The 144,179-nt window shown below is 37.8% G+C and overlaps 1 protein-coding gene and 1 long non-coding RNA gene across 3 annotated transcripts; one reads left to right on the top strand and one right to left on the bottom strand.

Moving 5' to 3' along the window:
• Positions 1-78,346: 78,346 nt before the first annotated feature.
• TMEM64 (transmembrane protein 64) lies at positions 78,347-100,145 on the bottom strand. Its single transcript, XM_036932699.2, has 3 exons — positions 99,179-100,145; positions 86,697-86,852; positions 78,347-81,259 (listed from the first exon to the last, which is right to left on the bottom strand). The coding sequence occupies exons 1-3, from the start codon at positions 99,971-99,973 to the stop codon at positions 81,068-81,070; spliced, it is 1,143 nt and encodes a 380-aa protein (XP_036788594.2). The 5' UTR covers positions 99,974-100,145; the 3' UTR covers positions 78,347-81,067.
• LOC118935994 (uncharacterized) lies at positions 100,087-141,512 on the top strand. 2 transcript variants are annotated; one of them, XR_008996253.1, is made up of 8 exons: positions 100,087-100,212; positions 110,389-110,554; positions 111,152-111,249; positions 113,492-113,703; positions 118,101-118,301; positions 119,925-119,966; positions 123,204-123,275; positions 141,267-141,512. It is a non-coding gene; the product is annotated as an uncharacterized LOC118935994 (long non-coding RNA). The 2 variants fall into 2 exon arrangements; XR_008996252.1 differs by lacking the exon at positions 111,152-111,249.
• The last annotated feature ends 2,667 nt before the right edge of the window (positions 141,513-144,179 follow it).

The raw sequence follows: 144,179 nt of genomic DNA, 5'->3' as shown, positions 1-144,179 counted from the left end.
TCATATTTAGGTTTACAGTAAGGAGCAAACTAATGTGAAATCGGAGTTGTGAATTCATGCAAGTGTGTGTGCGTGTGTGTGTTTAAGTACATATGTATACATGTATTAAACCTCACCTTAGGATTAGTGTCTTACTTCTAGACAAAAATAAGGGCATCAGGGTTTGGAGGAAGGTATGTAGGTTTTCGGATTCTATGTGGTCCATGGTAAGCTTCCCAAGTGTTTTTTCCCTACCCTCCCATTGATACATAGGCAGCATTCCAAAATTGCCCATTTGCATCTCCTCCCTTTCCTCCTTCTGTTTTCATAATTGTCTCTCACTGGCCATACATATGCATAGTCTATGAGGACTGTGACTCCACTGATTTGGACCTGCTATTGCCCCGTGGGATTCAAAGGCAGCAAGAGTGACTGCTGGAGTTGCATATCCATTCTGCCGCACCCTCCTGTCTCCGCTGCATCATACACACTCTATACCACTGAGTGCTAACCCAGAATTCTTGTTTCCATTTGTTGACTCTGGCATCAACTCCCCCTGCCCTGGGGATGATGAATAACTGAACACTGAACATGAGCTTGATTTGGTATGCCTTGTAAGAGGCTTTTTATGCTGATTTGGTTTAGTATGCTCTGAAACATCAGAAACCCGGCTCCAATGTCAGGAGTAATTACTATACCCCATATGTAAAACATACTTCAGAAATGAACACAGATGACTTCCACATCCAGTTCGGAGTCATTTATATTTCTGATAAATGTCAAGAATTATAATAGAGAATTTTATGACCCTCTTTTTAGGAAAAAAGCCTTTTCTAGCTATTTTGAAAATAAGTGTTTTCACTTTACAAGGATGTATAATTATGTCCAATAGGATATAATAGGAGTATTGTGTCCAATACTGTCTGCTGCTTGTTATCTGAGCATTCATACATAGCTCTTTTCTGTAGATAACCAATCAGGGTAGGGTCTTCAATAACAGGAATAGACGTGCTCATGCTTTCTCACCACCATTTAAGGGAATGTACCTGTTACGAGATGAATTGTGTCTACCCTTCCAAAAATTTATATGTTGAAGTTCTCTCCTCCAGCACCTCAGAATGTGATCGTATTTAGATACAGGACCTTCACAGAGGTAATTAAATTAAAATTAGGTGGGGATTTTTTTAGAGTAGGCTGTAGTCCAGTATGACTGGTGTCCTTATAAGAAGAGGAATTTAGACACATAGGGCAGACATGTAAATCACAAAGAGAAGAAAGCTATATACAAGCAAAAGAGAGAAGCCTGGTACAGAGCCTTCTCTCACAGCCTTCAGTAGGAGCCAGCCCTATAGACACCTTGATCTCATACTTGTAGCCCTTAGACATGTGAAAAAGTAAATTTCTGTTCAAGCCACCCAGTCTGCAGTGCCTTGGTACAACAGCCCCAGCAAATTAATATAACACCCTTCCATCAACCCAAAGTGGGAAGACCTAGGCTGACCTGACTCCACTGTTACTGTTCACAACTTGATTGGACCAGGCAAGTACACCTATTGTCCAGTAGCCAACAGTAGTCTCTGAGACCTCTGAACCGAAAGGCCAGGCTGGAAAAGTAGGAAGCTTTCTTTAATGGCACAGCCTTAGAGTGGTTTCTGCTTCTGAAGGCCCTTTCCTGAGCTTCGCTGTTCATCTCTTCCTTGGATTCCATGTAGTCTGTGTCCTTAATATAAGCTGTCTTGAAAAGTCCCAAATGATTCTTACCTCAGATGATAGAGTTAAGTCAAAGAAGGCCCAGAAACAGCCTGAGAGAAAGATGAAAAAAGGGAAGAGAAGAACAAAGCAAGACAGTGAAAATAAGTGTGTCACTGACTTGATTCTGAAGCCAGACTGCCTGTTCCTTCCTTCACGGAGTCTGTGAGGTAGTCCCTGGGCAGGGTTACAGGATCCAGTGGTGAGTAAGGCACAGTCCCTGCAGTCAAGAAACCTAAGATCTGGCAATACTTGGCTCATTGGTTATTTTGAATTTGTTATCCCTCTATCTCCTTTGTCTGATGTAAATATGTTGACTGTAATATTTTCAGATTACTTATCTCTCATTATATCAAGGTGAATTTTTAAATATGACTCATTGTTACATTTATATCTATAAATAGTTTCTGTTCTCTTCCTAATATCTATTAAAAATTGTGAGGGGAGCAGTGTTCATGTACTTATGACGGAAAAGGACAGAAAAAGGAAGTTTTCTTCTCATATTTAGGAATGGCTCTAGAAAAAAAATCCAGAATCCAGGACAACATTATTTTAATATTCTTCTCCTTTTATACCTCTTCTTCATCTCCTGCTGTCCCAGTTGCCAGGCTCTCAGCCTTTCTGAGACATTCTTGCAGGCCTGAATCTTTCCATGAAGTATTATGTTTCCAAGTGACTTATTACTCCATCTTCTCCACTTCTACAGTCAGAATCTCATTAAATTCAGTGGAAGTGATCTTACCTGGTGTCAGTAAAAACACAATTGGATTGAACAAAAATGTATGGATTTTTTTATTAAAAACGTGTTACCCTTCCTATAGATACTTCTACTCTTTCAAAGAAGATACTATTAATCAAAGTTATTGCCCAACTAATAGAATTACAGGCAATGTAGGAAAATTTAAGTTTAAATTTCCAGATATATGTGTACAATAGACCACCACAAAAACAGGGAAATTCCTTCTGGAATTCTCTCCTTCCATATCCTTCTATAACTACCTCTTCATTCAGAGTCTGTCTCCTTCCATTTTTGAATCAGAGACTCTCTAAAAGATTGTGGGATATTTTTTCTTTGAAGTGTACATCCTTAAAAGGGTGAAGTTCTAAGAGAAAGTTGCAGCAGGGATATCTGTCCATTATTTTATTTATCCTTTCATTCATTTATTCAAGAGGCATGCATTAGGAGCCTACCTTGCCATATTCCCATGCTGGTTACTTGGGATGCAGGGGTCAATAAAGCAGAGCCTTTGCCATGCTCACTCTCAGGGACATGTAGGCTCATGAAGCCACGTGATTCGGGCCAAGGCTTATCACTGCTAGACTCTAAAGTACAGTGAGGGGAGGGCCGATCATAGCAGGTGAGATGATGACAGAAGCGGTGATCATAGCTAACACATGCATGGTGCTTGCTGTGTGCTGGCAACATATAAGTGTTTTACATATAATACACATATAATTAATTGCTTAGTTCTTTGAAATGTCTAGGAGTTAGGTATTGTTGTCATTACCATCATCCTTCTTTTACAAAGGAGGAAACAGACACGGAGAAATTAAAGCCACAGAGCTGCCTATAGATGAAGCTGGGATTTAGACACAGGCACCTGGTCGCAAATCTGCATGCTTCACCACGACACTGTTCATGGCATGAGATCATTTTGTGTCAGTTGGATTTTAAAATCAGAAACTTATAAATAAATAAGAACACAGATAAAAGTAAAATGTAGTAAAGTCAAAAATATAATAAAATCGAATTCAGACTCAATATGTAATGCTGAAACTAATCCTTGTGGGATCCTCTAGGACTCCAAATTGGACATGGTACATGTGATATCTTACCAAATTATTAGAGTGATATTTACAGTAAAACTCGAGACTAAATATCATCCCATGGTGAACGGTTGGAAAAGCAGATTAATGTACAAAAAGGTGAAAGAACTATTTTTTCCATGGGTCCAGTCCTATCACTGACCTGCTGTATGTCTTAGGCTTGGGTCACATCAACTCTCCCGATTTCAAATTCCTCATGTTTTGGGTGACTCTAATTAATTCACACTCCTCACAATGAAGGGGGACAGTAGTAATATGAGCTGGAACAACAGTTGCAGGCAAACCAAATGTATGGGTACTCTACTTATACTTCAAAATGGGGCTGCACCAGTTGATCCTTAAATCCACTTCCAGTTACTGTGGGTGTGTTTGTATTCACTTGGCTGACTGACTGTTTCTCCAGATATATTGGGGTCATTCAGTAAGAGGCAGAAGGAAAACCCAGAGGTCTGACTTTTAACCCTGTGACTAGACCTTGGCACATTTTTATTACAGTAAATGAAGTGAGTAATAATAATTATAAGTAAATTGACCTCTCCTAATTAAGTTGGAAGCATTGTGCAAGGAAAAACAAACACAAATTAACTCCAACTGGGCTTATTGCCCAAACAATCAGTGCTATGCAAAGTACAAGACAAAACCTGTGCCCTAGAAAGATGGCTGATAAGAAACAAATAATTAATTTAGCCCAAATCAGGAACTAATTTTCAGTCCTCTGGAACTCAGGAGCTAACCTGGATACCTCCAACAAGTATTGTACTGAGGACGGTGTGTTCTGAGCTAAAGAAGCCTGGTTTTGTACAAAGAGCATAAGCAAGATCCTTTAGATTCTTTGTTTATTCATTCAACAAAATGGCAAGAGCTTTATTATGTGCCAAATATAATACTATGAGTTGATGACAAAAATGCATGTTGCTGAGCCTCACCCTCTAGAATTCTGTTTTAGTAGATCTGATGTAGGGAACTATCAAATGTAGTGCTAACAGTTCTTTATTTCAAGAAACTCTTCAGTTCCAGGTAAACAGGAGCAATTGGTTACCCTAGGTAGAGCATGAGAAATTGCATTTCTAACAAATTCCCAGGTAACATTGACACCTCTGGTCCAGGGACCATTTTCTGAGAACCATGGCTGTAAACCAGTGGTTTACATCCTTGGCTGCCCAGTGGAATACGAGGAGTTTACAAATACACTGATTCTGATCTACTTGATCTCAGGCACAGCCTGAACATTAACCTTGTTAAAAGCTCCTCAGGTGATTCTAGGCTGCATGTAAAGTTAAGAGTCACTGCTCTACGTGCATGAAATTAATCCCTGAGCACTTTAATTCTGGCCTATTAATATCCCTTAGTTGATTGCATCTTCTCCTTGCCATCTTCACTGCTATTGCTGCAATTCTAGACATCTTCATTTTCTGCTTCATCTCCCTGCTTCCAAGTTTCCCATACCATCTCTAGTTTATCTCTTATATGCTTCTAGAGTAATCTTACTAAAATATAAACTTAATTATATCATTCCCTTGCTGAGGATCCAGTGGACTCTCTTGTATTAGTCAGTGTAATTCATGTTATCTACTATAAAAAACAATCAACAAAATCTAGTAACTTATCTCAACAAAGATTATTCTTTGTTCATGTCATAGTGGCTGCTCTCCTGGACATTTCAAGTGATGACAAAAAGAAACTGTCATCATGTAGCTCCACCACCTTCTACAACTTCCTTAGACTTATCTATTAGATCACCTGCATTTATTCAAACTGACAGGAACTGAGAGAATGTGGAGCATGATGCAGGATATTTTAGAGACTGGACCCTGGAGTGGTGAACATATTCCATTGGCCAAAATAAGTCTTACGGCCCCAGCTAGATAGCAGGAGTTTGGAAAAATGTCTTCTTATGTGCCTAGAAAGAAAATTAAATGGCACAGTGAACAGAATTGACTCTATCTCTTATCAGAATAACACAAATACAAATGCATTGTGTGTAATCTCTTAGATTTTATCCTCATTTGAGGATGAAATAAAGTCCATTAGATGGTGTGTAAAGTCTAAAATCTTGTGCTTTGCCTACAGTGACCTTAAGACTTCTGTCTCATTTCCCAGACTCAGCTCTTGCTCCTTCTTACAGACATTCCCTCCTTTCCACTGTTCCTCCAATGTCCCATGCTGTCATGTCATTTTGGTGGCCTATGAAATCTTTCCTCTGTTCTTCACTTAATTCTTTCTTGCTAGTTTCATAGAGTTCAGCCCAAGAAAAGCCTTTCATAAAGCCTTACCTGTTCTTTCATCACCTCTGCTCCCCAACTTGTAGTAGTTTCTTCTGCTCTGCTCCAATAGCCCCTGAAATCCTGTACATGTGGACATCATCTCACTGTATCTCTTTGACATGGTCCAGGGCATCTGAATTGTGAGCATCTTGCAAGTGACCAAAGTGCTTTCATCTCAATATTTCCAGCACTAACTTGATACCTGGCACATAGCAGACCTTGAATAAATGCTTGTTAGAGTAAATGAATGACATTTATTTAAAAGTAAGTAATAATTTAATAATAAATAACAAAAGACAGTTTAAAGACAATAAGCAACCCTAACCTTATACCTCTGAGTAGTCAGAATGGTTCCCATTGTGATTTGATATGTGAGCAAAGAATTCCCTACTTCAGAAATGTCTGGGTATTGAATCACTGAAGCTCCCTTTCCTTTAACAAATAGGGCACTATATTAAAAATGTATTCATCATTAAGCATATCCCTTTTTGAACTGGTTTCTCAGTTTGTATATTCAATTGCTATGCAGGCTTGGTCAGAATGGGACCCAGGAGAAGTGACTTTTAGTAAAGGCTGAGATTTAAAAATTGTAATGTGTATCTAGATCACAGACTAGATCATGAGTGTAGACCTACACTCTGCATATTCTGGGGTCCTTGAATAGCCAGGGATGGGGTGAGGACATTTGACTGAAGTCCTCAGGATATACAAATAAATACATAAGAAGATAAATTCCAATTTTCATTGTTTTTGCCCTTGGAAAACCTTTCGGATCATACACTTGTCAACGCGGAAACCCGATGGTCTTAATTAGGGCTCAAGTTGTGCAACTAACTAATCAACTACCTAGTAGCAGCACAGGACAAAGTTATCCTCTTACAAGTGGGAATCACCTTTATTGTCTTTGACATTAATCTGTTACCTGTTTTTTATCTGTTGAATTAATTATCTGTCCCTTATTTGACTTATAAGCATATAAGATGGTCAGGGGCTGATATCAGAAAGAGAATTCCAAAATCCTTTCCCATTTTCCTTTACAGTCTCATGGGATGTGACAGGCATAGAAAGATGGAAATGAAATTTTGACTACATAAAATATGTATTTCTGGAATATTTCCACTTGCCTCCAGATCTATTTTCTACTATCTCTACCATGGTCTATGCCTTGGGAGCTGAGCTTTAAATGAGCTAACAAGCTCCTTTGTCCTCTTCTGATTGGGTTTTTTTCAGAGACTGCATTAGGAATGAATCAGAGGGCAGGATGGAGGGAGTTCAGTACATTTATCCACCTGTCTCCCTCCCTACGAGTTACCATAGGTAAGCTACCTCTCTTTACACAAGGCCACAGGTCTCATACGTTGACCTCCAGAGCTGTAGTTACTCTTGCAGAGTTTCATTATTGTTCCTTCTTCTAGGACTGATGTTGGTTCCCAACAGTTACTAGCCTTGTAGCCTTTTACCACCCTCCCATGGGTTTCCCTAATCCTGGTAAACAGTCCCTTAACCTTTGGAAATGCCCCTTTACCAAAGTTTCCAGTTGGAGAGTTTAATTCCTTTCCTCCAGGACTCTAATACAGTAATTATTATTATTACTATGTAATCATTATGACTAACTGACAGCAGGTGAATATTTAGCAGCTGTAAGGCTACAAATAGACTTATATACTTAATCCCTTTTCATAAATTACAAATACTTGCAAAATCACTTATGACCAATACAAAAAGTATCATGTCTTTATACTCTTTTGAAGATCTCTACAGGTGAGCAATGCCAGTCCACAACAATTCAGTCCCTTCTTATGAACAGTGTTGTAAGTAAGAGGAAGAGAGTTTAAATTGGAGCTCTCCAGAGTTAGGGACTAGGGGGAATACCACACTGAATTGAAATCTCCAGTCCCATAATCAGTGCCCAACGTCCTCCTAATGTAACCTCTGGAATACTGTTGGTTGAGTACCTAAAATTTTGAGGTCTGGAACTTGAACACTTGGATAGCTATCCTAATGGGTCTTGACAGAACCATCAGCACATCTCTGTGATTTACTGAGTAGATTTACTAATAGCCCTACTTACACACATAATACACTGGGTGTATGCAGTTTTATTTATTTATTTATTTATTTATTTTTATTTTACTTATATGTGATATCTAAAAAAGAATACAAATGAACAAAGAAAAACTCATAAAGAGACTCATAAATATAGAGAACAAACGTGGTTGTTGGAGCGGAGGTGGGATGGGGAAATAGGCAAAATGAATGTATGAGTTTTTAAAAATCTGTTTGTTCATTAAGACATTAATATATATTGTTTCAATGCTCATGTTGCAAAATAAATGAACTGTGGGTGAAATGGCTGATCCCCAACTTACTAGCTGTCTTTAAAAAGGTAATCTCTTAAACCCTCAATTTTCTGAAATAAAAGAGAATCAGGTTGTGAGATACATAGGTTGTTGTGATATACAAATGTATTAATATATCTAAGTGTTTAGCACAGTGACTGATAGAAAACACTAAATGAATGTTAGCTCTTATTGTTACCTATTCTAGTATGCATTTCTTTTTTTCCTTTCTAATAAATTGCTATGTAACAATGCTCCCACACTGGACATTCTCTTCTGTGACAGTCAGCTTCCAGGCTGCAATGTCTGTTCCCACATAATCGCTGTATTTATTTCTACTAATGACATTTCATCTCGGAAAGTCCAGGAAGTTTAGAATAGAAACGGACTTCGGACCTGATGTACTCCAACCTTCTCATAATAATGATGAGAAAATGAGGATCTAGAAGAGTGAAGTTACCTTCAGCTCACTAATGTTCAGTGGCTGTCCATGGGCTAGAAGCAATGCTTCTCTCTCTCCTGAAGTTGGTCTGTCCACCACTTTGTCAAGATGCCTACTGAAGCAGTCTAAGGGCATAACTTCTGCTGAGTCTCTAATCTCTCTTTGGATCTTGGCCAGTTTCTTCCATGGCCTGAGGAAGGCTCCAGTCCCATTCTTATCACCACCGCTAACTCATCTGGACCACATCACATTCTAAGACAGTTGAGAGCTCTACTTCCAACTCTCCAAGGTGTGAGCTCAGGTCAGAGCTCCTAGCTTGGGCTTAAACTCCCTGTATAACATTCGAAAAATAAATAATTTTCTCCTCCCTTCAGGGCTGAGAAAACAGATGCATGGAAGGTGAAGATGCTAGGCAAGATCACTAGACACCAAAAGTTACATAGTGTATGATTCCCCGTGTATGAAATATTCAGAATAAGCAGATCCACAGAGACAGACAGCAGATTAGTGATTGCCAAGGGATTGAGGATGGGCAAATAGGGAATGCATAACGGGTATGGGGTTTCTTTTGGGGATGAGGAAATGTGCAGAACTAACGAAGGTGATGGTTACAAAATAAATGAATGTACTAAATGTCATTGAATTTCACACTTTAAATTAATTTTATGATGCTCAGTGAAATAAGTCAGGCAGAGAAAGACAAATACCAAATGATTTCCCTCATTTGTGGAGTATAACAACAAAGCAAAACTGACAGAACAAAATAGCAGCAGACTCACAGACTCCAAGAAGGGACTAGTGGTTACCAAAGGAGAGGGGTGGGGGAGGGAGGGAGAAGGGGATTGTGGGGTATCATGACTGGTGCACATGGTGAGTGAGGGATCACGGGGAAGACAGTGTAGCTCAGGGAAAACAAATTGGGAATCTGTGGCATCTTACTGCACTGATGGACAGTGACTGCAATGGGGTATGGCGGGGGGAAGCTCAATAATAAGGGTGAATGTAATAACCACATTGTTTTTCTTGTGAAACCTTCATAAGAGTGTATGTCAAGAATACCTTAAAAATAAATAAATAAATAATAAAAAGAAACCGAAAAAAAGAAAAAGTAATTTTATGTTAGGTGAATTTTATTATAATTTCTTTAAAAATCACATATATTTTAACAATATCCTAATACCAGGAGGAGGAAAAGAAGTAAAAGTGTAATGATACAAACTATTTTGAAGTTAAGTTGTTATCAATTTAAAGTAGGTGTTACAAGTTAAACATTTTTTTTGCAAGTCTCCTGGTAACCACATGGAAAAATCCAGTAGTAATTACACAGAGGAATGCAATAAAGAAGTCAAAGCATACTGATAACAAAAAACACCAAAACCCACAAAGAAAGCAAGATAAGAAACAAGGGTAAGAGATCTACAAAACAACCAGAAAACAACAACAAAATGGCAATAGTAAGTCCTTACATATCATTTATTATTTTAAATGTAAACAGATTAAATTCTCCAATTAAAAGACAAAATGGCTGAATGGATTAAAAAGAGAATTCAGGAATATGCTACCTACAAGAGACCCACGTTAGTCTTAAAGATGCACATACACTGAGACTTAAGGGAAGGAAATGACTTTTTAAGCAAATGGTGATCAAAAAGATCAGGGTAGCTATATTTATGTCAGACAAAATAGACTTTAAACTAGAAATGGTAAAAAGATGCAAAGAAGTTCATTATATAATGACAAGAGATCAAATACATCAAGAAGGTATGACACTTGTAAATATATATGCACTGAACATTGGAGTACTTAAATTTAAAAGCAAAAACTAACAGAGCTAAAAGGAGAAATAAAAAATAATTCAGTAATAGCTGAGGGGTTTAATACCCCACTCTCACCAATGGGTAGATCATCCGGACAGAGAATCAGTGAGGAAACTGTAGACTTGAACAACACTATCAGCCAAATGGACCTAACAGGCATATACAGAACATTCTATCCAATAACTCAAAATATACATTCTTCTCAAGCACACATGGAATACTATCTGGGATAGACTATATATTAGGTCAAAAAACAAGTCTTAGCAAATTCAAGAAGATTGAATTACCAAGTATCTTCTTTGACCACAATGGCATGACACTAGAAATCAATAACAAGAAGAAAAACTGGAAAATTCATGAACACACAGAATTAAATAACACTCTCTTGAATAAACAATGCATCAAAGAAGAAATTAAAGAGGAAATAAAAATTTTATTTAGAAACTTATATTAAAAAGACAAATGAAAAGGGAAATAAAACATACCAGAATTTGTGGGATGCAGCAAAATTAGTTCTAGGAGGAAATTTCATAGCAAGATATGCCTACATTAAGAAGCAAGAAAGATCCCAAATAAACAACCTAAGTCTACTTCTGAAGGAGTTAGAATAAGAACAAATTGAACCCAAAGTTAGCAGAAGGAAAGAAAGAATAAAGCATAAATAAATGAAATAGTGAATTAAGAAACAATGGAAAAGATTAAGCAAGCCAGGAACTGGTTCTTTGAAAAAGTAAATAAAATTGACAAACCCTTAGCTAGACTAACCAAGGATAAAAGAGAAATGACTCAAATCAACAAAAGTGGCAGGAGTGTCAGCCTCCCAGAGCGTTCCAACTCTCTCTGGTGTCCAGCCCCATTAATCACCGAAGTCCTCTGCAGTGTGGACTCATATTCCTAGAGCAGATCTCCAAAGCCAGGTGTGCAGAGCTCCTGAGTGCTTATCCTTTACCCGCTCTGTTCCTCTTCCTCCAGCTTGTGGGCTGAGATGGAGGAAGGGCTGGGGTTCCGATTGATCATGGCTCTGCCACTTTACCCTTCTCTGTGCGGTCTTCTCTTCTTCCCCAGGTGTGGGGGGTCTATTCTGCAGTCTTCATGTCATTTTCAGGGTTAGTTGTATTTGCTGTAGTTGCTTCCTTGGTGTATGTGTGGGAGGGAGTTTCCACCTTGCCTTCTGACTCCACCATCTTTTTTCTTTCACATTGTACATTTTAAGTACATACAATTATATGTATCAATTATTCCTCAGTAAAGTTGGGGTGAGTAAGGATTAAAATCATATTCTACAGCCATTTCTACTGTTTTATGTTTTGATCAGCTGACTTGTAGCCAGAAGACTCAAGTGACAATGAAACTAAGCAACTTTGTAGGCTTCCTCATTTTATTTTTCTATTTTGTATATTCAGGAAAATAGAGAAACCCACTGAACCAATTGTTTCTTGAAAGTGATTTACAAATACAAGTTACACTAGATTTAAATGAATTGTGTGTACTCTGAATATATAGGCCATTGATGAAACACTGGTCAGAGGAAATCAAGGTTCAACCATATTTTCATGGCCATGCATTCTGCTCACTATACTTAAAATTTTCAAGCCTGTGCCTAGATAATATTACTACTAGTAATAATAACCACTTGTTGAGCAGATGTTATTTTTCAGTGACTGTGCTAACATTTCATTTAACCTTCACTACAACCCTAGTGCCATATAAACACACACACAGTAAAGTATTACTCAGCCATAAAATGAAAACAAGGAAATCCTATGATTTGCAACAACATAGGTAGACCCTAAAAGCATTATGCTGAGTGAAATAAATCAGAGAAAGACAAATACTGTGTGATCTCACTTATATGTGGAATCTAAAAAATAAATAAAATCATAGAAAAAAGATCAGACTTGTGATTATCAGAAGAAGGCAGGGAGGAGAGGGGGAATTGGAGGAAGGTAGTCAAAAGGTACAAACTTCCAATTATAAGATAAATAAATACTAGGAATATAATGTACAACATGAAGACTGTAGCTAACACTACTATATGATATATAGGAAAATTGTTAAGAGGGAAAATATTAAGAGTTCTCATCACAAGGAGAAAAATTTTTTTCTTCTTTTTGTATCTATATGAGAAAATGAATATTAGCTGAACCTATTGTGGTAATTGTTTCACAATATATGCAAATCAAACCATCATGCTGTACTTTTATTTTTGATGCTATTGTAAATGGGGTCAATTTCTTTATATCTTTTTCAGAAAGTTCTATAGATTCAATGCAATCCCTATCAAGATTACTTTCCAATGGTGTTTTTTTACTGATACAGTACTTTTCACTAGGAAACTTCTCTTGTATTATTACATTTATAATTAGTAAGTATTTCATGAGAAACTACTTTTAAACTTTCTGAATATCCCATTCTTTTGTCAGTTTTGCTAACTTGTGACTTTGTTTTCATTCTTAGTCATCTTGAAAAATTTTAATAATTTCCTTGTGCTTTCTTCTTGATCTATGGATTATTTTTAAATGTATTACTTAATTTCTAAATATTTTGGGACTCTTGTCAGATTTTTTGTTATCTCTATTTTTACTTTGTTGTGGTCACAGAACAAACTGTTATTATTTCAATCTTATATAGGCAGGATACAACCATCAAATCTGGAAGATAATAGTTATTACTATCATTGAGTACTCAGGATTCCCTATTGTCTTAGTAATGTCTTTACAAAATGAGGATCCAGCTGAGAAGCAGTCTAGAAAAGTTCCTCTATGGTTCCTTGACTTTCATGACCTTGACATCACATTGTTGTTTTAATTTGCATTTCCCTAATGACTAGTGATGGTGAGCATTTTTTCATGTACTTCTTGGTCTTTTGTCTGTCTTCTTTGGAGTAATGTCTATGCAGGTCTTTTGCCCATATTTAAATTGGGTTGTTTATTTTAATGCTATTGAGTGTTATGAGTTCTTTATTTATTTTGAATATTAATCCCTTACCAATATGTGGTTTACAAGTATTTGTCCCATTCCATAGGTTGTTCCTCATGGTTACATTTGGGAGATGTGTCTTTAGCAGAAATATCACAGAAGTAAAATGTGTCTTCTCATTACTTCCTGTCAGATGGTACATGATATAAATTTTTTCTCTTTCTCATGATTTGCACTTTGATCACTTGATTGGGTTCCTGTCTGCTAAGGTTTTCACTAAGAAGTAGGAAAAAACACTCCTAAAATTTATATAGAACCACAAAAGATCTGGAATAGCTGGAACAGCCAAAGAAATCCCGAGAAAGAAGAGCAAAGCAGAAGGCATTGCACTTCCTCATTTCAAGTCATACTATAAAGCTGTCGTCATCAAAAAAGGATGGTACTGGCATAAAAACAGACGGACCAGTGAAATAAGATTGACAGCCCAGATATAAACCTGAGTATATACAGTTAACTAATATTTGACGAGGATGCTGAGAATACTCAATGGAGAAGACAGTCTCTTCAATAAATGGTGCTGGGGTAATTGGATATTCACATATTCACTTCTTGAAGTGGGTCTTAGTAAAGATTTTTTACATGTGACACCTAATGTACAAGCAACACTTTTCACTTTGTTGGTGGTTACTTTGGCTGTGCATAAGTTTTCAGTTTGATGTAGTCCCACACTTTTATTTTTGATTTTATCATGACTTTGACATTTCAAAATTTATGGGCCATTTGTTGCAGAATGTCCCATGATTTGAATTTGATAATGGTAAAAAAAATATGATTAGAGGACAGATTAAAGGCGGCCAATCCACTTTGTGGGATCAGGCGAGGCTGCCTGAAATAAGTAAGCCCTGAGGTAAATCCTTCCCTTGCCCCTATCAATTCTTTAATTCTGCAATAATTTTAGCCTTATTACTTCGAACATTGCCTGTATCCCATTCTCTTTATACTCATTAGAAATCCTACTAATGCTTATGTTGAAGCTCTCAATTATTTTCTCAGTGTCTTACAGCTTTCGTATTTTCCATTTATTTTTTCCCACTCATTTCATTCTGAGTGTTTTCCTCAGATCTAGTTTCTAATTCACAAATGCTTCTCTTAGTTAGGTTTAACCTACTGCTTAATCTATTAATTATTTTAAATCTCAATCATCATATTTTCTAATTTAGAGTTACTATTTTATTCTTAATAAATCTAATACTCCTTTTCCCCAGTGTCCTGAATTTATCCTATAGATTCCTTTCATTCTTTTATCTATTTGGTTATTTTAAATATTTACTTGAAAAATCTCTTTCATATAATTCTACTCTCTGTAGATGATGGCTGTGAACTGCCATGGTTGTTTTATATTCTAAACTTGTATTGGTGGTGAGATTTCTTGTGTGTTTTATAATATTTGAGCTCATTTCTGGTGAAAGTTGTGGGAATGTTTCCTATGCTCTGGATTGTGAGGATGGGGGAGGTTCCTGCCTAGTGCAGTTTGGCATTTGCCTCTACCAAAGCTTTATGAGTCTCATTGGTTCTATGCCAGTCTTAACATTAGCATCTCATCCAGGTTTCTACTATGTGGACATAGTGTGTATTTGCCTCCTACCCATAGTTTTGATATTCATATTTCTTGTGGGTGCTTACTAATTAAAGCCCAGTACAGTGATCTGGCATCCAGCTGCACCCAAATACTGCTGCTGATGGACAGAGTTAACTTCCTAATTCATGAATTGGACAATTCTTCATGGCTTCACTGTTCAGGGAGTCCAGCACCAACTTCCTACCACCTCACAGGAGTGGAAAAAATAGCCCACAGCACATACCACTAAGGACCAAATGTCTTCAGTTTTCTATTCATCATAATGGTTTTTAATTTTCTCTTTGTATCAGACACCTAATTAGTTCTTGTTCTTTCTTCTCAACTTATCTAAGATATGATATTTTAATGCATGTTTTATCCAATATTTCTTTATGTTTAAACCTGGAAAGGGCAGAGGACGGAGGTAGGTAGTGATACCCACATCTGCTCAGTTCACCATGTTGCCTCCATAATTATCAAGCAGGTTGAGAAAAATTGTAGTTATAGTGCTAACTCCATATATGATGATTTAACCCCTTATCTGAATTTGGTTTATCTTAATCACAAAATTCTTTGAATTCATGTATTTTTACTTGTCCATACTCTACATTCTCCCAATCCTTGGTTTTATCTCAAGAGATGGTGACTAGATACAAGAAAACTTGGGGCTCTGGACCTTGCTTGAAATGTGAGCTGAGTGTGAAGGGGCACACTTAGGAATCCAGTGACTGGTAATCTGCACCACATCCACTGTGCAGATCTGGAAAGAGAATGGTATGACAGTGAGGGTTGTATGAGTTGCAAAGGGATTCTTGGCAATTATCTCTTAACACTTCTCTCATCGCCTCTACTAGTTTCCTCCCATTGATTCATTTAGTAGTCATTTACCAAGCATCTTATATGCACATCTAGTATATGCACAGTATGTGGGACTATATATTATTTACCTATATCCTGTACTATGAGGTGAGGATATAATAATCTATAGCACAGGGATGTTAGAAGTTGTAGGAAACAGATGACCCATCTATGAGGTGATAACACAGCAGAAGCCCTGGAGCCACACGTGCCTAAGTACAACTTCTGATTTTAGATTATGTGTCAGGATCTTAAGAAAAGCAGGCCCCTGCAGGTGTAATTCCACATTACCCAAAATATAGTTTACTTCCAATTCAGGATATACTCTAACAGTGATAAGCTACTAGCTTTGTTTAATTTGATCCTTACTCATACTTCATTAGATAAGAATTATTTTTCATGTTGTAGGAATCTTTCATTCATTCATTCAACAAACACTAGTTATATTCCTATTCCTTCTGTGTGCCAGGCAGTCTTCTAGGCATGAGGGTTTGGAGTTGAATTAAACAGGTGAGATTAAAAAAATTAGACTAGGACGATATGACCATCAGGCTCTAAAGTCTGAATTTAGATCCAGATCTATCTAACTGAAATGTAAGCCACTACCCAGGCCTTCCTCCCAAATGTTGCAAACAAACCATTGTAATTGTGGTATTGTGATCTTTTTTTGCTTTTTTTTTAACACTTGTGATTTCTATCTGTCTTCCTTCTAGTCATCTCCTCTCCTAGGGCTGCTTTTTCTTCATGAAGAGTTTTTAATGAGGTACTGGCTCAAATTTTCAACATAAAATTTTAAATGATGTAATAAAATAAGTCCAATCAAATTTCAAGGATGAAATCACATATTAAAAAGTAAATTTGAGATAAAATAATAATTCTGAATATTTATACCTTGGTATTGTTTTGATGCCACTTTTCCCCTAAAGACTTTTCTAAGTTCTCTTCTTTCTTTTCTTCTTTTTACTTCTCCTCACAATGTCCAGTTTTGCACTTTATTCCAGCTCTAAAATACAAGTACCTCAATGTTCAACCTCTTTATTCTTTTCTAGTTGTTCACATGTATTTTTTGATTTGCTTTCCAAGTTATATCTTCACATTTCTTCCATTGCTAGTCTCTTCTTATCCTTCAAATATCATTTCTTTATATAGTTCTTTAGTTTTTAAAATTCTTTCTTCACAGACAACTTGCCTTTTTTATAAAATGTTTTGAAGATTTTCTGTGGTAAGGGAACCAAGATAAAAGGGAAGGCTTTAAAACTCATGTTCCAGTAGTTTACAAAAGCTTCCTGCTGTACCGAAAAGGAAAATAAAACACATTAAAGGGATTTTGTTTCTGCTTCCAGCTTATGTTGACACATAGTTCTAAGAAGAAAACAGAATATTTTTGCTCATCAGTGTTCAGCTGTAAGAACCTAAGCCCCTAGCTGGCAGTACACACAGCTGGAAGGGCTGGTTTTATGTGGCAAGGTGGTAACAGAGGCTATGCCAGCACCCGCTCAGTCCAAATGTCCCTTTTCTATCACTTGACATTTGGGTCGGGCACTAATGCCTGGTTTACCTTTCAAGAGGGAGAGATAACGCCTTCAGTTGTTTTCAGTTCGTGAATACACTTACCAGATGGCTCTTGTTGGGGGTAGTTCAGTAAGGGGGTGCTGACAAGAAAGGGAAGAGATTGGACAAGACACGTGGGAGCAGAGTAGTGGATGCAAGGGGAATCTGTACACTTAGGGAACCTGAAGGCCCCGTGAAGGCCCTGTACTTGGAGAGTGCAGAAGGAAGAAGTGAAAGGGAAAAACTGAGAGTGGTAGAGTAATAGAGACTTCCAAACTAGGGAGCGAGGACTGGGGGAAAACTCCATATTGGGATCTTCAGAACACTGAGTTTGCCAGACAAGAGGATCAGCCCATGACCTGCTTAGTGCTGAAGTTTCTGACCTGTGTTGCCCCATTAGTTGGCTGAGGCAAACACATGGCAGTTACCACCCAAGAGGAGGATTCCTGTGTGCTGAAAGAAGAAAGCCTTCATCGCCTCAGCTTCATACCCAAAACTCCCTCCCAATCCCAGGGTATTTTACAGGGTGTCAGAGCTCCTTGGCCTACCAACTCAGAGGAAGGCAAGCACATTGTAGTGACTTTCCTGAGACTTTATGATTTAATGTTCAATGAGCAGCAAGGCCTCTGAGGGAAAAATGGGTTGTCCATGTACACTTTTAAAAACAAACTTTGCAAACTGGATTTCAAACTCATTCATGACAGCAGAGCCCCAGTGAGCTGTTCCTAGCCAAGGCTGGCGAATCACCAGCACTCCCTGTCCCTCCCTCCGGGCAGACACAGCCAGGGACCCATGCTCTTTTCTGACCTCATGGTGAACATAACATCTTTACTTCTCTGTTGTGCTCCAGGAAGCCATGAAAAATTAACTAGAATTGGGCCCTCGATGAAGCCTGTGTGAACCTGACAATTCCATCCCTGTCATGTACAAGGAGGGCTCAGTTTGGTTAATTATGCAGTTGTCCGAGTTTGTCTTTCTTTTCCTGGTTACTAGCAATTTTACCTCCCTCCCCACATTTACACACACCTAGATGTTCAGGGCTTTCCTTTGCACTCGAGGTCACACTCCTCAGCCAAGTAAGAGGGAATTTACGTGTTTCTATTGATTAAGTGAAAAACTATAGGGAACCAGAATTACCTTTTAGAACAATCAGTTGGTGATACTGTGACATTTTTTCCTTCCTCCCAGATGCCCCTTTGATTTGCCTGGGGTGAACTAGCTGCACTGCTTTGGGTCCTAGCAAGAAACATAGATGTGTTTCTCCTGAAGGTAAACACCTTTCACTTACAGTGCGTCTTGACTCTGTTTATCTCTGTCTCTTTGGGATCCTGTTGGGAGGGGCAGTGTCAGTTTAGGCCTGGGGTGAGTCCCATGATTACTGAGAGTTCTCACTTAGAGTTTCCATCTGAAGTATTTTCGCCTATATTATTTGGCTGGCAAGTGGATTCCCTTGTTGAGATTCCAAATCAAGCTAATTTGGAGATGAACTTGGGCTTAAACATTTCAAAAAAGTCAGAAATTCTCCAGGATCTGATCCTACTATCTTCTGTGTTTCTTTAAAGACTTGGAAAGCACACCTGCTTTGATTTATTCTGATTGAAGCCTCTCCTGATTCCCAAATGAGAATTCTGAGGGTTTTACACAAGTTAGGAAGCTACATGGGAGACTTAGCAAAACTAGCAGAGGGACCCTTTTCTTTGCACAATACTCGTAAGGTTACTTGACAGTAAAAGTTTGCTCTCCTCCCTTCAAAATACCATGTACTTTCTGACTCAACCTATGAGTTACATTCTTCACTCCCAACACACACACACTGATAAGTGTTCTCTTTCCCTATTCTCTGTTAACAGAGTTCTTTCATCCATGCAGATCAACGTCCCCACATGAACCAGAAACGCTCTCTCCTCTGATCCCCACTGTTTGTGCTCATTCTCTTACATTGTTACTCTTTATTTGGTATAAAGCAAATGACTCCCCAGTTGCCCATCTGAAATCCTGGTGCAGATTGCCAGCTTCTTGCCAATACAATACCTCTACTCTCATGACTGGCAACCACCCTACCCCACAGAGCTTTAGGAGGAAAAGTGGTGCCTTTGTGGAGATAAAGGAAAGGCTAAAGTTCATGAAGTAAGCATCTTTCTTTTGATCTTGAAAATTCTGACTCCAGTGGAGATTAAAGTCTTCCTACCAAGGTTGCTGCAGAATCACTTGTACATGAAGCTTTACCAGAGGATTTGAATTTGACCTCCAGTGTGAAATTTATTCAGCAATGCTTAGCGAGCATATAAATGTGCCAAACATTCTAATAGATGGTAGGAATTTAGCAGTGTACAAATCAATAAGCCATCAGATGGTAATACATGGTTTAGAGAAAAACTAAACCTGGGAAGGAGATAGGAACTGTTGGGGTGGGGTGGGGTGATTTTAACTACATTGTTCAGGAAAGGAGAGGAATGTTTGGACAAGAATTTAAAGGAGGTAAGGGAATAAGGATATCTTGGGGGAAAATAATTTCAGGCAGAAAGCCTAGGTAGTGCAAAGGCCCTGAGACAGGAGTGAGTGTTATGGATGAGGAGTGGCAAAAAGGCCTATATGGCTGGAATAAATTATCTGAGGGAAAGAGCAGTAGGGGATAAAGAGAGAGAGAAATAAAGGGGACCAAGTTCTATAGTCATTTGTAAGGATTTTGGCTCTTTATTGGAAATGGAAAGCCAGTGGAAGTTTTTTTAGCAGAGAATTCACATGAGCTGGTTTAGGTTTTTAAGTAGCACTCCATCTGGTGTGTTGAGAATAGAGTAAAAGGACCAAAGGAAGAATCCAGACAACCAACCAAGAGGTTATTCCAGTAATTTAAATGAAAGTTGGTGGTGACTTCCACCAGGATTGTAGCAATGAAAGTGCCAACAGAACTTACTGATAGGTTGAACGTGGAATGTAAAAAAAGATGCCCATGGTCAGGCATTGACAGCAGTAAGGTGCCCAGAGGGTCCTCTAAGGGAAGTAGAATAGATGAAGGGAAAGCAGAAGCACATCTCTTCTTTTGTTTCTCTTTCCTCTTTTCTCATATCCCTCATGCCTCCTCCCAGGAGATGTGCCCCTGAACAGGCTGATCACCTTGGGGAATTATGAGCAAAGTAGTGAGCACTGATAAACTGATTTTCATTTCTCAAAAAATACTTGTTTTTCCAATAAAAATCCTAGCAACACCCCTTAATCTTCTAATGGAGAGATGTGCTTGGGAGAGATTTTTAAATGGAGTTGGTTAAGTAGGGAATGGAATATGGGGACTGCCTAGTTCTGTAGGTTTTGGAAGTGAAGTGTTGTATCGGTAAAATGAAGTAGAATTATATGTTATATAAATCTCATGCAGTACTAACTGGTCGCAAACCCATTTAGTCAACAATTATCTGGGGGATATTTATTAAACTCCATGTACTGTGCTAGGCAATGAGGATGTAATGGTGAATAAAGCTGATGCTGTCTTGGCCTCATGGAGCTTATAGTTAAATAAGGAGCCAGACGGGACCACCCGGATCAACATATTGTTACACAGTATGCAAAGTGACTGAAAAGACAAGTGCAGGGTGTCTGAGGGCCTATATGCAACAGGTAGATAGATTCACTTGTTCATCACTATTACAGAGTAGTTCTGTATACTAGGCCAGCCACAGAAAATACTCAAAACTAAAGAGAAATAATCAGGAAATAAAAAGGCTTTTTATGTTTTCAAAGCATTGTAAATCATACATAATGTCAGTCATGTGATGGAGGAAGAGAATGAAATTTACTCCACAGTTCAAAAATTGAAGACAGTTATTATAAGGAAAAGCATTGCATTTTTAAAGAGTAATGTCTTAAAAATGCTACATAAATATTTCCAGAAGTTGGTTTTCCCCTTTAGACACTAATGTTTGTTTTAAATTAAACAGATGAGTGAAATATACATGATCTTTGGTTATATGAAAAACCTAGCCAGAAAACTTCATATTTGCTATATATGACAATTTTCAACACTCAACACATACAATATGTATATGACATTATCAAATCATATATGTACTTACCACAATTAGATAAATATAATGTATACTAAGTGTAAAAATACTAAATCTATTAACTAGTTTTTGCAAGATTTCTTTCATCCACATGAATTTAATAGGCCATTTATTTATTTATTTACTTACTTATTTATCTCTGCTTGACAGCTTTGGGAACTATTTGAAGAAAGAATTATAAAAGTGATAATTCATTTTAATTTCCTTGACTTAAAAGCCTACAAATGGTTAAATTAGATTTATGTTAGCTATGTGTATGTGTGGCTTTCAGAGAGAAAACAAGTGGTTTAAATAGTTAAAACCTGGCATTTATTTATTTATTTATTGACTACTAAAGCGGAAATAAATTCAAAATAAAACTTCAAAGTTCACTTTAGGAAAATTCAGTGGCAAAAAGTACATCTTACACTGTTACCATGTTTACATTTAGGTTTTCACACCCTGTTTCTTTCCAACTTCTTTTCTAAACTTCCTTTTCTCGAGCATTTAATCCTATTTAGTGATTACTTGCTTAATTACTGCTAAGTATAAAAACTAAGAAAAACACAAAATTCTAACCCAAAGTAAAAAACACAGTCACAAATACCAAGCCACACTTAATGCTACTTTTACCCAAGATTTTCTAATCTCCTACTTAAATTAAAGTTTATCTAAGCTTTTCCATCCTGAGCATTGGAAAGGCCAGTTGAAACGCTTATTTCTGAAATCCAAATGGTGATTACCAATCAGTTCAGTCGCATAGAATCAGCTGTATTTTTTCTGTACACTTCTTGGAAATGGAAGTACAAATTCTCACTTTCTTCCTTAGGGAAGCCCTAAAATTTAGATTCAATAAACAGGTTTATTGTTTCTTCTAACTTGTCTGAGAAATGGAGCTATATTCTTCAATAATTAACTGATACACAAATGATTTTCAATAAGCCAGTATTTAAGATTTTAGGATAAGAGTCTGTTTGGTCTCCAGAAATGCATAGTTTTACAAAAATTATTATTATTATTATTATTTGTGTTGACTTTTAAGAATGCACTCCTACAAATGAAATATTTATTCAAACTTACCTTTATTTACTTAGCACACACATACAAAATGAAGTAAAATTATATATGTAGAGAGAGAGAAAGAAACAGAGAGGGAGCACACTAGCCTTTTAAACACTTCCCTATCCTCCCTTCCCAAAACAGATTTGAGAACTTCCTATAAAGCAAGGCTTAGTTAAATACTGAGTCAAAAGTGTTAGCATCCTGCCATCCTGTGGTTTTATGTAGTACTCCACTGTGATCTTGGCATATCTGTAGTATTCCAAAATATCAAATAGTTAGGATCAAGAATAAAGTGACTTCAAAAAGAATTCAGAATACATAGGGAATCCTCCTAAACAATCTACAAACTCATTTCATCCTAAAATAAAAACTTCCCATTAAGTTAGGCTTTCTGAAAACTCAATGTTGTCATTCCATGTATATATACTGTGTTTTAATTTAAATGTTTTGACAGATACTTCTGCAGTCAATAGTTTCCAAGGGTAACATCTCAATAAGCTAAATATTTTCTACTTTAATAAACAGAAATGTCTTGTTATACCAAATAGAAAAAAATACTGATTTTAATATTCTGAGCATAGCACTGACCTTTAACTAAAAAAGTGAGTTTGGTACTTTAACTGAAAACGTTAAGTTAAGAATCTGGGAGATTCCAGGAGTAGCTCTTGGGCTTAATGGGGATGAGAGCCTCTCAACACTCCAATATCCCTCCTCTACCTCTGCCTAACTGAGTCTAGGCACAGGAAACAGGTTTATATTTTTGTAATACAACTTTCATGCTAGGATCCCACATTTCATTAGACCTAATAAGATAAAATGTCTGTAAAAAAAATGAAGGGACAGAATAATTATTCTAAATTTTATTTCATAGTGTTTTCTCTCTCCACACCTTCCCAAATATAGTAACAAGCTGTCTTCAGAGCCAAGCAATTAGAATGACCCACTGCAGTTACCACCAGTAAGCAGTACAAAAACAAGAGAACCATCTGCAATAGTCTTTGTCCTCTTACCTGCACACAGAAGTAACTGCTCAGTGAAAACTCCTGGCACTTTATTCCAATGACCCTCAAACAATAGATGTTTAGAAGTATCTCAAGGGCTTACTGCAGTTTGCTTTCACCCAGTTTTAAGCAAGCTAATGCATGCCAATATGTACATTTATAAGAACTTAATTGGTAACTTAATGGTTACTTAAAATTTATATCAAGTTTATATCAGTTACTTCAAATCTGAATAAAAATTGTTTTCATGATTTCATCATGCACTCATTTACTCATATCCTGGTTTTCATGGCCATCTCACTGCATGAGTCTCTCTTTCCCTCTCCTCTAGCTTTGCTTCCTGCTGTTGGTGGGAGCTCTTCTCAGATGCACCTTAGGGCAACGTCCACTTCCACTCCATTCCAACCTGACTGACTTCTTCTACAACATACTGAATAAAAATGAAAGATCCCAATGTGAGGCATGGGTAAATGAGCCACAGGTTGGCAGAGATCAGCTCAGATCTTCCATCTGGTTTCCCTCTGTATTTGCTCTTTGGTAGGAATGGAATGGGCTGGTTGTGTCTATCTGAATGTTTGAATTAAATTGTCAAACTGGTTTATTGAGGGCAAGGGCTTTGGGAAGTATCATGTCCAGAGATCAGAAGTAACACTAGCACAGCCAGATTTTTAAAATACTCAACACAGAAAAGCTGAAAGCATTGATTTAAGATTTGGAAAAAGTTCTCAAAAGTCAGAAAAAGCAAGAAAGGTAGGAGGGAGGGAGGGAAGAGAGAGAAGAAAAATTAACTTCACTGTAGAAATGGCAATAGGTGATTGAGTCCTTATCTCATGCTCTATAATTAGTATCTAATCCTCCTAGTTGTGTTCGACATTAAAGAGACTCCAACTTCTCATATAACAGTATGGATACTTACTGAGCACATACCATGTATGTTCTGGGCATTTTATGTGTGGCCGTTTAATCTTCACAGTGACCCTGTGAGCTAAGTGCTAATTTTATCCCCATTTTACTGGGATAAGAAAATGAGAAAACTGGGATCCGAAAGAAATTAAATACCTTGCTACAAAGCAGGGGTTTGAGGCCCCAAAAAGCCACCAGAGCCTATAAGCTCAATTCTTACATTAGACCCCTTCTTTCTGCCAATGAAGAAACAAGTAACTCATCCCATGGAGCCACTTGTAAGAGAGGGGCTAGGATTTGAGCCCAGACCTTTCTGCTGCTCCAGCAGCACCCATGCTAGACACACACTACGCAAGGCTATGGCCTCAGTTCCCTTTCTGATGGTACGCCTCTTCTTTTGTTCCTCTGTGACCATTTCTCTATTTTTTCTTAGTCCACCTTTCTTCTGGTCATATCTTGAGCTCGTGTTCTTTTTTCCTGTTTATAGGCACCTTTTCTATATTTATCACAACAATATCCTTACTTTCCTTTTCCTTTAACCTGAAAAGAGTAAGCAAGAACAATGAAATATAGTGACCAAGCGCACAAGGGCCTGAGTTTGACCCTTGTTCTGCTCTACAGTGTGACTTTGAGCAAAGATTTAACCCTAAACCTTGGGTTCCTGGTCTGTAAATTAAAACAATAGGACAAACTTCATGAGGTTAATCTGAAAACTAAAAATCATCACCCCTGTGTATAGCTTTTTTCAGAATCTGGATCACAGCAGAATGCAGTTAAGTGTCAGCAGCTCCTTCTTATCATCATCACCATTATAATTGTTATTCATTTCAAAATCTTTTTTTAGTATAAATGTTGAATGCTTTCCCATTTAAATTTTCCTTTTTCATTTTAGATGGTAAATTGCTCCAGGGAGGAGACCTCTCTTTTTGAATGGCCAAAAGATTAACAAAAGTTAAGTAGTTGCTATTATAACCTGTCTCTAGTCTCCAGGGTAAAGTTAGTGAAGTCTAAATTTAGAGCAAATTGTTACATTAAAGGTCAATTCCAGTGAGGACAACTGGGATATACCACTTTTTGCTTTAAAGTGGGCCATGAGCTGAAGAGGTCTTGATTTAAGAGGCATCCTGTGGCCACAACTCTTTTACTTATTGTTGACACCAGGTTTCAGGACACAAGCAAGGCTACACCTGAAAGAGCTGGGTGATGTGTCCCTTACCTCGGACTTACGATGGCCCATTGCCTTTTGATAATCTGTTGCTTTCCTTAAAACTGTCCACCACTTGGGCCTGTCCAAAAGGAACAGAGAAAGCGGAGGGCCATGCAAATTTACCTCTCAGAAAAGTAGTCGCTACTCAATCAAACTTAAAATGTTGAGTTTGAAAATAAAGTAACAGTAATTGCTTACAAGTTTCCCTCAATTAGTGAAGATAATTCTCATTGTCTCATTGCTTTTTGAAAAATAAAAGCATTATTTTCTTGGCTTAATAAGAAATTTGAATACAAGTTTCAAATATTAAACTCCACATATCTGTGTTAATAGACTTAAAAGCAAATTCTGATTTCTAATTTCCTGGCCATAGAAATTAGCCTGCAAGTAGTGGTTCCTCAGGAGAGACCACTCATGATTTCTAAATTGCCTCTCCTAAACATAGCAAATTTGCCCAGGTATTAAAAGCCTTTTGATTTCCTAGTGTGTTCCCAGCATCTCTCTTTTAGGGCTATTTTCACACTGCCTCTCTCCCCACACCCTTTCTATACATTTGATGACTTAAAAATAGCTTAAGTAGAGTTTTTATAGTTAGCCTAATGCTGGACACAGAGTTCACACACCAAAATGTTTAATACATGTTGGGCATTGAATGGCAAGAACTGCACTAATGGCACTTGTATTGGTCTCATTCCTTAGAATCCATGAAGGAGAAAGTCATGCTGATAAAAGCTCCAAACTCCCTGTTAAGACATACTCAGATTTAACAGACAGATATCCAATGAAAAGAACAGAATAGACCCCAAGGTTTTATCACTGTTCCTGTTGTTGAAATCACACTGCTACCATTCCCCTGACTGTTTGTCAGATGGTAATTTATGAATTCAACACTTTGTTCCTCATGGCATTTCTACATTACTGCTTTTGAATGGCTAAATAATTTTCAGATTTTTACCTACTTGGCATTCAAAATACAATCATGTATCATTCAACATGTCTTAGCCTTACTTATGCTTTTAGTATTTTCCATTACAAACAAATCCACTTGCCTTTAGCACAATGATATGATCTCAAAAATTCTTTTGATCAGGAAACTGATTTTCATAGGGTGAGGTCCTTCTGGTCAACTCAGAGTACACTTTTTAGGTTAGCTGATCCTGTATTAGGTTAACAATTAACATATCTAATCTGAAAATCAGTAACCTTTCTCCAATTAGCCTGCACTGTTTGGATAAAATATATCAAAAGAACCTGGAAATATTGGTTCCCAGACAAAGCACCAAGATTGCTCTTTGTTCTTAGTAAAGAAATCTGCTGAGCTCATGAAAGACAAGGTCTCACCAGCATTCACCTCTTCTTTGCTGGGCTTACATCATGGCAGAAGTGTGTTTTTTGGCAAAATCATTCAACACATAGCATGGTGGTCTTTCTGGGGTTGGGGACAAGTATAAGATTAGCAGATACAGAGCTACTGTGGCTGTTTTTGATCTGTAGCTACTACTATTAATAAATTGAACAACGGAAGGGAATTCTGGTAAGGATGGAACTTTCCTGGCTGCTTTCCATCTGTCTGGCACACAGCTCATGAATGAATTTTCTGACTCATCAAGACTATCTTTGACCTTCCTAATTTGTGAGAATTTCACTGTGACCTTCCAGCTCTGATGTATACCTAATACCCTGAGTCCTCCGCTGACTCCTACACTCACCTGAATCCTGCTTCTCTGGAAGCCCAAGCCTACTGCAAGCTCCCCCAGTTTTGACTTTACAAATTTAGAATTTCCACATATCAGAAAATGAATGAGTTCATAGGTAAACTAGGTAGCAGCTAAAGATGATCCCTAGGTTGTAAGTAACTCTCTTAGTGTCTTTCCAAAAAAGTAGCCCAAGGCTGAAAGTGTAGCTTGTGCTCAAAAAATACATATTAAATAAGCAACAACAATAACAATTTTAAATCTCCAAGAGATTGAAAAGGTTGTTCTTAATGTTAACATGGAGGAAGTCTTTTAAAGTAATATGAGAACATGAGCATGGAGCACAGAGAGCTCTGTGATGTGTAACTGAGGGGAGCAGAAGCTCTCATAGGTCCCCAGACCTTTGGCCTACTATATGGATGTTATTAAGAAGCAGGAAGATGCAATTTGCTAGAGTTTGCTCTTTCCCAGAGAAACAAGAGCCTGGCATGGAGAAAAACTGAGTTACTCAGAACTAATCAAGTGCAGTTTACTCCAGTTTCTTGAGGTCTGCATAATTTGTGATCTGCAGAACAGAAGAAGGAAACCTCAGTCTTGCTGTTTCTGTCTTCTGGGAAAGAGGGATAGAGAGGCAAAGGAACAACTAACCTGAACAGCTGGATAGAGGCAGAAGGCCAGTTAGATGTTTTTTCAGTGGTGCTTACAGAATTTTGTTAAATATAAGTCATGGCTTTGATATCAAATGACCAGTATATGTCCGTGCCTCCCTTTGCTGTCTCCCCATACAGCCCAGGCCTGGCCTCCTGCAGAGCCTGTCTTTGCCTTCATCAAGACCTACCACTCCTTCACTGTTTCTTAGTCTCATAAGCTATCAGAACCTTTCCAGCCGCATTTAGTTACCTTGCTACCAATCAACTGTGCACTTTAGGCAAATTGTTTTCCATGCTAATGTTCAGTTCCCAGATCTCTAAGACACAGATAATATAACATCTTAGAGTGATAGTGAGAATCACTTTATCCTGTGGAGTAAAGGCCACCTATAGTGCCTTGCACAAGCACAGTAGAATCTCTCACCTCATTGGCCGATGACCCTTGCCGGTTCTAGGGGGAAACCCACCCTCTGCTTTCTTTGCTCATGCTCACATTGTCTATATTGTGGGATAGACCAGAAGCCTAGCATCTTCAACTTTTCACAGACATTGTTTTAATGGCAGAAGAAAATGAACATCTGTAGCAGTCCTGGGAGTGCTTGTGTTATAATCAAGAGCCACTTATGACAAACACTTAATTTATTTGAAATTTCTCATTTACCTTAAAGAGTTTACCCTGATTTTCATTCTATCTGTATTAACATAATTTTTTAAATATTCAATTAAGCAGTTGAAAAAATTTTTGAAGTATTCTTAATATACAATCTTATTTTGGTTTCAAATATACAACACAGTGCTTCAACAGTTACCCATATTGTTAAATCCTCACCCTCTAGTGCAGTTACTATCAATGTGGAAAGATATTACAGATCATTGACTATATTCTCCAGGCTATACTACTATCCCCATGAGCAACTTGTATTGTGATTGCAAATTATTGCACCCCTTTATTCCTTTCACCCTCCCCTCCCACCATCCCAACTTCTCCACTTTGGTAACTATTAGTCACTTCTCAGTGTCTATGAGTCTTTTGCTGTTTTATTCCTTTTGTTTTTAAGCAGTTAAGGTTTCATTCTAAATAAAACTAACAGTAGAAAAGGATGTGCTGTATTCCTATAGCTTTATATATCCTAGGCACAGTGCTGATAGACCCCAGGGTATGGACACCTGAATTGGGAAAGCATAACCTAGCTGATGGTTCTATTCTGGACTTGTGATAGGCAGTCTCACCCCAGCCCTTGTTCTATTCAACAATTTTTTTAAGTCATATATAATTGCCTTTCAATCAAATTATTCACAACTATCCCTTAACATTTCTCCTCTTAAAATTTGACAGACTTGTATCTCACTCACTAAAACAATAGATGCCATCTGATATCCCTCAACTTCCATCTCAAAATTTACTAAATTTAAATCAATATTTATTCCCACCTTTCCCCTTTCTCTTCTAAGTCCATGGATATCAACTGAGCCTTTGCCTTCTGCCTCTTCTGACCTTGTGCTTCACTCTCCCTTCTTTCTTGTTTTTCAGTTTCTCCTCACAATTGCACCCTTCCTTCTGGACCACAGCATTTGTCCCCATAACCTAACTAAATTTGCCAAAATACTGCCCACTAGCCAAGCCTCTTGTCTTCCTTATACTTCATAGTATTTCCAGACTATGAGTGAGATTTGAAGTGCGTACAGACAATAAATTAGAAGGAGGACTCACCACACACCCAGGGTATGCAACTTCCACTCTAAAATAAGTAACTTTTTTTTTGTATCATTAATCTACAATTACATGAGGAACATTATGTTTCCTAGAATCCCCCCATCACCAAGTCCCCCCAACATACCCATTACAGTCACTGTCCATCAGCATAGCAAGATGCTGTAGAATCACTACTTGTCTTCTCTGTGTTGCACATCCCTCCCCATGCTCCCCCCACATTATACATGTTAATCGTAATGTTCCCTTTCTTCCCCCTCCCCCTTACCCTCCCTTCCCACCCATTCTCCCCAGTCCCTTTCCCTTTGGTAACTGTTAGTCCATTCTTGGGTTCTGTGAGTCTGCTGCTGTTTTGTTCCTTCAGTTTTTCTTTGTTCTTATACTCCACATATGAGTGAAATCATTTGGTACTTGTCTTTCTCTGCCTGGCTTATTTCACTGAGCCTAATACCCTCTAGCTCCATCCATGTTGTTGCAAATGGTAGGATTTGTCTTCTTTTTATGCCTGAATAATATTCTATTGTGTATATGTACCACATCTTCTTTATCCATTCATCTACTGATGGACACTTAGGTTGCTTCCATTTCTTGGCTATTGTAAATAGTGCTGCAATAAACATAGGGGTGCATCTGTCTTTTTCAAACTGGGCTGCTGCATTCTTAGGGTAAATTCCTGGAAGTGCAATTCCTGGGTCAAATGGTATTTCTATTTTGAGCCTTTTGAGGAACCTCCATACTGCTTTCCATAGTGGTTGAACTAATTTACATTCCCACCAACAGTGTAGGAGGGTTCCCCTTTCTCCACAGCCTTGCCAACATTTGTTGTTGTTTGTCTTTTGGATGGTGGCAACCCTTACTGGTGTGAGGTGATATATTATTGTGGTTTTAATTAGCATTTCTCTGATGATTAGCGATGTGGAGCATCTTTTCGTGCATCTGTTGGCCATCTGAATTTCTTCTTTGGAGAACTGTCTGTTTAGCTCCTCTGCCCATTTTTTAATTGGATTATTTACTTTTTGTTTGTTGAGGTGCATGAGCTCTTTATATATTTTGGATGTCAACCCTCTATCGGATTTATCATTTATGAATATATTCTCCCATACTGTAGAATACCTTTTTGTTCTATTGATAGTGTCCTTTGTTGTACAAAAGCTTTTCAGCTTGATATAGTCCCACTTGTTCATTTTTGCTTTTGTTTCCCTTTCCTGGGGAAATATGTTCATGAAGAAGTCACTCATGTTTATGTCCAAGAGATTTTTGCCTATGTTTTTTCTAAGAGTTTTATGGTTTCATAACTTACATTCAGGTCTTTGATCCATTTTGAATTTAATTCTGTGTATGGGGTTAGACAATGATCCAGTTTCAGTCTCTTACATGTAGCTGTCCAGTTTTGCCAACACCAGATGTTGAAGAGGCTGTCAATTCCCCATTGTATGTCCATGGCTCCTTTATTATATATTAATTGACCATATATGTTTGGGTTAATGTTTGGAGTCTCTATTCTGTTCCACTGGTCTGTGGCTCTGTTCTTGTACCAGTACCAAATAGTCTTGATTACTGTGGCTTTGTAGTAGAGCTTGAAGTTGGGAAGCAAGATCCACCCAACTTTATTCTTCCTTCTCAGGATTGCTTTAGCTATTCGGGGTCTTTGGTGTTTCCATATGAATTTTTGAACTATTTGTTCCAGTTCATTGAAGAATGCTATTGGTAATTTGATAGGGATTGCATCGAATCTGTATATTGCTTTGGGCAGGATGGCCATTTTGACGATATTAATTCTTCCTATCCAGGAGCATGGGATGAGTTTCCATTTGTTAGTGTCCTCTTTAATTTCTCTTAAGAGTGTCTTGTGATTTTCAGGGTATAGGTCTTTCACTTCCTTGGTTAGGTTTATCCCTAGGTATTTTATTCTTTTTGATGCAATTGTGAATGAAATTGTTTTCCTGATTTCTCTTTCTGCTAGTTCATTATTAGTGTATAGGAAAGCCACAGATTTCTGTGTGTTAATTTTTTATCCTGCAACTCTGCTGAATTTAGATATTAGATCTAATAGTTTTGGAGTGGAGTCTCTAGGGTATTTTATATACAATATCATGTCATCTGCAAATAGTGACAGTTTGACTTCTTCTTTACCAATCTGGATTCCTTGTATTTCCTTGTTTTGTCTGATTGTGATGGCTAGGACCTCCAGTACTACGTTGAATAACAGTAGGGATAGTGGGCATCCCTGTCTTGTTCCCAATCTTAGAGGAAATGCTTTCAGCTTCTCTCTGTTAAGTATGATGTTGGCTGTGGGTTTATCATATATGGCCTTTATTATGTTGAGGTACTTGCCCAGTATACCCATTTTGTTGAGAGTTTTTGTCATAAATGGATGTTGAATTTTGTTGAATGCTTTTTCAGCATCTATGGAGATGATCATGTGGTTTTTGTGCTTCTTTTTGTTGATGTGGTGGATGATCTTGATGGATTTTTGAAATTTATGCCATCCTTGCATCCCTGAGAGGAATCCCACTTGGTCATGGTGTATGATCCTCTTGATGTATTTTTGAATTTGGTTTGCTAATACGTTGTTGAATATTTTTGCATCTATGTTCATCCGGGATATTGGTCTGTAATTTTCTTTTTTGGTGGGGTCTTTGCCTGGTTTTGGTACTAGAGTGATGCTGGCTTCATAGAATGAGTTTGGAAGTATTCCTTCCTCTTCTATTTTTTGGAAAACTTTAAGGAGAATGGGTATTATGTCTTCTCTGTATGTCTGATAAAATTCAACGGTAAATCCATCTGGCCCAGGGGTTTTGCTCTTGGGTAGTTTTTTGATTACCGCTTCAATTTCATTGCTGGTAATTGGGTTTGTTTATATTTTCTGTTTCTTCCTTGGTCAGCCTTGGAAGGTTGTATTTTTCTAGGAAGTTGTCCATTTCTTCTAGGTTATCCAGTTTGTTAGCATATAGTTTTTCATCGCATTCTCTAATAATTATTTGTATTTCTGTGGGGTCCTTCATGATTTTTCCTTTCTCCTTTCTGATTCTGTTGATGTGTGTAGATTCTCTTTTTCTCTTAGTAAGTCCATCTAGGGGCTTATCTAGTTTGTTTATTTTCTCAAAGAACCAGCTCTTGGTTTCATTGATTTTTTTCTATTGTTTTATTCTTCTCGTTTTATTAACAAATATTTTATTTATTTATTCTCTGATCTTTATTATATCCCTTGTTTTGCTGACTTTGGGCCTCATTTGTTCTTCTTTTTCCAATCTCAATAAATGTGACTTTAGACTATTCATTTGGGATTGTTCTTCCTTCTTTAAAGAGGCCTGGATTGCTATATACTTTCCTCTTAGAACTGCCTTCGCTGCATCCCACAGAAGTTGGGGCTTTGTGCTGTTGTCGTTATTTGTCTCCATATATTGCTTGATCTCTATTTTAATTTGGTCATTGATCCATTGATTATTTAGTAGCGTGTTGTTAAGCCTCCATGTGTTTGTGAGCCTCTTTGTTTTCTTTGTACAATTTATTTCTAGTTTTATACCTTTGTCGTCTGAGAAGTTGGTTGGTAGAATTTCAATTTTTTTGAATTTACTGGGGCTTTTTTGTGGCCTAGTATGTGGTCTATTCTGGAAAATGTTCCATATGCACTTGAGAAGAATGTGTATCCTGCTGCAATGTCCTTCTTCATCTCTTGTTAGTTTCTTTGTTTTGAAGTCTATTTTGTCTGATACTAGTACTGCAACACCTGCTTTTTTCTCCCTACTGTTTGCATGAAATATATTTATCCATCCCTTGACTTTTAGTCTGTGTATGTCTTTGGGTTTGAGGTGAGTTCCTTGTAAGCAGCATATAGATGGGTCTTGTTTTTTTATCCATTCTATTACTCTGTGTCTTTTGATTGGTGAATTAAGTCCATTTACATTTAGGGTGATTATTGAAAGATACGTACTTATTGCCATTGCAGTGTTTAGATTCGTGGTTACCAAAGGTTTAAGGGTAGCTTCTTTACTATCTAATCGTTTAACTTAACTCTCTTATTAAGCTATTATAAACACAGTCTGATGATTCTTTATTTCTCTCCCTTCTTATTCCTCCTCCTCCATTCTTTATATGTTAGGTGTTTCTTTCTGTACTCTTTTGTGTTTCCTTTGACTGCTTTTGTGGGTAGTTGATTTTGTTTTTTGCCTTTAGTTAGTATTTGGTTGGTCTGCTTTCTTTGGTGTGATTTTATTTTCTCTGGTGATGTCTATTTAGCCTTAGGAGTGCTTCCATCTAGAGCAGTCCCTTTAAAATATCCTGTAGAGTTGGTTTGTGGGAGGCAAATTTCCTCAACTTGTGTTTGTCTGGGAATTGTTTAATCCCTCCTTCATATTTAAATGATAATAGTGCTAGGATACAGTATTCTTGGTTCTAAGCCCTTCTGTTTTATTGCATTAAATATATCATGCCATTCTCTTCTGGCCTGTAAGGTTCTGTTGAGAAGTCTGATGATAGCCTGATACGTTTTCCTTTGTAGGTGACCTTTTTCTCTCTCTGGCTGCCTTTAATATTGTGTCCTTGTCTTTGATCTTTGCCATTTTAATTATTATGTGTCTTGGTGTTGTCTTCCTTTGGTCCCTTGTGTTGGGAGTTCTGTGGGCTTCCATGGTCTGAGAGACTATTTCCTCCCCCAGTTTGGAAACGTTTTCAGCAATTATTTCTTCAAAGACACTTTCTTTCCCTTTTTCTCTCTCTTCTTCTTCTGGTACTCCAATATACTGCGAATATTGTTCCTTTTGAATTGGTCACACAGTTCTCTTTTAATATTCTTTCATTCCTGGAGATCCTTTCATCTCTTTCTGTCTCAGCTTCTCTGTGTTCCTGTTCTCTGATTTCTATTCCATTAATGGTCTCTTGCACCTCATCCAGTCTACTCTTAAGTCCTTCCAGAGATTGTTTTAATTCTGTATTCTCCTTCCTAACTTGATCCTTTAGCTCTTGCATATTTCTCTGCAGGTCCATCAGCATGGTTATAACCTTTATTTTGAATTCTTTTTCAGGAAGATTGGTTAAATCTATCTCCCCAGGCTCCCTCTCAGAGGTTGTCTGGGTAATTCTGGACTGGATCACATTATTATGCCATTTCATGGCAATAGAGGTAGTCATAGGCAGTTGGCACATGTGTTAGCTGGGAGAACAATTTCCCTTACTATGCCTTGCCCTTCTCTGTTGCCTGTTCAGGTGACCCACACATGGGGAGCAGCTTCTGGTTTTATTGCCTGAGCCACCATGGATGGGGCAGCCCAGAGCCCCATGGGGAGAAGCAGGAGTGCCTGGTGTGCTCTCCTGTGAAAATGGCAACCTTTTGTGCCCTGTCCTGGCTTCCACTGTCTGTGCTGGGCTCCCATGCATGGGAGGGGCCTCTGAGTGTGGCCCAGGCAGCTGCAGAGAATGCTCTCAGCAGCTTCTGTGGGCATGACCACTCCCAGGTCCCTCCCCTGCTATGGTGGTCTGCGTGGGATTGGGAATGGACGGGAGGCTGTTTATCACCGTGAGGGGCTTCAGAGCTGTGCTGCCTCCCAGGGGGCTGGGGCACCTGGAGTTCCCTGGTATTCCCAGCTGCTGGGCTGAGTGTGCCAGGACACTTATGTCCAGCTGTGAGGCCCCTGTCCCTTTAAGACTTTCAAAAAGCACTCGCTTTTCTTTGGTCTCAGGGGCGCCGGCTGCGGGGACCCACTCGCAGATTTTACTGTTCCATTTCCCTAATGTCCAGCACACCATGCAATGTGTGTCTGCGCTCCGGGTGTGGATGGGTATGTAGCAGTCCTGGGCTTTCTCTCACTCTCCACTCCAACTCCTTTCCTCCTGCTGGTGAGCTGGGGTGGGGGGCGTGCTCAGGTCCCACGGGGCCGTGGCTTGTATCTTACCCATGTCGTGAGGTGCTGAGTTCTCGCAGATATAGATGTAGCCTGGCTGTTGTACTGTATCTTCTGGTCTGTCTTCTAGGAATAGTGATATTTGTTGTATTTTCAAAAATATATATGGTTTTGGGAGGAGATTTCTGCTGCCCTACTCATACCAACATCTTGGCTCCCTGTCCTAACTTTTTAAATTTGCACAATAAAAACAACATCCTAGTGTATAAGATCTATAAAGAAGCCATCTTTAATTGATCATTTCATATGTGACCAAAATTCCATTTGACTCTAATGTTCCTATTAGGAAGTTTTATGTAACAGCAAATCTTCACCTAGTCATTATTAAGGAAAAGATTTTAAAGGATTTTCAATTACTGTTTTCTGAATTGTGAGAAGCAGCTCCTGGACCAAGTGGAAAGACTGCCTGGAGTAGTGTTTTTAACCCAGGAACACTTGCCACAAAGAAACAAAGTGTCATCTAGTTCTAAGTCACTTTCAATAAAGCCAGAGAGCATCTTTACGTGTCCTGAGTATATTCCTCAGTGAGTTACAAGCCATACCGAGATGAACCAGTGCCATGGGGGCCCTGAAATCACCACAGCTAAGTGGGAAGTAGCTTTGAGGTGCTTTGGCCAAACTCTAAGTAGGATTCAGAAATCTGAGCAACAGCAAAACTGGGGCCGGAGCCTAAGAACCTCTCTCTAATATTCACCATGCTAATCCACTGTCATCAGTTACCCTCTCTTGAGAGTGAAATTTGAAAAGGAAAGCAGCTGTCTTCTGTGAAGTCTAATTGGAGTAAGAGGTTTTGAATATAAATTCCCATAAGCTACAGGCAGGTGCAGGGGAAAGAGCAGTAATATTCTAATTGTTTTACATGGTAAACACAAAAATGACTATGATCAGTATGCATATTTATTTGGCATTCTTTGATAGCCTTTCATCTGTTTCACTTTTGTGTAGGGCTATTTGGCACTTTTCCAGGCCTACAATTTCACCCAGATATGAGAAATAAGAAGCTAGGATAGACCTGGTGTACAAAAGAGAAGATGAATCTACAAAATACATAAATTTGCATTCTGCAGACATCCTCAGCACTAAAAGGTCATTTAGGGGATATAAGCAAGGACACTCAAAAACTCCTCCTACTATTTCCTGCAAACATTGGACATCAAGTTATACTATGCCAAAGGAACAAAGAATATCAAAAGGCAAAGTTTATAGCCCACAATAACACATTTCCTGAGAAGAAGGGTTGCATTTTTTTTTAAGTTCCATTACTGGAACTTTAGTAAAACTGAGTGGAATGCTCCAAAAAAGTTATAGTTTGTGAAAGTTTCTTGATCAAAAAGATGGTAACATTTCAAATATTTGGGATCCATTCTATTTAAAATTCAAAATATGAGTGCATTCATTCCCTATGGCTGCTATAACAAATTAACACAGACTTGTGCTTTAAACAGCACACATTTATTATCTTACAATTATGGAGGTCAGAAGTCTGAAATTGGTTTCACTGCGCTAAAAATCAAAGTGTTGACAGAGCTGATGTCCTTCTTAGAGGCCCTCGGGGAGAATCCCTTTTCTTGCCTTTTCTAGTTTGCACAGCTACATTCCTTAGCTCATGGCCCCTTACTCCATCTTCAAAGTCCGCAGCATAGTAGTCTTAAATCTCTGCTTCCTATACATCACCTTTCCTCAGCAGTTGGATCTCCCTCTGCCTCCTCTTATAAAAACACTTGTAATTACATTTAGGGCCACCCAGATAATCCAGAATATTCTCCTTATCTCAAAGTGCTGATTTTATCACACTCACAAAGTTCTTTTTGTCATGTCAGGTAATATTCACAGGTTCAGGGGATTGGGACAGGGACATAATTGGCAATTATTCACACTACCACAATGAGGGACAATACAGTTGCTTGACTTTTATTCTATATTGAAAGGTAAAAGAAGTAGCAGTGTAGTGACTAGTTTCATATGCCCATGGATGCTAAGACCTAACATCCATTGTGTGAATCTAAAGCTGTTGAAGTTCCTGCATAAAATAAATTCAGACCTAAATAGCTGTGACTCCAGATCCTCAACTTTGCAAACGGGCAAAAAACTGGGTCATACTGGGGGAAAAAAAACCAATCACCCTGAGAAGCTGAGTAGAAATCAGAAGGCACACTTAGAGCTGATTTCAAGTGGACATAATTATCTGCCCTCTCCTGAAAGCCCTTGAACCCAAGAGTTAAACTGCAGTCAATAGCACTATGGAGAGAAATAATAAGTGACATTAATGTAGTGACAGCATGGCTGGGAAGGGGGTCAGGAGATTGTGTGGAAAGCCGTAAGTACTCTCCTAAAGAAGAAAAATGTATTAGGCAGCAGTGAGTCCAGAGATTTCTGAATTGGACAGTGACAATGATTGAGTTAGCATTATGAATAGCAATGATTCTTCCCTGACCAGGCTGGCTGGAACACTTTAAACTCTGAACAACCTAAGTTTGAATTCCATCTCTGCCAATTCCCCAAGTAGTTACCTAGGACTAAGTATTTAACTTTTCTGAACCTCAGTTTCCTTACCTTAAAGTAAAATCTATTTCATGTGGTTATTTTGAGTGTTAGAGGAGATCACATATTGTTTGATTGCCTGGAACTCATGGCTGTTGATGAGACCCTGCGTGCTGGCTCCCTGGCAGCTGAAGGAGAGGGGGTATGATATGGAGCATGACACGGTTTATGGACATCCAGCTTCAGGCAGTGACTACAAACCTCCACCTCCATTGCCACTGCTGGGTGTGCTGGTTAATATACCCTGAACACTGGTGTATATGGTACAGTGGTCATCTGGAGAGTTCCTAAGGTTTGGGGGAATTCTTGAATCCCATGCTATCCTTGCACACACTTTCTGTGACATCATTATCAAAGTTCCCTATTTCTGGACTTCCTGTGTCTCTGGCTTAATGGGCTTTGGTTCTAGGTTGCAAGCTGCAGTTTGTATCACTGGACTGAACACCTCATTGATATTTGGTATTGACTCATTGATTTGTGCTTCATTTTCACATCAAGACTCCTGCTTGCTTGCAGCCCTGTGGCCACACTCACCATTGAGCTTCCCTGTTAGGCTTTTCTACTATTAGCCCTCCTCTTCTGACTACTTGTTTCTTTCTTCCTAGAGACCTCAATCTTGCACTGTCTGTACACATTTCAATATTTATACAAAGAAGGTGAAACTTGTATAGACATCATGAACCAATTATAAATAGTGTCCTACTGGTGAACTGACCAAACACCATATGGGGAAAAACTTTGGGTCTTTGATGCTCTTTAGTGGTGGTTGTACAAGAGCTTCCCTGGAGCCCAAATGCATGATTCCCTCACCCATTTATTTCTTCTGAATTAATAAATGTTCAGCACCCAAAGGTGTCAAAACACAGTTCTCCAGCTAATGATTCTAATTTCTCTGCAAATATCACTTGAGTAATTTATAGAGAGTGTATACTAGTATTTCTTCATTTAAAAGTTGAAATTGCTTTTTCTTTCATTTTTGAAAGGATTTGAAACTACTTATGAGTTAAATCAAGATGAGGCAAGTAAGGATACAGCAAGAGAAAACATCTAATGGAAGCAAATAGAGATGTTTTCTGGTATGTAAGCTCAGCTTTGGGTCAATACTTGATAATGGCTTTTGGGCAAGGCACTTGGTTGTAAGCTTTCTGGGGGCTGGAGTAAAATAAGAAGCACATTAAGATATACTTTAAAAAGGAAAGTATATATATTAGCATACTAAGACAAAACTTTTCTTACAAATGAACTCAAATGGGAATTTATTATAGTTATTATAGTGGTCTTTATCATAGCATGTTGGTATCTTTAGCAATACTCTTACAAAATATAAAGGATTATTTAAGCAGAATATTTTTCATATCGACAGTCTGAAAGCAGAATTATATTTAATCCTAAATCAGTGAAAATCCTTCTGTTTGCTAGGGCTACCGTAACAAAGTACCACAAACTAGTTACTTAAACAGAAATTCATTGTCAGAAGTCTAAGATCAAAGTGTTAGCAGCATTGGTTCCTTCTGAAGGCTGTGAGGGATTATCTGCTCCGTGCTTCTCTCCTAGCTTCTGGTGGTTTGCTGGCCGTCTGTTATTTCTTGGTTTGTAGATGCATCATTTCCATCTCTGACTTCATAACCGATTTCCCCTTTTTGTTAGGACACCTGTCATAGTGGATTAGGAGCCCACCTTACTGCAATATGACTTCATTTTAACTAATTATATCTGCAGTGACTCTATTTCCAAGTAAGTTCACATGCTAAGGTTACTAGAATTTCAACATATGAATTTGTGGGAGACACAATTCAATCCATAATAGGCCAAGATGATATGGGATAAATATTTTAGTTGCAAATGAGCTGTCTCAATATAGATTCAGACCTCAGGCACTTTGTTAAATAGACTGTAGCAGTGGCCAATATCTTAAGCAAGCTTTTGCCAAGTCTTGGATCATATTTAATTCCTGACCAGGCTCTCTACCATCTGTTTGTGTGCAGAAAGACTTTGCTGTTAAAAATCTAATGAATGAGGTTCTATGTATAGAGAGACACTGTCATTTTCTAATAGTGATGATTGTGGAGATATATCCATTCTCTTTCCATTCAAGCTGTAGCTCAATACCCCCAAGATCATTTGCAAGCATCTCTAACCCACTGAATCTTACCAGATGTTCTAAAAATATATGCCACTAGGGTGAGTGAAAGAGTAGGACTGCATCGAGGTAGAGTCACCACCACTGGCAGGGAAAGTAACTCCATTTCATGACCTCCTGACTTTATCTTCACATGAAGACAGGATTATTATCATGGGGGAAGAAAAATGCCCAGTCCCTGCAGGGATTCTAGGAAGACCACATATTTCCTCTCCAAATTAAGAAGTTAAAAAAGTGTGATGTCTGGCTTCTGGGACACTTCTAACTAGAAAACAGGTACTAGATAGTAAATAATAAATAGCCAGGTAGTAAATAAGTCACCAGGTAATGGGTAGATAGATAAAACAGAAAAAAATCCTCATGATGAAGTACTCAGTGTTCTGGGAAACACTGTAGTATAGCAATCAAAAACAGGGTTATTGCCAGATTCTAACAGTATTTTCACACCAATGCCACTATCATAGTCATAACAGCCATCATATCAGCACTGTTCTAATTAAAGAGATATATCTTTTGAAGACTGTGTTCAGGGGAAACCATGTTTCTGCTCCTTTGTAGCTATATGTCTAGCTAATCCTTTAGGCTCTGAATTTAAATAGATTTGGACTGAATTCTGTCCAAGAATTTACTAGGTTTGTGACCTTGCACCATGCCAGTTTTCTTAGCTGAAAAATAGGTATAAATACTTGTTTTCTATCCTGTTAGACTTCTGGCAGAGTTCATGCTATGTAATAAATGCCAATGTATTTCAGGAATATTGTTTTGAGCAGTCTCCTCTTTCTTAAAATAAAGAAAAACATTTCAGTGCTAACAGATACAGAATCTGCTTGCCATATTTTATTTCTTCAGAAATATAGGGGGTATGCATTCATATAGAAATTAATGTTTAATTAAGGCCATTTATGGTATGTGTCTACATTTCTTTTTTTATGGTATGTTTCTAATATCACTAACATTTAAGCAACCTGAAGCATTATTGTTAACATTAATTACTGGGCAAAAAAAAGTAATGCTAAGAAACCAAGCCTTTAGAGAATTCTCTTGGCAACAAGGGAATATGCCATTCTGACTCATTATGGTAATATCTTATTCCTTAACCAAGTAAAGAGTAAACAACTCATAGACATACGTGAGAGAATTACGCAGATGCTGGAATTAGAATGGGAAGATTTATAATGTTTCCATGTATTCCTACTTATGAAGGCTATTACATTAAGACAGTATTTTCCCTAGGTGCTAGAGATGTAATTCCCTGACAATGTATCTCTGTTTTTATAAGGAAATTAGATGTAAGCATGAAACAAAGATGGCTTGGGTTAGGAGGCTCTATGCGTAGGGTTCTTTTATTCAAAAGAAAACATTTTAATATGGCATTCCTTCCCTGTCTGTATTGCAGTCACTGGTCTAGACAGAGGTTTTATATACAGCTATAATTTGGATCAACAGTTTGTTGAACCCTGACATACGGTCTGAAAAAAAAGATGAACATAGTAAATGGTATTTTGACTTTTCCTTTTTTAAGTAGAACTTTCTGAGAGTTTGGCAGGAAAGATTTTTTTTACTTCACTTAGATTACTAAGTTTTAGGTCATAAGTTCTCTTTATGCAAAGTTCAAATTACTGAAGTTTGACAGGAGTCTGGACAGGAACCTCCTAAAGTTAATCCTTAATGAGGTCTACCTTTATCATCTATATTATTCCTCATTTTGAAATATTTAAAACACCTTTTTTTCATACCTATTATCTAGCAATTCACTGTACAGAGATGACTTTTGAATAAATGTATTAGTTCTACAGATCTGATGAAGGGTTTGGGGGAAAAGGTGTTATGACAAGGGCTGGCCAGGATAAGTCCGGAAAAGAAGGGAGGAAAATAGGATTTTAGAAATAAGGGTCATAACAAGATCTCAAAAATTTTTCAAAAGTTCAGTGCATAATTAACCAAGTAAATAAATGCATGCAGGGAAAGACTATACTGTTCTTCTCAGAAGATTTTAATTTTAAGAATTTGGAAGAAAAGATTGATTCCCCTGACCCAATTTATTCAAAGTATGTTCCTCAGCTGACAATACAACTTCCATTGGAGTTCCTTTTCCTTGAAAAAAAAATACCAACTATTTTAGATATACTTAATCCATTGATATTCCAACCTCCTTTATTAATGTTCCATCCTCCTTTATTATTATTCCATCCTTCTTTATCCTAGCTCCTTTCCACCAGGGAAGAAGGTATTTGGGGTTGGAAAAATGATATTCAAGTAGTTTTACATCCTCACAACTTTAAAAAATGATTGTTATAGAAAGCTAAAAGCTTTTAAAAATATTCTAGATTTTAAAACTCACACAAAAAAGTGTCAAATCCTTATGAATATCAAATAGTCATACCAATGGCAGGGTAGAAGACTTATTGAATTTAGGATTGTAAAACCTGAAAATTTTCTTTTGAAATTGTGTTGCAATTGATTATAATACGGGACACAATTGCTTGGCATAAAGTCAGCAGATATCAAAAGTAAACCAAAGACATTGTAGGGGTTTAATGAAATCTTTCAATGGCCATTCAGAAAGACAACATTCAGACGTGCATGGTGAAGCATTTTGGTGCACCTGTATAATGTTAATGTCAGATAGATGTGCAAAACCATGCAATCAAGGATCAAAGACAAGACAGGCTATTTCATATCTCATTTTACAATACGCTAGATCTTTTGGGAGGCAGCAGTGTGGATTGCAAATGCACATTGCATAAGCCTCAGGGCACCTTCTTCTAAACCCTGACCTTACCACTTAAGAGTTATATAAATGGACATCTCATTTAACCTCATTAACTCTCAGTTTCTAAATTGGGAAAGTAAGGATAATACTGGAGCCTCATTTTCCATTTCATAGGATTTTAATGAGGATTAAATGACCTCAAATATGTAAGAGAGCAATGTACTATAAAGCTCTATAAAATTTTAATACTTACTAGTGCTATAAGAAATATTTTTTAGAATTCACTTATAAAAGAACTTGATGTTTTCCACCTTTCAGTGTAATCCCACTGCTATATATAAAACACATGTATATTGATTCAAATTGGTGGTCAATTAATTTTTTTAAATTCCACTGCCATACAGTGCTAAATGAACACAAACATTTCAAACAAATTTCTCTTAATATAATCATTCATAACAGTTTTTTCAGAAGTTTAAATTGAGTGCTGCTGTCCTTTTCAGAATGCATGCCAACATCCTAATTTGTTTTCAATTAGTCATTAATTTGCATGTTATTAACACTGTCTAGTCCTGAGATTTCCCAGGGTATTAGAAACCCACCTCTTTTCCCTTTTGTGAGCATTAATAGGTAACATAAAACCATAGCATACTCTGAGCAACCTGTCAGAGAGACACACAGGCTGCCACAACCTCACCATACCTTGTATGGCAGCTCAACTCTGATCATTTTCTCTGTAACATCCTACATCACAAGGAACTGAAAGTGTCTGCTTAAAATAATTGTGTTAGATAAGATATTTCCGCAAAAGACACTATAATTAATAATGGCTTTCCTAAATGATAGCTTTATTCAGATAATGAGTTATAAAAAAAAGAACTCACTCACCTGCAACCCTGATTATAAACTATCTAGGAATCAACTCTAAAAGTTTTTTTCAAATAACATTGTATAAATCTTAGATTAATAGTAACACATAATATATTCTGAGTCAGAAAACTCACTTTGTCAAATGATGTCAACTGATTTAAAAGTTTAGCTAGAGGGTAAATACTCCAACATACTAATGAAAATTTTTAAAAGAATAGTAATAATCTTAAAAGGCACTTCTTACTGGATATAAAAATGTAGTGTAAGACTATAGACATTTAAAACTCTGGTACTGGTACTAGAATAAATATATCAATAGCACAGAATAGACAGGCCAATAATAAGCTCAGATTGACTGGAACATCATGTATAACAAAGGTAATACTTCAAAACAGTGGTCTAGTTGTTCAAGTAAATATAATATTGTTCACACAACTGGACCATTGGAAGGAAAACAGGTAGATCCCTACCCCAATCATTTAGAAAAATATATCTCACATAGATTAAGTATTAAATTCAATATAGTAGTATATAACATATGTGTATATATAACATATACTGATGTATGTAAAGCTGTATCAGAAAAAATGTGGGTGAATACTTTCATAATCTTGAAAAAAGCCTTTCCAGGATTGACATAGAACTCAGAGCCCCATAGGAAATATTTGGTGATTTGCTGATTTGATTACATAAAAAATAAACATTTCCATACAGTGAAAGATAGCCCAAAGGTTAAGTACATGAACTACAGCCAAAACAAATGGGAGAAAATATTAAGCTCCTACAAATAATAGCCAAGATAAACAACCTCTTTAGGCAAAGGAGCAAAAGCTATTAGCAAGCAATTTATTGAAGATTACAAATTGGCCAAATAACATAGGGAAAGATACTCAACCTCACCAATTAGGAATAACAAAATACATTTCTAATCAAATAGAGAAAAATGTTTAAGATTATATCTGGTATTTACAAGAGATGAGAAAACTTCAACTCTCTAACACTCTTATTTTCTTTTTTGGAGTGCTGTTTGGAAGTATCTATTAAAATTTCAAATGTGCATGCCTTTTACCCACCTGGCAACATCATGGAATCCATGTTAGCACAGGAGAAAAAAACATACACCTATGAGGATGTCCATTTACTGGCAATTATAATGAAAAGGGAAATAAAGTAAATTTCCCTTGAGAGATGAATAGGTATTTTTTTATTAAGGTATCATTGATATACACTCTTATGAAGGTTTCACAAGAAAAACAATGTGGTTATTACATTCACCCTTATTACCGATAGTCCCCCCCATACCCCATTGTAGTCACTGTCCATCAGTGTAGTAAGATGCCACAGAGTCCCTATTTGCTTCTCTGAGCTACACTGTCTTCCCCGTGACCCCCACACACCATATGCACTAATCATGATACCCCTCAATCACCTTCTCCCTCCCTCCGCACACGCCCTTACCCACCCCTCCCCTTTGGTAACCTCTAGTCCCTTCTTGGAGTCTGTGAGTCTGTTGCTATTTTGTTCCTTCAGTGTTGCTTCCTTGTTATACTTCACAAATGAGGGAAATCATTTGGTATTTGTCCTTCTCTGCCTGACTTATTTCACTGAGCATAATATCCTCCAGCTCCATCTATGTTGTTGCAAATGGTAGGATTTGTTTCTTTCTTATGGCTGAATAATATTCCATTGTGTATATGTACCGCCTCTTCTTTATCCATTCATCTACTGATGGACACTTAGGTTGCTTCCATATACTGTAAATAGTGCTGCGATAAACATAGGGGTGCATATGTCTTTTTGAATATGTTTTCTTTGGGTAAATTCCTAGGAGTGGAATTCCCGAGTCAAATGGTATTTCTATTTTTAGTTTTTTGAGGAACCTCCATATTGCTTTCCACAGTGGTTGAACTTACATAGTCCTAACAGTGAAAAACTCTGAGCCTGAATAAGAGGGAAAAGAAGGAAGGAATGGAGAAGAACACCTACATATACCAGCACATAAAATGTCCTCAACCTTTTGTTAATATCTAAAAAGCAATTTATTGACTAGTAGACCTAACCTGTTTCTGGAAACATATGACAAATTGTTAGCCATGCACATCTTTAGGAAATGAAGTTAGAGGGGCAGCAGAAGGACTATCGCTTTTTAACTTCCTATCAGAACCTGCAAACTGGTGACCTATTAGCTAGATTTAACCAGAAGATATATTTTGTACACACACACACAGAGAATGAGAGAGAGAGAAAGAGAATCAATGTTCTAACAATCAAAATAATTCCTAAGAAAAATCTGGATTTCCTGCTCTCTTAAAAAAAAATGAGATTTGAAAACCCAGAGCCTGTGTATTCTCTTAGCAGCAATAGGCTGGAGCTGGAAAATGCTACCCCTTTTAAAAAGGTGTGTGCCCTCTTTCAGCATCCAACTTGACACATGATGTTACCTGCCAAGTTTCCAGGGGCATTGAGACTTGCTTGTCTTGTTCAATATGCTCTTACAGTCTATGAATTTGTTATAAGTAAACGTTAATTTTGTAAATGAAAAGGAAAGAGTAAGATGAATGATGGCATACTCTAAAATTTAGAATAAATTATTAAAGAATCACAATAATAACATATCAATAGTATTGAAGTTCAGTTCGATTTCCAATCATTATAAAGCCAACATTTTCAATTGGCTGCAACAAAGTTGAGTCTACCGGAAACATCCTAAATAGTGAAATCAGATATTAAAAAGTACAGGCACTAAAGCCCAGGCACTTTCTTCAGTGTGCTCTTGGCCTATCATTTAAAGCCTCTTGAATCCATACTTAGAGACCACCTACTATGTGCAAAGCAAACTGATAGATGCTGCATAGGATACAAAACAAGAATTAAGATACCATTGCTTTTCTTTCTAAGTCATCTATCAGGTCTAGCAATACAGGTCTAGTGCCGTACATGGATACTATTTTTTCACAGTATTCCTCACATAACTTATTTTACACTCCCTTAATATTACACTCACTTACTTTACATTCCTGCTTTTAACAGAGTTTTATTACTATTGCAATCTTCTTTTTCCTATTTTTCCATTCTTCTTTGATAGATCAATTCTGCATTCAACTATCAAACTAATCTCTAAAGCTCCAATCCTGACATTTCCCTTTTATTACATATTAATTCAGTTCCTTAATTCAGGAAATCAAAGCATGTCACATTTTGACCCCGAAATGTCTTTTCAGCCTTAACTTACATATACTATTTTTCATGTACTCCTTTTTTCAGTCAAAACTGAACTGCTGTTTTCTGAACAACATAATTTCAGATCTTCTTGCATTTACTTGCATATTTTTTCTACCTCAGAGTGCCAGCTTGTCCCCTTCTAGCTGTGCTTCAAAACCCTAACCAGCCTTCAAATCTTAGTTCAGATGCCACTTCCTCCATGAAGCCTTCTTCCACTTCGAGCCAGAGCTCTTTTCCTCTGGACATTTATTGCAGTTTGTTTGGGCTCCTGCTATGGCACACCATCAACGGATTCACCTCGCAGTAATTGAGGCATAAGTTCTGCAAGCACAAAGCTTTGCATATTGCTAAAGTTCAAAAATTCCATTTGCAGCGTCGTGAGACATGCACCTGATGTTGGGCAGAAATGAGGAAGCCAACAGAGGTGTGAAGGGGAAGATAACAAGGCAGACCTGGGAAAGATATGTTCCAGGAACTCGGGCTGTATTAGGATGCCTGTGTGTGATGAGAGAGGTGTCATTGCATACCTGTAATGCATGAACCTGGCACTTTTTTGACATGATGACAATAATGGATCTTCTCTTCAGTGAAAACAGAGGTTCCAGCTGATGTAAGCTAAGGATTTAGGGGCTCACTAATTTGGTACAGCCTGTACTGGATAGCTTGAAAATTATAACGCGGAGAAGGAAAAATGTTCCTAGGAAAGTCAGATAAAGGTTCTAGGTCAGTGTCAAGCTGACTGTTAGAGGACTTCTGATAGCTTTCTGTCATTCAAAGAGCTGTTGGTGGTTTGAAATGAATCATGTTAAAGTAATCATCCCTCATGGGTCCTCAAGGAGAAGTGACACTGAGCCTTGACAAAACTTAATCAGAACCTCTTGTGACTATGACAGATACCATGTGAATCAGGCAACTAAATTTCCAGTGTGAAACTAGGTCATCCCCCCGTGAGCCCACCAATGGTGTAGTTTATTTCAGTCATAACTAGACTTCCATAATAAGCCAGTACATATGGCATGTGCATGGAGTAGATGCCTGGTTACTAAAGCTAAGGAGAGTAGTTAAAAGCAAAAGTAAAAATTTCAAAGAGGCATTGGTGAAAAAGTTTGGAGGATGAGTGGTTGACAGAAGAAGGATGAACAGGCTGAAAGGCAGCCAGGAATCATCTCATTCATTACTCTTTTGCCACATGGGAAAATCCTGTATCTTGAGATTAATGCACATGGGGAAAGAAGCCTGGCTTTGGTTCTGTGACATATGTCAGAGTAATTAGAACACATGGCTCCAAAAATCTACTATAGAGACTCTAGGAGTTCCCATCCTGACCTAACAAAGTAATATCCTGTCCCTGCACTGAGCTGGAGCTAAACAAATCTAGGACTAGGGTTACACAGGGTGGTTCCAAAAATCCTTGAACAGGAAGGAAGTTTAATCTTTGCTTCTAGAGGCAGGATTTCTTTTAGCAGCCCAAGTACCATCGGTGCATCTGGGAGGTCATTAAGAAATGCCTTGAGCTGATCAGAGGAGGGAACAAAGTTACAGTTAGCAATGGACTGTGAATCAGATAAACAGCCAGCAAAAAGAAGCAGAAATGTGGGAGCTCTCAGAGCAATCTTCTTTCTTTTCTCCCCTTCTTTGCTTCTCCTCCTTCTTTTCTTTGTCTTTCCTCTTCTTCCTCTTCCTACTTCTACTTTCCCTTATCCCTCTTCCTCTCTTTCCCTCCCTTTCTCTCTCTCGCTTTTCCTCCCTTCACCCTCTTTCTCTTCTCTCCTCTCTCTCTCCTCCCAAAGGCCTCCTTATTGGGACATCCCAGTGCATTGGCACAGCCAGCTCTCTCCCAGTGGTTCCTTAAAGCCATCACTGGACACCTGATCAGAACTCCAAGACCACCAGTCTGAGTCCACTGTAGATGTGACCATCTCCTCATACTCTATAGTCCCTTAGTAAATCATTGTGCAGTTAATGTCCTTAGAGACCTTGGATCACTAAGGTTAAATCATGTTTGATTTTTCTGTAAAGAGATAAAACTAATCATGTTCAAAGTTATATGAGTACATTTTTCACTTGTATTTTATTTTATTCTTATAATGCCATTTTTTATAGCTAACAAAAGCACATAGTTCAAAATCTGCGTTCCTATCCCCTGCCACAGAGCAACCAATAATAGCACTTTCTTATATATGCTTCCAGAAATCATTTATGCACACAGTTACATATGCATGTACCTCACATGCCTGTATAATTAATATTAACACCTGTAATGTATTATTAACATTGATAATATAGTCCTGAAAATCTGCAGGAAAACGCTAGGTAGGTGTCTATTTTTCATCATTGTAATGCATAAGTTATAATGTGTCATGTCAACCCCCCAGACCACAATTTGCTTACACCATATATGTAACACAGTAAAATGCTTACATATGTAGCAAACTCTCAAATAATTATATAAGTTGCTTAAAACATTGCTTCCTAATCATTAATTAACAGAATTATTAATAAACTTTTGCCTTGTATGGATGAATAAGGCATCTTCAGGAACCAACTTCAGGGAAGCAGATGGTCTTTGCTGACACTTGTGAGCTTCCCAAAACATGTACGTTTGATTTTTAACCTATGAGTTGTGCCTGTAATATAACTTGAGGCTTTCCCAAGCATTGTTTTGTTAAAATAGTTGTATTAAGTTTAGTGGAGGTAAATATGAAGCATTGACTATGGAGTATTGAGCTGAAATAATATATTTTTTCTATAAGATTTCTAAATTAAAAATCAGAAAGTGTTCTATCAAAAAACAAAAACAAAATTAAAAACAAACACAACCATGAACTGAGGGGACTTTGCCTGTCTTTTTCTAACATTTTCACAAATAGGTATTCTACAGACATTATTTGTGCACTATTATTTCCACTTTATTTTATACATACAAAGTTTTAGATTAAAATAAAAATCAAAAAAAGGATTAATATTAAAATACTAACAATAGCTGTCTCTGGATAGTTGAATTATGGGTGATTATGTTCTTTTTGTCTGAATTTTCTAGATTCTTTAATATCTTTCATAAAGAAAAGAGATTTTTAAAGACGTAATTTTTTTCAGTACTAGTTCAATTATTTTTTCAAAAGTCACTTATGTGACCTCATTCCTCAAACAAACCAGATAACTAAGTCACTAAATTTGTGAAAAGATTAATAAGCTCATTAATATGTAAATCCAATTTAGTCTTTTCTTATCTAGGATTATTAATAGAATGTGAATATACATATATTTGGTCTCCCAGTGAATCACATATACTTTTAATTAGAATATATTATTTACAATTGTTGTGAAACTGTAATAATGTGAGCCTTACTGTGATTACTTTATCATCTATTCAACTATTAAGGTAAATAATATCCTTAAATAAGAATTTAACACTTTAACTTGTGGCTATTTAAGATAATTTTTCCTGTTTATTAAAGATCTAAAAGAAAGCTTTGAACACTAAGAAACTAACAAATAAATTTGCTGTAATCTTGATAAGATATTAAAGCCAACAATATTACTAGAGGCAACAGAAAACTATTGTAGAAGTGAATCTTGAGAATGGTGCCTATTTTGTTACTATTTTGTTTTAAGTTAGCACTGGGAGAGAGGGGGAAGAGCAAATCTACAATTCAGATCCACAAAAGAAATATTGAATGCAATGAAAAATTAAACAAAATACTTTTCAAATCAACTAACAGGAGTACAACACAAATCTGAATTCCTGATCCAGAAAAGTGGCTAAGGAATGGTTGTAATATACCATCTATTTCAATTAAACAAATCAAGGTCATATTTTAATTAAGACATAAACTAAACAGAATTTCAAATAATTCAGCAATGTTTTTGCCTTCATAATCAAATACAATTTAGCTGACAGTATAATTTCTAACATCTTTGCCCTAGAGTCAAATGGATTTAAAGCAAAGATAGAGAAAACACATTTCTTGATTTAAAAAAAAAATGATTAGTAGCTAAGAAAGAAAAACCTACTCCTTTTCCCAAATTAGTGAAATTTTCATTAAAAGACTGATTGTGGATCAAACTAGTCTCATCTAAAATCACTTGGCCCTCCTGCATGCTCCTAGTGCAGTCATTCTCCTGCCTAGAAGACCCAAGTTAATTTCCTATAGTCTGTAGGTGTATGGAGAAAAGCAGAAATAGTAGCAGGGTTAATCTATCAGTCTAACAAAAAAAGAAGAGAGGACAAGGAGGAGAAAAAGAAAAGAAAAAAGAGTAAGAAAGTGGGTTAAGTGAAGAAATCAAAGCACCTAATAGAACACAGAGCGCACAGCCAGGTGAGAGGGAGCATGTGAGGCACCTCTTAAGGGCCGGAGAATATTCTGCGTCCCCACGGAGGAGGGTGTCAGCCATGCACCGTTATTTCTCCCCCTGGACTTCGGTTCAGGCAATTCGAGCCCAGGTAATCGACCTGCCAGAAATGTGAGGTAACTATCACAAATGTAGGGTAAGTGACAGACATGTAAACATGTAACGTGATAAACGTTAAAACAGAGGAGAGGGGAGGATGACTCTCACCCACAAAAAGACTTCTAAGTGATTGCCTGATTTTTTTTCACATAGGCAATAAATTGTACACGAGACTGTACATTTCTCACTTGATGAAATAATTCTGGGTAGGGAGCATTCCTAATTCTAATTTATAGGCACACCTTCACAGAAAATTAATCAAATATTCTTACTATTTTGATTACGAAAGAAAAATTCTAACCCCAAGAATCACCGAGGTCACCGTTTACTCCTGAATGGATTCAGTGTGGTAAGCTGCCCAGCCTTGACAAGAAATTTCAAATGTGTAGTTTTAAGGTCCTCTCAAAGGCTTGTTTCTTACTGCATGGAACAAAGAACAGATGGATTTTAGTATTACAAAATTGAAACCTAAGGACCTCAATGAAAGAAAAGTAAAGAAGGTCAGAGGGAAGAAAAGGTGCAGTAAAAAAGGGCCATCATTTAAATCCCTCCAGAGGCTTCTGGACTTAAAGGAATAACTTGGTCTCTTTCCTAGATGAGGACCTGCGTTTGAACACACCGCTGACTGCCCTGGCGTGGTGGCCGCTCCGCACGCTCTCAGGCCGGCTTGGTTTGAATCCAGCCCTGCCACCCACTGTGTGAAGTTAGGCAAGTTACTTACTTAACCTGTCTAAGCCTTTCTTCCCTTTTCTAAAAAATGAGTGTAAATAGCACCTTCTGCCTAGATTACTGTGTGGATTAAATGAAATATTAATGCAAGATGTTTAGCACAGTGTCTGGGCCGGTGTAAGCACTCAATAAATACCAGCATAATTGTTCAAAGAAATAGAAGTATACACTGCACATAGCATCACCTTTTCTGACAAATAGCCCAGAGTTAATGACTGTCTGAGTCAATGCCATTTCATTTAGATTAAAAGCAACAAATAGGAGCCTATCAAACTTGCTTTGCAAAGCAGCAGATAGAAAACTCAGGGCCAAGGGAATGGAGGAGATAAAGGTAATTCAATCACAAGGACAGTGATTCCAGCCTGCAGTCATAGCTTATGCTAGGCAAAGTGGCTGAGGTTGGACAGGTCTTGCTAGCAGAAGGGCAAATGAGGTGGCAAGTGCAGTTGCCAAATACTGGAGCAAGAAGCTGTGTGATGCTTGTTGGCAGAGAAATGAGAAATAGTCTCAAGGAGAAAGCAAGCTGGGAAAGTACAACATACACTTACATGCATCTCTCCTAAATCTAGTATTTACCTATATGCCTTACTATATGCCACACACTATGCTAAGAATTTTCATCGCTGTCTGTATCCTCCTACTTTACAGATGGAACAATCTAGGTTCAGAGATAATAAATTGCTTGCCCAAGATCATAGAAAGAAAGCAGAAAATGCAGTCCACAGTGGCATTTGTTGTTTGTTGCAAGGGTTGTAGTGATCAGGATCATAGACATTAGAAAGACCAGGAGCAAAGGCGCTGAGCTAGGGAGAAGCAGTCTGCTCCCAGATATTTAAGCAGCAGTTTCAGACGTTCCACTTAACTGATGTATCCGAATTTGCACTAAGAAGTTACTGGAATAGAGGTAAAAACCCTGAGAGATTTCATGTGGGTGATTTGTTGCTACAGAAACTTCTTGCTTGGTACTTGATCGTTAAAGGCTTAACAATTCTTGCCTTTTGTCCATTAACTGGCCTCATTATACAGAACTGAAAGAATGCAGATTTGCCAGGCAAGGAAACAGCTCTTTGGGCTCATATACATGATAAAAAGAAACAGGTTGTGCAATGGCTACACATCTGGGAGAAAGCTGTTTAAATGGAGCTTTTTCTGAATAATTAATCTCATCTCTTGATTTAAGCCTTCATCGTTTTTAAATAATAAATATTTATGCCTCATTGCTGTCTATTTTGCTTGCTGACTGCACAACTTCCTGTCATTTTGGGAGAAGAATCATGAGGCTGATCACTAAAAAGTTGCAATATTCAGACTAAAACTTTTATCCTCATCCAAATTAAAGGATTCAAGTATTTGAGCTACTTTTCAGAAATATTTTCAGGTTTTATAGTCCTTAATAAAACCCTGCTTCTGTAATACTTGTGGAAATACACTGGGCATCTAAAGCCAGTCCTGCAGAGACTATTTTTCTCTTATTGAGATTATGTTTGTAATTAGTAAGTACTATCAAGATGGTAGAATTTAACCTTACTGATTGGGGCCATGCAGTACAGAAACCCCAGGAAACAATGACTAAAAAGTCTGGATTTAGCTTTTGCTCTTAAAAAATAATCTTGCTTGGCCTGACACAAAAGGACGAGTGTTGTGTAATTCCAATTACATGAGGTACCTAGAGCAGCAAACTCAGAGAGACAGAAAGTAGGGTCTGTTGGGGAGAGAAATGGTGAGTCATATTTTTTAATGGGTACAGTTTCAGTTTGGGAAAATGAAAAAGTTTGGAGATGGATGGTGGTAATGGTTGCACAAACATGTGAATATACTTACTGCCATTTAACCACATGACTTAAAAAATGGGTAAAATGGTAAATTTCATGTTACCTATATTTTACCACAATGAAAAATTTCTTAAGCCACAACAGTAACGCTAACAATGCCTACCAGTATTGACTGTTGCACTGGAAATGCGTTAAATCTTTCGTGCATCTCTTATTAACCCCTAAGTTAAGTCCCCAAGAGAATGAGACACAAAGCTCAAGTCATCTACTTCAGCTTCACACAGATAGCAAATGGTAGAGTAGGCTTTGATCCTGGGTCTGTTTACAAAAATCCATGCCATATCTATATCATTAGAAATATATCAATATATTTTTAGGACTGAGAGAATTTTTTTTAAGTTTACAGAAAAGTTTCATGTTTGATTTATGTTTTCATCTCAAACCAAAGGCAAGGTGTAAATAAATAAAAAGAAACACTTGGTCCCAGTGTTCTAATGCAGACAGGTGGCTTTGTTGTCAGCTGGAGCTTGTCCCCCTGCCTTCCTCTCTGGAACCCTGGCATCCTTCTCTCTAGCGGTAGGTTGTAATTTTGACAGTAAGGCAGAGGAAGGGGGAGTAAACTTACTCCCTTTCCCTTTCTGTCCCTACTGTTGTTTCAGATCCCTGTGTCATGATGTACTTGAAGGCCCTTTCATGATTTCTAGAATGGGTTTCTCAAAGTTTGCTTTATTTTTGCCCTTATATACCCTGCTTTCAAAACTGTCCCCACCTCTCCCCTGAGTAGTCATTCAAGGGCTCCACCTTCCCTAGACTCAAAGAGGTAAGCAAGTGACCTCAGTAGGGATAGTAATTCTGTAAGGATGAATGTTGACTTTGCTGCCACTTAGGGAAAGGTTGCCTGAACATGAGGCCAGTACCTAGAAAACTAGGGCCAAGAAACCTGTTGACACTGTTTAAAAATATCTGGCCTTTGTTCCAGGAATGCCTGATACATAATGGATATCCAGTTATATTTTCCTTGAAATAATATGTCATCTGACCAATGTCAGAGAACTCCAAGACCTTGACTTCTGAGATGTGGCCCTGAGCACAGTCTCTTCTCATTCTACTTCTCCTGTTGATTCACTGGATGAACATTTATTGTGTAGCAGGTGAGACAAGAACCTAGACAGCTAAGTGTCATACTTTTTGGGGAACGTAGCATCGGAAACATATACAGAGTATAATGGGAGGACAAAGGGAGCGCCTCTAACTCCATGGGAAGAACATTCGAGGCTGCGGATGAGAGGTGAGCCCTGAGGGGCTGTGCTTGGTGGGCTCAGGAGCACCAAGGGGGCTGGAGTGGCTTGTCTTTGTTGCCCGCCTTTCTTGGCAATGGTTATCCAGGTAACATGATGAGGCCCTTTAGTTTATCTTTTCTTTCTTTGGAAGAAGTTATCTTTTACCCCTAAAGCTATGAGTAGATAACTTCCAACTCAAAACTTCCAGACGTAATCTCGCCACATGACTCCAGACAAGCATTTTCAATGCTTTCATGAAATCTCCACTTGGATCTCCTCCTGGTTTCTTCGGATCTACACATTCTCCAAAGAATTCCTCATTCTCTCCATTCCAAACACCCAGCATCTCTTCCTGGTAATACTTTCCTTGATGATGGCCCATTACTATCGAGTCAGTGAGGTTTACAACTTTGGAATCACTTTTGCTTCCCCCTCCCTGGTATTTCACCTGTAATCATGTATCCAGACCAGATGACAAATCGTCAGAGCTCCAGTGCTGGCCCCCACCAAGGTACTAATCCAGAACAGGCATTTGTAAGTGGGCAGTCATTCTCTTGACTATTGCAATCAAGGGGAAATGAACTTTTTCTTCTTTAACTGATCTGCAACATATTTTCCTTTACCTGAAAACTTCTATTGAGGTAAATCTAAGAAAACCACAAACCACACTTCCAGATGAGCTTTTGTGATTAATGCTTTGTGAACAAATCATTGTAAACAGAATGAAAACATTTGAACGCACTTGTTTATGTGTCACTACACTTTGATTTAAGCCATTGGGTTACCCATTGGGTTCCCCGGAGCTTTTTCTAAAATGCTCGGGGAATCTAAACTATATTGTCTTTTTTCATTCTGGTACTGAAAGTGACATGAAGTCTCCAGAGTCACTTCTGTGCTACACAGGGGCTCCTTGACAACCCACGTCTTTCCTCATCAGGACGGCATAACCTATTCTCAACATCATGTTTTACCTCTTGCAAGCATGTCTTCTTTAGAAAGCATTCCCTCATGAACCATGCATCCTTACGTGTTTTGTGGTATCTCATTGTTCAAGGTGAAATACTTGCTAATTCTGATTAATTGAGAAGTAGGCAGCTCATATGAATAGTAAAATGTTATTTATCAATAATAATTAAATTCAGTTTTAATGATATTAAAATTTCATGGTAACTCCGGTCAGGGTAAATGTTGCTTAGTATACAGGAAAGAAAAATTAATATGAATCATAAAAAATATCAGTGGAAGAAATTATTGGCTTTTGCACTCAAACCTTTTTTTATATGTAATGCTTGGACAAGAAGCAACATGAAGTAGAATTATGAAATATATACAAGTTATCCCTTATCAGAGGATTGCTGAATCTGAAAGTTATTTTAATATCAATTAAAAATTAGGAAACACAGTTAATATATTTATCTCTAACTACTTTCTTTGCTCCAGGGCAGTGTGCTTGTCAATCTTTTTCACACTAAAGCACACAGAGAAAATGGTCATCTTTGTGTAACACACTGGTAAGTGAATGAAGCTGCTCACAGACATGGGAATAGACTGGGGTGCTGGGCTCATGGTCCTGTCCAGCAACCCCAAAGGCTGGGGGGATCCTTATCAAAGCACATCTGTTACTCATTCATAATTGAAAAGCTCTAGTCTAGAAAATGGAAAGACAATACAGTGTACACACACTACAATATAGTGTAGTGTTCCTAAGCTCAGCTCTGGAATCAAACTGTGTTCTCAAGCACTTCCTAGCCACGATAACTCTGCTTTTTGATTTTCTCATCTGGAAAGAGGGCCAATAAATTCTACCTCACAGGGTTTGATCACCCCTGTAAAGTGCTTGAAATTATATCAGACACACAATAGGAGCTCAAAAATGTTAGCTGTTACCCTGTACTCTAACTCTTAAGACTATATGAATATGAGTAAGCCATATCATATGGAATAAAGAGGTACACAAACTTCCCAGGAGATGAGCATGGGGGGCACTAGAGAAAATGCCACATCGACACTGATGGACAGTGACTGCATTGGGGTATGGGTGGGGACTTGATAATATGGGTAAATGTAGTAACTACATTGTTTTTCATGTGAAACCTTCATAAGAGTATATATCAATAATACCTTAATAAAAAATTTTTAAAAAAAGAAAATGTCACATCATTACTATGGAAATCTCCCTGCTCTGCCTCTAAGAGTAGCATCATAGCTAAACTAGTTTGTCACATACATTTCCCCAAAGAGTAATTCCAGATATATAACAGATTTCAGTGGGTGCACAGGATCAGACTTACAGGCCTTACAGTACAGATCCCTCCTTCAGAAATAAATCTATGCTACACATTAAATATTTAAGTATTTATTTTGACCATACCAGTATTTCCTCATTGAGAATCAAAAATAATATGGGCTTTGTAATACAATAACTTAATGCAAAAATTTTATGTGAATTTAATAAATTCAAGAAGAAATTTTACTTACTTTGAAAAGCCCATAATATATAAACAAAATATGAAAGGACTTAATATGAAAGGAGTATTAATGCTTAAATAAAATTTAATTCTCAGAGTTTCTATCACTCCATGATTTGTATAAATTATTAGCATTTCATTTAGTCAATTCATATGTTCTGTGGCAGAAAGGCAAATTTAATTAGTGCTTTATGCCTCATTAGATCAAATTAGAACATATAATCCATATCTGAAATCAGTTGAGAATCATTTTGAATTGTCTATTTTTTCATGTATGGAGAATATGCTACCAAGGAATCTTTTTACAAAATTACATAATAATTCTACTGAGGGATAATATAAATCTCAGGAAGCATAAAAGGAAGAAAATTCAAGATGAACAAACTTATAACATTAATTTATAATGGCACTTGGGTTGAAATATTAGATGGATACATTTATTAGCATTATTTCAACCAACAGGAATAAGTCCATGTATATGAAGTAAGAGATATCTATTGTATGACATGTTAAATAAGATTTTTTCAAAAGTGCTCAAGTCACAAACATTTCAGTGAATTTTTTTTGGTGTGTTAATGTTGGCTACATTGTCAGTATACCTCTCCAGCTACATATATAATCATTACAATAATAGCTCATATATGCAACAGTTTAATCTGGACACATAAATGCTTTGTTGTAATTTTAATTATAACTTAAAGACAACAGCCAGAACAATTATGAAATCATATTTTTAAGTTAAGGAATATAAATAATTTATTTTTAACTGAGTAATGCTAAGCCAATCACATAATTTTCCTTCTCCCCTGATGTATATATTTATACACACACACACATATATATACATACATACAAACATATATATATATATATACCATTATATACATAACATTAGACAAGGTAACATGTATATATTAAAACTGGGGGAAAAAGTACTTTTAGAATGGAGCGAATAAATTATAATGACAAAAGCTCAATGAAGAAAAGACATTGTGTGACTTTTGCTAAATTATTTCTGTTATCAGAGGGAAAAAATCTTAAAGTAGCTATCTTATGTTGAAATCATTAACATTATCTGTATAAATTATTACTATATGCCATTTACACATACTCAGAAATCATTTAGATAAGTATGATACTTTTGATTGTTTAGAACCCATTTTATGAATATGGTTTCTGATTCCATAAAGAATGCTTGCAGTTTTAGAACACCATTTTATAGGAGTGGTATCATTAGGGTAGTTGGCTTATATTGTCCTCATTTCTAAATCTGTGTCTATACATCTAAAACAAATCCTCCCTTTTTAAAAAATAAGCCATATAAACTTAGTTTTACTGCAGATGCCTCAGATACCATAGAACTTGGAAAGTCACTGAGTAAGATGTTAATACATTTTACTTATAATAATTTCATTAAATTGGATATTGATAGTCATGATTTCAGAGCTTTGGAACAACCAAAAAGGAAACATATTTTTAAATGATAGATAACATAGAAATAACATTAATAATTTGTTGTAGTGATAATAGTGCCAATTTGGATTGGTTGGTATGGCATTGTAGGACATAGAAGATGAGGTGGGGCATTGAAATAACTATGATGCCAGAATATTTGGTTGCTATCTTAAGGGAGCATCGTTTAAATTGTGCGCAGGTGAATTTTTGATGTTAAAAATAATGCATATGTGTTATTAAAAAACAACAACTAGGAGATAAGTTTTTGAGTCTTGGCTCTGCCATTTACTCATTCTATGACCTTGGGCAAATTACTTTAATGATTAATGTAATTAAACTCAATGTTTGGTTTGCTCATCACCACATGGAGATAATAGCACTAACAACATAGGACTGGTGTGGGGATAACCTAAATTAATATAGGTAAAATGCTTAGAACCTTGCCTAGCAAGTAACAGGCATTTAATGCTACTTACTACTGTTTTTATAAAAATGTACATTTCCCTAAAATGTCACATATATTAGTTGTTAAACTTTTTGTGTGTTTGTTTTTTAAGCTTTGATGGTTTAACAAAATAGTATCATCATCTTCATTTACATTTCCTTAATTACTAGTTAGACTGAGTTCTTTTCAAATTATTTACAATCTGGATGAATCTACAGAGAATTATGATAAGTGAAAAATCTCAAAAGATTACATACATTTATGAATGATTCCATTTACATAACATTTTGGAAATGACAAATGGAGACCAGATTAATGCTTGCCAGGGTTAAATAGGTGTAGGACAGGAAAGAAGTAGGCATTGCTATACAATGACCCAATGAGGGAGCCTTGTGAAAGAACTAGTCTGTATCATGACTGTATTAATATTAATTCCCTAGAGGTGATACTGTACTATAGTTATGCAAGATGCTACCACTGGGAGAAACTAAGCAAAGGGCATGTAAAATCTCAATTATTCTTAAAACTGCATGAGAATCTATGATAATGTCAAAATAAAAGGCTTAATTTAAAAAGTTAAAACTTTTAGACATCTATAAAAAATAAAATGAAAACAAACTGGGAAAAGTACTTACACATATATCTAAGGGTTAAGATACTCACATATCAATGACAAAAAAGTAAGCACCATAGTAGAAAACTGAGCAAAGGACACAAACAGGGAATTCATTTATTTTCTCTCTCTCCCTAGCTCTCTCATGCACATACACATAAAGGCAATTAATCAAGAAATTATGCTTTTTAATGAAATAATGAAAATTTCCAACATAAAGATTTAAAAAACATAAACATTTGGACTAGTGACAGGAAAGCAAGAAAACAAATGTCTAAACCTTAATGACCATGTTCATTTTGCTGAGTTCTATAATATCCCTCCATGAGATTGTAACATATTCAGAAAGTTTTTTATTAAATTAATTATATTTTAAAATGTTCTTTGTTTTCAGTAATCTCGAACAATAAAGGTCCTCTGGTATAGCATAATTATGAGTGTTAAATTATGTTCCCTAGCAGTTACCACACATGAAAACTAAAAAATGATTTCGAGTCAACATTTTTGACTATTAAATCCAAAATAAAGCAAGTCATATTCCATCTACACAGGTCATATTAATTTTACTATTCAGTAAGTCAACAAATATAATGTGTCTACTAGGTGCCCAGCACTGTTTTAGGTACTGGCAGTACAATGATAACCAAGACAAGACAGGACAACTGCCTCTGAGTGGAGGTGCTGAAGTAAGGGAATTGAGAGCACATTTGTGGCATCTCTAAGACTACATGAAACATTTGATTTCCACATACCTGCTTTGGCTGAGCCTATCTAAGGCCTTTGGTCTGCTCCAGAAGAGAAGAAAAGCAGTTGTGCAGAGGCTAGTGACAAGGAAGAGAGATTTTCTCCAGTTAGCCCCATCTTTCTGAACAATGGCAAATACTATTCAAGTAACTCAATATACTACTACTGCTGATGTCATTATTAACATTTTGGAGGGGTAGGAGCAAAGAAAGCTAGCAATGCTTGTTCATAAATGTGAGGACAGAAAAGACAAACGTAGACAGAAAGTCAGGGCCAAAGTCCATTTAGTGAAGTCTCTCCCAAGTGAATGGCAGAGGTGAGATAGAACTCTTTCTACTTAACTGACAGATCAAGTAACATTCTTCAAGTCTTTCAACATCAACTGTCTCGAGCTCTCAAGAAATCTTGAGTAGGGTTATACAAAGTACATAACCTACAGGACACTGGAACAGATTCCTGAGGTCACTGTGAATTTTTGTGACATCTTTCTAGAAATACCCCCCCCACAAGATGTCATCAGAATCACCCATTTTTCCTATTCCTGGAAAGAATTGTTTTCATCCCTGTTAGATATTGCTTTTGCATTCCTACTCATCATTTACTAATCCCAAAGGCCTGCCATCTATCTTTATCTACAGAATTTCAACTATTTTTATTGGATTTGTGTAACAACAAACATAAAATATATAAAATCAGTTCACATGTTTGTGTCTTTCAGAGAGAAAGTTAAAAAATTTTAAATATGAATGTTTTGTAAAAGAATACTTAAGTATCCTTAAGCTAATTGTATTTCTTTAAAAAAAACTCTCATTACAATTCCCTTTGATGATTACATTGATAGTGAATTGAAAGTGAGAGCAGTCTCCTTCTCCCTCTTATATATGTAATAAGGCAAATAGTTACCTGTTTGTTAAACGTAGGAAGCTTCTAATGAGCCCCAGGAGGAACAGTAATTCCCAAAGCTCTTATAGGGGCTAAACTTATTGCATGTGCAAATTTAAAACCAGATTTAAAGTTCATCTTAACTGTTTTCAGCCACTGTCACAATGGGGGAATGATGTTGAGAGGGAGGCATGGTCACCCCATGTAGCCTGGGGGAAAATTAGAGCAGAGAACCACTTCTGAGAGAGGAGCTGAGAGACCCAGCACTCTGGCATGCCTTGCTCTTAGATAAACATGCAGAGTTCTATCTGTATTCTGTTTTAGAAGTCTAGGACAGATGAGTAATTATTTCAATGTGTTCCCTCATAACTGGTCTCCTTAGCTGCTCTTCCTCTAACTGATCTGTAAATGTTGGAAGTCATCACAGTTTAATGTATGGACTTTCCATCTGTGATGTCTACCTTTCTCTGCAGGTGATCTCCTCCATCTCAATGGCTCTATCTGCTAATAACTCCTACATGTACATATGTGTCCCAGACATTTCCTCTAAGTTCTAGATCCATATAACCAATGGCCTACTATACTAGGTTCTCAACTATGACACGTCTAAAACAGAACTCTTGAATTTCTTCCCAAACCTATTATTCTGTTTTTGTTATTACCCTGAATGGGTAGTCTCTACTCTGTTGCTAAAGCCAGAAGCAAAAAATTATCTTTAGTAACCCCTTTCTTTATCTCCCATATCAACTCATTAATGAGTCCAGTTAATTCTATCACTTACATCTACCTTGACTCTGCCTTTGCTTGCCAACAGTGCTGGCCCCCTCTGCTATCTAGAAATCTGTAATATCCCTCCAACTTGTCTCCAAACTTCACTTCTTGGCCCTTCCCAATCGGTTTTTTATATTCTACCAAATTTACTTTTTGGAAAATGAAAATTTCAAATTTATTGGAAAGGTACAGGAATAGCACAAAGAATTTTACCTTTTTGAACCCAGTTTTTCACATTCTGATCCATTCACTATCCCTGAATTCTTCAATGAGTACTTCCTCTTCTAGCACCAAGACTCTTATTACTATCTGATACAAAGAGCCAGTTCAAGTTTTCCAATTATCTTAGTAATGCCCTTGGTGACTCGAATATTCAATCCAGGATCACACATTACATTAGGTTGTCTTGTGCTTTAGATTCCTTCAACCTGTAATAGTTTCTCAGTCTTTCATTAATCATAATTTTGAGACTTTTGAGGACCTACTGGCCAGTTGTTTTGTACAAGGTGCCTTGCCTTGGTTTGGGTTTGTCTGGTGTTTCTTCATGAAGAGATTTGCGTTACGTATTTTTGGCAGAAATGTCACAGAAGTGCTGCTTTATTTTTCTCTTTGCATCAAATCAGAATGTGTCAATTCAGGTCTTCCAAGAAACAGACACCAAATTAGATGGAACACAAAAGAGGCTTATTGGAAAAATGCCTGTCAAGAATAGAGGGGAAGGAGTTGGCAGAGAGAGACTTTAGACCAAGTTATAGGACTAACACCCTCAAACTGCAGTGCATTTCTGAGAAAACCTCAGCCAGACTGATGGCGTGTCCCCAAGAAAATGTTTCCTGTTAGACGAATCCCACACCAAGCAGGAATGGACGGGCTCCAGTACCCCGACCAGGCTCAGTGACTGGCTCGCCGCAGCCTAGGTGAGACAGATCTCAGCATTCATGGGATAGCTGCTGGACATGTCAGCCAGCTAGCCTCTCCACGGTATGTTCTCTTGAAGGAGGTCTCAGCAGGACACTTCTGCGGCCACCACACAGGTGGGACACAATTTTGATGATACCATTTTTGGTGATATGCACTTGATTAAATGTGGTGCCAGCCAGGTTTCTCTCCTATGGTAGTCACTGAATGATGATTTTCTATTTCCAACATTCCCTCTAGATTTATAAGTTGGTGTTCTGCTCTAGAGTTTCCTCTTTTCTCCTTTATTTACTAATTTATTTCTTTTTCGCGGTATGGTCTCATGTATTCCTATATTATTAGTGGGTTATGACTTATCATTATTTATGTTGGTGCTTAAATTGTCCCAGATTTGGGCAGCAGGGGTCCTTCAGGCTGTCTCCTGTATTTTCTTGAGGTGTCCTATCATTCTTGGAGCACTTCCTTTCCTTTAGCACAAAAAACAGCTCCAGGATCACTTGTATTTTCCTTGCTCCAGCCCTAGGATTAGGTGTTACTGTTATGGGGGGATATACTGGGTATTATTACCAGGGGGTCATTGCTTCCAGTGAGAAACACGGCCTCTGTTATGTACAGTGTGTTTATCTCTAGTCCCCATGCGTAAAACCAGTCTTAGGAAGTCATTAGGTCACCTTCAGACTCTCTGCTCCTTCCTTTGGGACACTGTTGCACTGCACCTCAGAATACTTTGGAAATGTCAAGGTCTTTTGGAATAAATAGTCCAATAAATATTACCAAAATTGGATTTAGTAAAATGTATATAAATTTAATGAAGAAATTTAAAGTACAGGGGTAAATAACAAAGAAGCAAAATGTCAGACAAGCTGAGAAATCTGAAACATATTCATTTAATTCTTTGGGAAATAATTACATATGCCAAGTGCTGTCTTAGGAGTGGAATATGCAGCAATGAAAAGAAAAATAGACGCATATATAAAAGAAGTGCTAAATAAAGAATTCATAAAAAACACAAACATTAACAACTGAAGATGCCTTTCAATACATAAAGGAATTCAATTTGAATTGAAAGAATTCGTCCTGTCATGGATAAAATGAAGAAGAAAATCAACAAGCAGAAACCACGATCAAAGTATGTCAGGAAATGATTAAATGTCAAGGATGAATCACTGACATTAGCCATAAAGCTTTAAAACTTTTAGAAAAATAACATAGAAAAAGCTATTGAGATATCCAACATTCTAGATGTATCTCCAGACAATTATAGTTGAGTGAAAAAAGCCAATCCCTAAAGGTTATATCCTGTATGATTACATTTTCATAACATCTTGAAATGACAAAATTATAGAAATGAAGAACAGATCAGTGGTTATCAGGGATAAGGAGGAGGTGGGAACAGGAGGGAAGTGTATTTGCCTATAAAAGGACAACATGAGGGGTCCTTCCCTGTGGTAAAGGAAATGTTTTGTATCTTGTCTCTGTCCATGTATCAGTACTGTCCTTTAGTTCTGCGACATGTTACCATTGGCAGAACCTGGTAAAGAGAACACAGGATGTCTCCGTATTATTCCTTACAACTGCGTGTGAATTTACAACTGTCTCAAAATGTTGAATTAAAAAATATACATGTAGTCAAAGTTTACCCTATTTAATCTAGTTATTGTGTGTGTAAAAATACAGAAAAATATTTTTGGACCTGTAGTATTTAGTATCCAACTATATGCTTCCTATAAAGATGTCTAGAAGGCTCAAGAGAGCTTCGTGGGCAGGGATGTAGAGGTCCCCAGTGCAGGTGATTCAGTATGAAGGATAGGTATTATGAAGTTGAGAGATGACTAAGAACTTCATGATAACTAGAAATGTATGTAATTACTATTAGAAAAATACTAATTATGAATACTCTGGAAAGACAATGAATAGTACTACTTATATAAGCATTGAAACATTAGTTAAAATAAAACAAACTAACAACAAAAATACTTTCCCATTTAACTAATGATGAAGAATGAGGGAACAAAAGAAATTACCAAAGAGAATGCAATTTTTTTCTCTCCTTAAAAGGAAATAAAAATATAGGATTCTTGATTAGGTAGTTATAAATTGATAATTGCAGTATTATTTATGTCTGTAAACCATGTAAAAATAGGATATTTACTCCCAAACTTTAAAAAATTTGATGTAAACAGACTGCACATCACAGAATCACCACCATAATGTAAAAAGGAAAAGGAAGAAGTATAAATTTTTAAATTACAAAGTAATATTATAACAATACATGCAAATGTCATGTATTAAAATAAGCATCTCAGCTAAAAATAAAAATAATATGCAACAGTGTTACCCTTAAAATAAACTATAAAGGTTTTTTCTTTTTTTTCTTTTGGTATCATTAATATACAATTACATGAGCAACACTGTGGTTACTAGATTCCCCCCATTATCAAGTCCCCACCACACACCCCATTACAGTCACTGTCCATCAGCATAGTAAGATGCTGTAGAGTCACTACTTGTCTTCTCTGTGCTATACCTGTGCCCCTCCCTACATTATGTGTGCTAATCTTAATGCTCCTTTTTCCCCTACTCCCTCCCTTCCAACCCACCCCCCTCAGTCCCTTTCCCTTTGGCAACTGTTATTCCATTCTTGGGTTCTGTGAGTCTGCTGCTGTTTTGTTCCTTCAGTTTTTGCTTTGTTCTTGAGCTCCACAGATGAGTGAAATCATTTGGGATTTGTGTTTCCCTGCCTGGTTTATTTCACTGCGCATAATACCCTCTAGCTCCATCCATGTTGCTGCAAATGGTAGGATTTGTTTTCTTTTTATGGCTGAATAATATTCCATTGTGTATATGTACCACATCTTCTTTATCCATTCATCTACAGATGGACACTTAGGTTGCTTCCATTTCTTGTAACTGGTGCTGTGATAAACATAGGGATGCATATGTCTTTTTGAAACTGGGTTGCTGCATTCTTAGGGTAAATTCTTAGGAGTGGAATTCCTGGGTCAAATGGTATTTCTATTTTGAGATTTTGAGGAACCTCCATACTGCTTTCCACAATGGCTGAACTAGTTTACATTCCCACTAGCAGTGTAGGAGGGGTTCTCCTTTCTCTGCAACCTCACCAGCATTTGTTGTTCCTATTTTTTCCTATGTTGGCCATCCTAACTAGTGTGAGGTGATATATCATTGTGGTTTTAATTTGCATTTCCCTGGTAATTAGCGATGTGGAGCACCTTTTCATGTGCCTGTTGGCCATTTGAATTTCTTCTTTGGAGAACTGTCTGTTCATATCGTCCGCCCATTTTTTAATAAGGTTATTTGGTTTTTGGGTATATTGAGGTGTGTGAGTTCTTTATGTATTTTGGATGTTAACCCCTTGTCAGATATGTCATTTACAGATATATTCTCCCACATTGTAGGATGCCTTTTTGTTCTACTGATGGTGCCCTTTGCTGTACAGAAGCCTTTTAGCATGATGTAGTCCCATTTCTTCATTTTTGTTTTTGTTTCCCTTGCCAGAGGAGATGCGTTCAGGAAAAACTTGCTCATATTTATATTCAAGAGATTTTTGTCTATGTTTTCCTCTCAGAGTTTTATGGTTTCATGACTTACATTCAAGTCTTTGATCCATTGTAAGTTTACTTTTGTGTATGGAGTTAGACAATAATCCAGTTTCATTTTCCTGTATGTATCTGTCCAGTTTTGCCAACAGCAACTGTTGAAGAGGCTGTCATTGCCCCCATTGTATATCCATGGCTCCTTTATTGTATATTAATTGACCATATATGGTTAGGTTTATATCTGGGATCTCTAGTCTATTCCATTGGTATATGGGTCTGTTCTTGTGCCAGTACCAAATTGTCTTGATTACTGTGGCTTTGTAGTAGAGCTTGAAGTTGGGAGGTGTAATCTCCCCAGCTTTTTTCTTCCTTCTTAGGATTGGTTTGGCTATTCAGGGTCTTTTATGGTTCCATATGAATTTTAGAATTATTTGTTCCAGTTCGCTGAAGAATGCTTTTGGTATTTTGATAGGGATCGCATTGACTCTCTAGATTGCTTTAGGCAGGATGGCCATTTTGACAATATTAATTCTTCCTAGACAAGAGCATGGGATGTATTTCCATTTATTGGTATATTCTTTAAATTTCTCTCATGGGTGTCTTGTAGCTTTCAGAGTATAGGTCTTTCACTTCCTTGGTTAGGTTTATTCCTAGGTATTTTATTCTTTTTGATGCAATTGTGAATGGAATTGTTTTCCTGATTTCTCTTTGTGTTAGTTCATCGTTAGTATATAGGAATGCAACAGACTTCTGTGTATTAATTTTGTATACTACAACTTTGCTGAATTCAGATATTAGATCTAGTAGTTTTGGAGTGCATTCTTTAGGGTTCTTTATGTACAATATCATGTCATCTGCAAACAGGGACAGTTTAACTTCTTCCTTGCCAATCTGGATGCCTTTTATTTCTTTGTGTTGTCTGATTGTCATGGTAAGGACCTCCAGAACCATGTTGAATAAAAGTGGGGAGAGTGGGAATCCTTGTCTTGTTTCCGATCTTAAAGGAGAAGCTTTCAGTTTCTTGCTGCTAAGTATAATGTTGACAGTGGGTTTGTCATATATGGCCTTTATTATGTTGAGGTACTTGCCCTGTATACTCATTTTGTTGAGAGTTTTTATCATTAATGGATGTTGAATTTTGTTAAATGCTTTTTCAGCATCTTTGGAGATGATCATGTGGTTTTTGTCCTTCTTTTTGTTGATATTGTGGATGATGTGGATGGATTTTCGAATGTTGTACCATCCTCACATCCCTGGAATAAATCCTACTTGATTATGATGATCTTTTTGATGTATTTTTGAATTCAGTTTGATAATATTTTGCTGATTGTTTTTGCATCTATGTTCATCAGCAATATTGGTCTGTAATTTTCTTTTTTTGTGGTGTCTTTGCCTGGTTTTGGTATTAGAGGGATGCTGGCCTCATAGAATGAGTTTGGAAGTATTCCCGCCTCTTCTACTTTTTAGAAAACTTTAAGGAGGATGGGTATTAGGTCTTCACTAAATGTTTGATAAAATTCAGCAGTGAAACCATCTGGTCCAGTGTTTTGTTCTTAGGTAGTACTTTTATTACCAATTCAATTTCCTTGGTGGTAATTGGTCTATTCAGATTTTGTTTCTTCCTGGTTCAGGCTTGGAAGGTTGTATTTTTCTAGAAAGTTGTCCATTGCTTCTGGGTTATCCAGTTTGTTACCATATAATTTTTCATAGTATTCTCTTATAATTCTTTGTATTTCTGTGGTATCTGTAGTGATTTATCCTTTCTCATTTCTGATTCTGTTTATGTGTGTAGATTGTCTTTTTTTATTGATAAGTCTGGCTAGAGGTTTATCTATTTTATTTTCTCGAAGTACCAGCTCCTGCTTTTATTGACTCTTTCTGTTGTTTTATTCTTCTCAATTTTATTTATTTCTGCTCTGATCTTTATTATGTCCCTCCTTGTACTGACTTAGGGCCTCATTTGTTCTTCTTTTCCTAGTTTTGTTAATTGTGAATTTAGACTGTTCATTTGGGATTGTTCTTTCCTGAGGTAGGCCTGTATTGCAATATACGTTCCTCTTAGCACGGCCTTGGCTGCCTCCCACAGATTTTGTGGTGTTGAATTATTGTTGTCATTTGTCTCCATATATTGCTTGATCTCTGTTTTTATTTGGTCATTGCTCCATTGGTTATTTAGGAGCATGTTATTAAGCCTCCATGTGTTTGTGGGTTTTTTCATTTTCTTTGTGTAATTTATTTCTAGTTTCATACCCTTGTGATCTGAGAAGCTGGTTGGTATAATTTCAATCTTTTTGAATTTACTGAGGCTCTTTTTGTGGCCTAGTGTATGATTTATTCTTGAAAATGTTCCATGTGCACTTGAGAAGAATGTGTATCCTGTTGCTTTTGGATAGAGTGTTCTGTAGATGTCTGTTAGGTCCATCTGTTCTAATACATTGTTCAGTGCCTCTGTTTCCTTACTTATTTTCTGTCTGGTTGATTTGTCAACCAGACAGAAAATAAATGAGTGGTGGGTTGAAGTCTCGTAAAATGAATGCATTGCATTCTATTTCCCCCTTTAATTATGTTAGTATTTGTTTCACATATGTAGGTGATCCTGTGTTGGGTGCATAGATATTTATAATAGTTACAGTAGAAAGGTTTTTAAATGCAGCCTAGAATTTAGAAAAAAGTGACTTCTTTACAATATGACTAAATGAAACCATAGGAGTCCATTTTGTTTTGAACTCCATACCGAGACAATATGATTCTAAAGGTCATCTTGTTTCTAAAATCTATTCTGTGGAGAAAAAAATTAAGGATAATAAGTACATATAGTATGTGTCCATTTTTGTCAGTGAGATAAATGCACACAAATGTATTCAAATATGTATTTGTATATAAAGAAAAAAACTCCAAAAGGCTTACACTAAACTGTTAGCTGTGATTTGTATACACCTGCAAGAAAAAAATGAGTGTTAAAAGAGCCATTACAGTGATAACTGAAAGTACTAAATAGGCCTAAGAAAGATCATAACAATAGTAAATAAAATGGAATATAAAACACAATGAGTACATATTTCTGCATTAAGCAATATCTATAGAATAACAGTTGAGAAGAAAATTAAGTATTTTAGAAAGGTAGGATTAAAACGAGTAATTTTTCAAGTTAAGAATTTTTAATTTATCCTTTCCCTCTCATTCTAGGGGTAGCACCTTGTAATTCAGTTTTTTTTCCACTTTGAACTTTTAACTCACTTTTATAAATTTTTCAGAAGATAGTTTATTTTCCCAATGCTATTTATTGACATCATCTTTACATAATATATTCTCATGTACACATGGGGCTGATTCTGTACTTTCTCTTCTGTTCCATTAATCTATCTTCTGATTTCAAAATTTACATATTAAATTTTGGTACAGAAAATCCTCCATGATTACTTTTTCTCTTCAACACTTTCCTGAACATTTTCACACATTATTGCAGATTATCTTTGCATCATTTTGTTAAGTTAAAAGACAAGAACAATGCTTTGGAATAATTACTGTAAGAAGACTGACTCGATAGGATAATTTAAGATGATTCAGTGTATGATTTAACAATGGGATGAATTCCTGCTTTCACCTTACAAGAAGGGTACAGTCCTGCTCACTCATTTCCAGTTAAAAGAACAGCTAAAAGTTTAAATTTTTACAGTAATTATATGAAAAACAGTAAAACATTTTTCCTTTTATTTTGAATGAAATATGAAACAGTAAGTCATAATGAGAAAGGTGTTTCTAATTTGATTATGACGTTTAAAAATGTTTTATCAATCTTAGCTCTAACTTTGACTTCGAGTAAAATCAACATGAACAGTTTTCAGCTCACATGTCAGGAATATCAAGCCAAGAAAGTCAGTGTGCCATGTGGCACTGAATGGTGATGGGTACACCTGAACAGGCTAATTCTTAGCATATGAGCCAAGAGTGACTCTGACACAGAGACATAATTTTATCGTCTTTGGTCTCGTATGCCTCTGGAAGGACAGTGGGGCTCCCTTTGCCACTGGAGCTTCCATACAGTGTGCCCTGGAGGAATGGTAGTTACGTCTGTCACTGAAAGCAAGGCAGCAGTGGGGACAGGAATTCACATTTCTTAAGTGTCTGTTATGGGTTACGTGTTTTGCATCTACTGTCATCGTTAATTATAATTTCTTGGGAAGATACAGCACAAAAGTTGAATCAGAAGCCAGTTAAGTTCCCCTTTCCTCCCTTCAGAGTTAACTTATCAAATATGTCATTGAGAACTTTAGGTTAAATGTTTTGCGTAAGTAGTTTCTACAAACGTTTCTTTTTTTCTGTAGTGTTGCAACTAACATTGTTCCTTTTGCTCAGTTTGAATAAATCCAATTTTTAGTTTGAACTTTGATATCAAATCAGTAAGTACAAAAAGGTCTGTAAGCTAATTCGGAAAAGTTGAATTAATAATATCTGCTCCTGAGTGTTTAGCGTACACATTTATTCCTGAAAGTATATAATGATGACCATGGTACTTACTGCCCTTGTGCTTTAGGGGCTCCCAAGTCATCCAAACCAGGCTGGGTGTTCTTGTGTCACTCCTCATGCAGGCTTCCCCTCTGTCAGAGTTGACTGAAATAAAAGGCATGGGATGGGGGAACAAGATGCTCTCTTGCCAGCTTTCTCAGATCCTAAGGAAACATCCTCCTCTTCCAACATGAGAAGGCTGAACTAGATGGGTCTTCATTCCTTTCAACTTTAAAATATGTCTTTCCAAAACTGAACAAACTAATTTTAAAATAAATTTCCTTGGAGAGTAACTATTGAGTGCACAGATGTATGAATTTCCTTAAGCCCTGCAGTCCTCTTAGGATGCGCTCCATCTTGTAAACCTTTTGATATTCTTATTCCAGAGATAGAAGGAAATAGTTAAGGAATCAACCTAAGATTAATTAGAGTTGAAATTATATTTAACTACAGACACAAGTTAGATATTTATTCTTGAGAGCCATGATTCTGCTCAAGAAATAAGATGAAAACTAAAGCAAAATAGAGACTCAAATGGTCCTCAGGTAAAGGATCACAGCCTCAGTGTTGTATACATGTGGAAATTTTTTGACTTGCACAAAATTAGATAGAGAATCAGCAACAGTCAGAAATAAAATACATTATTTCTCCTAACCCCAGGCCAATGACCTATTTAATTCTATAATATCAGTACCTTTTGGTATAAGCTAAGGTACCTCATATCAGTAAGTTATAACATACTAGTATAAATTATAGAAGGTTCATTTTCCTCAGTATTTAAACAGACCCAGTCACTTCATCTTAAAAATCTTTCCTCAGTAGTGTTCAACCTTTACTGGGCATCAGAATTAACTGAACCTCTTAAAAAAGCATCAGTGCGCAGGCCCTCCCCACAGAGATTATGATTAATAGGTGGTAAGGGCCAGGCATGGGCATTTTTTTGAACGTTGCCCAGGTGACTTTAATGTAGAGAACCACAGCCTACCTTCTCCCTCATCTTTTCACCCGTCTCTCTACTACTTTCTCCTCTTTCATTCATACCCTAACTTTTAAAAATTTAAGATGACATAAATAATTAATGTAAAAAACTATAACAGAGAAGCAAAATTTAGAGTAAAGGATAAAGATGCAAATCTCTTTGAAAAGCAGGTCCCTTTATAACTTGAGGGTTAATTGCAATCATTCATTATCCCCCTGCCAAGTTTATTGAGAGCAGCCTGTTTTGCAGTCCCTATTTCACTCACATCTCAGTACACTCCCACATGGCTTTCATGCCCCCTGCTTGCTTGTAATTACTGCCATCAAGCTACCTATGACTACCTAATTGTCAAATCCAATGAGGACTTCTAAGTTTTTTAAGTTTTTGGCCTCTATGAAGTATCTAACAGCATCCTATTTCTCGAAACTTTCTCTTCCACTGCTTACAATTCCCCATCCCCAGTTGCTCTTCTCGGCTGCACTTTATCAGTCTCCTTCTCAAGCCTGGTCCTATTCTCAATCACCATTTCTACTCGCTTGGTACCAAATCCACAGCAGAAGCTTCAAATATCACCTATGTGTGTGGACAACTTCCAAGCTTCTATTCCCAGCCTACATCTCTGTCAGATCCAGATATCCACTTACACAGCATCTCTTGATGTCCATGCCTCATAGATACTTCAAGCTGTCATCTCTCCCACCTCCAAACTGCTCATACTTTTGTCATCAACCACACCAGAGCCTGAGGAGCCACCAGTTTCTTCCTGCTTTTTGACACCCTCATCTCACATTTACCAAATTTATTTTCTATGCCTCTCAAATATAACCCTTTCTCATTTTTATTGTTAGGTTTTATTTGTGGCCTTCACCATTTCTCTCCTGATCAGTGTTCAGACTGGTAGTCTTGACTCTTTAATTCCTCCAGATGTCTATAAGTGTGATTTAAAATGCAGACTCAATTGCCACTTCAATATTTCCTCATCCATCAATATAACATCCTAACTTCTTCTTCATATTCTATATAAATCTATCATACCATATGTTAGTAGGTAACACACACACACACCTACATTAATTCTCCAGCTTTAATTCACTATTCCCCACTTGCCCTCTAAGTTTTAGCTGCAGAGATATTTACATTTATCCTTCTAAACTCAATGCAGTTCTCACTAACTGTGGAATACTTTCCCACCCTGGTGCATCCCCTCCTGCCTGCCAGCCCCCACTGTCCCTGCCACAACTCCGGTTTCTGACTTAACTCTTCTGCCACTAGAGTACAAAACTTTATCACGGGCCTGATCACATTTTATTGCAGTTGTTCAGTTACTCTTCTACCTTTCCCAGATGAAAGCTCCTCTAGTATTATTCCTGTCTCTGAAACTCCAGAACCCAGCAGTGTCTGATCTGTAGCTAGTTTTCTCTACATACTTACTGAAAAAATGGCTGACTGGAAATTCAGAAAATTCAACTCTTGATTTTTCACTAATAATATGAGAATGAGCTATACTGATAAGAGGAAACTTTTGGAATCATAAACCACAATAATGCAAAAAACTTAAAATCAGCTGTTTGTGAAGGAAATAACTTGGAATTCATAAGCTATGAATTCAAATAACAAATCTGAGTTATATGTTCGCTTAAAATTTTTTTGAAGCTGATGGGGGAAGAAGTAGTCAACTGGGGAAAAACTAGTCTGAAAGTTCATTTTTCAAAAAACAAAAAACAATCCTCAAATAGTATAAAATAAGATAAATTACAGCTTTCCATGGCAAAATCTGTTTTCCTGGCATTTTGAAAGCTGCTGAGTTCACAGACATGAACAGAGTATATAAGATGTACAGAAGCAGAGACACAAACATACCAATGCCCCAATTCAAACTATGTACATAGAATTCCTATCTGCACAACTTTCACCTTTTACCTCAGTGTGTCTAAGTCTTTTTTGATCAGAGATCCCTTTGAGCCCCTACCTGCAAAATACAAACTAAAAAGTGTATCTTCTTTAGAAAACTTCCTCCACCTCCCCTCAAATTCAGTGATCTCAGTACTCCTTCCATTAATTAGTCAGTTGTGCTATACTTTTTGCATTGATATTTTACCCTGTTCATGTTGGGTAGTTATCATTTTGTGCATGTGCTCTCTCTCCAACTTCTCTGGTGCTCTGTAGATAAGGGCCGGTAAGAATTTTAATACTATCCCTGCTCTGGCCCATAAGTGACCAACTCAACATAATCTGCCAAATACACACCCAGATACTAAAAGTGCTTCTTAACTCCTAAAAGGTTTCATAATCGCTAAAGCTTATTGTGTACTTATTACCTACTGGGTATGACTCTCAGCACTTACCCAGTTTTAACCTCTTTAATTCTCACAACTACCCCATGAAGTAGGTGCCTGTGCAGGTGAGGAAACTGAAATGGGGAGAAAAAGTAAGTAACTTTTAGCTTCTCAAGACCATGAATTCAAGAATCTGCAGTGCTGGCCTTTGAACACTGGCAGCCAGCCATAGGAGAGGACACTCTTTAATGCTGCACTGTATTACTGCAAGTCCTTGAGCAGTATGACTATCAGTTGGGATGGTTTAATAACAGGATGACTTCTACAATTACAGTAAAAGGAATTACAATAATAGGTCCTCTTTACCTTTTTCCTTTCCTTTTTGGCTTAATCCCTTCCATTCCTTCTCCTCTTCATTCTATCCCTGTTCATTCCCCACCCCAGCTCTCCACCACCACCACCAAAGTAATCCCTCTTAAACTAGTAGGTTTTCTTCCATATTCTTCTCCTATACATTTAATCCTATACAGAGAGATGCACATATTCACATGTAGAAACTCATGCACAGAAAAGAGAGATAAGACATTATATCACAAATGCAGTATTTTTACTTGTTTTTGGTAATCATTTCTTTCACAAAATAATACTTTCTAGGAAGCCCTCTAATTTACTGGTATACCTCTAGTTCTTCCTTTCTATGGAAATGGCTGCTCAATGCCCCATGGCGTGGATGGACCATAACTTATTCAGCCATTCTCTTATTAACTGTTTTCACTTTGTTTCCAGTTGTTTGACACTAAAAACAATGCTGCAATTAATATGAAACATCAGAAATGCCACTGGTGGAATGCAAAGCAGGCAGGCAGTGAATTCCTTGGATGAAGTTGGCAGGAAGTTTCTCGTACATGGTCTTCCTGAATTCTCTCCTTCTCAGGCAGCAGGGGAACATGAGGCCATCCAGCCCCCTTTCCAGCCTCTTGGAGGTCAGCAAGAATTGACATATTTTGGTGAAGCCGGTATCAAACTGCAGGACTTCCAGCCCATGTAAATGAAACTCCTGCTCTAGTTTTCTCAGCCAGGATCCCCACCAGCAAGCAAGGCCTCATCCACACCCAGAAGTCGGTAGATCCTAGCAGCTAAGTGGAGGGCAGGAGAGACACTCTCAGGTTCAGTGTGCCCAAGGCTATCTAGTAATTTAACACTGCTTTAAAACCTACCTAGAATGCTGATTGTAAGCAAAACTATTCTTTCTTGTATAAAGTAGAATGTGATGACACAAAACCAGTTAATTAAATTATAATCAAAATAATGAACTGGAAAAACTTAGTGGAAAACTGCTCAGTCCCCTGCCCTCCCTACTGAGGTCAACTTAGTGCAGAACTGTAAGAGATATGAGTAGGAAACAGGCCATCCTTCAAAATATTATTTACTGAAAATGGCTTTATACTTAACAAAGAATCAAAGAACTTCCTCTTCGCTTCTAGTCTTTTATGGTGGCCATGAGTTCTATGCATCCTAGGATAAATATACTTACATAAAAACATACCACTCTAATTGTGTATCTTCTCAAGAATTTTTTAATTTTTAAGTTATTCTTTTTTGGTTCAATGCATATTCTACTGATTGTTTTCTTTTCAGCTTCTCTGTCTTTTGTGATTTTTAAGCCTTTCATCTAGCAGGTTACTCTACAGAATAGTAGTCACTTTTAAGACAGTAACATCAGTTAGTAATTACTGATTTGAATAATCAACTTTGTTGAAATATGGCAGAATGATTAAGAATAATGGTTACCATGCAAACATACACTGTTCTGACACAACCATGCATGCACATAATTTTATCCCTAAAATGTTCAATATTTAACTCAAAATACAGCATGCCACTAATATATGTTTTCCCCACACTCTGAGTGCTGACAGGCACCCACAACTAAAAGGAGGGCAAGACTGACAGGACAGTCTTGGGTAGGGAGCACACGCACCACCAACATGCTCAACCAGTGAGCACTCTGCTGCACCTCTCTGCTGGAAGGCAGTCCACAACGTGTGGCCTATTTTGTGTTCTAGCCAGCCATTTTGACCTAAAATGGCTACAAAAGGTTCACAAGTGACAGGAAAGGATCTGATACAATGAACAAGGATAAGTGTTATTCTTGGTGCTCAGATGGAAGTTTTTTGGCAGCTGGAATGTGCCCTTAAGAAAAGAGTCATAGAAAATGAGTAGAGATCAACAGGAAATTAGATTTATAACAGTCTTCTGACATTAAAGGCATCATAAAAATTGCTGCAGCCTAGGACAAATGACTAACAATTATTTGACTGGCAGGTAGCATTCCATGGCTTCAAGGTATTAGAAAAAAAGCAAACTGAAGGATGAGTGCCAATAAGAGAAATGAGAATCATTTCTCCTTAGGGCCTCTTCTATGACCTAACCATTCCCACCTACCGCTAATTACCAGCATTCTCATTTATCAGAGCATGTCTCCCTTCCTCATGAATTGCTCACTCCCATGGCACATGTGTCCCTATTCACTAAGCCATTATACAGGGGAAAGAAAGAGGAGAGGAAAATAAAACATTTATTTTCTCATGCACACAGTGATCTGGATACCAATTATCAAGAGATTTTACTGATTCACCTTTAGAATTATCTGTTTTAAATCTTTAGCTACCTTAGAAAATAGTTTGCAGCAATCACTTTGCAATTCATAAGTACCAAGTCATAATTTAGCTGTGGAATAAGTTAACAGTTAATGTTCAATATGTGAGGTTATTGGAACTCCTGAGTTTTAAATATCCCATGGAATCGCTGATTCCCCTTCTCCTTATTTAAAGGCTTTTTATCTTAGAAAGAAGACCTTTAAACAAATAATTTCCTAAATAGATCATAACAGAAATCAGCAATGTCCAATCTAAAAATCAGACAATGTTATTCTGACCATCATTCTGACACAGTGAGTGGCCTCTTATCTGAACAAAATTCTATCACCAAGATCACCAACATTGGTGAGAATCATTGTTCCCAAGGACCTCATAAACCTCTCTTTTTCTATGCAAATACCACTTGATTTTGAACAGCATGGATCTACCATGCATCTAAGGATTTACTTGCATCAACCTGGCACATACGTAGTGACTTTCTCAAATATTTTAAAGATAGCGCCACAAATACTGACATAAGTAACCCCAGTACCTTTCCCAAGAACAGCCCAAATCAACATTGCACATTAACAAACACAGAAATGCTGGAATGTGCTTGTAGCTACACCACTTAGCTCAGATATAGCAAGGGTAATTAAGAGTAACTACTGAACTTACTAGCTTCTCAAAGGAGGGAAATGTTCATAGTCACATACTTGACCCTATCAGGAGGAAGTCATCTCAGAAAGGCTGCAGATGTATACAAAGTGCATAAAATGAGGGTATGGCTGGCTCTTAACAAACCCACCCAGTCACTTTTGAACATAAACTCAATACACATTATAGTGATAGAGATCTGGTTCTATTATTTTCACAAACCAAAGAGTACAGATTTCAAGTTATTTTACAAATTAGATGATCAAGTGGAAATGGACATGAAAGCACTTAGTAAATTATTATGTAAATGTTTTTTAAACGAGGTGTTATTTAAAAATAATCTACCTAACAAAATTTGACAAAGAAGAGACAAAATCATAAACAATAAAACAAAATGTAGAAAACCAAGGAAAAGGCCAGAGAATTAAAAATAGAATATACCTTTCATCAGATTTGGAAATTAGATATATTGTTTGCTTTTTAAAATGTGCATAAAGCAGCTTTATACTGCACTTCAGCAGTTTGAGAAATCCCATTTTATTTTATAAATATATGCTCTATGACTGGAGCCAATATTTGGGCAACATAAAAGGGTGCTGTAGAAATTATTTGCTGCCATAAATCTGGGAGACAGGGTTAAAGATGGAATGAATAAGGCATGGCAATGCTTTATAAAATTCAGGGAGAGCACACATCTAAAATCCCAGCAACCAAATTTAGTTATCAAATAGTGTAACTGTAATGGATTGCTGTTTACTTGGAGGCTGGAAATGATGAAGAAAAGGAAAACTATAGCTTCAGATTAGTGTTTTAGAAATAGTAAATCCATACTATTTTAAGTAAAAATGGATGATTTTATTTTATAAAGTTATGATTGGCAGAATACAGAAAAATTGTTTCTCTTTTACCTTTACATTTATTTTTAGTACCAAGCAAAATGCCACAATTGCAAGAATTCATTATAAACTATCAAAAGGTAATCATTTGGTGAAATTATTCAAATTACAAAATGCTAAGTAAATAAATGCACTTAAAAAATACATGAAATATAACAGGTATGTAAGTAGTGATCTTATTGATTCCTTTAACAAAAACTAACCACCAAACAAAAATCACAAGAAAAATATTGTCAAGTTAAACAGAAAAGACTAAATCAAATACATTGTTCAATGGGATTATGAAACTAAAAATCATTTTTAAAAAAAAACCCAAAACAACTAAACAATTAGGATTGAAAAAAAAAGTAATATTTCAATACTATATGTATTTTTTCTACTAGTAAAAGAAGGAAGGATTCAGAGGCCCATTAAGTGGATGAGGTCTTCTTAGTATGGACATATAAAGTTCACTGTTACTCAAAGATGAGAAAACTTATGTAATATGAAGGGAAGGAAAACTATTATACCTGCAATAGGACAAAAAAGGATCAAATGCAATTGTAATATAAGACCAGAATAATCTATCTACAAAGAATTGTTTTGTACTTTAGTAAATCAGGGCAGAAGTTTTATCCTAATGAAAAGGCAATGGGAGGTCTCTGATAAGGTGGAATTTTCATTGCCAGAAAAAGAGATACCCATCAGAAAATTTGTATTCATGTCTATAGTACTGGTTGCAAAAAAAATTAAGTTCACAATTAAACTATTTAAAAAATACAAGGTGGTAAATGAATAATACATGTCATATAAATGATATGCCAAATTATTGTATGCTATACTCATAAGTGCTATTAATAAATACACTCAATTCATGCTACAAGAGAAAGAATTGAAAGACTTAATTTCACATTTCAGAATTCCTGAGTCTTATCAGAGAAAAACAAGTACTGAAAAATAAACAAAATAAACCTACAAATAATAAACCTACAAATAATACAAATTTGGGTATTAAGTTAAAGTTGTATTTATACTTTTAAAGCTGAAGACTATGGAGACAAATGTATATGCACTTGAATGGAATTACAAACATGATTTTAAAGCTTTGTTTTTTATTTAAAAAGGCATTTTGATCAAACAAGGCCACCTGAGTGACAGCTTCAATGATGGCATCCCCACCATTATAAAGGAAAAACATTTCTATTTCAAAGCCTGATTATGATTATAAAAAGAAAAAGAAGTTTAATAAAATGTTTTAGTAAAATTGCTATGGGACAGCCCTTTGATGAAAGATGTAACAAGGGTAAAATTAATGTAATGGAATTAGAACACAAGGTCTAATTCGAGCTACCACCCATTACATAATATCCCTTTTGCTTTGCATATTACACAGTGAAAATAAAAAGGTATCTTAAGAGCACTTCAGTCCCACAATGTAGGATTTAAGCTTGTATGAGCAGGTGTAAATGGCCCTGTAAAATGTGATGGTTGCAAAAAATACATTCAACGAAAAGTTAATGTCTACTTTCTGACTAGTAAGGAAAAGGGAAGCAGAGTGGTCCCCCTTAAAACAGTAAAACCAAACAGAAAAGCAGTTTATTCTTTTTGGAAAGACTACCAAAGCAAAAAACATCTAATAATATTATGCATTTAAAATTGCATACTTTTACTCATCTTTATAAGTATGAAAGATGCATATAACTATGGGCTTTATAAATAAAGACACTAAGCAGAAAAATATTTGGGTTATTTCTTTGTTCACAAGTATCCAGAAAGAACACAATTAAAAAACACTAAAGTGCAGACGTATAGGCCAATACAGGCATAATAAATGATAAAGAGGTGCAGCCAAAATTGCATCTACATTTACACTTACATACCCAGAAAATGATTCTTGTTTTAAAAAATTGTGCAATTTAAAAACTAGTCAGGTTTGTGCCATATACAGTTAGAACTTGTCTCTGCCCACTAGTGAGGTGACCACTAGACCTTGGACAGCACACTAGGCCCCTGGCAATCATACATTTTGTTAGAATCATACAATATTGATTCCACCTCCAGAAAATGTTAGGGTCCTCTTGCTGCAGAATGAAGAGCCACTGGTACTTGGCTGACTGCCTTTAACCAGAGAGGTTTTCAGTTCCATTTCACAGGCTACAATAGCTGCATTCAATTCCACTTGAGCTCGATGAACTACATAAAACATGAGGCCTATACTTATAATAATCTGTGAATAAAATAAAATATTACAGTTAACACTTGACACAAAAAAAAGGAGAAATAAATCTAGTAAATATTTGACTTAAAAATGTTTCAAACAGGATGCTCCTCAAATACAGTCAGGTAAGATTTTTAAATAGTTTCCACACAGTTATTCTTTCCTTGGCTACTTCCCCTAGGAATAGAGGGCCAAACTTTAGAGGTGACTATGATAGCGTAATTATATGCTATCAGGTTCACACAAGGCAAGCACAGATACCTTTTAGTCCATATAAAAGATGTTTCCTTGATACAAGTCAAACTTATCTCTTTGTACCAAAAAGCTTCCTTCAAGGGATAAAAAAATGTCTACAGTAAATGTAATAGCTAGCTAAACTTTACTAATGTAATTAATGTAGCATTATATCTTTCCATAACTATAAATGTCCATAGTTCTTTCTAAGCCCACATAGAGAGAAGTACTACCATTTGCAAATGAACTACCTGGTGCAGCCAAAATTAAAAATATTAAGAAACACTTCTAAAAAAATGAAATACCAATAAACTTCAAAAGAAATTAATAAGAGATCCTGAGCATGACAGGAAAAAATAAAAATAAAGGAAAATATGATGATGAGAGAAAAAACTGTCAGTCAAAAGGATACTAGATAAAGCATCAAACTGAAAGTCAGGTTCTAGTCTTGATTTAGCTGTTCACTAGTGATGCAGTTTCCGGTAAGTCCCTTAAACCACATGAGCTCCTCCCACTATCCAACAGAAAGTTGTGGTCCTTCTGTGTTTTAACATCTTACATACAATGCATCAGAATGTCTAAGCAGTCCACATCTTTTAAATGGTATTTATTCCTAAGTTCATTTGTATATTGGTTCTTTAGAGTTTGGAGCAAATACTCTCAGTGAAATAGGGTTAGAGCAGGTGTTATTTAATGTCCCAGCAAGTTTCCCAAGGTTGCTTTAACTATAGTGACCCTAGGATATAACACTGTTTCAATTAAGCCTACCTATAATTTTAACAGTTATATGGGAAAAGTATTCTAAACGCAGGTGTTGAGAGTGATGGAGTAAAGGTAGAGGCAAAGCATACTGGGGGTCAGGTAGGTGGGGCGGTGGGGAGAACTCTCAACTTGTACAAGGGGCACCATTAAGTAAGTAACCATTAATCAATACAATTTTCAGCACATCAGATATTTTAAAGGTGGGCCTTTAAATCTTGTGTTTGCTCTCTAACATGTTAGTCCTCTTAAGAAAAGATATACTTACTAAAAACCCTAATTTTGATACTTATCAGTAGATGGTGACACCATGTAAAGGGATGGAAACAATGTTAGAGAACTATTAAGGGAAGGTGTGGATGAGATGCTAAGTTCTGTTTAGACATGCAGAGTTTGAGATGCCTGTTAGACACCAAACTGCTAGTGAAATGGGTCTAAACCATGGAAAGAAGGCTGAGCTAAAGGTGTACATTAGGGGGTGCTTGCACAAATAAGCATAATAGCAGCCACCAGAGTAACTGGATTTGGCAAGAAGAAAAGTTTTCAGAGTAAGACTAGAAGCTTAGGCTATAATCTTGAGGAACATTCATTTAGAGGTGAAGAGAGGAGGAGGTGCTGATAAATGAACCAGAGAAGAGGGGAAAAAAATCAACATAGTGGTATCAAAGGAGGTAAGGGAACAAAGTGTTTTAAAAAGGCCTTGTCAGGACTCATACACCTCAACACCCAAAAAACAACCCAATTAAAAAATGGGTGGAGGACCCGAATGAACACTTCTCTAATTAAGAAATACAAATGGCCAACAGGCACATGAAAATATGTTCCACATTGCTAATCATCAGGCGAATGCAAATTAAAACCAACAATGAGGTATATTGCCTCACACCAGTTAGAATGGCCACCATCCAAAAGACAAGAAACAACAAATGCTGGCGAGGACACAGAGAAAGGGGAACCCTCTCACACTGTTGGTGGGAATGTAAATTGATGCAACTGCTGTGGAAAGCAGTAGGGAGGTTTCTCAAAACACTAAAAATGGAAATACCATACAACCCATTAATTCCACTTCTAGGAATTTACCCAAAGAGAACAAAATCCCTCATTCGAAAGGACATATGCACCCCTGTGTTTACTGCTGCATTATCTGCAATAGTCAAGATATGGAAGCAACCTAAGTGTCCATCAATAGATGAATGGATAAAGATGTGGTTCATATATGCAATAGTATGTTATTCAGCCATAAAAAGAAAAAATCTTGCTATTTGCAACAACATGGATGGATCTAGAGGGTATTATGCTCAGTGAAATAAGCCAGGGGAGAAAAACAAATACCATCTGATTTCACTTATTTGTGTAGTATAAAAACAAAGCAAAACAGAAGGAAAAAAACAACAGTAGACTCATAGACACTGAGAAATGACTAGTGGTTACCAAGTCGGGCGGGGGGGTAAAGGGGCACAATAATTCAATCATAGTATAAACTGGTCAAGGGGATGAGTAGGTAGTACAACATGGAGAATATAGTCAGTGATTCTGTAATATCTTTCTATGTTGATAGATAGTAACTGTACTAGAAAGGTTAGGATTTTAATAAGAGGGGTAACTGTTGAAACACTGTGTTATACATTTGAAACCAACAAAAGATTGTATATCAACAATACTTCAATTTAAAAAAAAGTCTGGTCAACAGTCTTATATTGCTAGGAGGTCAAGTTAGATGACTGGAAATTGCATCTGTTTGGACAAGTTTAGTGATGACAGCTTGAGGGAAGGATGTGGCTAGGCCACAGAAAGGAAGCTTAGACCCAGTGAAAAACTTTTTTGGGTTTCCAGCAAGAGTGAACTTGCTACATTTTACATGGGATTTGTCCAGATGTGCTTCAGAACCCAGGCCTAGCAATCTGTACTGACTCTTGCCAACATGCCATCTTCCAGAGCCCAATGAAGTGTAAAAAAAAAACAAAAAAACGACTTCTTTAAAAGTTTCTCTATTAAAACGAAAGACTCAAACACAAGTGCAAGACCAGCCTTATACATACAGAAAGTCATCTCTTCCACTGTTAACTGGAGGCAAGCTGAGTATGAGCAGAATACAAGCAGGTTAGCAGATTTCTTATGTATATTTAGGGGTTTCCTATTTGAAGGCCTCTGATTTTTCTGTTAAGAGAGAGAAACTGTTGAGAATGAAGAGGGAAGTAGGTGAAGGAGTTCAAATTGTGAGATGATAACGATTGCACTTGTCACTGAGACAACTGATGGGGTGGAGAAGACACGGGGCAGCTGGAGTCTGGGGCAGCACTGTGAACCAGCCAAAGGTTTGCAAACCACAAATTAAACACTGCCAATCGGCTTGGTTGTTGTGACATCCCCGAAGGGACATGTAAAAAGCAGATCAAAAATCTGGGTTTACCCAGGATTGGGGTTTTGGCTGGTGGGTACACAGAAAAATGTTAAGTCATGGGAAAGGGTAAGTGAATCAACAGGCCATGGAATGTAAGTTGGATTTCCATGCAAGAAATCATGTGTTTGTATTGCCTTAATTTCACAGACACTGTGGCTTCTCTTAATGTGAAAAGCCACTAACAATGACAAATTCTAATTACTCAAATGTAAGAAGAAAAAGGTTTCAAATAGCTTGCTCATTTTTACTAGAAAAAACAGCAAGATATGCTTTAATTTACACTAAAAAAATCTGAGTATGCTAGGTATGTCATAATCTTATAGTACCTCAGGATAATTATAAACATAAATTATTATACAGATATAATGCATAGGAAGTTTAATAGGTGATTAGCATACCAATATAATTAAAACTGAACCAAGATTCAGGTTTTACATATATATATATATATATATATATATATATGTAAAATATATGTATATATTATATATCTGAAGAAAAAAAGTAAAGAAAAATAAAAACAGACTCCTCAAATATCAAAAATATGTCATATTTTCTTAAAGCAAGCCTTTTACTGACAAGCTTTATTTATAGCTCAATGCAAATATTCCTGGGCTTACTCTGTTTACTAAATCTGTATTCCATAAGCACAAAGAAAATTAACTAACTCTGGCTTTATCTGTCATACTATTTTTTAATACAATATAGTATACCTAAAAAACTTGAGAATAATGCCATAAACAGTAAATCTGTAATATAATACTACATATTTAATAATGGTATAAATTAAAACTAGTAAGTTACCAGTAAAACTAAAAAGTTACCAGTAAACACACAGAGCTAGGCTATTTCAGTATTATCTGCTCAGTAAGCTACAGTCTATTGGTTATGAGCATGGTCTCTAGAGTCAAATGCCTCAGTTCAGTTCTTGGTTCTACCCCTTGCAGCTGTGACTTTAGAAAAATTATTATCCACTGGTATGCTAATAAACTAGCTCTTGGGGACCAGATGCAGGAGTCTTGATTTGAACCACCTGCCATTTTCCATGGAGTAACTACTCCCACCCTGATCAATTTCAAGCTAACAAGGCTGACCTCATTGAAAAGCAGAGTTGGGAAGAGATGTACACAGTTGGCTCGAGATAATAAAGGTATATACTTCCTAAGGTTTTGGTAGGGATTAAATGAGCTTAACTCATTATATGGCATATAAGGCACTCAATAAAGGTTAGCTATCATCACTATAACCATCATCTTACTAAATCATTAAAAGCATAGTGATTTTATATTTTGGTAAATCTCAGGAATGAAATGTATCACAACTAAAGAAATGAATTTTTAACTCTTTCTGTGTACAATTTAAAGGCACTGAATAAATCTGCCTACATAGCAAAAATTTCCCTTATTATCAATCTCTTCTATAGAATTGTATATACCTCGAGCTGTGTTACAGTTTGCCTGGTAATAATAATCAATCTTACTAAAATTCTTACTTAAAATTTCTTAAAAAATCAAATCTTATTTGGATCTGTAAGGAATACTTCACTTTTTATAAAGTAATGCTTTCTAAAAATGTTTTTTCTACATCAAATTGTACTAGAAAATAATTTACATTGCCAGTATATTCTCCTGAAAAATGTCAATAGAAGAGATCAATAATTTGAAGGTAAAGTAAGCTAAAAATCCAACCCCACCAAATTTCACCAAAGTTACCTTTGGAACATTTTATCAACACTTCTCACTAACAAGAGTATTTGACTTAGTGATGACTTTGAAAATAACTCCTGTAAAAAGAGCCCTATTTTTATCATTCCTTTTTTTGTTTAAGAGAATTTCCAGTCAGTGTCAATTCAGTTCTAGACATCTGCATACATCCACACAATTCAAAGTGTAAATGTCTTCAAAATATGAAGCATAATTGAAAGAACAAGAAAAGATATAAAAAGGAAAAAATCCTCTTAAGTTATCTTGAATTAAATCTTTTAGGTTTAAATCAGCAATATCATACAAAAAGAAAATTAAAAACAAACAAAATCCTTGGCCTTAAACTCACCTGTAAACAAAAAACAAAATATCCACTAACACTCTGTTCTGCAATGACATCTTCCATTGTCCGCAGGGTGGTACCCAAGTAAGAATTCAGAAGCTGGGTAGGAAGCAGTCCAACTGAAGATGCCATCAGATAGTTGGGTAAGGAGAGCTCAGTAATCTAGAAGAGCAGATTAAAGGGAATGATTCATTACCAAGTAAAACTTCAGTTTCACATAAAACTGTGTGTACAAGTCTTACTGGAGGTTTTTTCCCTGGGATGAGAAGAAAATGAATACTTTGCAAAGCATTCTGGTTTTTACAGATGATTATAAAGGGAATACATGCTGAATGCAGAAGATTGAGAATGAAATAAAAGTTTAAAGAAAAATTGTAATATTCTATTATTCTGCCATTAAAAGTTAACACTTGTGACATTTTTGTTCTTAGATGTAAATGGGCATACATATGGATCACTTTGGAAAAAGTTTTGTAAATCTTCCTTGTGTCATTCACATTCTTCATAAGCGTACTTAGGCAGTGTGATCCTTGGGCTTCGAAGCCAGATGACTAGACATTCCAGTGCTAAGAATTCAATGAGCTGCTTTGTCTCTGAGCACCAGGGTTTTTTTCATCTGTAAAATGAAGAGAATAACCACCACCTTACATAGTTGTTGTTCGGATAAGATATTTGTACAGCATCTAGCAAATGCCTAGTACATGAGGTAGCAGAATCTACCTCAAAAAAGGTAGAAATCATCATTATTTGTAATTATACTACCACTGTATGGATGTAGCATAATTCAACCCATATTCTACTGTGGAACATTTAGATTGCATCCTTGTTTCTTTGTATATATGTGATTATGCTTTTATTTTTTTGCTATTATAAAATTTTTTAAAAGTTGAAAAACCCTTGAATATTAACCTGTGTGAGAGGCAATGTCTAAAATATCCCCCAAAACCCTCACATCTCCTGGTATTCATGCCCTTGTATGATCCTTTCCCTTAGATTGTGGGCTGGACCTAGTGTTTACTTCTAGCCGACTACAGCAGCAGTGAGATGTTACTTGTAAAAGCATAGCACTCCCTTTCTCTCTCAAGTGGGCAAGCTGCCATGTTGTAAGTAGCTCTGTGGATAGGGTCATGTGGCAAGGAACTGATGTCTTCAGCCTACACTGAGCAAAGACCTAAGGCCTGCCAACAGCCCCATGAGCAAGCTGGGAAGTGGATTCTCCACAGGCAAGCCTTAAGATGACTGCAGCCATGGCCAACACCTCGACTGCAGGGTTGTGAGAATACCTGAGTCAGAGGGACCCAGCCATGCTGCACAGGAAATCCAGAGCCACAGAAACTGTAAGATGATAAATGTTTATTGTTTAAATTACTTAGTTTTGGAGGGGTTTGTTACATAGCAAGCAAGAAAATACTAAAACAGTATGTATCTTCATTTTTAGGATAGGTCACTAGAAGTGGAATTACTGGATTAAGCAGTAAGAACTGTTTTCTCAAAAAGTTCACACTGATTTACATATCTATCAATAAGGAATGCATAAGTATGTCCATTTCATCATACTCTTAAATTTTAATCTCAGTTTGATGGGGTAAAAATTATGTTTCATCATTGTTTAATTTATATTGATATTAGTTTTAAATATACATTTTTCTACTTGTAGTTCTGGTGGCTTTATTTGTCTATATTTGCCTATTTTTTAATTGGAATGTTAAGTATTTCTCTTATTTATTCATAAGAGCTCTTTATATAGTAAGGGCAACCTTCTGTCTTTTATATTTAGCAAGTATTTTCTTCTAAAGTCCATTATCTTTTAATTGTACATTTTGACATACAAGTGTTTATAAATCTTCATATAATCAAATATCAATCTTTTCCTGATTTTCTATTTCTTTTAGCTTTAGAAAGTCCTTTTAGAGCCATTATTAGTTTTTACCTATGTTTCTTCTGATTATATATTTCTTTTTTACATTTACCATTTATTCCTTCTGGACTCTATTATAATTAAAAGGGAGAATATAGTCTTATTCCTTCCCTTCCCCAGTAGGTAATTTTCCTAGCATTATTTACTGAATAGTCAATAACTTTTCCTATGAATTGTGATGTTTATTATAAATGAGGTAATTATATTTAAAAGGTCTATCTGGGGCTATCAAATAATGTCCACTGATATCTTAAATCTTGTATTGAAACCAAATTATTATAAAGACTATCAGGTAATATCTGATAATTTTCCATCTTTAAACCCCTTCATTAGTCTTCTTTTTAAATTTCCATAACTATCCTTACCTACTCATTTTTACAGATAAATTTTAGAATCACTGTCATTCAAAAAATAATAGTAAATTTTATATTAGAATTAAGGTAAATTTACAGATTAATCTGGATAGAGCTGAAATCTCCACAACATTCAGTAAGTATTCTTATCCAAAAATGTTTCTATAATCACTCAGAACCTTTTACATTTCTTACTAAAGTTTGGTAATTTTACTCATATATATCATGCAATTCTTATTTATTTCCAGGCATTTTGTTATTGTTGTTTTGCTACTGCTATTAATTTTGAAAATAACTTTTCTATATCCCCATCTAGGTATTACTGGTATGTAAGAAAGCTATTGGCCACTTCACTAACCTTTTATTTTTAACTGATATTAAAATCTGTTATTTTAATAGAGTAACCTATAGTTACTCTTTAACTACAATCTAAACAAATAATGTAAATCATACTTTCAGTAAAGCTGAATTCATTTCTACTCATGGATGATAAATTAGTTTGGAAAGAATGCTGGAGTGACTGGTTAACAATCCACCTAAACAATTACTGACTCAATCACTACCGTATGCCAAGATGCTCCAGTAGGTGCCTGCAAGAGATAGAAACTAAGACATGGCTCCTGCCTTGAAGGATTTACATACTGACAAGTACACACCACCAACTGCCTCAGAAACAGGCAGAAAGAACCTGTGAAGGACTGTGTGCAGAGCATTAAAGAGCAAACAGGGATTAGGAATGGGGCCAAAGAGCAACCTTGTGAAAAAAGAGGCATATGTAATGGATTCAAAGCTAAATATAGGTTTGGCAGGCAGAGACAGGTGAGATGAGGAAGGTGAGGTGTTCCAGGAAGAGAATGAACACAGACAACGTAACAGGGAAAGTACAGGATATGTTAGCAAAGTTGGCAGTGGGGTTTGGATTATTTATAGGGCACATGAAAGGGAGTCCTGTAAAACAAAGGCCAAGAACTTGGGATGATACTTGTTAGGGGTCTGGGGTGGTAGGGGAATGGGCCTGTACTCAGGAGAAAAGCACAGGGAGTCTCTCATCAATGAATGATGCAAATGGGGCTAAAAAAGGTTTCCTTGTCAGTCTGCACACTTAAGGAATGGAAAACTTTCTTTAGAATAACATGCAAATGTATAAAATGAGTAAATACAACAAAAATAAACCTTATAAAGTCATTATACTGCAGTTAATAATTAAACATTCTGTGTTTTGGAAGTTATCTTTAAAATAAGTATTTAAGTTCCGAAACATCAGAATGCAAAGCTTCAGTCTATATTCTTTAAATGTAATAAAGCTTATCTAAGTAGAACACAAAATTAACATTCACGGATGACATCAGTCATATTCAAATGGCTGTTCTATGAACAGATGTCATAAACCTGAAACAACTCTGCCACTCAACAAGACCTTTGTCCAAAGAAAGTTTATCAAACATTTCATGACCAAACCTCATCCTAGGGAAAAAGCAGGTATTATTATTTATATGTATTTCCTTCCAAAAAAATGTGTATCTAAAGAAAGCAAAAGATTAATTTCAACTAATCATTGTAAACAGTTTTGCTGGAGTGTCAAATGATTTAACCAAAGGAGCAACACAAATACAGTTTTTCAACTATTGCTAATTTTATTAAATATATATAGGTTACATATTATTCTAATACAGTACTTTCTATAGGCCAAGATCCTACTCAGAATCTGCAACTCGCTCCAGTCTCTAACAAGCATAATTAATTTAGAATACTTATTCCCAGACTTATCTGGACTTCTCTCCCCAATAAGACCTTATACACCAACTTTTTAAAAACGTCTCCATGTCCTACTTTCCACAGACATTAAGTGTGGGCCTAGAATATTCCCACCGGAATTCCTGCCTGTAATACCCTGGGAACTTGGCTGGGACTGTTCTCTCACTCTGAAGAACCAGAAAGCTCATCCTAGGATGTCAGTGTTGTCCTACTGATTAGTTTCTGTGATCAAATACTCCCGTGAGTTTTGGGGATGGTGAACGCTGATTGCCATCCTCCCATGCTTTTAAAACTTTAACAGCACTATAAAAGTATATACATTCTTATTTCCAGAGATAGTCTGATTTAGTGGGAGATGTAATTCACTTGTGTAGGCCAGTAGGGGTTAATGTAGAATTTTACTTTACCATATACCAAATAGATCCTGAAAACAAAGAAAAGCCTACCTGAAAAAAATATATATATTAAAGAAAAAAACCTTAATTCTGAAGAGCAAGAGCTGTTTTTCTTTTTCTGGCATTAAGAGAAGCTCTATCTTCAGATGCTTACTGAACCCAGGGCCTGCTGTCCTCTCAGGCATAGCACAAAGTATGGCTCCCTGGGCAACCCTGCCCACAGCTCCTCCACTTTTTCAGTTAATTCAACCTACTAAAAAACTCTATTGTTTTTACACAGAATATCTCAACATGGATCTAATAAAGAATATAAAGGTGATCTGTGTTCAGAAGAACTCAAATTACATCCATAGCTCTATGAATCTAATATTAGTTTTGGCTAATTACACCTTCCTGCGTAGTTCTATTTCTTGGTTTATATAATAGGGACACTGTTTATTGACAAAGTTACTATTAAGGTAAATTCCAATTAAAAATGTATTTAATAATATTACATAGAAAAAATCATGAATATCTACAAAAATTTTTAAGAATGGTCAAAAGAAATTAAGATGACTACAGTTTGATCTTCCCATCTATTCCTACTTGTTGATAAATTATGTTTTATTGTGTATATATATCTTCTAAATACTACCAACATTTCAGAAACAGTTGGAGAGAAGGGGGAAAGTTAACAAATGGCAACAAGTTTTCACTCCCAGAAATACGAAAATTTTAAAACTGGTTAAGGAAAAACTCTGTCCATTCCCTTTCCTTCTCTCCCCAAAATACTTTATATGTCCCAGTCTCGGCTGCTCTAGCTACACACCTCAGAAATCAGTCACATAGCTCATTCCTCCCTCATTCCCACATCCAGTCATCTACCATGTCTTGGCAATGCCGCTTCCTAAATAACTAAGAAATCTCCCCACCGTCTGTTCTTGTTCCTATTCAGCCTCTCCCTGGTCTTGACACCCAGACTCCCACCTGTGCTAAATCCTGCAGAAATCTTTTAAAAATGCACATCCAGTCATGCTTAAACTCTTTTGTACTGTCATCAGAATAAGGTTCAGGTTCTTCTACAGGCAGGAGCTACACATGGCCTCTGACTGTCTAATCACACTGTGTCCCAGCCTCTTCTTAGAACACTCCTTGCTGTCTTTTCCTTCTGGGCCTTTGTACATTGATCCCTCTGGCAAGGACATGCACACCCTTCCTCCCACTCCTTTTATGTGGGCAAAAGTCCAAAACTGTCTTTCACTGTCCAGTCATCAACTTCTCTAGGAAACCTCCCCCAAGCTCCCGTGTTCCCAAGCCTGCATTAAGAACTGCTTTCGAGTTCTCTGACAGAACACTATGCCCTGCTGTCCCCTTCAGACTAGACAGTAATTGAAGGTTTCACTGTCTGCCCCTTGCCCTCTTCCCCAGACTATAAATTCCATGAAGAATGGGGCCTATCTGTCCTGTTCTTCATTGTGTCTCCAGTTTTCAGCATGATGCCTACTACATATTAGGCACTAAACATGTTTATGGATGTCGACTATATAGCAACATCAAGACTGTTTTATTTATAAATGCTGAGACTTATAATAATTGCCAGTTTGTAAACAGGCTAGGATGCAGTCATTTGTAATTGGCTGTTCAGAAATTGAGAACACCGCCCCTTTCCCCCCCATACATGGAAATTAATTGTCAGTGAATTTATGCCATGATATACATAAAATAGTATTTCTCTGCTAGACTCAAGCACCTTGAGGGATTTGGGATGGGCTCAGGGGGAAGGTTTCTTCTGACAGAGATGATTAGGTCAGTCTACAGTGCAGAAGTTATCTTTATACATACAGACTTTTTCATTATTGAGTCCCTAATTAGGCACTTTGGCACAATGTCCCTAAATTAGGAACAGCTTTTTATGGTTCCTAAATATTTGGGGGGGGTCACTGATCCATTTGAGAATCTGATTGATACACACACATTGAAACTTCTCCCCAGAAAAAAAGGTCAACACTACTGCATATAATTTCGGGAACATAAGTTAAAAAGAACTTCTTTATAGAGTTACTTTTTAGATGAACTTTAGGTTTATTATGTTTTCTCATTCAACAAAAACTTACCAAATACCTTCTATACATAAGGCTCAGCTCTAAGCACAGATAAAGATACAAAGAAAACCATAGCTCACTGTGGGGTAATTTTAAATCATTTGGTATGAAACTTGATGACCAAAGGGTTCATTACATTCATTAAAAGTTCACAAAAATCATTTATAACATTTATTTACAATGTTCTATAAGGAAACCACATATATAAATAAATGTAAAGACAAGAAAAATAAACATTAAAATGTTAACAATTATTTTCTTCTTTGTACTTATACTTTTCAAAGTTTTTACAATAAACATTTTGTAGACAGAAAAAAACAAATACTGTTAAAACAACTTTTAGTAAGATCTCTGATTTCAAAGAAAAATTTTTTTTAATCTAAGAAGAGGTAATAAAACATACTGTATATGTTACTATGATACAATAGGTTAGAGATACACATCAGTGAATTGTTAGCCCATATATGGCACATAAAAGCCACAGAAGCTGATGAGATAAGGGAAGAGGCACAAAGAGGTGAAAACAGTCTTAAGGAAGTAATGGCTGGCTCTGCTCAGAAGTGCTGTGAGGTCTAAGGATGGGGCTGAGGTGCCATCACATCTGCCAGCTTGACTGTCATATCTGACCCTTTGGAGTTAGACTACAAGCTCCTTCAAAACACTGTGTCTCTGTCTCTATTCCATCTGATCAACAATGGCAGCGAATCAGAATAGTTTAACAGTAAGAAGAAAATAATCATTAGCTACACTGGTACAGTGATAATTATTACTACCAACCATCCATATTTGAATCTGTTATATCTGTAACACAGAATAGGAATTGAAGATGAAAAACATTTTTACAGAACATACTGTTTCCAACCTATTAGAATGAAAGATAATGTTAAATTGTTGCTCAGAACATTTGCCTTTTTAAGAGCAAACTCTGAAGCCTTGTATATGTAACCTTTCTCGTTTTACAACTAAGAATGACTGGTGGCCAGATCATTAAGTGACTTCACTGAATCACACAGGAGTTGAAACAGAACTTCAGGTTCCCTAAAAATGTCCATGAGACTAAGACTTTGCTGTAATTGCAGTCTTACCATCACTATACAGTCTAAAACTTTCACTTAATTGTAATAAATTTGTTTGTGAGCTAAATTACCAGAAGTAAAACTTATCATTTTCTTGATTACTCAATGCAAACTTGAGGAAAATTCACTAGTTGTATTTGCTTCAACAATCTTTTTGTTTCTGCTTCTAACCTATTGTGAGCTCATAAAAATAGCCAACAGAGAGTGAGCCAGGTAATGGGCCAGGCCTTGCAGTTTTAAATGTACTCAGTTGCATTTTACACACAGTATCCATACATTGCTTTTATAAAAGAAAAAATACAAAGGCAAATACAACGTATGTGAGAGCTTTCTCATGTAGATTTGTTTCAGAGAAGGACCCTTTGAAAAAGGTTTGACTTTTTTAACTTCTGCAGTGACAAAAGTGAAGAGTGACAGAGAATGCCTTTTTGGATCGCCTGCAGAACAACAAAGTCAAACCCCTCTGGAAGCAGCAAGCACCAATGTTAATACTGTTTGTTATCCACAACAACCAATTATGTACTATTTTTTGGATTAAAGTTGACATTTCACAGTAACATCAACTGTAGAAAGTCCAGGTATCTCCAGGCAGGCATCTTAGAGCAGATCTTACAAGAATACTTCAATGCTTACTAAATAGACAATGGGATGCTATTCTTGGGAATGTGTTCAGTTTTCAACTTTATCAACAAGTTTCTTCTAGATGGCTTTAGTCTCTTAGGAGTCCACTTCCTTCTATACCTGCAACAATAATCCTTTCTTATGGAACCAGTTTCTTTTTCCAGCAATTAATGAAAAGGAAAACATGAAGTTTCAAGGCTACAGACAAGATTTGCTATTTGAACCAGAAATACCATGTCTACCTCTTAGAATGTTGAGGATTAAATAAATTAACACATCAAAGGTAATTGTGGAATGGAAAGAAAGAGGATATGCTGTGAGGGTTTTGAATTTATCCCAAGGGGAAAAGAAAATCCACTTGAGGGTCTGGCATGGGAGTATCATGATTAGATTTGCATTTCAGAAAGATCTTTCTGGACAGAGAAAAAATGGGAACTCCTTGGCCCAGAGGCAAGGAGACCAGGTGGGAGGCTGTGCTGCTGAACAAGGGTAGTGGCAGTGGACTGAATTCTTCAGAAGGCAGAATTCATGGGATTTAGCCAGTGATTAGATAGATGTGAGGCATGAGAAGGAAGAGGAAGTCAGGTGTGACTCATTAAGATGGATCCCTAAGACTCCGGTACTCCCTCCTTGGTTGTACACATATTCCCCCTTTTGAAGTTAGCTGTGGCCATGAAACTTGTTCAGGTGAGAATAAAAAGTGTGGTTACTTCCAGGTGTGCTTTAGAAACCAGTGTGCAATTGAGCATGTAACAGTAACCAAGTAAAGATGGTGATTCTGTCAGCTTGGATCCAGCATAAACAGAGACTCTGTGCCTCTTCCACAAACCAAGTTGAACCTGGATCTTTGTCAACAAGTAAACAGAAACCTTTGTTTTTTAATCCACTGAGATTTGGAGGTTGTTACTGCAGCATAATTTAGCCTATCTTGATGGAAGCAGTAAGACATGATCATTCCAGATACATGTCCAGGTTAAGAACAGTACCTACAAATGAGCACACAGAGTGCGGGCTAGAAATCCATCTTAATGGGCAGTAATACCTACAGATACCAGGATTACATGAAAAACACTGGGTGGGGGGGAAGGGGAGTATATTTCCCAGAAGAAACAATGGGTGCATTTTTAAAAGAAGAAAAAATTTAAATATGTACTTGGGCAATTATATTACTTATGATCTCAGAATTGATACTATATAAGGTGTTAGGTACTTGTCTATTTCAAGAGTTTCAAAAGTGGAGTGTCTGCTTGCTTATCCCATTTTAGAACACATGGAGGAAGAAAGAAGATAAAGAGTAGATAAGAAGCAAGGGAGAATCCCTTTCCTTCTTCCATATATCACCTTTCACAATCAGATCCTGCCTGTAAAATGTAAATACCACTACCTCCACCACTAGCAATAATTGCTAACAATTACTGAGAATTGACTATGTGTCAGGCAAATACTTAACGCCTTCACTACATAAGCTTATTTAACTCTTGTAATTCAGACTGGACTAATCAAGGATTCTCTATTTCCAAAGCCTGTGCCTCTCATGGCTACTATATCTCACTTCCTCTTTGAGGTAAGCCCTGATAATCATGGGTATTGAAAAAAAAATGAATTTTAACTGGAATAGTGGGTGGGGAAGATATGGGGATAATTTAAAAGTCAAGAACAGAAGAAGAAAAGAGAAATATGCCTAGAAAGAGGGCAGCTGTGGGAAGTCAGAGGGGCATGGGAGCACAGACGGTGGAGGTGGAATGAAGTTCTAGAAGACAGAAGGGAATGCTGGACTAAAACAAAAATCAGCCTGAGCTAAGTTTACCCTAGGTTAATTCAGTAAACTATTTTGGTTGGAACAGCAACTAAGCAGAGAGTTAAGAATAACAGAAATAAACAAGATGTCATAGGCTATATCTAGTGGCTCCAAAACTCACCCTGCATAATTATGGTTATCAGTACGAATTTTCTAGTATGATGTACCTTATCCGCCATTCCTGAGTTCAAACCTCAGGAAAATGGGTGACTCTTAACGGGCTTCTAGATGGCTGAGCCTCCATTTATTACTCAGTAAAACTATGCCAACGATACCTATTTCAAGAGGCCATTTTTATTGACCCCACAATGCCAAACTGAGAGTTGCTTCTCGTCAAGCTCAGTTTCAACTATATATATAATTAATTTAAATTATTTCCAAGGACAAATAATTCACACATTTAATATGTTAACAAGACACTATCAAAAGAAAAATCTATCTTAATTTTAAAGTATATAATGAGTCCTTAAATAGTCAAGATTATACTAGGCACAAATATACAATGATGAAATAAAGCCAGGATTGAGACCCTACTGTCATTGTGAAATGGTTTACTCTACCATTTATTTAGCAGACCTAGGTGTCCTTGGGTAATAATAGCAGTGATGGTAGAGAAAAGCCAACATATGAGTGTATATTAAGCCAGGCTCTATTGCATGCATTTATCTTCATAGGATTAGCCTAATAATCCTACGAATTAGGTGTCACTACTTTCCCCATTTTGCAAATAAGAACTAAACCACTAAGATGATAAGCAACTTGACCAAGGTCAACAGATGTGGAGAGCAGGACTCCAGAGCAACCAGCCATGTGTTCCAGTCTACAGTATATGCATACTCACCTTCTGCAGGGCTGATTTAAGGATTAAAAATAATTTGTGGAAAGAGTTTACTCTAGGAAAGTAGGTATGCAGTAGATGGACAAGAAAAGGCACAAATGTACAAGCTGTATTGGAGAACAAAGCAAACAGAATGAAACTCTGCCAGTTACTTAGTCCCAACCCTCTTTCAAAGTCGTAGGACCCTTAATCTAGTATTACCCAAGGTTGGGTCAAAGTTCATGTTTATACTTCATACCACAGGATGTTGTGAAAAGGTACAAATTTAAGACAGAAAACATACAAACTATGGTAAAACCAACCTTTATCTCTACAGAAAACACCTTATTTTCATGCCTTCACATGCCTCATTCTACAGCCACTGCTGCTGTTGGTTAGAATCAACATGAGATTTGTGAAAAGCATGAAAAAAGTGAAGGAAAAAATTTTAATCAGAAAGACGTAGCCTGGTTAGAATTATTTTTAATACAAAGCAGAAAGACAAGTGTCTAGACATTAACCATAATTTATTTTTGAAACACAACAGTGTGTCAGAATCACTAACATAAAATACATTAATTTCTATGGCTCTGAGCTATATCTCTTTACTTCCATACATAGTTTTAAGGTTAGCTGAAGCCTGGGAATCTCTATATGACCTCGTAGTTTAGTATCATTGAATTCGGGGAGCTCAGTGATCTAGTTTAACCCCGTCACCTTAGGAAAGAAGCAAGGGCAAATAGGGTTAATAATTTGTTCCAAAGTTACTGAGTTTGTAAAGATCAGATTCAATCAGATGGTCTCACTAGCAGTGTTTCTATTCTTCAGTCAGTTGTGCTGAGATGTACACCAGTAGAGAAACCTAAACTAGATAAGCAGAACATATGAATACAAGGCAAAAAAGAGTGTAGACTAACAGAAATGAACAAGATGTCATTGACTATATCCAGTGGCTCCAAAACCCACCCTGCTTATGGTTATCAGTACGAATTTTCTAGTATGATGTACCTGATCAGCCATTCCTGAGAAGAAAACTTACATGCTCATTGGGCATATGTTACCTGTTCTATTTTGTTCTAGGCAGTACCTAGTGATTTCAAAATGAAGTTCCTCCAAAATAGGATAAATAGGAGGATAACCCCCTTTACATTGTATTAAAGCAAATTACTTGACGAAGACTAGGCCACTAGGCCTATTACAGATTTTGGGAAACTCCAAAAATGTGGAGTCCATAGCTATCCGCTCCACTGTTTACCCAAACACTTCCTGTAGCCCCATGTCGTTAAAAACTTGAGGCAAAAGCCTGAATGCATTTATGCACGTAGGCGAGAAAGCTAGGAAGGTGAAGCCCTTACTAACCCTGTTGCCAAAGCTGCTAAAGAACTAAGATGAAAAATATTTAAAATGGGCATTTCCATTCATACCCCCTCGTAGTTAAAAGGACTCATCATTTTTAATCAAACTCATATGCCAAAAGTCGTTCTTTCTCTACCAGATCTCATATTGACTCAGATTTGCTTATGAGATTTCTCAGGGTGCGACGTTAAGTATTTTTAACTCCTGTTGTCAATGTCATTTCTCTGCTGGCATGTATCTGATAGAGCGCCCTCCAAGGGCCGTCACAAGACCTCTCAAAAACAGACTTGGAGAAGGATGGGCCAGCGGGACACTTACCGAGAACACTGCATTCTGAAGCCCAAAAGGTATGGGGGTCAGTCTGGCCAAAGCTACCACTTTCAGGCCGCTTCCTCCCTCCACCACGCGAATAACGGCGCTCAGCTTCTCGCTTCTCTGGATTCTGGTGGCCACCCAGGCGGTGAGTAATCGCTTGCACACCACATGAGCGATAAAGGTGCCGATGAGGACTCCCACCACCATCAGTCCCATGCCCAGCACGAAACCGTACAGGTAACCGGCGGCCACGTTGAGCACGATGTAACCCCAGCCGCAGGGGAACGAAACCACGATGAAGCCCACGACGAAGAGCAGGACCCCCAGCAGCGAGTCGAGGCTCTCCACCCAGAGCAGGAGGTGCTGCAGGTAGCGGCGGACCAGGGCCAGGGAAGCGAAGCACAGCGCGGCCAGCACGCAGACCAGCACTAGGCTCCGGCACCAACAGGTGCTGCCGAGGCAGCAGCTGCGCCAGTTTCTCACCTCCGCCACGCCGACCACCACGTTGCCGCCGCTGCAGCTCCCGGGGCCGCCCGCCAATGCCCCGCCCGGCGCCGGCAGCTCCGAGGCCGCAGGCGGACCGTGGCGCTCCAGATAGGCGCCGAGCAGGGCGCCCGAGGCCGCCGCCGCCGCCGCCGCGCTCGCCCCTCCCCCGTGGGGGAGGCGGTCCGCCGGGTCGTCCCCGCCCGCCGCCCGCGGCAGGGCCCAGACGGCGGGCAGCTCCGCGCGGCCGGGGGGCGCGGTGTGCTGCAGGAGCTTCGGGGGCGCCTGGAGCAGGCTCCCGCCAGGGCTCCACATGCCTCGGCCGACGCGGGCCCTCAGCCGCCCAGGCCCTGCGCCGCGCCGCGCGGCCGATGGCCCTTCATGGTGCCCCGCACGCCCGGCTTCGACTCCCTGCGTCCGCTCTGGCGGCCTGGAGACTGCCGGCGAAGGAGACGAGGAAGCGGCGGCGAGGAACGGTCCCGCAGAGCGAGTAAACTCTGGACCGCGCACCGGCCGAACCCGCCCCTTTTCCACCAGAAGGGGCGTGGTCTCGGGTACGTTGGGGCGAGGCCTGGAGCTGGCTGCATTCTGGTCCCGCCCCCGCGACGCAAAGCTCTGCTGGGCTGCGGGGATGGAAGGGAGGAGGCCGCTGGGTTGCGAGTCGCGCCTGCGGGCTGCTGGGGCCGTAGCTGGAAGGAGGGAAAACGCCGAGGGGATGCGGCGCCGGAGAGGGAGAGGGCTGCAGGGAGGTGGAGGGGCGGGGCCCGGCGCGCTCCCGGCCTCCCCAGGCGGGCGCGCGCGTGCCGCGTGTCAGGGGGCGCGCTCTTTCGCTCAGACCCGCTCCCAGTCCGCAAGCTCCTACGGTCCTGGCCGCGTATCTACTGGTCCTTTCTGCAGGAACCTCTGGTCCGAGCGGGCTGTTTTCGAGGCGCTCGCACCCACACTTTCTTTGCCGACGCTAGACGAAAAAGAGTTCTTAGTCCTCTTTAGAGAGGTTTTGCTAATTTTTTACCTCCCCAGGTAGTGAAGTTTCCCTGCGGATTTCAAGTCGTCGCTTGGTCCTTAAAGAACTGGAGAAATTTAGCACAAAGGCTTACGCTTGAGACAATGTCCCTTTTGACCCCAGAGGTCCTTTAATGAGTGCCAGATACTTGGACTGGAGACTTCTCCAAAAGATTCACGAAGAGTATTTCTTAAGGGTTCGCACTATCAGATGGCTTCTTCTCAAACTCTTTTTTGCTGGTTTCTTTTCTTCTTTTTGTCCCTTTTGAACTCGTGTTCCCCAGAGTTTCTTTCATATCTTCTTTTTTACGAAAAGGAAGAAAAGACGGCAAAGGACAAAAAGAAGAAAAGACACCAGCAAAAGAATCTGAGAAGAAGCCATCTGATAGTGCAAATTCTTAAGAAAAAAAAATTTTCTTAACATCACTCACTGTCTTTCCTTTTAGACAGGATTTCCTCAGAGTGGGCCCATTATTTAATCTAAGAAGTAGTAAGCACTCTTTAAATGTGTGTTGAATGAATAAATTATCGCCGTTTGTGAGGGAAGATAGGAAGACAGGAAAACCAGTCAGGAGGCTAACACAATCTCTGGGCAAGAATCCGTTTGGGGCTGAAGTTGGTAATTGTCACTGAGATAGTAGGTTGGGCTAAGTTAGAAGCATCTATAGGTTTGGCTACTGGCTAGGTGGTGTTGGAAGAGGGAGAAGGAGTCAATATAACATGGGTTTCTTATATGAAGTAGTGGATAGATAATGGGACTACAGATGAAGAGAGTACAGGAAGTTTGTGGGAAAGATGAAGGGTTTGGTCTTGGTATGTAGATGTGAAGTGTCTATGACATATTCCTCTATGGCATTCCAGTAATGTTCAGTATATGGATAAGGAGTGAAAACGGGAATTCTCGCCTAGAAATTTTGACTTTGGTGTAGGCAGCAGTTAAACCCATACTTATGATTGAGTGAGTGGTGGTGGGTGAGCCATATTTTTCCTGTTCTCTTTCAGGTAATGGTAGGATTGCAATTCTTTGCCTCTTTGTGGTTGGGATAAGCTACATGAAACATTCTGCCAATTAATTGAGAGCATAGAATTTAATTGCTGATGTAAGACCTTTCAGAACTCTTTTTCTCTTTGCCATGGCAATCAACAATGTTCCAGAGACACTAATCAGTCTTGATCTTGAAGGGAGAATGATGCAGAATTGTCTCATCCACCTCATGATGGATATTTAAAGTTGGAGAGAAATAAACAGTGTATATATACATATATATGTGTGTGTGTGTATATATATATATATAATTAAGGTATTATTGATACACAGTTTTATGACGGTTTCACATGGGCAATTGTGGTTTCAACATTCACTCATATTATCAAGTCCCCCCCATGCCCTATTTGCAGTCACTGTCATCAGTGTAGTAAGATGCCACAGAGTCACTACTTGTCTTCTCTGTGATATACTACCTTCCCTGTCACCTACCTATATTGTGATTGCTAATTATAATGCCACTTAATCCCCTTCCACTCCCTTCCGAACCCTTTCCCTTTGGTAACTGCTAGTCCCTTCTTGGAGTCTGTGAGTTGGATGCTATTTTGTTCTTCAGTTTTGCATTGTTGGTGTACTCCACAAATGAGTGAAATCATTTTGTACTTGTCTGTCTCCGCCTGGCTTATTTCACTGAGCATACTACACTCTAGCTCCATCCACGTCATTGCAAATAGTAGGATTTGTTTTCTTCTTATGGCTGAATAATATTCAATTGAATGTCTGTACCAGATCTTTATCCATTCATCTATTGATGGACACTTATGTTGCTTCCATATTTTGGCTATTGTAAATAGTGCCGCCATAACCATAGGGATGCATATGTCTTTTTGAATCAGGGATGTTGTTTTCTTTGGGTAAATGCCTAGGAATGGAATTCCTGGGTCAAATGGTCTTTCTATTTTTAGTTTTTTGAGGAACCTCCATAATGGTTGAACTAGTTTACATCCCCAACAACACTGTAGGAGGGTTCCTCTTTCTTCACATCCCGCCAGCATGTGTTGTTCCTCGTCTTTTGGATGTTGGCCAGCCTAATTGGTGTGAGGTGATATCTCATTGTGGTTTTGGTCTGCATTTCCCTGATGATTAGGAATGTGGAGAATCTTTGCATGTGCCTCTTGGCCATCTGAATTTCTTCTTTGGAGAAGTGTCTGTTCGTATCTTCCGCACATTTTTTGGGGGGGTATCGTTAATCTACAATTACATGAGCAACATTATGTTTACTAGACTTCCCCATTATCAAGTCCCCACCACATACCCCATTACACTCACTGTCCATCAGTGTAGTAAGATGCTACAGAGTTACTACTTGTCTTCTCTGTGTTGTACAGCCTTCCCCATGCCCCCACACACACATTGTCTGCTAATCGTAATGCCCCTTTTTCCACCTTATCCCTCCATTCCCACTCATCCTCCCCAATCCCTTTCCCTTTGTAACTGTTAGTATATTCTTGGGTTCTGTGAGTCTGCTGCTGTTTCGTTCCTTCAGTTTTTTCTTTGTTTTTATACTCCACATATGAGTGAAATCATGTGATACTTATATTTTTCTGCCTGGCTTATTTGACTGAGCATAATACCCTCTAGCTCCATCCATGTTGTTGCAAATGGTAGGATTTGTTTTCTTCTTATGCCTGAATAATATTCCATTGTGCATATGTACCACAACTTCTTTATCCATTCATCTACTGATGGACACTTAGGTTGCTTCCATTTCTTGTTTATTGTAAATAATGCTGTGATAAACATAGGGGTGCATATGTCTTTTTCAAACTGGGTTGCTGCATTCTTAGGGTGAATTCCTACGAGTGAAATTCCTGGGTCAAATGGTATTTCTATTTTGAGTTTTTTGAGGAACCTCCCTACTGCTTTCCACAATCGTTGGACTAATTTACATTCCCATCAGGAGTGCAGGAGGGTTCCCCTTTCTCCACCCCGATGCCAACATTTGTTGTTTGTCTTTTGGATGGTGGCCATCCTTACTGGTGTGAGGTGATATCTCATTGTGGTTTTAATTTGCATTTATCTGATGATTAGCAATGTGGAGCATCTTTTCATGGGCCTGTTGGCCTCTGAATTTCTTCTTTGGATAAGTGTCTGTTCAGATCCTCTGCCCATTTTCTAATTGGATTATTTGCTTTTTGTTTGTTAAGATATGTGAGCTCTTTATATATTTTGGATGTCAAGCCTTTATCGGATCTATCATTTATGAATATATTCTCCCATATTGTAGGATGCCTTTTTGTTCTATTGGTGGTGTCCTTTACTATACAGAAGCTTTTCAGCTTGATATAGTCCCACTTGTTCGTTTTTGCTTTTGTTTCCCTTGCCCGGGGAGATATGTTCATGAAGAAGTTGCTCATGTTTATGTCTAAGAGATTTTTGCCTATGTTTTTTTTTCTGAGAGTTTTATGATTTCATGGCTTACATTCAGGTCTTTGATCCATTTCAAATTTACTTTTGTGAATGGGGTTAGACAATGATCCAGTTTCATTCTCTTACATGTAGCTGTCCAGTTTTGCCAACATCAGCTGTTGAAGAGGCTGGCATTTCCCCATTGTACGTCCATGGCTTCTTTATCATGTATTAATTGACAATATATGTTTAGGTTAATAGCTGGACTCTATTCTGTTCCACTGGTCTGTGGCTCTGTTCTTGTGCCAGTACAAAATTGTCTTGATTACTGTGGCTTTGTAGTAGAGCTTGAAGTTGGGAAGTGAGATCCCCCTCCCTCCTTAATCTTCCTTCTCAGGATTGCCTTGGCTATTCGGGGTCTTTTGTGGTTCTGTATGAATTTTAGAACTATTTGTTCCAGTTTGTTGAAGAATGTTGTTGGTATTTTGATAGGGATTGCATTGAATCTGTAGATTGCTTTAGGCAGGATGGCCATTTTGACAATATTAATCCTTCCTACTGAAGAACATGGGATGAGTTTCCATTTGTTAGTGTCCTCTTTAATTTCTCTTAAGAGTGTCTTGTAGTTTTCAGGGTATAGTTCTTTCACTTCCTTGGTTAGGTTTGTTCCTAGATATTTTATTCTTTTTGATGCAATTGTGAATGGAATTGTTTTCCTGATTTCTCTTTTTTCTAGTTCATCATTAATGTATAGGAAAGCAACAGATTTCTGCATATAATTTTGTATCGTGCAACTTTGCTGAATTCAGGTATTAGATCTAGTAGTTTGGGAATGGATTCTTTAGGGATTTTTATGTACATTATCATTTCATCTGCAAGCAATGACAGTTTAACCCCTTCCTTACCAATCTGGATGCCTTTTATTTCTTTGTTTTGTCTGATTGCCATGGCTGCGACCTCCAGTACTATGTTGAATAAAAGTGGGGAGAGTGGGCTTCCTTGACTTGTTTTTTATCTTAAACAAAAACCTTTCAACTTTTTGCTATTAAGTATGATGCTGACTGTGGGTTTGTCATATATGGCCTTTATTATGTTGAGGTACTTGCCGTCTACCCATTTTGTTGAGGGTTTTTATCATGAATGGATGTTGAATTTTGTCAAATGGTATTTCAGCATCTATTGAGATGTTCATGTGATTTCTGTCCTTTTTATTGATGTGTGTTTATGACGTTGATTGATTTATGAATATTGTACCATCCTCACATCCCTGGACTAAATCCTACTTGATCATGATGGATGATCTTTTTGATGTATTTTTGAACTCAGTTTGCTAATATTTTGTTGAGGATTTTTACATCAATTTTTATCAGGGATTTATCTGTAATTTTCTTTTTTTGCAGTGTCTTTGCCTGGTTTTGGTATTACGGTGATGCTGGCCTCATAGAATGAGTTTGGAGTATTCCCTCCTCTTCTACTTTTCAGAAAACTTTAAGGAGGATGGGTATTATGTCTTCTCTAAATATTTGATAAAATTCAGTGGTGAAGCTGTCTGGTCCAGGAATTTTGTTCTTAGGTAGTTTTTGATTACCAATTCAATATCATTGCTGGTAATTGGTCTGTTCTGATTTTGTGTTTCTTCCTGAGTCTTTCTTAAAAGGTTGTATTTTTCTGGAAAGTTCTCCATTTCTTCTAGGTTATCCAATTTACTGGCAGATGATTTTTCATAGTGTTCTCTAATAATTCTTTGTATTTCTGTGGTATCTGTAGTGATTTTTCCTTTCTTATTTCTGATGCTTTTTATGTGTGTACACTATGTTTTTTTCTTGATAAGTCTGGTAGGGGTTTATCTTTTTTGTTTATTTTCTCCCAGAACCAGCTCCTAGTTTCATGAATTCTTTCTATTGTTTTATTCTTCTCCATTTTATTTATTTTTGCTCTTACCTTTATTATGTCCCTCCTTCTACTGACTTTGGGCCTCATTTGTTCTTCTTTATCTAGTTTCATTAATTATGAGTTTAGACCATTCATTTGGGATTGTTCTTCTTTCTTGAGGTAAGCCTATATTTCAATATACTTTCTACTTAGAACTGCCTTCACTGCATCCCACAGGTTTTGGGATGTTGAGTTGTTTTCATTTTTTGCTTGTTCCATTTGTTTCATGTATTGCTTGATTTCTATTTTTATTTGGTCTTGATGCATTGATTATTTAGGAGCATGTTGTTTGTCGGCTTTTTTGTTTTCTTTGTGTAATTTATTTCTAGTTTCATACCTTTGTGGTCTGAGAAGCTGATTGGCACAATTTCAGTCTTTTAAAATTTACTGAGGCTCATTTTGTGGCCTACTATGTGACCTATTCTGGAAAATATTCCATGTGCACCTGAGAAGAATGTTTATCATTCTGTGTTTGGGTGGAGTGTTCTATGATGTCTGTTAGGTCCATCTGTTCTAGTGTGTTGTTCAGTACCTCTGTCTCCTTGCTTATTTTCTGTCTGATTGATCTGTCTTTTGGAGTGAGTGGTGTGTTGAAGTCTTCTGAAATGAATGCATTACATTCTATTTCCCCCTTTAATTCTATTAGTATTTGTTACACATATTTAGATACTCCTATATTGGGTGTAGAGATATTTATAATGGTTGTATCCTCTTGTTGAACGGACCCCTTTATCATTATGTAATGTCCTTCTTTGTCCCTGGTTACTTTCTTTGTTTTAAAATCTATTTTTTCTAATATGAGTACTGCTACGCTTGCTGTTTTATCCCTATTATTTGCATGAAATATATTTTCCCATCCTCTTACTTTTAGTCTGTGTATGTCTTTGGGTTTGAAGTGAGTCTCTTGTAGGCAGCATATAGATGCGTCTTGTTTTTTTTATCCATTCAATGACTCTATGTCTTTTGATTGATGCATTCAGTCCATTTACATTCAGGGTAAGTATTGATAGATATGTAGTTATTGCCACTGTAGGCTTTGGATTTGTGGTTACCAAACTCAAGGGTGGCTTCCTTACTACCTAACCATCTAACTTAACTCTCTTATTATGATATTTCAAATACAATCTAAAGGTTCTTTTTCTTTTCTCCCTTCTTTTTCTTCCTCCTCCTCTACTTTTTATATGTTAGTTGTCATATTCTGTACTCTTTGTGTATCCCTTGACTGACTTTGTGAGTAGTTGATGTAATTTTGCATTTGCTTAGTAATTAATTGGTCTACTTCCTTTACTGTGGTTTTATTTTTCTCTGGTGACCGCTATTTAGTCTTAGAAGAATTTCTGTCTGAAGCAGTCCCTTTAAAATACACTATAGAAACAGTTTTTGGGAGATAAATTCCCTCAACTTTTGCTTATCTGGCAATTGTTTTATCCCTGCTTCAAATTTAATGATAATCTTGCTGGGTGGAATATTCTTGGTTGGAGGCCCTTCTGTTTTATTGCATTGAATTTATTGTGTCACCCCAAACCTTAGGTGTTTCCAGCAGTTGAGATTTTCGGGTTTTATTTGTTACTAGACTAGATCTTTGTCACTTCTAACTAATGTGAATGAGAAGAAGAATGAAATCTCGGGGACACCATTGTGCTCATTAGACTATTTTGCATGCAAGAAAGACCCCCTTAATTAATTAAAGGGGTGGAAACAGAAGTATTTATATGGATATATGAGCAGTTATTAGGAAACAAGGTACCTCTAAAGAGAAGCTATTTTCTTATCTCTTACGTCTTTCTAATTGTATATCTCTTCTTCTCTGCCTCTTTGATGTGTTCTCACAGTACCCACTTCTAATGAATCCTGTTCTTCACATTTCAGAGGAGCACAATCCAGTTGCAAGAGCCCTTAGCTCTAAGCCACATCATGGGCTGCCATCCAGCCTGTGGTTGGGCCATTTTGTGCCTCTATGCAAAACACCATCCAGCTCTCTTGAACATGGGAGCTCTGGTCAAAGTAATACAAACTCTAATGGGATATTTCCATTCTTGTCCCATTGTAATTTATTTTTCATAAAATTGTGAAAGTGGTATTTTACCAACAGAAATTAGAAATATCTAAACTTGCAAATGTCTAAACCCAACTCCAGCCTAAAACCTTTATATCGCATTAGCAAATACACTGAACTTCCTGTGCAGCCTACAAAGCCCTTTATGATCTAGCTTCTGCCTGCCATTCCTACTTCATCTTCTGCCACCGTTCCTCCAGTCACACTGACCCCTCCTGTCTCTCCCTTGGATCAGCCCAACTGGTGTCAACTCAGTATGTTTGCACTCTGCCCTTGTTGACCTCTGCTATTTGAATACTCTTCCTCTAGGTGTTAGAAAGCTTTCTTATTGTTCCTTTCCTCTTAGTATTCCTTGTGACCTCTACTATCATCTCAGAGAGGACTGCCTTGATTACCATCATCTAAAGGACTGCCCTCTCTGTGTTAGGCTCATGGTACTCCTTTTCTTCATTGTACCTACCATCTGAAATTGTCTTGTATAGTTACTGCTTTACCAGTGTCTTCCACAAGGAGAATAAAAGCACCATGAAGATAGCGTCTTTTCCATCTTGTGATCCCTTGTATTCCCAGATTAGTTCCTGTCATGCTAAATGTTTTCTGGTGAATGAAGGAGATGGTAGGTAGTGTGCTCATGTGCTAGCTGTTCTCTGCTAGTTTTCCATCTGGATTTGTTCTCTACTCTTCCCTGCCTTGGCGTGCATCTCAGGAAATTGAACTCTAGTTTGCATCACTCAGCCTGCATTGTGCTCTGGGTTTCCAGTTAGGTTTGACCAACGAGAATCACCAGAAGAAGACTGGAAGATAATAGGAGGGAGAGGTGGTCAGGGTATTTATCCCTTCCCAGACCAGCTTTGCTGTGTTTTTGGCAGTGATTGAATTCTTCCATGACCAAAATTCCTGTTGTGTGGGCCTTTTCCCAAGTTTCCAGCTCTTTCTCAACCCTGGGAATGGTTTCCTGATGCTTTGCCTTCCCTTGTAATACTCCCTTGTTTAGGCTCTCTTGTGTTGCCTGCTGGTACCCTGACTGACACAGCTGAATAGGTCAGAGTTTGATGAGTTCAGTAAACTAACACTGAGTTCATGTAACTTACCCAAGGCAACAGAGAGAAAGTGATGGAACCAGGTTTCAAATTCAGAGTAAATTCAGGGATTATGAGGGGATCAGGAGAAACTGTTATACTAGAAGTCCAAGGAAGAGAGAATGTTAAGAAGGAAGGAAGGCTCAATAGAGCCCAATTTAGCAAAGGGTTCAAAGTGAGAAAAGGACCAGTGAGTGTCCCAAAAGGTATCTATTTTAAGAGTAGCCTCTGGGGCCTTAGGGAAACACACACTGCAGAGGTTTGAGAGTGAATGGAAGGTGGGTATACAAGAGTGAGATTAAATAGCTCTTGATGATCCTGAACAGAAAAGATGAGAAGGAGTAATAGCTAGAAGTAAGGCAGGGTGAAGAAGGCGGCACGTGGTAAGTGAGATGTTCTGATGTGTTACTGAGTTGGGATAAAGCAGCCTAAGGAGAAGAAAAGACTAAGGAACAAAAGGGAGAAAATTAGTGGTGAAGCCAGTTTCTGAAGTAGGAGAGGGGATTAACACCAGGGGAAAGGAGTAGCTGCAGAGAAGACAAGCTTCCACTGAGGTTCAAAGGGAAAATGTAGAAATGAATGCAAATTTCACAGTGCTTATTTCTAATTGTAGTGGAGCCCGGCATTTGAGGATTGATCTGAATGTATTTGGGGAGATGCAGGTAGTTTTCTTTCCCTTTTGATAGCTTGGGGCATGATCTCCATGAATTTCCCTGATCATAAATAAGAACTGATTTATCTTCTCAGCTCTCCAGGTGTCAGTCACACAGTGGGTACAGTTTTCCAGCCTCCTTGTTACAGACTTTCCACAGTCCTTGTCAGTTGGATGTCTTGCTTTGTTACATCTGTGAGGATTGGGAATGGGGTAGAAGAGGAAATCCAGTCAAACATTATTAATTAATTGAATTTAAAGGCAAATGGTAAAATGCTATTTTTAAAAAAAACAAATTTAATGGCAAATTACTCTGCAAACTCTGAATTGCCTATTCTATAATTCTGGATTTCCTTGTACTGCACAATGTTACCTTCAGTTAACAGTTAAGCCCATCCACTATGATAAATACATTTTGATATGTGGATATTAAAGCTAACAGTTAAAAATTAGTTTGCTGTGATTTATTGTTATTCATGGAAATTGTTTCTCCTGCACAATGAGGAGTCTCTCCTGGGTTTGGGCACCTGCAGTGTCTTTGGCTTTTGCTGCCTTCCATTTGTATTTTTGGCAGGTTTTAGAATCAAAATTACAATCTGACTTTTTTTATAATAGGGTTCCAGCAGCCTTGAATTCTTCAGGAAACTCTGTTCCAATTAAATAGGCCAGGCATCTGTCAATGACTACTCATGGAGCCCAAAGAAATGAAAATGTAAGGACTGCAGCAAATGGGGGCCCCTGAGGAAGAGTGCTTTTCTTCAGCAGGCTCCCAGCTAGCAAGGTACATACTTTGAATGTCCTTTTGGGGTGCTTTACCTAAGACTAGTGCCTTCTCTTTTCAGATTTGCTTAAGAGATGTAATTTAAATGAGCATATCGGACCCTGTAAGTAGTTGCTATTTCACCGTTTTCAACTAATTCTTTCTCAGTGATGTGTATTTGTTTGTTCAACAAAAGCATATTGAAGATGTACACTTTACTAGACTCTCTTGAGAATATGGAGATGAATTAAAGGCATTTCCCACCTTCAGGAAGGAGTCTAATTGTGAAGAAGAGAAGAATAACTCCATTACAAAGTTTGTGCGACAGGTGCCTAAGATTGGTGCCCAAGAGCTCTGGGATGGCAGGAACAAGAGGAATGATTCCTGATGCGGTGGCTGTTCCCAAAGAGGGCTTTCAGTTCTGTTCCTGGGTCATATTTAACTAGGCATTTCAAACAAAAGGCTTCTAAGTAATCACTTCCCTGAGCTAATTGTGAATACCAGCAGTGGTTCCTGTAACTCCCTCTGTCCAGCATAGCACTTGTGGTGGGAAATGTTGTAGTCTTATCCAGCCTTGATCTGCCATCACCATGCTTACCGCTTATCCATCTTTACCAGCACACATCTTCCTGAGGAGTATCTCCACCCTCCCTCTCTTATTCTGCTCTTCCCTACATATTTGACGGAGAAGAAGTGGATATTGACTGAGGTGGCAGGTGAGGATTAGTGGGGAAAGGGGAAACACCTACTCATAACAGCTAAATGATTGTTTAGCTAAGTATCACTCACAGTAAGAAAATGGAAAATTACAGGCTAATTCTACAGAGATAAATAACTTCCAGTTCAGAAGTGTCAGAAGATTCGGGATTTCCAATTTCAGGTATTTTCAGTTTTATGGATAACAGTATCTTGGGATTCAATTCAGAGCTGTTGTTCATTCACTATAGTAGATGAGAATGCCAATCCTTGCAGTTATTTTAACTCTTGTTACCATACAAGTCGATGGACACACAAAGTGCTGCTCAGTCTACTTTAATTAACACCATAAAGGATACTAGGGAGAAAAACAAGTACAGCTGGTCCCCAGCTTACCGATGGTTCAACTTAATGATTTTTCAACTTGTGACGCTGGACAGGCAGCCTCAGTGAGCTGCAGTTCCCAGCCAGCCACACAACCAAGAATGTAAATAGCTGATACATTTTTTCTTAAAGTATCATTGATATACAGTCTTATGAAGGTTTCACATGAGCAACATTTTGGTTTCAAGATTCACTCATATTATCAAGTCCTCACTCCCCTCATTGCAGTCACTGTCTATCAGTGTAGTAAGATGCTATAGAGTCATTACTTGTCTTCTCCATGTTCTTCTGCCTTCCCTGTGCCCTACCTATATTGTGATTGCTAATTATAATACCCCTTAATCCCCTTCTTCCTCCCTATCCACCCACCTTCCCCAACCCCATCCCTTTGGCAACTGCTAGTCCCTTCTTCAGTCTGTGAGTCTGCTATTGTTTTGTTTCTTCAGTTTTGCTTTGTTGTTATATTCCACAAATGAGTGAAATCATTTGGTACTTGTCTTTCTCCACTGGGCTTATTTCACTGAGCATAATACCCTCTAGCTCCATCCATGTTGTTGCAAATGGTAGGATTTGTTTTCTTTTTATGACTGAATAATATTCCATTGTGTATATGTACCACATCTTCTTTATCCATTCATCTTTTGATAGACACTTATTTTGCTTCCATATCTTGGCTATTGTAAATAGTGCTGTGATAAACATAGGGGAGCATATGTCTTTTTTGAATCAGGCATCTTGTTTTCTTTGGGAAAATTCCTAGGAGTGAAATTACTGGGTCAAATAGTATTTCTATTTTTAGTTTTTTGAGGAACCTCCATATTGCATTCCACAATGGCTGAACTAGTTTACATCCCCATCAATAGTGCAGGAGGGTTCCCCTTTCCCTGCATCCTTGCCAGCATTTGTTGTTCCTTGTCTTTTGGATGTTGGCCATCCTAACTGGTGTGAGGTGATATCTCATTGTGGTTTTAATTTGCATTTCCCTGATGATTAGGAATGTGGAGCATCTTCACATGTGCCTTTGGCCATTTGAATATCTTCTTTGGCGAGTGTTCAGATTCTCCACCCATTTTTAATTGGGATATTTGTTTTTAGGATGTTGAGGCATGTGAGTTCTTTGTATATTTTGGATGTTAAACCCTTATTGGATAAGTCATTTACAAATAGATTCTCCCCTATTGTAGGTTGCCTTTTTGAACAAGCAATACATTTTTACTCAGTACAGTAGTCAATAAATTATAAGAGCTATTCAACACTTTATTATAAAATAGGCTTTGTGTTAGATTATTTTACCCAGCTATAGGCAAATGTAAGTGTTGTGAGCGTGTTTTAAGTTAGGCCAGGCTGAGCTATGCTGTTCAATAGGTTAGGTATATTAAATGCATTTTCAACTCACAGTATTTTCAACTTATGATGGGTATGTCAGGATGTAACCCCCTCCTAAGTCAAGGAATATCTATATAAAATATCCCTTTAAATTTTTGTTTAGAAACGAAGTAAAAGGAAAATTAAGATTATTCTTCTACCAGTGTGCCTCATTTCCCAGTATAGAAAATATGATGAGAAGTTGATATTGATTATTTTGCAGAACAAATCTATCAGTTTTTAGGCATAAATGCACAGAATTATATGTTTCAAACATTCTTTAAGTACTTACGGCTTTTCAGCTCTTCTCATGAATCAAGACTGAAAGAAAACATATGATTAGAGAATATTTTTTTAGTTTGAATTTGGATTTCTAGCATGATTGTTTGTTTTATTTATTAGGTATGAGTTAAGGAGGAAAGGAAAGGCATACTCTGCTAATCTTCAGTAATAAAGTGACCCATGTGGCCTATGTTTTTTTTTACCTCATTGCTTCACGTCATTCCCTCTCAGGTCTGTATTCCCATTTGGAGAAGAAGAGAGGGACATCTCCAGGAAAAGGAGGATTCAAATTCATTTGCAAGAAAGGAGTAAAAAAAAAAAAAAAAGAAAGCACAGGAAGAGTAGACAGCCTTGCCTGCTAAACCACCAGATGAGATCTTCCTCAGTAATTACCTGTCGGCAACATCTACTATGATCCTAGCATTTGAAAGGACATATTGAGGGTAAGTCTGCCCAGAAGTATCCATCTTCCAGTGTGAGAGGCATAAACAACGGTAGCCTGGAGCGTTATGTACAATGACAGCACAGAGGAAGGGATGACTAAATCTGAGAGTCAGAAAAACTTTTCAGCAAAGGTGATATTTGAGCAGGATATTGAAAGATATATATACACTGATTTATATCCTGCTCATTGCAAAAGGATTTAAGGTGCCTTGTCACAGTTGACCAGACAGCAGAGGAATAGAATGGCATTTCAGAGACAGGCAGTGCCAGAGCACAGAAGTGTCGAAGGGCACAGTATCTTGGAACGTGGTGAGAATGTCTGAGGGTGGATGCACAGGGTTACCTCTGTGAGCTGGGGAGAAGCCAGACAGATAGCATAACCATTGTACCATGCCCCAGCAGTGGTTTTCAGACATAAGCAGGCACAGGATTCCCCTAGAGGGATTTAAAAAAAACAGATCACTGGGCCCCATCCCAAGATTCTTTTTCTGTAGATTTGGGGTAGGGGAGGCAAGAATTTGCATTTTTTACAAATTCCTTATTGATGTTGAAGCAGCTAGTCTTGAAACCACCCCTTCAGAAGCACTTCTCTAGAGTTTTGATTTTATCTTAAAGTCAGTTGGGAATATCTGGAATTTTTATAGCTTGGAAGAGAAAAAAATCAGATTGGGATTTAGAAAGTTTACTGGGAGCTATGTGGAGAATCAGAAAAAGAAACAATTTTGTAGATTATTTTACATGTCCAAGAGACAAAGAAAATGGACCTCAACCCATCTGTGAAAAGATGAAATGGATTTGAGAATACCTAGAGGCATAATCTAGATTACCTGGAATGTGGGGAATGAAGGAAAAGGGAAGGAATCTTAGATTGTTAAAAGTATGCTCCATAATGTAAATGAAATACTATGATATTTATGTTTATGTATTTAGAGAATCTTCTACTACCAAAATCTTTAAAATGGGGTCCAACAAATCTTTAATATAGTTTCAGATCACTTTCTTGTCAGTATCGTGGGTTATGCCTTTGCAGCTAAAGGAAGAGATAGATGGTTTGGCCATGTGGTCACCTCACTAGTGACGTGCAGCCCACTCAGGTAGGATCAAGCCTTCCTAAGGAGGCACCATGTAAGAGGGCTGTTTGCCCACTGTGCCCACTCTGAGCATCAGAACTCTGGCTGCAGGTAACAGCTGTGGTCCTTCCAGTCTCAGTATATTCTTTAATATCTCTAGGATTGCCTCCAATACATAGGACTTTGTAGATGCAATGTAAAGGATAAAATGAGGCTGGCTGAAACCACAAAATGGAGAGGGGAGTATATATGAGTAACTTGATCCTAATTATATTGAACCCATAATAACACACAGTGGAGTTTTGACTTTAATTTGTAGTTTCTCCTCCTTGCAACTGAGTCCTTAGCCACACATGCCTAAAGAACGATCTCTGTTCTGTTCTCTCTTTGAGTGTTGTTCTTACGGTGTCGAGCTTTTGTTGACCCTCTTGTGTTTTGTGCTGTCCTTTCCTCTTTCAGGGCTGTTAAAATGGTCAGCTCCTTGTACAAACCCCTTTTCATCTTTTTTGCAGTTTTTGAATTGTTCCACCAATATAATCTCTACCAATAGCATTTCTAAGGGCATTGCTTTCTTCAGTGCTCATTGCTAAATTTTTATAACCCACTAGCTTCTCTTTGTTTTTGCAGTCCGTTAACACTCCCTGTCTCTTGCATTGGACTACAGCCTCTGGGTCCTGCGCCTGGGTAGTGTCAGGATAGGGGAGGGGTTGGAGGAAAGCATGGAGCAGGGTGGGATAAGGTAGGTGTTATATTTTGCTTCTTTTGATTAGAAGAGTAACTTTTAGATTGGGTCTAAACTGAACAAATCCCTTCATTGGACAAAAATGTTACCCTTTAACACATCAAACATAGTCTTTATAGCCTTTCAGGAAATTTTCTGATTCACTATTTTGTGCTCACAAATCATGTGGGAAACAAAAGCTTCATAACACATCAGTCACTATTGGAGTTAGAGGGGATTACTAAATCACTCCTCACCACCTCAATTCAGATCGAATGGAGAGAGGCACACAAGTCAGGAAAAAGAAAATCAGAACTTTATTATGAATAGAGTTAATGGAGAATGTGTCTTAGAGTGAGAGCCAAGTAGTAACAGCCTGCTGCCAGTCTAGTCCTTTGAACAGCCCACGAGAGGAAAAGCGTGAATCTGTAGGGCAGACACATTAACCTAAGCCACTGGCTGTCATCCATCTCCCGGGTGATGCATTCCACCTCCATGTAGAGGAGGAAAAGGGTGGAGGGCAAGAAATCAAGATAAACTCTACCTCATGGAAACCAGAGGATGAATTGCTCAAAATATATGTGTTTTATAATGGAATTTTAAAGATACTTAAAATAACAGTGACTAACCATAACAGTCTCTAACAATGAATGACTTTTGAACTGTAGGAAAATAATTTCTTCATTTGAGATAATGCCAAACAGAGCTAGGAGTTTCTAAAAATCATGGAAGTTAATATCTTCCTTTATTATGTGAATGATGATGAATGCTTTAATTAGCTGCATAACTTTGTTGATTCCACCAATGATTTAATTTAAAAATACATAATTAAGAGAGTTAAAGTTTGTAAGATTTGTCATATGCTATTAGTTACTGCCCACTCCATCCCTCCACCTTCCATGGTAGTGAATTTAAAGCTGGATATATGGCCACCCAGCAAAAAAAATGGTCCAGTCTGACTTGAAGCTAGGGGTGGCCATGTGCCTAAGACTGCACCAGTGGAATGGCAGAGAGGAAGTGATGTGTGCCACTCCAGCCTTATTTGCTTAAACGGAAATGACTTGCTCTCTGCTTTCTTTCCCGTTTGTGGGCTAAGATGCTGCCATGGCAGAGAGCATTGGCACCAGGGACGCTTAATAAACTAATTGAGCAGAGCCTACCTACTGGCCAGACTGTGAGGTGAGAGAGAAATAAATGTCTATCTTACTTAGGCCACAGTGCTTTTTGGGTCTCTTTAATGTCAATTGACACTTATACTACCTTTGTAAATGTTTACACCTATCTGTTAAATATTCAATAGGAAGGAATCTGTACAATTAGCTATTGTAGTGTGTTAAAGAGAGGCCCCCAAAAGACATGTCTACCCATAATCTGTGAACTTGAGGTTATTTGGGGGAAAAAAAAGGATCTTTGAAAATATAATTAAGTAAAGGATCTTGAGATGAGATCATCCTAGATTAACTGGGTGTCTTGCCAGTGGGTTTCAGCCCCTGGCAAGTTCACTGTGGATTCAATGTGACCAAAGAAATGGCGGTAGAACATTCTTGGGGTGAAAGGGTTATACCCAACTTTATTTCCACGGTGGCAGGTCAATCACTAAAATCCCATCCACTCAGAGCGAGCCTGCATGTAGCAAGCCAGTCTCTACCTCTGGGCCCCTCTGTCTACACAGCCATCCTCTGGGCCTCTGTCCTTGGTGCTGCCACCACTCCAGCCTCTGCTCTGCCCTCCTGCAGCCTTGCAGCCACGCCACCATGTTGCCTAGAGCACTGGGCAGGGCTTCTTTATATAGAATCAATAGCAACATATTGCCCACACGTGTGTAGTGCGCTAGCCAACCAGGGCCAGGTGAGAATACTGGCCACAGGAACCTTCACTTTATCCACAGTCTGTTTCATATTAATTTTTGTTTTGGCTCACTTCTAAGGGTTCACTCAATGATGAACTTGTATAATACTCCCTTTTATACTAGGCAATCTGATCTTGACACACAAAATGAGGGCTTAGTGTGTAAGAAATATATACTGGAAATAAGTATGCATAAAAATACTGGAAAGAAATACACCAAAATGCTCTCTTTGGATGTTAGGTTTATGAGTGATTTTTTTAAATCTCCTTAGTGCTTTCTCTCTGGATAAAATGAAGGTTCCTGTGGCCAGGATTCTCACCTGGCCCTGGTTGGCTAGCTCACTACACACGTGTGGACAATATGTTGCTATTGACTCTATATAAAGAGCTTTGCCCAGTGCTCTGGGTGACATGGTGGCACTGCTGCAAGGCTGCAGGAGAGGCTGGAGCAGAGGCTGGAGTGGTGGCAATGCCGATGACAGAGGCTCAGAGGTCAGCTGTGCAGGCAGAGGGGCCCAGAGGCAGAGACTGTCTTGCTACATGCAGACTTGCTCTGAGTTGATGGGATTCTAGTGATGGACCTGCCACCATGGGAATAAAGTTGGGTATAAACTCTTTCACCCCAAGAACATTCTACTGTCATTTCTTTGGTCACATTGAATCCATAGTGAACTTGCTCAGGGCTGAAACCCATTGGCAAGACACTTTTCTTTCCAGTTTTCTGTAATAAAAATTTAATTGATTTTGATCTTTGCAGTTGAAGGCTATCAGCTTTAGTCGACACATGCAAACAGGTGGGAGGAGATTGCAGTGCAAGTGCTCAGCACAAGTGAGGACACCTAGGCCGGGCCAGACGTCGAGGCCAGAGTGTACTCTGTCTGAGGAATCCCTACCTGGACGTGCCTATAGGGCAAAAGTAGTGCCGAAGAGCTCTTCTTACTGATCCACAGGCATGCAGGTAAAAGGAAACCCAACTTCTAAACATCTCACTCAATCCAAAGTTCTTTTAAGTAAGAAATAGTTATTTATGATACTGAGAAACTACAGTCTCAGTGGGAAAAAAAAAATCAAATGGATGATACTATTGGGGTAATTGAAAACAAGAAAAATCAGTTTTGTAGCTTTTTATTCCACTCTGAATAAGATTTTTCTTGAGCTGAAAGCCATTTTGCTTCTTGGAGGGAATCTTTTTTCATATTTTTTTCAGCCAGGCTTTCATATGGATGTTTTCAAATAAAATATGTAAGTGGAGAAATATAAAAGCAGTAATAGGGCTTTCCAGGTGTTCAGTCTCAGCCTGAAATACAAAAAAGGAAAAAAATCACATGGGACAAAGAATAAAGTTGCCCTGTTCTTAATATTTAAAACATTCATGTATAAAAACACTCTTATTCTCAGACCAATAAAAAAGTGTACCTCCTGATAAAATAATGTTTGCTATTATAGGCTATATAGTTGAATCAAATGAGAAATAAGGGTAAGCATAGACAGATATTAAAGAAAATCTTAATCCTACAAATATTTTCAGCAATAATCTTGGAAAAACATACCTCTCTGAGCATAAATATTTTAGCTGAGTTTAAACAAAGATGTTATCTACTGAAGTCAGGAATAGTCATGCATTCACACAGTACTGGCTAGAATAAGGTTTTTTAATGATTGCTAAGGCCTCATAAAAAGGTCAGTATTTCTTGTCTTGGTTATTTCAATCAGGAGTTCCTGTTCCCATGTTCAGCTTTTATGATCAATTTTTTGAAACTCCAGTTGCCTAAAAATTGGGGGTGATCATTATTTCTGTTGTTATCTACCAGTTAATTTATAAACCTGCTTTGAAATTTTTATTTGAGCATTTGTATGTTAGCATAACACCAGGTAGAACCTCATGTCATGTTTTGGTAATGTCTGTATAGATATTTCGTCTGTGGGACAGCTACTGTCTGTCATGAATCAGCCCACTAGTAAATTGTGTTTATTCAAAGTCTCTGTTTCTAGCCTAGCTTGTTTAAGTGACTTTTGGGGAATGTTAAAGATAAAAATAATTTGGAATTAAAAACAATCCATGTTACTTGTCACAAATAGAGAAAATGTGTTATAAAGAATAAACTAAAGCAGTTTTAGCACATCAGGTTTGATGGAAGCCATCTGCTTTTGCTGACTGTGTAAATTTCCTTCTTTAGCCTACTTTATCTGTAGATACCACCAGTAAGCCTCAGCCTAAAAACCAGTCTGGTGCATGCCTTAAGACAATATGAATCAAGCTAACATTTTTTTTCCCCGAAGAGTTGTTTGGCAAGCAAATGAATATACCAGTTAGAAGATGGAAGAGAAATCCAGCCTAGAGATGCAAAATTTAGAAAGCATGAGTATTTTAATGGTTAGTAAAGCCATGCAGTGGATAGGATCATCTAGGAAAAAGGAATAGAGCACTGTTTATCAGCTGTCTGAAATCCATGCCTTTTTAAAATAAAATGTCTTCTATCATCCTCATTGAGAATATAACCTCAATATCCACATTATTCCAGCTTTAGTTTTTGTGGTGTTCACTATAAAACTAGTATTTTGCTTCCTTTTCTTTTTGCAGATTATACATGGAAACCTCCTGATGAATGAGAAAAGCAGCCAGGTGAGCATAGTAACTTACCTAAGGGAGGAGCCGTGGCTTCCCACTCACTTCACAGGTTGCTGGAGGCAGCAAATGAAACCTTACTTACAGGTGGAGACCTTTGAGATTCTGTAAACAAAGTCAGAATTGACAGGATGCTTCTGCTAGAAACAGATAATACCAGTTTCTAAACATGTGTGCAATGGGAAATACTTAGCATTTGGCTTTTGGAAGCTCCTGCACGGTATTCTACAACAATTAGTAGTTCTATTCATTGTACAACTTTAACCACATGGCTGCAGTGTGACTCATGGTAGATATGTTCATTATCAGTATCCAAATCATTGGCATCTCTCAACATTTACTAGTTCTTCATTTCCAGACCTAGCAAGGCAGATGGAGTAGCTCAGGTGTGGGCAGTAGCATGGGTATCATTAGTTCCATGTGGGCAGTCTTGGGTTCACTGTCAAGATTTTCTTGAACTCCATGGCCTGGTTTGTAAATATCTTGTTCTCTGTATATGGTATAGCTGTTAGGGCCATTACTGACACCAATATCAGTAAAATGTATTTTCCAAACAAAAGCAGCATTTTCACCTTTAAATAAATTTTCATGCTCACATGGTTTAGAAATTTGAGTGAGATTGGGAGACCATTTGATCATGTTTTGCTAAAGAGTACCAAGGATATCCCTGAACTTGCCACAGCTAATTATCTCCTTCCTGATACCTTTGAAAGGTATAGTCTCATAAAGCAAAATCCAAGGGCTAAAATAACCAAGCCACAACAGTAAAACATTTTATTACTTGGGAATTTGGCTTAAAGCCACAGTACAAAGCTCCAGTAAACTGGGCTGAACACATGAAAGGCTTCTTTTCTTGAGCTTGTTAGGCCTAAATAGCCTCAGGCTAAAGCCTAGGATTTCTCTCTCTGTTAATGCTCCTCTGTAAAAGCAGTCCTGAGACTCCAGTCAGCACCAGTGGAAATGGAGAGAAAAACAAAAATACCCTGCTAGCTCTCCTGTGCATTGCTTAAGTGAACTTGTGCTCGAAATTTGGGGTGAGAGAGAAAAGGGAGAAGACAGCTCCTCTTTGTCGCCCACACCATCTTGCCCTGTCCTACCAGCAAGCTGATTGGAAGCAAGAGACAGGAGAGAGGCTTGTGGTGACCTGGAGCCCCTTGGAAACCTGTGACCTTAGATAAAAGCAGCTTAATCAATACCCTATGATCTTACCAGGACAATCAACCCTCCTCCTGAAAGTGGTATGAAGAGTGTAAAAGGGGAATGGAGTTCTACACCTAAGGAGCAACAAAAATATTTCAAATATTTGAGTACATTTTCTAAAGAAAGAAACATACTGTTTTATTTTCTATTAGATAGACCTTTGATATGAAGAGGCTTTTGGGGGACCCCTAAATGCCTACAAAATAAATCAGCCATCTTCAGATTCTTTGGGGACCAGCGGAAAAGCCTAAGTGCGCACACACGCTCTTTACACTACATCTCTGGCACTAACCCAGAGGCCCAGCAGGCAAGGCTGAGTCCTGGAGTTCCACAAGGACTCCTTTTGTGCTGTTGGCCGAAAGCCTAGATGAAAAGAAAGCAAAGAGGCCTCTTTGACTCTTCTGCCCTAGGCCCACACCCAAATTTTTGCTTTCAGAGTCTTGCTACTTTAATAGTAAGAAAGGAGGAAAACTAAGTTTTAAGAAAAATAGCACCAAGGGTAAAAGAGTCTGTCTCCTTTATGCTTAGAGCTGATCTTACGTGGGTTCCCAAGTCCTAGGCCATTCAGCGTTGGGATGTGTGTGTGAACATGTTGGGAGTGTTTAGCCAACATTAAATCTAAAAGTACTATCATTTCAATAACTGGTGATAGGAAAATTAAGTGTCATATATGTTTTTTTAATTGGTAACCTCTCAGACTAGCTTATGTGTCCACAGCCACATGGACATTGTCCTTTCCTACACTTACTTATAATTTCTTCATAAAAGTCTGCATTTCAGCTAGACAGTAAACTGTGGGAGTACAGGAGTCTGTGGTCTGCGCTCTGCTGGTTTCCTAGCACCGGTCACCTAGCCTACCGTGTATCAGCTGTTTAGCAAGCATTTATTGAATGAATGAACGAACAGTCAGTAATCTCTTTTGCAGACACTGGTCGTTAAGTGCGAAGTCATTTAGCTCATTCGATCACCTCCATGTTTTCAAAGACCATTAGACTAATGTATGCACCACCTATTAGCCTGCTGCAGCCATTCCTGCTCAAGGCAGTTTTAGGCTTATGCTTCAGCAGTTCCTACATTTCATTAGAAAGACAAAGGAAAAGTTGTATTACCATAGATGAAGTAAACTTGAGAAGACATCTGAAAGGTAGCTCTAAAACACATACGTCTAATTCTTGACCCTAGGAAGTGGTCTGTATAAGCACAGCTCTGTATAAATCTAACAGTATAATAGTTCTTATTGCATAAAATTTGTATATGCATTTATATAGAACTAAATTTTTTAATAGGTAGAATCCATTTTTGTATTTACATATAGCCACAAGTAACCTCTAATTCAAAATGGTATTTGTATTTTAGATAATCGTCAGTTTCACTTACTTAAGGTACCTTATATAAAGCACTTTTTAATGTTTAAGCATAGGTATCAAAAGTAACTATTAAGTTGTTGAATTATTGAATTTCCAGCAGATTTTATCTTATGTTTAATAAAAAAGATAAGTAAACTTGAAAAGTCAATAGTAAAGCCAGTTGCTGCCTCACACAAGTTTTTCTATGTCCTTAAGATGTAAAATGGAGAGAACAGAAGACAGTGGTAAATCTTATTTGTAAATTGTGTACCTTAAAAAAATAACTGTATTTCACAATAAATATCTTTTAATTAGCATTGTCCATTTAATAAAGCCCTCAGAGGTCAAAGCAATCCAGAAAGATTTTTGTTCTGAGAAAAAGTTGATATAAACACATAATTAATATTTAATCCTGGAAAACTCAACTTTATTCAATGAACATTTAAACATAATTTATTTCCATAATAGGAACAGCTGTAAGGAGGCGGAATGACAAACAAAAGAGAGGAAAAAAGGAAACTGTAAGCCAAAAATAGTAAATTTCACACATGGAAGCAGAGGGTGAATAACTGAGATATGAGTAAAATACTCTTGTCACACCCTGCTAGTTACGTGACAATGTCCCATGCTTTTGAAGTACTAATTACATGATTAAGTACTCTTTACCTTGACTCTGGTTCATTAACAGGACCCAGACTGTCCTACTCTATAGATACAGAGATGATTCTTCAAAGGATGTACAGCCAATTAGAGGAGACAGGTGAGTAAAAAGGGATGCAAATATAGGTTAATATGTACTGCAGTACTGGAAATGCTATCTTCTTTTGTGTGTGTGTGGCAAAAATATGCTAGGGAAATGGTCCAGAAATCCTTCTCAGGTTTTTATGTCAGATCCTAAAACAGCATTTCAGTGCCATTTTTTAAGACTTGATGTTTGTTGTACTTAAAATGCATTCTGTAGAATACTTAGAATTATTTTTAAATCTCCCCAAATAATGTAATTAATACCGTTTCGGTCAAATTCTATTTCAAGTCAGTATAAAACATTTTTCTTCTCTCAGAACTAACACAGGACCAGCCTGCTTCATAGTTGACCTCTCAGAGTAAATGCAGAAGGAAACTGAGAAACAAAGAATTTAGCATTTAATATCTTGCTTTAGAATATAGTTATAGCTCCAGTATAGTTAAATGGTAACTCCTTTGAAGTTATCCCCTATATCCTGAGTCCAGGGTGTTGGGTGTATGTTTCCATGGACGGCAGGCAGTGTTGCTGGAAGGAACTGTCTGTAGCACTGAACACCATTTTGATGCTCTTGTTTATGTGATAGATCTAAAGTTAAGTAAAGTTCTGGATGATTCAAAGGTGTTGCTCCTTTATCTCAATTTGGCTGAGCAAGGAGAGTATGCAAGGGCCACTCCAGGTAGCTTCTTGTGGAGGATGCAGTGTAGCAGTGTCGGGAAGGAAAGGACTCGGCTTGGTGTCGCAGGGAAGTCAGATACAGTGAGACAAGAGACCAAAGTCAAGAAAGCAAAGTAAGTTTTAATACACTGCATAGAGTAGCAGAGCGGGCCTGCCTAAGATAAGACAGGCAGGCGTAGATGCTCATTCTGAGGCTTCTTTTATGTGGTTTTTGACAGGGCAGAGAGGTCCTTGATTGACAGCTGTCAACTCTCTAGGTTTGTTCTGATTGGTGAAATGGGGACAGGGGCTGTGCTGTGCCTGTGCCTCTGATGTTTCTTATTTGGGGAGACCCTGGACATTTCCTGAGTCACTCTTTGGACCCTGTGGCTTCATCTGATTAACTCTCTGAGCCATTTCTGGCTTTCTGGTTCTATTTGATCAAGTCACTGAGTCATCTTTGGGGGGCCCTGTCTCCTTTCTATCCCGCTCATTTCTGTCTTTCTGCCTAACATTAGGTTAAAGGTAGGGAATACCCAGGTATAGCCAGAGACAGAGGCAGGAGCAAAATCGCAAAGGACCTTCTACATCATGTAAAGGAGTTTAGACTTTCTTGTAAGGAAAGAATTTGTAAGGAAGTCAATCCATGCATTGCATGGTTTTTCTCCAGGAGAGCCCAGCAACACAGGAGCAGAGGGAAAATTCTCAAAACATTGGGATTTTGCTACAGAGATGCAGCTAGTGTTACCAGAAACAAAAAGAAGTTACTCCATAATTTTCTATTAATATTTAGGATTTACATCATAATTTAGAGCAGTCCCTCTGACAGTCGTATGAAAGATCCTCATCCTTGCCAGAGTAGAAATATTAGAGGCCAAAGCAGTAGCCCAGGTAAATATATATGCATCTGGATCCATAAGGTATTGATCGCAGAGATGAAGAAGGGATTTGTTTGAGTGTAATTTTTATATAGAATTGAATGAAACCTTTGAAGAAATGAAAAACACGGGAGATTATTCCCAGGTTCTTGACCAGGGTGACTGGGGATGTTAACATCAAGGTTTGTTGGGGGAGTTGATGAATTTCAGTTTGGACATGCTGGCTTTGACAGGCACACAGCAGGAGATGTTTAGTAGGTAGTGGGATTCGCAGGTATGATGCCCAGGAAAAAGATCTAGGTTAGAGTTATAATTTGGAAATCATTGTGTATCGGTAATTAAGTATATTGGTGATTTTGATTTAGATGTTTAGCCAAGGAGAACATGTATATTGAGGAAAGAGAATTGAGGATGAATTTCAGGGGAATACCAATATTTGTAGAGTAGAATGAATGAAAACACTTTTGAAGGAAATAAAAAGAAACAGAGGATTTTCATGGAACCTCAGAGAGGAAAGACTTCCAAAAAATGTAGAGTGGTCACAAGTATTAATCATTGTGAAGGGTCAAATGAGATAAAGACTGACATCCATTTAATTGGAAATTAGTAAGAGCAATATCAGTTAGTGGTAGTGGCAGAAACTGGATTTCATTGGGTTGAGGAATGAACAGTAAATGAAGAAGTAAATTTAGATTCTTCTTTCAAGAGGCTTGCTTATGAAAGTAAGAGCAGAGATTATACTATAGCTACAAGAGTGGTCAGGGCCAAAGGAAGTTTTTCTTTAGGATGGGAAAGATAATGGTTACATTTACTTGTGGAGCAGAAATCAGTGGAGAAAAAAAAATGTTAATGGTAAGCAAGAGGGCAAAATTGATGCCATAGTAATTAGTATGAGCAGAGATTCAGCATGGAGGAATTGTGGAGGGATTAGCTTTAAAGTGAAGGGGGTTGAAGATGGGTGGTGGAGCATCCGGGATTTTAGAAATGCATCGATATCCAGATGTCTGATCTCCTCATTCTAACTCTTAGGAAGGAATGTGTGCCAGGCTGTGTCTGCTGCTTCACTCAGACCACCTCTGAGAGGAGGAGATAGTGATATATTTAGTAAATTTGATTAGAATTATTGAGCATTAGAATCCTTGGGTGAACTCCAGCCATCCCTCCTTTTGGGAGCAATATGCCTGCAGAGAGCATATGTTCTCCTGCTCCTCCAGGACACTTTCTTCCCTGTCACAAAGGAAGACTTGCCTTGGTCTGATGCAGCCTTGAATTTGATTATGTCTGCCTCATTCTGAGATTCAGCAGTATAAAGCTCCTGTGGTTAACAAACATAAAGCCATAACCTTCAACCTGGCCTCTTAAAGTAGTAGAGATGATATTTTTGTCTCTGTTTTTCCTTTTTTGCATCTCTCCATTAGATCAGTGTTGGATGGGAGAGAGAAGTGTTATCCCGTGTGCCAATTAATTGTTTACTCATCAAGTGTAGCACTTATTACGTGAATATGGCAGATGGCTAGTGACTCCCCTTCCATTCTTGCTTGGACTTAGGTGATCAGCTAAAGACCATATTTCCCAGCCCCCTTGCAGTGAGGTATGGCCATAGGACTTAGTACTACCATGGAAAATGACTGGAACTGATGAGTGTAACTTGTGCCTCACTTGCTTAAAAGGAAGTTACTTTCCCTGTGTCTCCTCTCTGTGACCTTACTTATGGCTAGAAGCTTGAATATGGCTAAGGTCCTAGACCTTAGATATGGGTAAGTGATAGCCTGACCATGCATGGGAGGAACGAGCCCCAGGGATAAGCATAGCTTCAGTTTGGAAGGAATACAAGTTGCTGAATGTCCTCATAGAGCAGACTTGGCCCACTAGGCTACCCTGAACTATTACATGACAGAGAAATAAACATTTATCTCACTTAAGGCATTGTGTATTTGGGGTTCTTATAGCAGCTTAGCCTTTCTCTTAAAAGCCAGGAGCAAGTTGTTTGGGCCTTAAATAATATAATGAGATGCAAAGAAGTAGATGGAATTTGACCTACTAAAATCTTTAGCTAGGAATTAGACTTCTAGGGTATGGGTACTATTGTTCCTTAGAGAAATGAATGGCATAATTTCTAATATGAAAGAAAATGACAACCATGGGTTATGTAATCAATATGTTCCTAGAATGGTGAGGAGACTGAAAGCTCTATATGTGCTGGTATCTGCCAGAAAAATAGCTAAATAAGCATATACTTGCTCTAATTCTGTTTTCTTGTACCAATTAGTGTAATTACATTAGGAAAGTTAAATTGAGAAAATTCTTCCCTGCATTCCAGGTAGAGAGAACAGCAAATGTAAAGGTTGTAAGCCAGGAATTAATTCAGCATGCTCAGGGAGGGAAGAACAGGGTACCTGGCACACAGTGGGTGAGGAGGAGTCATAGGAAATGAGCTGGGACAGATTTGTAGCTCCTTATAAACCAGGATTAAGAACGGGGATTTTATTTTAAGCATGATGGGAGCCATTAAAATTTTTGAGCAGCTGAATGGTATGAATAGATCTGCCTCTTTAAAATGCCACTGGGTAGAGTGGGTGCAAGGGAAGAAACAGGAACACTGGGCAGAAGATACCACAGAAGCCCAGGCGAGTAACCACGGGACAGTGCTTCAGATCTTTTGGACAATTCTGGGATTTTGAGCACAATAAGTCCCCTTTTTTCAGCAGCAAAAGAATAAATGTATTAGTTAACCCCAAAGAACTCAACAAATACCAGACTTTTGTTTGTCTGGTACTCGTCGGCCAGAACATTCCCTCACTCCCGAGCTCTGATACGGCCGCCGGCCACTGCCAGCATTGCTTTGCTGTCGGGGGGTGAATGTCTGGGCTCAGCTCTGCAGCTCTGCACTGGGGCCCTTGACCACAGCTGCTTGCTTCTGGGAACAGGGTCAGCAAAGTGCATGTCTAGATTTTCAGTTTAAACACCAACTCACACTTTTGGTTTAGTACTTCCACAGTAAGTTGCTGCCAAGTCCAGTCAATATTGTGAGCTGTTAAGGAGGCTTCTACAGCTGCCTGGCCCTAGAGACACTTCTGATGATAAAACTGTTGGGAGCTCACAGATGGAAGAGCTTTCCGTATTAGCTGATCCAGTGTGCTGGAAGAAAGAAACTAACAAAATTGGCAAGAGATGGGTGCCTTCTGATTGGCACAGAGATGAGGTACCAGAGAATTGGAGCTAATGAATATGACATAAAAGGACATCCTAAAATCAATAAATTGTTTCTTTTTCCTTACAGGGCTAGTCCTCCCCATCTAATATTTGCATCTGGTGCAAGGGGACCAAGTCTAAGATACAAGAGCCCTTCCTACAGTTGGGTGTTCTAAGAGCAGGGAGTAAACCAGAGACCCTTGCCCTGTGATTCTGAAACAGTGCCCGCCACCACTGACCCAACCCAGATAACCTCAGTCTGAGGAAAACTGTCTTATATTTGTGTTGAGGTAGACATTTCCTCAAGTGACAAACTCCTCTAACTAGGAATTTCAGTTTGGTGGTTCCGACGTGTGTATGTGTGTGACTGGACGCAAAGTTCTCTGATGAGAAGGAGGGTGGTAGAGAGATGTTAGGAATGCTGAAAGGAGTAGTAGGTGGTTGGAAAAGCTCCTGCAAAGAATTAGGGAGAAAGTTACTGAGACATGTACCTTTGCATCTATTGCATGTGGAAGAATCTCTGAGAAGCCCTGAAGGCCCAGGTGAGGTGATAGGACCCAGAAATACTGGGGCATCATCTGCACTCTTCTGTGGTTTTTCCAACAGCACTATGCAGTCTTGCCATAAAGCAAGAGGAAAAAAGACCAAAAAGAAAAAAAAATGTTTCTGCACAATAATGCCAGTGACTAAATTTTGACTTGCACAGAATTATAAAGGAAAGAATAGCATGGAGTAGTGTGGGAGGCCTCTCCCTCCACTTGAGGCCACTTAGTATAGTAGAAGACAGTGTTTCCAAAACTAATAAATAGCAAAGTAAATGGAGTGGAAAGCAAAAGTGAGTCTGGAACTGAATGACATGGGAGATGCACCTGGAGGCGCAGACCGCCCCCTCGCTGTCTCCCCCAGACCCTCTCCCAGGTCCTCTCTGCTGGATGAACAGGAGCCTTGAAAAGGGGATGAGAGGCTGCCAGCCCAAGAGGCAGGGATGTTAGGTCAACACATTGGGATTTAGACAGTAAGGAAAAGACTTGACATTTGTCTCTTTTTTAACTGAACAAATTTGCTAAGAGTTTTAATGCAAAAAATACTGTTTCACAGTAATATCATTTGTTTTTATTAAAGACAATTTTGATAGTTCAATGAACATAAAAGCAACATATCTTACTCTTCCCAGATACATACTATACACAATGTGCTCACACTTTTCCTTACATTTTTACTTTTATTAAATATTAACTCTCCTATATTTTGCTATTTCCATCAAACACTACATAATTAAGAATTCTTGATATGCCTACAGTCATCCTTTTATTTCAGAAGGGCACATGATATTCTATTCTGTTTATGTATAATAATATGTCAGAAACATTACTAATGACACACATTCATACTGTTTTTCTTTTTCGCCAGGGGAAGGGAGAAAGAGGTGGGGCAGAATCCAGTGGAGAACTAGTATGTACCTTTGCGTCTATTTAATTATTGCCTTTAAGTTTATTTTTCTTTGAACTTGAACTGACTGGGATTGCAGATGGTTGGCTCACTTCCATTCTCAACATTCAGTTGACTCTGACAAAACAGTAGTTTTGTAAAAATGAAGGCAAAACTTTGATTCTCAATTTGCACAACAGATTTTCTTTAGACAACGATTACACAGAAAGAACAAAATTTGAGACTAGGGCTACACCAATGTGTTTTTGCTGTTTTTTTAAATGAATTTTAATTTTAGAATACTTTTAGGTTTATTGAAAAGGTGTAAAAATAGTACAGAGAATTCCCTATCCAGTTTCCCTTATTGTTAACATCTTACATTAGTGTGGCAGTCACAACTAATGAACAGCAATGAATTAAGTAAAGTCCATGCTTTACTGATATTTCCTTTTTTTAGTGTATTTGATCATTGTTATAGCTTGCTCTGTACAGTAAGATTTTAATTGTATGAAGAATTGATTTTTAAGAATCAGTTCATACTGGTACAAATGGATACTCTGAATTAGGCTAGAACTTGTAGGGGGAAAAGAGCTTATCAAAAATCCAAATCAGCACACAGATGTATCTAGGCAGAGGTCTTGTGAATAAAAAAAAAGAGAGTAAAGGTCTCTCCGGTTCTTCACTCTCACTCTTCTTTCACTGTCCCAAGCAGGACATTGCAACAGATGAGCATTTTCTACTGGGATACTATGAGGAGAAATGATAGCTAGAATAACAAAAGCTTTAGATCCTAGTAGGTCCCTTGAATTCCAGTGCATGCCTGAGGTGATGAGTTGGATCTTAACACATCACTGTTGAAAGCAAGCTCTGCATACACGAGAGTCTTCTGGAGATGGGGGGACCCTCTCGAGTATTATAGATCTCTCTTACCCATCGTGACTGCAGTTCCTAGGCATGGGAGTCTGCCTATCAGAACAGGGCCTGCTTCTTAGAAAGAGGTGTTTCTGTTACACCAGAAGTATGGGCACATTTTCCATTTAGTTATGCCTGAGACTTAGATAAGTTTGTGGGGCCCAGTTGGTTTCCCTTACTCTCAAAGTTATATTTAATCCTAAGCATAAAAATTAATACTATGTTCATTTCATGCTGACCAATTCAATGTTTGTAGGGGTCAGCCTACGGCCGAGGCTGAGTCCCACTATGGCTGAACACCGCCCTTCCACTGTAGCTGACCAATGCCCTAAGATGGCACCCGCTTCCTGAGTGCCACCCTTCCTGGTTTGGTGGCATTAGCATAAGGAAGTTGCTCCTATAGGCTTGCCCCATGCTTCCGCGCTCGTGCTCAACTCATGCAGAAGGCATGCTACCAATCAGCTTAAAGGTCACGCATGATCTTGATCACCATAGGCCAGCTTCCTTTATATGAGGCATAAGCAGGAAAGAGAAGCTCTCTCTCTCTCCTCTCATTCTTCCTCTCACTCGCTCCCTCTGGCTGTTGCTTCTTCTCACTCACCTTCTCCCGACCTTCCGAGCAACAATAAAGAACTGAAGTGAACCAGGTCTGTGTACGTATCGCTGTCGTCACCGCCACAAGGAGCGAACGCGATAAATGTTATTTCTTGATCATTAAAAATAGCTGACAAGGGCCCGTCACTGGGCTAAAGCATTTCAACAGATTACCTCATTTAATCCTCCCAACAAGCCTTGGGGACTACTATTATTATGCCTATTTTACAGATGAGGAAACTGAGACATAGAAGGCTAAATAACTTGCCAGAGTCAATCATGTATTTAGTGAATGGCAGAGTTAGAATTCAAACCCAAGCCTATGGTTTTAATCATATTGCTAAAAATTTTTGTCCCTAGTTATTGGAGTAAAGTAAATAAATATTTCTTAAATGAGTGAGTGAATGAGTGACAAATAAATGAAACATTTCCCAAATGATGAATCGTTGAGTGAAACATGTCTTGTATGGTTCAATCTTAGGAACTATTATTTAGTTTATCCTTATCTTTAGCATATCTAAGATATTCAGGATAGACTTCCTGAAGAAATACCAGTGTATTTTTGTGCAGTTTTGAGTTTTAAATAGGAATAGGAAGTCTGACTTAAAACATACAAAAGAGGATGATTCTCTATGTAAAGGACAACATGAGAAAGTCATAGTGAGGGAAATAGAAAAACCACAACAGAGCTAAACATTCTTTTGATTGAATTGAAAGTGTCATGTGGGAATGGAAAGGTACTGAAGATCTGTTGTCTGGGTAGGTTATTGGAATATGTGCAAAAAGCAATAAGGAATCATCTAAACTCGTGAGCAGGGATAACACAGTCATTCTTGAGTGCTGTTCTTACTTGGCTACAGCCTTTTGTGCTAATCAGGATGTAGACAGAAACTAACGGCAGGAAGTGAAGAGCAGAGGAGGCTTCATCAGAAGGCTGAATAAATGATTAACCATAGACACAGTACAGAAGAAAGCATTAGAGGCGCTATTCTAGGAAAAGAAGATATTCTCCTAATTAGAAGTCATTTTAAATGTGAAAATAATAATAGCATAATTTGTTTCTCTTCTTAACTTCTAAGATTCTCCTTTTTATTTTCCTTTTCTTCCTTGCATTATAAGTGAACTCAATATTTATTTTTCCCAGAAGTATGAGGCCTAAGAGATTTTGAACATGAATATTATTAGGTCTCAACTATTTGTGTAATTCAAATAATTGCATCCTCTAAATAAAAGGAACAGTCACACAAAGTCCAAAACCATGCTTTTTTTTAAGTTTAAAATTGCATTCAATGTTTTGGAATTTTTGGAACTTTCTAATTTCATTTTGCCAAGATTAATAGTGAAGTAGATTTACATTCTTACAAAACACAAAATAAGCAATCAAAAAATAGTCTGAGGAGGAGTTTCAGAAATATTGGACTTTTTGGGGGAAAAGCCCCCTGAAAAACAAATCTAAGAATTAAGTGCCCAACAACAGTATAAACACAAAATAATTTTTAAAAACACTTAGGAGCCCTATTTCATAAATGATTACTTTCCAAATACAAATTCTACTGGATAACTTTGACTCCAGAAACTAAATTAAGCACAAACGGTATTAAAAACAAAGGTTAAAATTGTGTAGTACTAGGTGATAATTGTAAAGCCATGGTAGCATGTACAGAGTTAACAATGACTAAAGAGATTAATGGTAAATACATAGAAAAATCTAGGTGACCTAATGCTAAATTTCTAACATACGTTACCAGTTACTCTTGGGGCTGACAGAACTGTACACATAAACTCTAACTTTTGACATTTTGACAGTGGACATGCATTATTTAGAAAAAAATTAAAACACAGTCACAAATACTAAGTATTTGGTTGATAATGTCTTTATATTATGGTGGCTTATCTGAGCTATGTAAATGTTGGATAACTATTTAGGGAGTTGGTTTGAACATCAATAAGGCACTCTACAATTCTTTATTAAGGACTCAGGTGTTCTTTACACTAGAGAAAATTATATTGAAAAATTAAATGGAGGAATGACATGATCACCTTTTTGTGCAATGTCATTGTCAAACTGCTTTTAAGGCTCTTTCTCTTCTCGTAGCCTGCTTCTCTCACACACAAACACAACTCTGAAATTGTCAGTGGGGAACACCAACAGAGGGGAGAGTTCTCTCACATAGCACATGGCAAAACTTCTTTAAAATTCTCTTTTAATGTCTTCTCCTTTGTCTACGATTGCACTCTTCATGAAAGCTATCACATACCTGTTTACTCTGTTCCAGAAAAGTCTTTTCAGCTCCGTAGTCAAATGCCTGCCACTCTCTTCTCATTCTTTCCTGTACAAAGTTCCAAATGTGCTCACATACCACAATTAGCTAGGCAGAAACAAAACAAAACAACACCTAGCCAAATCCACAGCCATCTATTTTTCCCTCTAAACATGTCATTAAGGAAACTCAGTTTGTCACATCATAAAATACATAAATAATAAACTAACCGAAAGTAGGCTTCTTTTTCTTTGTAAGAGACAAAATAAAGAATTCCTCACTTTATCTTATTCCTATAATATAACTGATATTTCTTTCCTAGTGATACTCATTTTACTCTCATGATTACCCTTCATAGATATGCAGAAGGTCACATACCAGTCCATCTGCAACATTTTTTTATATGGAAAGTATTAAGCCACCAGCTGAGTCATTTACAGAAGAAGCATTTTTAACAGATGCTGTGAAAAAATGAGACCCTAAATTTATAGGTCAGCATTCTAAGACCTAGTTTAACTAAGATGATGTGTACACATACCAGCCTTTAAAATGGTTATTATTATTTTAAATATTTACTCAGCTGATGGTAATAAGATACTTCAGCAACAGCTGTTAAAAGTGTCAGAGAACCTGCTTTGGACAAAGCAGTGTTGGGTATAGCTTTTGGAAATGAGAGGAAAGAAGGCCACCTAGTTTCCTGGTGGGGCCAGTTCATCTGATAACACAGTCACCATTACAATATTGTACACAGTCCATAAACCCAGAAATACATTGTGTGTGTGTGTGTGTGTGTGTGTGTGTGTGTGTGCGTGCATGCATGTGTAAGGAAAGGAGCCATCTTCCTTTCTGCTGTTGCAGCCTTAGGTGATGCATCTCAGAAGTATAATAAAAATATAACCAAATCTCATCAGAAGTAAAATAAAGGATTCACCTATTTTACTGGATACGTAAAATACATGGATACATTAAGGTAGGAAGGTTTCTGTTTCTATGTAGGCAAATAATTGATGAAGCTATATAATGTGCTTAAGTTATTTTAGATGCTTTCTTGCCCTGATGGTTTAAGATTTAGTTCCTGTGATGAGACCAAATTCCCACTAGACTATAAGCACGATGAGGACAAGAACTAGTTTGCCATGTTTACTGCAGTGTCTCCAGTGTCTGGGATGCAACAGACACCATAATAAATACTTGAATTCCTTCTTTGTGCCAGGGACTGCACTATAAATTTACACATAATAGTTCACATTTCATTTACTCCTATGGAGTGTGTATAATTACCACTATTTTACAAATGAGAAAACTGAATTACAGGGTTAGGACTAAACCCCACCCATATCCATCTGATGTCAAGGCCTGAACTTTTTACTCCATATCTTTGGAGAAACGCATTCTATACACTCATGAACCTAGAACTAAGTTTTAGGACAAGTGGATTGGAGGTGATTTATAAACTTGGCTCTTAACGAGACAGTTGCAGGCAAACAATGACACTGTAGATCCTGCAAGGCCAGCTTGCCTGGTAATCGGTACAGAAAGTCAGTGCTGCAGTTTCAAAGGGGAAGGATTTACTACATCCTGAAGACTCACAAAATTCTTCATGGAGGAAGGAAGCTTGGATTGAATGTTGAAACATAAGTAGAATTGGGACAGAGAAAGGTATGAACCAAGGTGAGAAGCAGGAACACAGCCTGTGTTTAGAAAACAATGAGGAGACTATTGTGGTGGGAGCAGGCTCTCTGAACAGCGCTCGTTTAAAGAAGTGTTTGCAGATACAGCAGTTGGACACTAGGGGTGCATAGCTCAAGTGCCCAGCTAAGAAGTTTTGAAGCTTATCTCATGGCAGCCCAAAATGTTTGAGACAGTGAATGATTGAAAATAATTATTTTGTTTTCCATTTTAAAAAGTTCTATCTCTGTTAATATTTTGGTTATCTTCTGGCCTCATTCCTTGAATGTATAACTGAGGATAATTTTCTATGAATAACTTGAAGTGCAATACATCCAAGTTCAAGTCAAGTCCCTATCTTGGCCACAGAAGTATCTCTTGTTGCAACAAGACACAGGGGCCAAATGCTGGTGCTGGCAGGACGTCGGCTTGTGCATAAGCCACCCACGTGACTCCAAGTCCTGTGCTTCTGTGAGCGCTGCACAGCTGTGATTTACGTGAGCATGTTCTCAGAACTGGGGACGGCAGCAGGTGAGCAGTAGGACAGTCAGGGAGGCCCAGAGCCCTCCCTCCATCACTGCGGCTCCTCCTCTGTGTGTTTACTGGATTGGAATGTCACTACATTTTTATTTGAAAGATAAATGCTGCTGATGAAAAAATTTGAAAACTTACTCCTTGACAAGGATAGACCCAGTCTGATCATGTAACCTTTAGAGATAAAGAATACCATTTTCATGGTAAATGTTTTTCAGTTTATTATTTTGCCTCATAACTTTCTCATTATATTTTGGTATTTTGAATTTTTTAAATACAATGTATTGAAATTTGATTTTTTCTTTGTAGTTTCTTTCATAATTTTTACTTGGAGATAATTCTGTCATCATTCAGGAGAGAAGCTGCCTAATCTTTTCCTAAGTTTCATGTGGCTTCTTCTTTCATGTTCTAATTTTAACTCCTTACCCCATCTGGGATAATTTTGGAATATGATATGAGGATGTATTTAGTTAGCTATTTTACAAACAACCATTTACCCATCCCATTTAGTGAATAATTTATTCTATCCCATAAATGTATTTTGTACATAGGGTATTTTTATACAGTACCAGTTGTGTTCTGTTCATCTCTGTCGTTTATTTTGTTCATAGTGGGTATCTGCAGGATCTGGCCTTATGCCTGACTGTCAGCGACCATGAAGAGTTTTGGTAGTTCCACATAGGTCCAGTCTTTTCAGAAGAGTCTAGGGCAGTGTGTCAGTGCTTTTTCAGAATGACTAAATCTACACCTCTGTGGATGGAACCCAGGAATCTTCATTTCAAGCTAGCTTTCCAGGGTTAGGAGCTCTGGGTGTGGAGACACAGGTAGACATGAAGAGGATCCCACACAGAGTAGACATGAAGCAATAGGGTCTAAATAAAAGTGAGGGTAGTGATTTTAAAAATGGACGGGAGTAATCTCTTTCAACGTAAGAGTTGATAGCATTTGTTTTGAACATTCCATTCTATTAAGTTTGAATTTGGGGGATTATTAAAAGGTTATGCCACTAATAGAAATAGTAAATTGGGGAAGGATTTTTCCCTTCTGGAGGGGAACAATCAATTCATTTGTAGGCATTTCAAATTTGACATGATGTCAAGGTTTCTATCTTTAAAAGTAGATAGACTCATGTAATTTGGCTCAGGTGATAGATGGCTCCGAGCAGATGTTCAAGCATGGGCTTTGGGAGTAATGACACATCCAGTTTGCCACTTAATGTTACATGGCCTTGAGAAGATTACCTTATTTCTCTGATCCTCAGTTTTGATACCTTCTTGTGAATGGAAGGTGGATGCAATGATTGTCTGCAGAGAAAAATGGCTGTGAAGCTGTCCGACTGGAGTACTTCTCCCATGGGGGGTGGTTAGAATGGGAATCAGAGGACGAAGGACCGAGTTCTGAGGAGTTACCACATGTAAAGGGTGGTAGAAAAAAGAAGAACCAGCAAAAACTAGCATAGCAGTTGGAAAAAGTAGTTGATAAGAAAAATTCCAGCTCCCTATTTTCCCATACTGCTTGGGCCCCCATCAGACTCAGTGGGACAGTGATTTTTTTTTTTAGCAGCAGGAGTCCACAAGGCATCTGTGGACAAAATCAAGTAGGAACCCAGCAAGGGGAGATGCTCTGGCTGAAGTGGGTCTCACGAATACCGGGTGGTTTCCCACAAGTCCCGGAGAGTGGTGTGGCTCTGATGATATTGTATGTGACTTTCAGGAGACACACTTGCTTCCCTGGCATGGCACTCATCAGCTCCCTTGGCCTCAGCTAGCTGAGCCCCCAGACCTCTCTCTACAAGCTCAAGGCTTCAATGCCAGGGTGTGGAATAGTTGCAGCTGGGAAGACTATATCCCTCTGTGCGGGAGTAGCCAACTGAACTCTAGGATGCATAAAATGACAGGGGAAATCTCATCTTGGTATGCGAAAAGTTTGGCTGAGTATTGTGGGCTTGAAATAGACGAAATTGAAGTCAGCTTTGTGCATGAAAGTGTAACTGTCATCTCCACCTGTGATCTCTCAGCAGTCCAGGAGTGAGTTCCCCCTGGTACATTTATATCTTTCTTCTAAACCATTGTGGATATTTGTGCTGTTTAATTTATAATACTTGTTACTCTTAGTTCACCATACAGTTGATAATAAAGGCTCTGGAGAGAAGAAGAAGAAGGAGAGCAGGTGATCACAGAGCAGCATGCAGGAAGTTCATGGGGTGTATCTTTTGTGACCCATTACATTTTGTCCCCTTTACTACCTTGCAAATAAACTTACAGTTTGCCTAATGTATTTTTTAAATATCTGTCAACATGATTCTTACATCTAGTGTAAACATTAGCTTTGTTACTGTTCTTTTGTATGGCAATTAGTATTCTAAATTTGACTTAGTAAGCACTTTGCCTTCTGTTGAGAAAGACAAAAATGCAACCAATTAATTTCCTTTTTAAGGCTGATTCTGGCTATTTACATTCTGGTCTTTTGAGGACCAAAATTAGATCACAAATTACTTTAATGAAGAACACAGAATTCTAGGCAAAAACAAATTCCTGTAATTTTCTGAAATTTGGAGATCACGTTCCAGAATTGATGCAGAAGTTCAGAGCTTTTCCTGGAAACGTGGATAACACTTGAGTAATTTGGCTAAATCACTGAGTTGTGGTTCTTAAAATTATGTGTGGATAGCAACCACTCAGTCTACTAAATATGAAACCCAAATTCCCAGGTTCCACCTTCTGAGATTTTGATTGCTGTAGGTCTGCTTTAGGGACCAGGACTCTGCCCTTTACAGAACTATTCCAGGTGATTCTGATACAGGTGGTCTATGAGAAATGCTAGAATAGAGAGTAAGTTGACATCTAGGAAATCTTTTTGGGAAACACTGAATAGATTTCCCTGAAATGTCTTAACCAGGGAGAATTTCCATTTCACCCTGCCCCCATGTTTACATTGGTCCAGGACAGCCAGGTGGTGAGCAGACGTAGGTAATCCTATTTGGACCTAGAGACTAGGAAGTAAAATTTAAACCTGAAAGTAAGAAGGTAAGTAATCAGCAATATTGTGATCCTACCATAATTATTCAGGCTGTGCTATTGTTTGTGTTTTGGAAATTCCACGGGCTCCTTAGATAATATCTTAAGTTACTTTAAGGAGACAACTTGTTCGTCCTTGAGTTCTATAAGCCTTTTTAAAAATATGAATAACACACTCTGCAAATTTGTTCAGAAATTACCTTAACCATATTTCATAGTTTAATGATAGAAGTTTCTTTCCATTAACTGTTCTTTCCTCAGTATATCATGATGTTAGAGTTTCCCTTCCAAAGGCACTTGATTATGCAAACATAATCAAGTTATTTGCATTTGAAGCAGTTTTCTGAATAAAAGTTGTCCTTGTAATACACATAAAAATATAGACTTAGTCATGGATAAGTTTCTTTTAAAAGAAATTGTGTAAAGAGATTGTTACTGTCCCACTGGTTTCCGTAATAACTGGTTGAGAGGAAAGGATTACCTTGTCTTCTGTTGATCTTCAGCTATTAGTAGCTCCACACAGTAGCGTTTTAAACAGGCTCTGAAGTATTGCTGGCAGAGCTCCAGATGGCAGTAGAAGGTGCATGCTTGAGACCTGACTTCAGCACTTCCCAACCCTAAGAGCTTCATAATTGAAGTTTACAACTTTCTGATTTCTACTTCCTTACTTGTATATATTATCTCATTTTCATTCTTTTTTTTTTCAGTCATTGAATACACTTTCTTTTATACCTATAATGTGCTGTAGTCAGAGTTACGTGCGGGAGGCATACTGAGAGTACTTTGGAAGGGGGATGATGGTGTTGAAGATAGGAGGAGATCACTGTGCAGTTCTAAGCTTAAATGATATAATGCGAGTGGACATTATTTTAAGATGTAAAGTGCTATACAAACATAAATTATTAAAATCTTGTTTCTCATTCCCCATCCCTGTCTGCCCATGTAATTCAAATGTCCCAAGGTATCTATTTGAAGTCTTGTAAATATATATCTTCACTGAGCACTATATATAGTATTTAAAGATGAGAAATAACCTAAATATCTATCAAGGGGGCCAATTAAATAAATTATGGTACGTCTATACACAGAAATAAAGACAATAATCTTTTGAGAACTTACTGGGTGCTAGAAATGACTCTGAATGCTTTGTTTATACTCTAAATTGCTGAATTATTATAACACCCCTGTGAGGGACCTGAAGAATGGAAAGGCTAAGTGACTTGCCCAACGTTTCAGAGATGGGAAGTGATGGAATTGGGATTTGAACCCAAGTGGTTCGGTCCTTAGTCTCCACACTTAATACTAGTTTTTCAACAGTCAAAATGAATAAAGCAGCTCTATTTGTAGAGGAAAGGAAAGCTCTCTGAGACATATTAGGAAGTGCAGAATAGGTACCATGTCTGAAAGGAAGGAAAAAAAGGAAATCAAATAGAAAACATGCATGCACGTGCACAGAATATCTCTGGAAAGATATACAAATGATAAATGGCTGCTTTCTGTGTGGAGGCGCTGGGTAGCTGGAGAACAAGGACAGAAGACTCCATCTTCAATGTAAACCTTCCTGTGTCTTTTGATTTTTGGGTCATGTGCTTATATTACCAATTTTAAAAGTAAATGGATTTTAAAATTTGTAAAACCCTCACAATGAATCCTCCCAAAGCAAATAACCCTATAATGCATCTCTTGTCCCCCAGTTGATACAGTCTGCATTCACAGGTTCACTTTTGGGGTGCCCAAAGGGCCTCACTGCAGAATAACGACTTCAGGGGGTTTCACCATCAGCATGCAGCTAGAAAGCAAGCAACACTTACAGGAACTGAACTTGGTCAGCCTGTTCACTGAAACTTTCCCCCAGCAACCCAACCCAGGCCAGCCCTCAAGGTCCTCTCTCTTGTGCTTCTCAGGCCAGGCCAGCACATTAACGCTTAAGAAACCTGGAAGAACAAAGAAGAGATTACCCAGTGATGGGCATATAGTTGTCTCACATATACTTTTTGAATGAGTAAGCCAAAAAAGAGCAAAAAGGAAAGAAAGAAAAAAAGAGTAGTTAAATAAATTTGTGTCCCGTACTTCACCATTGTATACAATGGTGAAATTGGTTTTTCACCTACGTCTGATAAACTGGGCTTTAAATCTGCCCTGAAACAAGTTCCCAGAGTGGTTTGAGCAAGAGCCATTAGTTGGAAGTCATCAGTGATACAAAAAGTTCTATTTAACTTATCTGTTCTCCCAAGGGTAGGTGGATGTGGGCATGGGAACAAGATTTTAACTTTATCATAACTTGTACCATTTTTCCAGTCCATGAAAACCTTTGAAAATAATAAAAGCAAAACACAATGTTCTACTTAGGATTATAATTTTAAATAGAGATCAGTAGGACCTGAAATTGACACACAGAAACCTTTGTAGTTGTGGTTTCAGGATCAGTTTGGCTACCAGGCAAGACAGGCCTCTAAGGCTCTTTAACTCCTCATGATAGCAAATATGGCATATTTCCAGATCAGAGTCATGCATTTAAAGGTGTCAGAGCCCAAATTAAGTTCCTAGTCCTGAGGAGATGATAACTTAAGAAACCAGAAAGACATTCCACTTTTAAACACATAAAGAATATATCATAAATTTTATTCCCATTTTTCTCTGTCCTCCCTGTAAGAAGATTATAATCCTGTGCATTGCCATGAAATTTGAAGCAGGTATTCTCTATAGGAAGAGTATACCTCCCTATTGCATTTCTATCAGGCATGAGCAAGTGACTGGTTTGGGTCAGTGGAATGTGACTGGAAGAATCAGTGGGATATGGATGGAAGAAACATATGGGATGTCTGTGGTGCCGAAGTCTTAAGAGCCGTATTGTCCCTCTGTACCTAGAATGGCCTGCTCCTTCAATCCTGGATACCGGAATAAAGAAGACATCTGGAGCAGATGCTGAGACAATTCCTGGCTGACTTGTAACATAAGCAAGAAATAAATCTTTGCTGTAAGCAAAATTTGGGAGTTGTTTTTTACTGCATTATAACCTAATGAAAGCTGACTGATACAGAGTGGTAACTTGAATAGCCACATTTGTAGCGGGAAAATTTTAAGTAAGAAAAAAAGTGGTGAAACACAAATTCCTATGCCAGCATTCTCATACCCACAGGCTGGGTGACTGATGGCCTGGCAGTGGGGCCGGCTCCTGGGGTGGGAAGCCCCGGTCAGGGGTGGGGTGGGCGGGCGACGTGGCATTTGAGCTCTAGGTCAGCCCACTCTGCCCTTGGCTTCCAGAGATGAACATTTGGAGCTTGGAGAATGTGTTTGGCTGTCAATGGTACACAATCACGAAAGCTGCTATAAGAAAATACTTGAATTGCATGAGCCCTTTGTAGGGGAGGTAGATAATTTTTAAAGAAGAATGTTGATATTTTTGGCAAGCTTCAGATATTTGGCAGTCTTCTCAGTATCGGCTGGGGATTGCCCATTCTTGTGAAAGTGAGACCTCAGATTTGAGGAACTAGTAGGACTTTGACATACATCAAGGAATATATGTAAAGGGCCAGATAATAAATAATTTAAATTTTGCAAGTCATACCACCTCTGTGGCAACTACTAACTCTGTCATTGTACCAGGAAAGCAGATATAAACAATATGCATTCACTGTGTTCCAGTGAAATCTGCTTTTACAGAAACAGGTGACTGGCCAGATTTGACCTGTATACCATAGTTGCTGACTGTCGATCTAGTGGAAAAGAAAAATGTGACTTAGTTCCACTGACATCACACTCAGAAATTGAGTGTCAGTTAAAGGAAGTTCTCATGCAGAGAACCTTGAAATGACCTTGCTTACTCAGGAAGCATCAAAACCATGAAGGGAATTATCCTAGGGAAATATTGGGAAGGTTTAATGACAAACACTTTATCATCAAACACAATGAAACATGAATATGCCTGGCCATGAGTGATCTGCGGACTTACCACAGAGTTAGGGAACCTAGAAACACCATCCCAGGCCACCTATAGTGGTAACTGTGAATACAAGTTCTAAGAACATAGAAGGTACAGAAGTTGAGAAGCAAGTGCCAGTGGGAATTTATTATTCTGCCCTGTATCTGAGATGTGTGCCCTCATTCTGCATTTGGTTTGTCAGATATTGGCTCCTACTCAGCAGAGTAATTATGAGTTGATTTAGGAAGGGAACACTAGAACAGGGTGTGATTTGCTGTTCCTTGGCCTTTTTTGGTTACTTTCTTGGGAGAAGAAATACTTTATATTCCAAGGAAGGGTTTTTTGTTTGCTAAATAAGAAATGAATTTAAAAATTGGTATCATATTCCCCGAAGTCTAAAATATTGAAATATAAGTTTCTTCAGAGTCTTGATCACTAAAAGTTTGTGATTGTCGTTGACAGAACATTCTCTTTGGCTTACTCAGAAAAAATGCTGTTCTCGGAGAATCAAAGCAGTGTTCTTTAACATTAGAGACCTAAAGATAATCTGGGTAGCTTTTAGCTTTTAAAAATTGCAGACTTCTGGGCTTCAATGACTCTGTTAGTTCTGAGGCCTGGCTCCCTACTGTGCCTCTAACCAAGGGTGTATGTGACTGTGGTAAGGCGGCCATCCAATCACGTGGTGACAAACATGGGGGCCCTGATTTCCTTTTGAGTGAGTCGTGGGTATGATAGATTGTCCTTCCTGTGGTGCTGCTGTAGCTCCAGGACAAAATCCTACCCGTCAAAGCTGAAATTCAGGTTCTGCAAATGCCACAACCATGTTCATATGCCCCTAGTGGATTTAGTGGGTTTTATTATCTCCCACCACTGACCAGAGGCCTCACATTTAATGTAGGAGATAAGTTTTTAATTATATGTATAAACAAGTAACACATACCTATGTCATTTTGGTTTCTGAATATAAATAGGATATATTTTTCCAAATTAATGTTGTAACCAAACCAGACATTTTTGTTGTTTCAGAAGAAATGCAAGTACTGCAGGAGGAAAAAAAAATGTTTGCTCAAGTCATGGTTTTTTCTTGCCTGAAGTTTTAGTGTATGTTAAAAGTAATTTAGCGAGAAGCATAGAAATAAAACCTAAAATCTGCCTTTCTCATGTTCCTAATTTCTAATATTTCATCTTTGTTAGTGTAGCCTTTGAGCAGAGTAAAAATAAATGCTTTGTAAAATGGGATATTATAAATTTGACTATATTAAGAAAAGATGTGACCTGGAGTCATATGTGATTCAAATAAAATTATATTCAAATTAACTATGGGTTCTATATGAACAAGAGAGCTTTAGATGATATAATTCACTGATATCTAATTTATGGTTAAATAATGATGTTTTAGGCTATTTATATGAAAATGACATCTCTTGTTCAGGACTGTAAAATGCTATTATCAAAGTGTTCCAAGGAAAAAATTAGTTACATGTGGAGGCACAGCAAAATGATCAGGCAGACTTGAAGCAGAGAGATACAGGTCCACGTATGCTTTGCCATTTACCATTTGTGTGACCTTTCTCAGACTGACTGATCCTTCTGAGCTTCATTTTTCTCCTCTGTAAAGTAGAAAGAAAAATATCCACCTCATAAAGCTGTTATCAGAATTAAATAAAACAATGTTGATAAAATTTTGAGCTCACAGTGCACCAGAGAAAATGTCATTTCCAGTCCCTTTCTATAATTTGACTAAGGGCATTTCTGAACCTGGAACAGAAATACATTTTTTGTTTCCCTATCAGTATTCAAGTATTCTATATTTCTTTTTACATTACTTCCCTCCATACTGTATATTTTTTTCTGATAAT

This window comes from Manis pentadactyla, chromosome 3, assembly GCF_030020395.1.
Source record: "Manis pentadactyla isolate mManPen7 chromosome 3, mManPen7.hap1, whole genome shotgun sequence".
NCBI classification, from domain to species: domain Eukaryota; kingdom Metazoa; phylum Chordata; class Mammalia; order Pholidota; family Manidae; genus Manis; species Manis pentadactyla.
Note: the sequence above shows the minus strand (reverse complement) of the source record. Positions and strands in the feature narration are given on the sequence as shown.

Excerpts from the sequence above, each read along its gene's own strand:
- TMEM64 (XM_036932699.2), bottom strand. The coding sequence starts at position 99,973 with ATGTGGAGCCCTGGCGGGAGCCTGCTCCAGGCGCCCCCGAAGCTCCTG. Across the intron at positions 86,853-99,178 it reads TTCAGAATGCAGTGTTCTCG|ATTACTGAGCTCTCCTTACC; the intron begins GTAAGTGTCCCG and ends CTGCTCTTCTAG. Across the intron at positions 81,260-86,696 it reads ATTTTGTTTTTTGTTTACAG|ATTATTATAAGTATAGGCCT; the intron begins GTGAGTTTAAGG and ends TTTTATTCACAG.